Raw genomic sequence first — 137,717 nt, 5'->3', positions numbered from 1 at the left:
AACAATTGATGGTTGCACCCAGGGTAGAGTTGTGAAACAGAGAAATGCTGAGATTCAGGTACATAATTCTTTGAAGTTTATGTAGACAAGTAGTCAGGGTGGTTAATATGTTGTTTAGCACACTTGCTTTCATTGCTCAGACCTCTGAGTCTCAGAGTTGGGATGTTATGTTGAGGTTGTATAGGACATTGAGGCTTCATTTGAGGTATTGTGTGCAGCTCTGGTTGCCCTGTTACAGGAAGGACATTATTATTGAACTGGAGACAGTTCAGAACAGACTTGCTGGGATGTTGCCAGGATTGGAGAGCTTGATTATCAAATAGACAGACAAAGCTAGGACTTTTCTCACTGGAGTATAATGGGTTAAGGAGTGACCTTAGAGGTTGATAAAATCATGAGGGCACAGATTATGCGAATAGCAAGGGTTTATTCCCAAGGTTGGGTGATTTCAAGACAAGGGGACATGTATGTAAGGTGAGAGGAGAAATACATATTTAAAAAGACATGGATTTTTTTTATTTTTACGAACTTGTCCACGTGTGGAACAAACTCAGAGGAAGTGGCAGATACAGGTACAGTCACATTGTTTAAAAGACACTTGAATAGGGACATAGATAAGAGAGCTTTAGAGGAGTATATGCCAGATGCAGGCAGATGTGATCAGTTTACATATAAAACTTATACATTTCAAAATTCTAAATATGCATTAAATTGAAGTAAGGCCAACTTTGACATTATTGGGCAAGAACTTCCAAAAGATGATCGGGAGAGGTAATATGTAGGTCAAGGAATGCTTGGAAAGTGGGAGGCCCTCAAAACTAAAATAAGGAGAGCCAGGCACATGTTCCTGTTCACGTGAAGGGCAAGGCTGGTAAATGTAGGGGATACTGGCTGACTGGAGAAATTGAGGCTCTGGTCAAGAAAAAGAAGGCAGCACATGTTGGGTACTGACATCAGGATTTGGGTCAATCCTTCAAAGTATAGGGGCAGTAGGAGTATACTTGAGGGAAATCAGGACGGCAAAAAGGAGACATGAGCTATCTTTGGCAAATTGAGTTAAGGGGAATCCCAAGAGATTCTGAAACTTCATTTGGGACATAAAAACAACAAGGGAAAAAATAGGGGCCCCTTTAAAGATCAACAAGGCTGTCTGTGTGGAACTGCAGGCTGAGATAGTGAATGAGTATTCGCATTAGTATTTACTGCAGAGAAGGATATGGCAGTGAGAGAGCTTGGAATCATAAATAATGAGTCGTGAGAAGTGTCTATATTACAGAGATCTAGGTGCTGGATGTCTTAAAATGCATAAAGGTGGATAGGTTCCTGGCACCTGATCAGGTGTTACCCACAAACTCTGGGAGAAGCTGGGGAAGTAATTGCTGGCCCCTTGCTGAGGTATTTGTATCACTGACACTAGTGAAGTGCCAGAAGGCCGGGTGGCTAATGTGGTGCCATTCTTTAAGGAAAAGCCAGAGGACCATCGACCGTTGAGCCTGATGTCAGTGGTGGGTAAATTGCTGGAGGGGATTCTGAGGGACAGGATTTGCATGTGGTTAGAGAAGCAAAGACTGATTAGGGATGGTAGACATGGCTTTGTGAGTAGGAAATCTTGTCTCACTAACTTGATTGAGTTTTTTGAAGAAGTGACAAAGAAGATTGAAGAAGGCAAAGCAGTGGACACTGTCTATTATGGACTTCAGCAAGGCATTCACCAAAGCTCCACATGACAGACTGGTTAGCAAGATTAGATCAAATGGAACCCAGGGAGAGTTAGCTATTTGAAACAAAATTGGCTTGAAGGTAGGAAACAGGATCATGGTGGGGGGCGGGGAGCGGGTTCAGTCTGGAAGACTATGAACAGCAGTGTGCTGCAAGGATTGGTGCTGGGTCCACTGCTTTTTTTATCATTGATGCAAATCATGTGGAATGAATATTGGAGGAATGGTTAGTAAGTTTGCAGATGACACTAAAATTATTGTTGTTGTAGTAGACAGCAAAGGAGTTTACTTCCCAAGTACAATGGGAACGTAATCAATGGGTTGATGGGCCAAGGAGTGATAGAAATACACTTAGTTCAGATAAATGTGAGCGATTTGCATTATGGCAATGACAAATCAGGGCAGGACTTAAACAGTTACTGATGAGGCCCTCGGGGCTGTTATGCAACAGAGACTCCTTGGGGTGCAGGTGCACAGTTCCTTGAAGGTGGATTGCAGGTACAGAAGGTAGTGAAGATGATATTTGCTGTGCTGGCATTTATTGGTCAGTGCATTGAGTGTAGGAGTTGGGAGGTCATGTTATAGGCTGAACAAGACATTGATTATGCTGCTTTTGGAATATTGTGTTCAGTTCTGGTCTCCCTGCTATAGGAATGATGCTGTTAAACTTGGCAGGGTGCAGAAAAGATTTATAAGGATGTTGCAGGAGGTGGAAGTTTTGAGATGTAGGGAGAGGTTGAATATGCTGGGGCTATTTTACCTGGAGCATTGAAGGCTGAGGGGTGACCTTATAGAGGTTAATAAAATTATGGTGGGTGTAGGGTGAATGGCCAAGATTGTTTTCCCAGGTTAGGGAAGAACTAACCTGAATTAGAGACTAGAACTAATAACATTGGCTTAAGCTGAGAGGGAAAGTCTTTAAAAGGGAGCCAAAAGAACTGCAGATGCTGTAAATCTGAAAAGAAAACAAAGTTGCTGGAAAAGCTCAGCAGGTTTGGCAGCATCTGTGGAGGAGAGAAGAGTTTCGGGTTCTGAGGAAGGGTCACCGGTCCCGAAATGTTAACTTTTTTCCCCCTCCTCCACAGATGCCACCAGGCCTGCTGAGCTTTTCCAGCAAATTTCCTTTTTTTAAAGGGAAAGTGGGTGGTGCCTGTGCAGAATGAGGTGCCAGAGGAAGCTGGTACAGTTACAACATTTAAAAGGTATGTGAATAGGAAGCGTGTAGCAGAATATAGGTCAAATGCTTGCAAATGGGATTAGATTAATTTGGGATATCTGGTCAGCGTGGACAACTGGGACCAAAGGGATTGTTTTGTGCTGTACAACGCTGATGAAGCATTTTTTTTGTTTTCATTTCAGATTTCCACAATTTTACTTCTGCACTGCTCTTACTCTTTCAGAGGGATTGAAAGGTGGAGTTACAGATCTATACAATGACTGTCCTTCCTCGCTGGCTCTCCCAATTCTCTCTTTTGGTAGTTTGATGCAAACACTGACTGGATCCCTTACCTGGAGGATATTTATGAATGAATTTGTTCTAATGGTGATCCAGCATATTCCCCAAGTGTTGCTGTACACATGTCCAGAGAATTTCTCAGTTTCACAATCTGTGTCCTTCTGGTTTCTTACTTACTTTCTCTTTGAAAGTATAGTCTGCAGTTGGAGAATTTAAACAGGCCCACATCCAGGTCTGACGGTCACTTTGTTTATCACAACCCAATTTTCTCAGGATTTTGAACATTGAAGGAAAAAGCAGCACTCACATTGGGGAGAAATGCACATGGTGTGTGTGTTGAAGAGTCTGTGAAGATTCATCTGAAATGTCCAAACACCAGTGCAGTGACACTGGGAGACAGTGTGGAAATGTGCAGATTGCAGGAAGGAATTTCTTCATCCATCCCAGCTAGAAACTGACCACCAGAGTCACACTGGAGAGAGACCATTGACCTGTTCTGCGTGAGGGAAAGGCTTTGCTGACTCGAATTCCCCGCTGATACACCAGCGAGTTCACTCTGGGGAGAGACCTTTCATGAGCTCTGTGTGGGAAGGGATTCATTGTCATCCAAACTGTTAACACACCAGCGAGTTCGCAGACAACCACAGTTGAAGAACATTGCTGTCACTCTCACTATCAAATAAACCATGGTGTTGGGCTGTTTGTACAGATGTTACCGATACCTGCTCAATTAAAGGTGCTGGTATTGTGAATAAAATGTCACACTAACAGTTGTGTAAGGTAGAGCTTGGAAATAGTCACGTTGTCACAACACATCGACACATTCACACTGACTAAAGCCTATCCACCTGCATGATATGTGAAAAGGGATTTCCTGGTACATTCCTGGTTCCTGGTTAACGACCAGCAAATTTCTGAATAAGTTGATTGGTTTGAATATAGCTAACAGTAGAATCAAAAATAGTATCAGTGATAATGGGAACTGCAGATGCTGGAGAATCCAAGATAACAAAAAGTGTGGAGCTGGATGAACATAGCAGGCCAAGCAGCATCTCAGGAGCACAAAAGCTGACTTTTCGGGCCTAGAGAAGGGTCAAGGCCTGAAACGTCAGCTTTTGTGCTCCTGAGATGCTGCTTGGCCTGCTGTGTTCATCCAGCTCCACACTTTGTTATAGTCGATTCAAAAACCATGTGTTTTGGGCTTGTTTCTGGAGATCATAGAATCCCTCCACTGTGGGAGCAGACCACTTAGCCCATCAAGTCCGCACTGACCTGACGAAGATTGTCTTACCCAGACACTGTCTGCGTGAGTTTCCTCCAGATGCTCTGGTTTCCTCCCACAGTCCAAAAATGTGCAAATTATGTAGATTCACTATGCTAAATTGCCCATAGTATCTTGTGTGCAAAATGCAGGGATAGGGTAGGGTGTGAGACTGGTTGGGATGCTCTTTGCAGGGTTGATATTGACTGAATGGCCATCTTCCACACTGTAGGAATTCTGTGATGATCTCGATGGCCCTTTATTTGTTAGATAGGTCTGCACACCTTTACAATGACAGATTCTGTTGCTCTCCCACAGACATTTGTTTATTGGAAACAATGTAATCTTTCAGTTTGTGGATAAAAATCAAAGGAATGTTTTAAATCCAAACATAGGATTGGGTTGAGTCATGTCCTATAATCCCTGATTTGCATTTTCCCCGTCGGCTATGAAACCTGGTGACCGCTGTGACTCTGCCTGGGAGCATTGCAGTCTCGTCAGCTCTTTACCTGGTGTCCATAGCAGTGATGGATCTCATGACGGAAACATAAACCAAAACATTGTGTGATTTCTAGTACATATTTTCTATTTAGTCTTCTGTCCATCACTTCCCTAGAGGCTGAGATACTGGTCTGGGGACCTAGGTGTGAATCCATCTGGAAATAAGAATGTGATGATGACTGTCAATCCATTGCCTTTGTTGGAAAAACCCATCTGTTCACCAATGGCCTACAGGGAAGGAAACTGCCATTCTTATCCAGTGATGTGATCATCCCATGAATGAATTTTTTAAAAAAATTAAAAACTCCTGCAAATACGTTAAACTGTCTTAATTTATTTGACAGCTGACAGTTCAAACTGCTTGATGGTCACTTTCTCTTTTGATCAAGTTGTGGCCATTTCATAGTTGAAACCATAGTAATTCTCGTACAAACAGTGCATGCTCTGACATGCCACTTATGAACCAGACATCCACGTTGACCATATCCTGATGCTGTGTACCACGAAAGCAAAATTCTTCACCATCTTATCTACTTGTGTTGCAATTTCAGAGAGCTATGGACTTGAACCTCCCAAACTCCCGAACACTTTTTGAGAATTTCATCAAACTGACCTCCAATGGCAGGAATGGACAGGGTCAGCTTGGATTGATGATCATAATTCAGGCTCAACAAATCTACTGGAGCATTTTGAAGATGTAACTGGTGACCATCTGCTGACTCGCCCTTGACTGACTGCTGGTAATAACAGTGATAAGCTGCATGGCTTATGCCTGCAGTAAACAGCCAGGCAAGACAGGAGCACTGTGAGACATTAGGTTCTAGTTGAGACATCAAAGTGCTAAAATGCCAGGGAAAGGCAGAGATATTGTGGCAGGCCCTAAGCAGAACATGCCTCAGGTGCTGAAAAGCATGTAGAGTTCTGACAGCAAGAATGTACTTTGTGGACAGGCAATTCTGCATCTTGATGTAACATTTTTATTTCACTCTGGCTCATTTTGCTAGATCTGCAAATATCTATTGGTCTGGCTAATTTGAGAATTGGCTTTCGGTGTAATGTGCTGATTCATTTCTGGAGAAACTCAGCAGGTCTAGATGCATCTTTGGAGACAGAGAAACAGAGTTAAGGCTTTAAGTCCAGCGAGGCCCTTCTTCAGAACTGAACAGGTTCAGAAAATGGCCTTTTTAATACCTTACCAGAGGTGGAGGAGGGCTAACAGAAAACAGAGGGTGTTGGGATGCGGTGCAAAATACAAATGGGCTTTTAATTGTGTTGAAAGAGAAGCAGATGTACAATGAGAGTAAATAAAGTTGTGAATGGGGGAGATGGGTTCCCTCCACTGAATGCAATGTTAACAAGACACAAACAAGACAAGGTCACATCGTCTGTGCCATATTGTGTTCATCATATCTCCAATAATAACCCTGAATGTGTTGAGCATATGTGAACAATCTTATATGTCTACACACATACGCTGATTAAACAGTGTATATAAAATCATTTCTCCTCCGTTCCGTTGCAACCTATCGTGTTTTTTTCACCTGTCAGTCGCCATTCCTTCAGCCAAATTTATTCTGTCTCTTTCTCTGCATTTTATTTTATTCCATCTATGAAGAAGAAATTGCCTAATGGGCGATATCATGTTAGTCCTGTCCAGTCTGCACAGCCACTGTCCCCTCTTCCTTACTGTTCCTTAATCACTCACATAGATATTGTCTCTGACCCTTTACTCCCAATAAGCAAAGCAATTGGAAATGTAATGTTTAGTTTTGGGCTCAGGCTAAAAAATTGGTCAGGAAAGGCTGTATAAACTGCAAAAAATTTGTTTGCAACTTTAGAAGCAAATTATTGAAAATATTGTGTTAAGGATAAAATGTTCATTTATTAGTGCAGTGAGAGGAAAGTTCAGCAAAACCCACATTTCCTGCCTTTCTCCAGGCAGTTGTGGCCAGAGATGTGTTTGGATTGGCAGTTGTTGTGGTGGAGGAGACTTCGGTGAAATAACAACCTCTCATTTGGCTCTGAGGAAAATGGTTACATACGTCATCACATGTGGATAACACAGCAGAATCATCGAGCCTGTGCAGAGAAAGTATCAACTTTCTCCTCTGTCTCTATCATTGTGAGATGAATTGGAGATGGGCATTGAGACCAATAGCAGGCAATGTCACCCAAACCAGGTATTGTTGTTACATTAAAAGTGTCAGAGTGAAAGGGGTTAACGGGAGCTGTTTGTTCAGTGACTCGAATTAATGTCAGTCTCCATGGATACTAACTGTGTCACTGGAGGGTTTCCCTCTTCTATTAATAAGGGGTTTCTCCCAATGCGTTATCCCACAGTATCTGTGGCTGTGGCATATTCAACACAATTGGGATCAGCAGCTCCAGAGATGTGGAGAGATCAGAATCTGTGACCAGCAGATTGGGATGTTCCAAATGATGGATCAGAATCTCAGAACCACAGCCGGGAATGTGACAACAATGTATAAGAAACTGAGAGGAATAGATTGGAATGTTCCAACAATGGACAGGAGTTTATCCTCTGGCCTTTACTATCTTTCTATCAATTGGTTACCATTAACATTGTGGATAGAAGCTGTCCTGATGGTTATTCAGGCGGGTTACTATCCCATCCTCGCTATTGTTGGTGTTCCCGGTAAGTCTCTCTATCTCTGCCCATTCATTTATTCTGTGACCAGCGACTCAATTTCTAAGCTCTGTATTTGGCAACGAAGGAAACTATTGTATTCACTTTCAGTGACAAACTCAACTCTTATTCCAGGGTTTTTTTCACCTTCACTTACAAACACCCGAGGAGGAAGAAAAGTGTTCATAACCACCATTGGCCCATTTTGTCCTGATCTGATTTATATCACAATATTCCCTTTATCACTAATAATATCCTCAGTTTTCACTTCCGCTTCAGTGCTGTTTCTGATTAAATCATAATCTGCTCCTTTCCAGTTGCAGCTCTCTTCTGGCCACACTTGCAGTTACTAATATTTTGATTGTATTCTTATTTTTATCTCTACCTCGACCTATGCCAGTTGCAAAGTGTGAAGCCAGTTTGATTCTAAAATGAGGAGGTTACAGCTTTGTGTCAGTGGTTTCAGCATAACCCGTCGATGGCCATCAAATGACAGTTCATTGAACTGTTTAGATTCTAGAACTTTCCAAGTAGCAGTGGTGCCATGTCCATTATCTCTGAAGTGCAGTGCTCCGATGTGTTCACTTGTTGAAGGAGGCAGTGTCTCTTCACCCCAACCCCCACTGACCCACTGCTGAGTGGGATACATTACTCTGTCTCCACAGAATAAGATATAGGAAATCTTCCAGAAATTCTACAGGACTGTGACTGTGAAAATGAGAAACTGTGGGAGATTAGAATTAATAAAGCGGAACTGCTCAAAACTAATTGAACTGAAGTTTGGTACTTTGCTCTGGTATGTCCCAGAGATTACATGGAGGTGGGAATAGAGCTTGTGAAAGAGTTACAGGGTCAGACAGCTCTTCAGTCCAACCAGTCCATGTCAAACATAATCCCAAACTATCCCAGTCCCACCTGCCTGGGCTTGGCCCATATCTCTCCAACTGTTTCCTGTTCATGAACTTGTCCAAATGTCATTTAAAACTTGTAACTACGAGAAAGAATTATTGATTACCATTCAGAATTCTTCAGATTCAGGAATTGCCAGTTCCTGCAGAATGGAAGTAGCTGTTGTAACGCACATTAAAAAAAAACTGGAGTGAGAGGGAAATCAAAATAAAAATAAATTTTGGACAACTTGATATCTGTTATGAGAAAAATATGGAACCTTTTTTGAGGGCTGTAAAAACTAGACACTTGGGAAATCATGATATGACTTGGCAGAGTCAACTTCGATTCAGGAAAGGGAAGTTATCTTTGGTAAACCTGTGCAGTTTATGTTAATTGAAACATCCAAAAATTTCAGATGTGTGTCCAAATTATCCCCAGAAATGTCTTCCATTGCTACTCCACCATCTTCCCTAAGATTCTATTCCTAATAACTCCAGCCCGTTCCTTCCTCATGATGTTTTTTTAGTTTCATCACTCAGTTGTAATTGTGTCACATCCAAATGCAAACAATACATTTAAACTGAAAGAGGGAGCTTTGAGAGATAAAACATGGAGAAAGATTGGAGTATTCATTAACTTGATTTATGTCATGTATGTATGAGATAGAGAGAGAGAGAATATGGGTGATGAGATGTGAAAATAGAGAAAACTGCATTATCGACTGAAGTTGATGTACTTTCCAACTTGTTTTGGCAATTCCTGTGTGTTGTGATCCTTTGCCCAGTGCATGTACGACTGAGTAATATGTATATAATAGTTGAAGTATCCACACATGAGAACCAGTGAGAGCGGTGTATTTGAATTTACAGAGTACTTTTGATATGGTTGCACACAGGTGAGTGAATAAAATTAGAGTTGAGAGGTAAGGTGGAATATACTACATGGATTGAGAATTGTTTAGTTGACGCAATACAGAGAGTGGAGCCCTTTTCCAGGCTGAATGCTGCTCGTTATGGGGTATCACATGAATCAGTGTTTGGACCACAGTAATTTAAAAGGCATACAAACTATTTGGATGTGGCCAGCAACAGCATACATCTCATTTTGTAATGATTAAATGATGTGAGGTTGGGAAGTGTTGTGGTCACAAAAGGGCCTGCATGTCCTTGATCATAGGTCACCAAAATTAGTACATGCAGCGCTATCAGTCATGTGGGAAGTAAATGGTATGTTGTCCTTCATTGTAAGATGATTCATGTACATGAATAAAACCATATGTCTGCACATGTACAGCCTTGATGAAAGACTATTTATGGGCACTGTGCATAGGCTTGATCCCTTTTGTAATGAAAGAACTCCTTGCCACAGACACGGTACAAATGGTCATCACCAGTCTAATCCCTGAGATGATGGTACCATGAGGAGCGAGTGAAGAAAGTGAGTGTTTAATATGTTGTGCTGTGAGAGAATCAGAGATTACTGCATTAAAATTACAAAGTTGGTGATGAACTCTTTTATCCACAAAAGAAATTGATAGGGTGAGAAATCCCATACGTGACCCATGTAAATACATGTGGATTTTACATATAAAATGACATAGAGCCCCACAGTGATTCAGAGAGAAGCACAGGCTCTGAATGAACTCTCCCCACATTAATCTGTGACCTTACACTGAACCCGATGTTGTTCACAATCCTGACAGCAGCCCAAATACCCTCTTTGTGACATTAGCCAGACCAACCAGATTCTGATCTCCATAGAGAACGGAAGCATGTATTTTCAGAGGATGCCACTTGTGATTTTGCACAAAACATTAGTCTTCCCACCACACTACTGTAAAACTGCATTAAAGTACTGCATGTGTACCATGAACAATGGAGGCATGTTGACCAGCGTGAAGCAGACTATCTGTACAGCCTAGCTCCATTTGCTTGTCATGTTACCTAAGTCTGTTTACATGTAAGTGACTGTAGGGTCTCAATGGCCTTCTCCTTTTCATATGTAGGGACGCAAGGGGCTGTACAGCAGGGCCAAATGCTGAATTGATCCACCCTGGGCTCCTGAGGAACAGTTCGATGTGTTCATGTGACATTGCTGTAACTGTAAGATATTATTTTATTTTGGTTTCTTTTAAGAGAAGGATTGAACGAGAGGCACAAAGCTGTCTAGTTAAGACCATTGAGTAAACAGTCTTGAGAGGGTTCGGGTTTTTTTAAAATGCAGCCTGAATGAGTGCGACGAGCTCTCACAGATCAGAATTTCTGAGTTTTGCTTTTCTGTTGCATCAGAAGCTATTGGTGTCTCAATGGAGTTGGAAGCTTCAGTGAATGTCTCCTGACTGCAGAATTTTCTTTGGATGATTATTTTCTCCTCCTGAATTGGAGAACCGCATGTGAGAACCTTCTCTGAATTTTATTTCTGACCAAAGTGTCTGTTTATGGGCTGCTACTATGCTGGAACAGTTAATTAGTAATATTTGCTATAGCTATTATACTATAAGTTTATCCACCAGAGCGAGGTTATTCTAAATTCCTTTTTTTTGGTTCTACTTTGACTACAGTGTTTAAATAAATTGTGTTTTGTTTAACATCTGTCAACTATTTCATTAATGTATCTCTGAATAAATGTCAACACAAAGGCAGCACAGACCTCTAGGGAAGAGAATTCCCACTCCAAATGCCCTTTTCAAATTTCTTCTCATCTACCTGATGGAATCAGAAAGTCACACAACGCAGAAACAGATTATTTGCCCCCACTGACTTGATATGTAATCTGATCTATTCCCATTTGCCAATATTTGGTCCATATCCCCCTCAACTTTTCCTATTCTTGTACCAATCCAGATACTTTTTTAGCTGTGTAATTGCACACACCTTCACCACTTCTGACAGCACTTTCTGATCACACACCTCTCTCTGCGTGAAAATGTTGCCCGAAGTTTCCTTCTAAGTCGCTCCCCTCTCACCTTCAACATCAGCACTTTACTTTTGGCCTCCCCTCTCCTGGGAAACCGACCTTGGCTATTCAGGCTATTCATGCCCCTCATGATCTTATAAACATCTGTCATGTCACCCCTCAGCCTCCACACTCCGGGGAAAACACTTCAAATTGTTCAGCCTCTCCCTACAGTTCAGACCCTCCTGTCCTTGAACATCCTTGTAAATCTGTTTTTTTCTGCACCTCTCAAGGTTAACAACATCTTTCCTTTAGCAGAGCCAACCGATGTGTGCGCAGTATTCTTAAAGTGGCCTCATCAATGTCCTGTACAGAAGCAACATGCCATCCCAACCCCTATACCCAATGCTCTGACTGATTAGGGCAACCATGACAAATGTGAGACATTTTTCCATCCCCATCCCTGTCTGCTTTCCGGAGAGACCACTCTCTCTGTGACTCCCTTGTTTGCTCCACACTGCCCTCCAACCCCACAACACCCAGCACCTTCCCCTTAAACAGCAGGAAATGCTACACTTGCCCCCACACCTCCTCCCTCACCCCTATCCGAGGCCCCAGGATGACTTTCCATACTAAGCAGAGGTTCACCTGCACATGTGCCAATGTGGTATACTGCATCCACTGTACCCGGTGTGGCTTCCTCTACATTGGGGAAACCAAGCGGAGGCTTGGGGACCGCTTTGCAGAACACCTCCAATCGGTTTGCAACAAACAACTGCACCTCCCACTCGCGAACCATTTCCACTCCCCCTCCCATTCTTTAGATGACATGTCCATCATGGGCCTCCTGCAGTGCCACAATGATGCCACCCGAAGATTGCAGGAACAGCAACGCATATTCCGCTTGGGAACCCTGCAGCGCAATGGTATCAATGTGGACTTGACCAGCTTCAAAATCTCCTCTTCCCCCACCGCATCCCAAAACCAGCCCAGTTCGTCCCCTCCCCACACTGCACCACACAACCAGCCCAGCTCTTCCCCTCCACCCACTGCATCCCAAAACCAGTCCAACCTGTCTCTGCCTCCCTAACCTGTTCTTCCTCTCACCCATCCCTTCCTCCCACCCCAAGCCGCACCCCCATCTCCTACCTACTAACCTCATCCCACCTCCTTGACCTGTCCGTCTTCCCTGGACTGACCTATCCCCTCCCTACCTCCACACCTATACTCTCCTCTCCACCTATCTTCTTTACTCTCCATCTTTGGTCCGCCTCCCCCCTCTCCCTATTTATTCCAGAACCCTCACCCCATCCCCCTCTCTGATGAAGGGTCTAGGCCCGAAACGTCAGCTATTGTGCTCCTGAGATGCTGCTGGGCCTGCTGTGGTCATCCAGCCTCACATTTTATTATCTTGGATTCTCCAGCATCTGCAGTTCCCACTATCACTGTCCTTCCCTACCCTGTCTCACATGCTACTCCACCTTCAAGGAACTATGTGTGTGCACTAAACGTCTCTTTATTCAGTAACAGTCCCCAGGGCTGTCTAAGTCCTGCCCAGCATCACCTTACCAAATGCAAAGCCTCTCATTTATCTAAATTAAACTCCATCCGCCATTCCTTGGCCCATTGGCCCATTTGATCAATGTCCCATTGCACTCTGAGATAATCTTCACCACTGTCCACTGCATCACATTTTAATATCATCTGTAAACTTACTAACCATGCCTCTGATATTCACACCCAAACCCTTTATATTAATGATGGACAGCAGTGAACTCAGCACTGATACTTGCAGCACGCCGCTGGTCACTGGTCTCCAGTCTGTAAAACAATCCTCTGCCTTCAAGCCAATTTTGAATTCAATTGGCTATCTCCCCCCGGATCCCATGTGATTACCCATTACTAATCTGTCTACCATTCGGAACGTTACCGAACACCTTCCTGAAGCCCATATAGAAAATGTCTGCCACACTGCCTTCATCAAACTTCTTTATCACCTCTTCAAAATAATCAAGTTAGTGAGACACGATTTTCACTGCGCAAAGCAATGTTTACTATCCCGAATCAATACTTGCCTTTCCAAATGCATGTAAATCCTATCCCTCAGAATCCCCTCCAACAACTTACCCAGCTCTCATGTCAGCCTCACTGGTCTATGGTTCACTGGCTTGGCTGATCATTGTTTCCTTTTCGAGTCCCACTCCTCCACTGGTCACAGCAAATTTTAAATGCAACCAGGTTGGTGATGTGGCCGATGATATAGGGCTCAGACTGTGTCAGCATCAGTGTAAGGAGCAAGTCAGGCAGTTTACTTTGATCTGCGAAAACAACATGTTTATGATCAAAACAAATTTACTCAAACTATGATGGAATGAAGAATGACACATGCAGTTCACAAACACACACACACGCACACACACACACACACACAAAGAAATGTGATCAATTCTCACAAATGTTATTCTGGTGCAAAATTTATTCTGTTCGCACAAGTTGTTGGCAATGGGATTACTTCCTGCAGCCCTTAGATTTGGCTGAATTCCCTTTGCTACAGCTGGTGGGAGATTACAATTAATCCTCATCATGAATCCTCCATGAGTGGTAAAGATGATTGGTGCATTTTCAGCTCTCATACATTGATGTGATGAGGAACAAGGAAATAGAGACGGAGCAACAGGCTGTTGCTTTCGAGGCAGGTTACTTTTTTTTCCTCTGAGTTGAATCGCACAATAACACTATCCAACCCACAAACTGGAACATGTGAGGTCTCCTTGAACATTGTCTCCATTATATGCGTACATCACATTCCCTGCTCCACGTAGATGTATCATTGCTGCTGTAATACACAGAGCCACATATGACCGCACTCGTTATAAAGGTATGTTTATATGTGCCTGCATAATATAAAAATAACATGTTTAATATATGTTTAATACATATATAATCTGTGTTAACAAGAATGTGTCTTATTCCTAAAGAAATACAAAAATTACTGGAAAAGCTCAGCAGCCTGGCGGCATCCATGAAGAGAAATGAGAATTAATGTTTCAGGTTCAGTGATCCTTCCTCAGAAACTGTTTTATTTTTAAAATTATTTCCCCAGTTTTATTCTCCCATACAAGAGGAAATATCAGTCAGGTCTTCACCATTAACACTCACCTCAAGCTCTTACATAGTCAAGAACATTTCTCGTTCTCAGGCCTAAACTGTTAATCCTCCAGGAACTGAATGCCTTCATCACAGGACGGTATATACAAGTTAGCAAGGAAGGAGCTGAAGGAAGGGCTTAGGAGAGCTATAAAGGGGCATGAGAAACCCTTGGTGGATAGCATCAAGGAAAACCCCAAGGCTTTTTGCACGTATGTGCAGAACAAGAGAATGAACAGAGGAATGGTAGGGCCGATCAAGAATTGTAAAGGGAATTTGTGCACAGAGCCGAAAGAGATAGGAGGGGTCCTTAATGAATACTTTTCTTCAGTATTCACAACTGAGAGGGACCTCATTGTAGAGGAGGACATTGTGAAACAGGTAGGCTAGAGGACGTGGATGTTCGTAAAGAAGATGTACTATGAATTCTGAGGAAGTTGAAGGTAGATATGTCATGCAGCCCTGATGGGATTTATCCAAGGATTCTGTGGGAAGTGAAGGACAAGATCACAGGGCCTGTGGCAATGATCTTTTCATCCTCACTGTCCATGGTTATATTGCTGGAAGATTGGAAAGAGGCAAACATCATTCCCTTGTTCATAAAAGGGAACAGGGATAACCCCAGAAATTACAGAACACTTAGTCTTACTTCAGTGCTGGGCAAGTTATTGGAAAGGGCTCTGAGAGATAGAGTTTATGATCACTTGGACAGGCACAGTTTGATTCGTGATATGCAGCATGGACTTGTAAGGGTTAGATCATGCCTCACAAACCTTACTGAATTCTTTGAAGTGGTGACCAAACACATGGATGAAGGTGGAGCAGTGGATGTGGTATCTGCGGATTTGACCCAGGCCTTTGATAAGGTTCCCCAGGGTAGGCTTATGCAGAAGGTAAGGAGACATGGGATATGGGGAAATGTGGCAGATTGGCTGACCCTTATAGGACAAAGGGTGGTAATGGATGGGAAATATTCAACATGGTGCTCTGTCACAAGTGGTGTACTACAAGGATCTGTTCTGGGTGTTCTTCTGTTTGTGACGTTTGTAAATGATTTGGATGAAGGGGTGGAATGATGGATTAGTAAGTTTGTGGATGATATAAAGGTGGGTAACTGTGGACAGTGTGGACGGCTGCTGTAGGTTACAAAGCGACATTGATAGGATGCAGAGCTGGGCTGAGAAGTGGCAAATGGATTATAACCCTGAAAAGTGTGACGTGATTCATTTCTGAAGGACAAATTTGAAAGCAGAATACAGGGTTAACGGAAAGATTCTTGGCAGTGTGGAGGAGTAGGGGGATCTTGGGCTTCATGTCCACAGTTCCCTGAAAGATGCCACCCAGGTGGATAGAGTTGTTAAGAAGGCACATGGTGTGTTAGCTTTCATTAATAGAGGGATTATGTTCAAGTGCCATGAAGTTTATGCTCCAGCTGTACAAAAGCTTGGTTCTGCCACATCTGGAGTAATGTGTTCAGTTCTGATCACCTCATTACAGGGAAGATCTGGAAGCATTGTAAAAAGGTGCAGAGGAGATTTTCCAGGATGTCGCCTGGAATGGAGGGAAGGTCTTCTGAGGAACGGTTGAGAGAGCTAGGGCTTTCCTCCCTAGAATGACAAAGGATGAGAGGTGACTTGATAGAAGTGTACAAAATGATCGGAGGTGTAGATAGAGTGGAGAGCCAGAGACTTTTCCTAGGGTGGAGGTAGCTTTTATGAGGGGACATAGTTTTAATGTGAGTGGAAGTAGATATAGTGGAGACGTCAGAGGTAGGTTCTTTACTCAGAGAGTGGTAGGGGCTTGGAATGCATTGCCAGAGAGGGTAGTGGAGTCAGCCTCATTAGGGGCATTTAAGTGGCTATTAGACATGTAAAAATGTGATAGTATAAGGTGGGGGTGGAGGTTAGATAGACCTTAGGTTTAGGGTAAAGGTCTGGCACAACATTGTGGGCCGAAAACCCTACACTGTGCTGCACTGTTCTGTTCTATATAGAGACCCTTCTTTGAAAAGTTTCAAAGGCCATCATTTTTTATTAGTTTAGGGCATGATACCTACAGACAGTGCATTGGGTAGAATCTCAGCAATGTCCTGTAGAAATGCAGGGAAATATGCCTAAGATCATACCCAGCACCCTTTGCAGGAAACAGCACCATTCCATTTCCTTTCCAAATCACTTGTGACATCTTCAGATTAACTTTATCTGATTTATGTACCAGGACCCACAACTCCCTCTTTCGCACGCAAACTCTGTGTTCTCCCTCCAGTTAAATAATTTACTGCCGTTTTACCCTTTCCCCAAAACACAAACTTCCCATAACCCACACTGTACTGTTTTATTTGCAATGCTGAAAGTTCGCTCATTATCATCCCCTGTCTACAGCCCGTTATAGATGCTCCGCCTCCACTTGACATCTTATTGAATGACTGTACTGGTGTACTAGCAAATTGAGCTCCAATCTTGTCAGACCTTCGTCCAAATCGTTAATCTAGATTGTGAACTGTTGATGACCTCGCACTCATCCCCAAGGAATTCCAGTCGCTGCAGCTTTTCAAACTGAAAATAAATAATTATCTCTACTCTGCATTTCCTGTTAGCGAACCAGGGCTTGCTGTGTAGCAGCCAAGAAAGGTTGCAGGGCCTCTACTGCAGTGTGTAACTCGTAGACGAGGTGTATTTGAGCTCAGCAACACACCATTAGGGCTATTTGTTGTCAGATCATCAGGTAGAGGTTGTATTGTCAATGATTCCGATCCTTGAGCATTTAAAAAATCAAGCATAGAATATAGACTGACATTTGAGTAGAATGCTGTACGGTCAAAAATGCTGTCTTTTAGATGCAGCAATAAATCTAGTCTACCCTCTCAATCAGGTGCTCAATTTTCCCTGGACACATATTGAGGAGGAGCGGAGATTTCCTATCAGCCTGGTTAACATTCGCCCCTTTACAAACACCACAAATACAGATAATCTTCTTAATTAATTTCATTTCTGGCTGTAGGTGCTGTGTGGAAAATTTCCCATAACAAAATAGAACAAAGTCTTTGACGAGTGACCTTGCAGACGTTTGCAAAGTCATAAGGGGCACAGATGTGCAAAGAGCCAAGGTCTTTTCCCTGGGGTGGGGGAGTACAAACCGAGAGGGCACAGCTTTAAGGAGAGAGGGGAAAGGTTTAAAAGGGACTTAAGGGACAACATTTTCATGCAGAGGGTGATGTGTTTATGGAATGAGCTGCCAGAGGAAGTGGTGGAGGCTGGTCCAATTACAACATTTAAAATTATCAGGATGAGTATATGTTTCGGAACAGTTTAAAGATGTATGAACCAAGTGCTGCCAAATGGGCCTAGATTTATTTGGGATATCTGTATGGCATGGACGAGTTGGACCGAAGGGTCTGTTTGGATGCTGTCTATCTCGATGTCTCTCTGAATCCATGTTTGACTGCTCCATTTGTGTAACTCCTGAGAGGGGAAGAATGATCCCCTATCTCATTATAACTTCCTTTCCCTTTGTAACAGCTTTGAGGGGTGGAGTGAGAGAACAACACACAGGATAGGAACTGCAGTTGGCCATTCAGACCCTCGAGCCTGCTGCTCAACTTAGAAAGATCATGGCTGATCTGTTTGTGGCTGAACACCCGTTTCCTGTTTATTCCCAATAATGGACTCTCTTGTCCATTAAAGGTCAGTTGATCTCTGCATTGAATATCTTCACTAACCCAGTCTTCACTGTTCCCTGCGGATGAAAACACCACAGACAGCACAATATTAAAGAGAAAGATAAATTCTTATCTCAATCTTAATTGGGCAACTCCTTAAAGTGGGTTACCCTCACAGCAAGTTACCTCCTCTTTAAAGAGCACAACAAATAGGAGCAGATGTAGGCCATTCATTCCCTCAAACCTATTCCATATTCCGATTGGCTCTGTTCAGTAAAGTATTTATCAATCTCAGCCATCACTGCTCTCTTGGGAAAACATTCCCGATACCTTCAGACCAGACAGCAGAAGAAGTTCGAGCAGAATTAGCCATTTGGCCCGTCAGGTCTGCTCTACTGTTCGATCCTGCTTGCCAAGTTTCTCAAAATAATTCTCTTGCCTTCTCACCATAACCCTCAATCTGCTCATTGATCAAAACGTATCTATCTTTATCTTAAAGACGCGAGTGTGTCTGTGTCTCTGTGTGTGTGTGTGTGTGTGTGTGTGTGTGTGTGTGTGTGTGTGTGTGTGTGTCTGTCTGTGTGTCTGTGTATTTCTGCTTTATGGCAGGAAATATCATGGTCATGTGGGATTGTCCATCAGACTGGAAGCCTGTGATTCGCTGTGATCCACAGGGATTGGTGCTGGATTTATTTTTGGTTGTCATTTCAATAAATGATTTAGATGAAAATGATAGAAGGCATGGGTAGCAAGTTTACATATAACACTGAGATTATTTCAACTGTCAACAGGGAAGGCTTTCCAAGATTACAAAGTGAACTTGATTAATTGAATGAATGAATCATAAAGATGTACAGTATGGGAACAAATCCTTTGGCCCAACATGTCCATGCTGACCAGGTATCTGAAATTAATCTAGTCCCATTTTCCAGTGTTTGGCCTATATTCCTCTGAACCATTCCAATTCATATACCTATCCAGATACCTTTAAAATGGTGTTTCAACAAGCCTCTAGCATGTCATCTGGCAGTTCAATCAAATGTTTTTAAAATCTTTCCCCTCGCACCTTAAACCTGTGCCTTCTAATGTTTGACTCCCCATACTCTGGGAAAAAGACCCTGACTATTCACCCTATCCATGCCCTTCATGATTTTATAAACATATATAAGGTGCACATTTTACTCCAGTCCACACGAATGGCTGTGCTTTCTGTTATCCCGGGCCTGAATTCTGTAATTCAACACTGATCCTTCTCAATCAAGTCACAATTCTGGAAAAAAGTTGAACCAATTTGTTCAGACATTTTATGAAACACTGCTGTGGGAATTGAACCCAGACCTTTGGGCCCAAAGGTGGAGACACTGCCACCACACTGCAAAGGCCCCTGAATCTGCAACATTACTCTCCTGTAAATTTGCTCATCAGCCTGTTCTGACAGGCTGTGACACACCTCTGTGACTGGCAGCACTTGAATCCAGAACTTTTGCTCCGGGGCTAGTGACATTGCCACAGGTTCAAGGACGGAAATCGAATCCAGAGCTGTAGCACAGAGGCATTGGCACTACCCATTACACAAGGCCTAAGTCATGTTCAGATTTTGAGTCACATTTTGCCTGCCAGCTGTCAACTGAGTTTTGGTTTATCAAATCCTGGTTAACTTTTCTGAAGTACACAGGGAAGATTTTTCAGTGTTGACCAAATGCAAGGTACTTGCCTCAACTATTAGCATGTTGAGTGCATTTCTGTGCCATTGAGATCAACTAATAACATCTTGAATTGCTTGGCTATGATTTCCAACTTTCATGGTTATTATCTGAAACCCTCCCTCCACTGACCCTTTCTCTCTCTCCTCCTGGACACCACCCCAAGGCCTCTTACTCTCCCTTGACCTCTTCATTTCCAACTGCCATTGAGACATCAAACACCTCAACCTCTCCAGCCTCTCACCCACTCCAACGTCTCCCCCACAGAGCATTCAGCCCTTTGCACCCTCCGCTCCAATCCTAACCTCAGTATAAAACCCACGGACAAGGGAGGTGCCGTTGTAATATGGCGCACTGACCTCTCCATCACCGAGGCCAGGACCAGCTCTCTGAAATCTCCTCCTACCGCCCCCTGGATCATGACGCCACCCCCGACCACCAAAACATCATCCCCCAGACCATCCACAACCTCATCGCTTCAGGTGGCCTCCCACCCACAGCCTCCAACTTCATGGTTCCCCAACCCCGCACCACCCGCTTCTATCTCCTTCCCAAAATCCACAAACCGGACTGACCTAGTCGACCAATTGTCTCTGCCTGCTCCAGCCCCACCGACGTTGTCTCCACCCTTGTAGACTCAACTTTCTCCCCCTTGGTCTGGGAACTCCCTACCAACGTCTGTGACACCACCCACGCCTTCCACTGCCTCCAAAACTTCCGACTCCCTGGTCCCCAACACCTCATCTTCAGAATGGACGCCCGATTCCTACATACTTGCAGTCCCCATGCAGACGGCCTGCAGACCCTCTGCTCCTTCATGTCCCGCAGGCCCGACCAGTCCCCCTCCACTGACAGCCTTGTCTGTTTAGCTGAACTCATCCTCAACCTTAACAACTTCTCTTTCAATTTCTCCCACTTCCTACAGACAAAGGGGGTGGCCATGGGTAGCCGCATGGGCCCCAGCTATGCCTGCCTCTGTGTAGGGTACGTGGAACAGTCCCTCTTCTGAAGCTACACCGGCCCTATCCCCCACCTCTTCCTCCGGTACATTGATGACTGTATCGGTGCCGCCTCATGCTCCCACGAGGAACTCGAACAGTTCATCCACTTCAACAACTCCTTCCACTCCAACCTTAAAATTATCTGGACCACCTCTGACACCTCTCTCTCCATCCAGGACCTCTCTGTTTCCATCTCTGGCAACCACCTGGAAACCAATATCCATTTCAAGCCTACTGACTCCCACAGCTACCTAGAATACACCTCCTCCCACCCACCTTCCTTGCAAAAATGCCATCCCCTATTCCCAATTCCTTCGCCTCCGCCGCATCTGCTCCCGAGATGAGGCATTCCACTCCCGTACATCTCAGATGTCCTCGTTTTTCAAGGGCTGCAACTTCCCCTCCAAGTGGTCAAAAACCCTGTCGACCGGACCTCCTGTGTTTCCCACAACTCATCCCTCACACCCCCTCCACGCAATAACAACAAAAACAGAATCCCCCTTCTCCTCACGTACCACACCACGAACATCCGGACCCATTGCATCATCCTCCGGCACTTCCGCCACCTGCAATCGGACCCCACTACCAAATCTGCTTTCCAGAGGGACCACTCTCCCCCTGACTCCCTTGTCCGCTCCACACTCCCCACCAGCCCCACCATCCCCGGCACTTTTCCCTGCAACCGCAAGAAGTGCAACAGCTGCCCCCACACCTCCTCCCTCACCCCCATCCCAGGCCTCATGGAAACCTTCCACATCAAATAGATGATCACCTGCACATCTGCTAATGTGGTATATTGTATCCCCTGTTCCTGATGGGGCATCCTCTACGTTGGGAAACCAAGCGGAGGCTTGGAGACCACTTTGTGGATCACCTACGCTTGGTCTGCAACAAACAATTACACCTCCCAGTCGCAAACCACTTCAACTCACCCTCCCACTCTTTGGACGACATGTCCATCATGGGCCTCCTCCAGTGCCACACGATGCCATCTGAAGGCTGCAGGAACAGCACCTCATATTTCGCTTGGGAACCCTGCAGCCTAATGGCATCAATGTGGACTTCACAAGCTTCAAAATCTCCCCTCACGCTACTGCATCCCAAAACCAGCCCAGCTTGTCCCTGCCCCTGTAACCTGTCTGCTCTTTCTCCCACCCATCCACTCCTCCCACCTCAACTCCTACCCCCACCTCATACCTACCGGCCTCATCCCTGTCTCCTTGAGCTGTCCTTCTCCTCTGCATCTATCTGATCCTTTATCCATCTTCCATGTGACTTCCCCTCTCTCTCTATTTATTCTAGAATCCCGTTCCCCTCTCCCATTTCTGAAGAAGGGCCCAGACCTGAAACGTCAGCTTTCCTGCTCCTCTGATGCTGCTTGGCCTGCTGTGTCCATCCGGCTCTAAACCTTATTATCTCCGATTCTCCAGCATTGGCAGTTCCGACTCTGTCTGTAAACTTCAATGTTAGCGAAACAAACTCTGCAGACATATTCTGCACTATAGAGAATCTCGATTAGACATTACTGAACACCAGACATGGCCAAAGATCATAATTTCCAACCCCAAAAGAGCATATTGCAGATCACGATTTCCTGTCTCTAATGTGTGGCTGCCCTACCCTAAAACCATTAAATGTTACAAGGCAACAAACTATATTCGAGGAACAAAAGCAAAGTTGCTGGAAAAGCTCAGCAGGTCTGGCAGCATCTGTGAAGGCCAAAGAAAACAGAGCTAATGTTTGGGGTCCAGTGACCCTTCCCCAGAAGTTATGGCTGCTGGGAAAATGTCAGTTTGTCTGCCGAAAATAGGGAGGTGGGTGGGGTAGGGAGTAAACAATAGGATAGGGCGCAAAGAGCGAGAAAGAAGTTGGACAGACAAAGGAGTTAATAACGATCAGGCTGGGAGGGTGAGTAGTTGCTAATAGGGACTGTTAGTGACTAACAACAGGGAGTGTGTAATGGCAGGGTATGTGGTAACAAGGCCTGGTGTGTGCAGTGGGGTGTGGGACATGGGAGAGTTTAGGCCCTAAAATTATTGAACTCAATACTGAGTCCGGAGGGCTGCAGGGTCCCCAAGTGGAAAATGAGGTGTTGTTCCTCCAGCTTGCATTGGACTTTGCTGGAACAGTGCAGCAAGCCAGAGACAGAGATGTTGGCCAGGGAGCTGGATGGTGCATTGATGTGGCAGGCAACAGGTAATTCAGGGATAATAAAATGTGAGGCTGGATGAACACAGCAGGCCAAGCAGCATCTCAGGAGCACAAAAGCTGACGTTTCGGGCCTAGACCCTTCATCAGAGATCTCTGATGAAGGGTCTAGGCCCGAAACGTCAGCTTTTGTGCTCCTGAGATGCTGCTTGGCCTGCTGTGTTCACCCAGCCTCACATTTTATTATCTTGGAATTCTCCAGCATCTGCAGTTCCCATTATCTCAGGTAATTCAGGGACTTTTCTTGGGAGCAAAATGTAGACGTTCTACAAAGCAGTCTCCAAGTCTACACTTTGTTTCCCCAGTGTAGAGGAGACCACATTGTGAGCAGCAAATGCAGTAGACACGATTCTGGGAAGTGCAAGTGAAGTGTTGCTTCACCTGGAAGGTATGTTTGTGTCCTTGGATACTGGGGAGGGAGGGGGTAAATGGGCAGGTGTTGCACCTTCACCGGTTACAGCGGAAGGTGCCGTAGGGCTGTGGGGAGGTTGGCGGTTTGGACCAGGGTGTCCCAGAGGGAATGGCCCTGTAGAAGGCAGACAAGGAAAGGGAGGGGGATCTGAGTTTGATGCTGGCAGCTCGCAGAAAGTGGCGGAAATGGTTTCTGACGATCTTCTGGATGTGGATGCTGGTGGGATGGTCGTTGAGAATAAGGGAAACTCTATCGCTGTTGCGGGAGGGAAGAGAAGGGATGAGGGCAGAAGTGTGGGAGATGGGTCAGACCTGGTTGAGGGCCCTGTCGACAACGGAGCTGGGGAATCCTCGATTGAGGAAGGAGGTGGACATGTCAGACGATCCCTTTTTGAAGTTATCTGAACATATGCGACCGAGACGGGGGCACTGACAGCATGGGATGGAGTCTTTACAGGAAGTGGGATTGAGGAGGTATAGTCCAGGTAGCTGTGGGAGTCTGTGGGTTTGTAATGGACGTTAGTGGCCAATCTCTCCCCAGGAATGGAAACAGAAATGTTAAAGAAGGGAAAGGAGGGGTCAGAGATAGACCAGGTGAAAGTGAGGGCAGGGTGGAAATTGGAAGCAAAATATCTGAAGTTTTCTAATTCCAGATGAGAGAGAGAAGCAGTACCAATGATATCATTGATGCATTGGAGAAAGATTAGTGGGTGGAGGCTAGAATAGGACTGGAAAACGGAATGTTCCACGTACCCCATGAAGAGACAGGCAAAACTTGGGCCCATCCAGGTACCCATGGCAACCCCTCTTTCCTGAAGAAAATTAGTCTCCTCATTTGGTCAGCAATCCACCCTCCACCCATCTCCTCCTGCCCACACAAGGCAAACCAAGCTCAGGGTCTTTGGGAAAATGCAGACTGGAGTTTGTAGAGATTCTGGAGATGGGAGGGTCTTTCAAAACATGTCAGTGTTGTGTGGGGGTGGTGGTGGGAATATCACTCACTGGGCTTTGGTGGGGCAGATTGTGTTTAATTTGCATAAATGCGAGACATTGTTTTTGGTGAAACAAACAAGGGCAGGACTGATACAATTTAAATTAGGGCCTTTGGTAGTGTTGCAGAACAGAGACTAGACTGTCAGGTATAATTCTGTGAAGTCTTTGTCACATATAGACAGGCTGGTTAAGAAGGTGCTCAGTTTACTGTCTTCATCGCTCAGGCCTTTGAGTTTGGGAGTTGGGATGTCATTTTCAGATTGTACAGTACGTTGGTGAGGCATCTTCTGAAGAACTGTGTCCACTTCTGGTCGCACTGTTATAGGAAGGATAGTATTAATCTGGAGAGAGAACAGCAGAGATTTACCAGGATGTCGGTGGGAATTGATGGTTTGAGTTATAAGGAGAGGCTGGACAGGCTGGGACTTTTCTCAGTTGTGCTTTGGAGATTGCGGAGAGACCTGATTGAGGTTTACAAAGCTTGAGGGGCACAGATAAGTTGAAAGTTAGTCATCTTTTCTTGGGGGTGGAAGATTTCAAGATGATGGGGATATTTAATTTTTTGAGGAACAAATATCTGAAAAGACATGAGGAACAATTATTTTACAGAGTTGTTCGTGCATGGGACAAACTTCCAGACAAAATGGTGAAAGTGCCGACAGTTACCATGTTTAAAAGACATTTAGATAAGTACATGAGGAAGAAATCAGTTTGGATGGTGTTGTGAGCTGCTGCCTTCCCAGGCCCTCTCTGAATAAATCCCAGATGGTCCTCATCCTCTGCTGCTGCCTGTGCAGTGGCGTGTGGAGACCAGCAGAGGGTGGCATTGCATCACACCAAACAGCACAGAGACTGTCAGACCTGACCCACACAGAGACACACAGATACATACACAAATACACCGATACTTACACATATAAGGGGAGACTATCAGAATTTCTCTGGCTCTGTGGTTTGTCAATATTTCATTCATTCCATCTGGTGTGTGTCAGGATTCCTGTTATTCCGTGGACAGCATTTCATTATTTGAGTCACTCCATGAGAGTACATCAGTATTTGCTCTCTCCAGTGAGTGTGACAGTCTTTCAGTTGTTCCATGGGGACTGTGACTCTGTGAGATTTTCAATGCTTGATTATTGAAGATGTAGGGACAAGTTGGGAGACTAGTAAATATTACAGGTTAGATTCAGTATCTGACCTGTCTGAAGGAGGAGGTGTAGGAGGGAGACTCCGTGCTCCCTTCCTGGGAGCTGGTGGAGACGATGTGTTGTGAGCCCACCCTCCTGCCCACCGAGACCGTGGGGATTCCATTTATACCGGCTCGATATAAAAGGGAGATGGCATCAGGGGCACAGTTTCTAAGCTGTGCCAGGTGGAAATGGAACTGACAGTGGGGTTAAAGTGAGAATTACCCTTCACTGAACATTGCTGCTTACTCGGTCGGTGGGACATGTATATTTTGGAATCTCCACACGGGTCGTCCTGGTTCTCTCCAGCTCATTCCAGGGTCCACCCCATGCGGCGGGGGAAGGTGGGTGAGGGAACTGATGTGGGGAACACCACCGCCCTGCTTGGCCTTTTCTGTCCTATCCCAGGCTGTTCCTCCTGGAATGAGGGAAAGGGAGGGTTGGAATGAAGGTGAATGTGCATGGCCCTGCTGTTAGTGATGGTGTAGGTGAGGGGGAATTGGTGAGGTGTCCGGATTGAATCAGTTGACAATGTTGATTCCATGCAATGTTTTCAGTGTAGGGGAGTAGCGGAGGTGGTGTGTGTGTGTGTGAGAGAGACAGAGAGAGAGAGTGAGAGAGACACAGAGGCAGAGAGAGAGAGAGAAGGAGAGATGGAGCAGTGAGAATACAGTGTTGTTTATCCTGACGGAGCGGGGAAGGCTATTGTTGCCCTGTGTTGCTGGACATTTCTTCAGACTGCAGGTACTGCACTGGGCTGTGTGGTGAGCTCAGGCCATGCTCGGTGGGTCTGGTGGTGTGGTTTCCTCTGCTAAAAGAATGGTCCTCCTTTGTACTCGCCCATGCACCAGGATCTCCGTGTCCCTTTCGATCAATCTTGGTGCAATTGCTCCTGATCTGCCAGGCTCGGGGTAAACCGTGTAGGCTGGCACCAAACTAAGAAAGTTCTAATGTGTGCCCATTGGCCTTTTAAAGAATGGCACCTGCACCAGGGATGGAATACCTGGGCCATCCAGGCGATGGGAACTATTACCAGCCATGATGGGTGGGAGAGTCAGGCTGGCATTGAATGAGAGGAATGGCATGTGCTGGGTGAGGGAGAAAATGAGGGGAGTTTGATAACATAGCATCAAAAAACTAGCTCGGCCTCCTGCAGACTATCCTTCTGTCAAACTCAATTGAAATGTCACTGAGACAAATTATTGTTAGATTCAGCCCAATGAGTCAAAAACTGTGCTCACCACACTGTCTGTCACAAATGCAGAACAAATGCTCATTCAAAACTCTCCATCATCTGAACTCACAGCAATATCCTATTCACACATCATTCCTGAAACACTGACCCATGTTGCAAGATGCTATCAAAATGTCTACATGTCAGTATTCTAAAACTTGTGAGCACATCCTTCCATGACACAGTCTCTCAATCTCCCCGTCTCTGTCTAGAAATCCAATCCATCCCATTTGTTCGTATTTAAACTGATTCCCCACCATCTCTCTCTGGCAGTGATTTTCACACCCATGGCACCCCTTGTCATGGCACATTGGAGATATGGAGCTGTAAATGGATGGGAGCAGCACATCCTGTCACTTCCAGCATGGGCTGCAAGTTTCCCCAAACTGGGCAGCGATTTAACGCAGCGTTAACCGAGCACCGCACTGGAGTGGTCTGTACAGATCTACACGCTGGGAGGGTAACTGCTCCGGGTTTAGAGATCAGTTCAGTGGTGTTCACTTCACAGCCCCCCGTGCTGGAGAGGTACCTGATCCAGGGTTATAGATCGATGCACTGGTGTGGTCTGCACAGCTCCCCGTGCTGGACTGATATCTATGTGACTGGTGAGGCCTGCACAGTGTCCCACTCTGGGCAAATTGCCGGGTTGTATTGAGCAGGACACTAGCCTGGTCTGCACAGTGCTCCATGCTGAACAGATATTCCATCTGGGTTTGTGGTGTCTGGGCTGGTTCCGTGAGGTGAATTGAGAATGTGAGATAACTGACCACTTCAGCTGATCTGGCAATGCCTTCAGTTTGTGTTTGCCAGTTGTGTTGAGTTTGGGGAGAGATTTCCACCGCGAGGCTGTGTTTCTCAACAAAACTGATGGACAGAAGGGCCTTTGTGATGTGGATCTTTATGACTCCATCACATTCTGTAACCGACATTCCCCGGAACATTCTGTCACCGACTTTCCCCGGAACATTCTGTAACCGAATTTATTTGTGAATGTTTGGATGTCAGTTAATTGAACAAAAGATAAGATCCTGAGGGAAATGATCCCTTTCCAGGGAGAAGGAGATACTGTTTCAAAATTTCCTCAGGGAGTTAAAGGGGTGAATACATTTTCCCTGTGTTCATGTTTCTTCACATCTGAAAATTGACCACAATTTAGACAAACAGACAGAATTTTTTATACTCTGTTTGTCTTCAAGGAACTGGGAAAGAATCCTTCAGGAATGCAATGTCTTCACCCTCTGTATCAGGAACTGTGAAGAAGTGACCTGTGACTGCGCAGGTGGGAATGTTCCAGAAAACATCCGTTCTTATGGATGTGTGTCTGTGTGTTTCGGGTGGGAGTGCTTCTTGTGTTTCATGTTGCGTTTTTCACAAACAAAATTGAGAAATTACTATTTGTTATTTCAGCTTTTTTTCCCCGCAATAAATCAGCGACACATTTGAAAATGTCACTCGGTCCTCAATCAAACTGGTAACTTTGCTTCCAGGCTGGTGTATGATTTGTTTGTTTTCCTTCCTCACAGTTAACGTAGTGACAATCTACGTCCTGCTTTATAAAGATTGTGGATTGTCTCCATGTGTCAGACGTTACCTGGGGGCTATGGCAGTGGCGGATCTACTGGTCATTATCCTCGATCTGATATTGAGACACATTCCCATTGTTTATTGGACACAATTTGATTTCGTGCAGTACATCCTCGTGTGTAATATCCACGCCGTCCTGCTTTATGCAGCCACTGACTGTTCTGTCTGGTTAACCGTCACTTTCACCTTTGATCGATTTGTGGCCATTTGTTGCCAGAAGCTGAAAAGTAAATATTGCAGTGAGAAAACGGCGGCTGTGGTTCTGGGAACAGTGACTGTGCTGAGCTGTTTAAAGAACATTTTCTGGTATTTTATGCTCTCAGCTCGCTATTGGTTGGTGAACGCCCCCTGGTTTTGTTCTGTAACAGACGATGTTCAATCCTCTCGTGCCTGGGTCACAATCGAGTTCCTCCACCACATTCTAACCCCGACTCTCCCATTTCTCCTGATTCTGCTGCTCAATGTTTTCACCGTCAGACACATTTTAGTGACCAGCAGAGCCCGCAGGAGACTCCGGGCTCACACCAATGGGGACGGTCAGTGTGACACAGAAATGAGAAATCGAAAAAAATCCATCATTTTACTGTTTGTGATCTCGGCCAATTTCATCCTGTTATGGTCAACGTTAATGGTGTATTCTATATGGTCCCGGATGTGGTGGATTGGGTATGACTCTGTGTATCTAGGTCGCTTTGTGCAGGAATTGGGCTTCATGCTGCAGCTCCTCAGTTGCTGCACAAACACCGCGATTTATGCCGTGACCCAGACTAAGTTCAGGCAGCAGCTGAAGAATGTGCTGAAATATCCCTTTACCCAAATTCATCAATCAATCAAATTCACTCATTAATCAATCCATCCAGGATTTTCTCATTTCAGTTCAATGTTTCAGCAATGAAGCAGCCTGTCGCTATGGTAACAGACTGGAGGTAGCGCTGGTCCAAACTTATCTCGCAGGGGGTTACAGGGAAACATTTCGATGATTGTCTCAATTCAGTGGGCCAGTGAGAAAAGGCACCATCCCACTGACTGTACCTATCACTTCAATTTGTAATTGATAAATATGTATATTAAAGAGAGCCAAGCAGCAGAGTGAACTGTATTATTGTTGCTGTTCCTCCAGTTTCCAGGTGCCATCAATGTGACACTGGAGGAGGCCCAGGATGGGCATGTCGTCTGAGGAGTGGGAGGGAATGTTGAACTCGTTCGCTACTGGGACGTGCAGTCGTTTGTCACAAACCGAGCGTGGGTGTTTCACAAAAAGCGTTCTCTGGGCCTCCGTTTGGTTTCCCTGACATTGAGGAGCAAACATTGGGAACAGCGGATAAAATCGACCACATTTGGGGATGTGCAGGTGAACATCTGTTTAACGTGGACGGTATTTTGGGGCCTGGGATGGGGGTGAGGAGGGAGGTGCAGGGGCAGATTTAGCACCTCCTGCGGTTGCAGGGAAAGATGCCGGAGTTGGTGGGGTTAATGGGGGGTGTGGAGCGCACGAAGGAATCGCGGAGACAGCAGTTCCTCAAAAGGCAGATGGGGTGGAGAGGGAAGTATAACCCTCATATCCTCCACACTCCTCACCAGATCTCATCCCAAGACCAGCATCAACCCCCAATCCCTGTCTCCTTGACCGGTCCATCTTCCCTCCCACATATCCGCTCCTCCCACCTACCCGCTCCTCACAGCTATCCACTCCCTCCACCTCACTGACCATCCCCACCAACCACACTCACCTCCCCGGCTTCATCCACGCCTCTTTGACCTGTCCGTCTTCTCTCCCACCGTATCCCTCCACTATGTACCTTCTATCACCGCCGCCCCTCTATTTATTTTTCAGCCTAATTCCCCCTCCCCCATTTCTGGAGAAGGCTCCTGACCCGAAGCATCAGCTTTCCTGCTCCTCTGATGCTGCCGGCCAGCTGTGTCCCTCTTGCTCCACACTGTGTTATCTCAGACTCCAGCATCAGCAGTTCCTACTGCCTCTGAGTGAGTTATCTTCAATGTTCAGTGAAGTGATGGAAGGGAAGCGGACAGGGCTCTCAGGCATCACATTCTCAACAATAAGCTGCTCACAGACACTCAATATCTTCTAATGTTCGCTGTCTTAGTTTGTCCATCGTCCCATTTTGCTTCTCACATGAGATTTATCACCTTCCTTCCGTTCACTCACCATCACATCAAACATGAGCTTTCCTCATGGTGGGCCAAACTCGAAGGATCAGACAGAGAGAGAGAGAGGCAGAGAGAAAGGGAGGGAGGAGAGAGATGGAGTGAGAGAGCAGGAGAGGCAGAGAGAGGGGGGGCAAAGACAGAATGAGGTGGGGGATATATATATATATAGAGAGAGAGAGAGAGGGGGATCTATGTCTCACTCCCGATTGCTCCAGAATCTGCAGTTCCCATGATCTCTGATACAATGTTAACCTCACTGTGAAGCCTTTTCTAACCTGAAGAAGTTACCCTCCTCCCTCCGGACCAACCTCAGGTGATCTCTCTCCCACTGCAAACCATCTTCGGTCCGCCTCCCCCCTCTCCCTATTTATTCCAGAACCCTCTCCCCATCCCACTTTTCTGATGAAGGGTCTAGGCCCGAAACGTCAGCTTTTGTGCTCCTGAGATGCTGCTTGTCCTGCTGTGTCCATCCAGCTCCACACTTTGTTACCTCCGATCCCGATTGCTCCCTTGTGTTTAAAGTGAAACAATATCCCCCTCTGCTGGCCTCCTCACGCCACTGCACAAGGATGATCGATGGTGAAAGCCAGCAGGGGCTCAGTCAAAGAGAGAGAGAGCAGCACACAGCAGCGTCAATACACACAGGCACAGACACACACACACACACACACACACACACACACACACACACAGAGACACAAACACACACACATATAGGCACAGACATGGAGACACACAGATACATTTTTACACACATATGTACATGCAGACCCAGTCATGCAAAGACAGAAGCACACAGATAGACACAGCCACACACAAACGCAGAAGCACACACCACAAACACACAGAAACACAGACACAAAGAAACAAAATGACACATACAGATTCCATGTGCAGTCGCAGGCACAGCCCTGACATTAACCAGCTTTAAGACAGTTCTTGTCAATCAGGTAATTCCCAGCTTTTACAAATGAAATGCCGATGAGAAAGTGGGACAGTGCTGTGATGCCCCTTGGCTACTGTCAGGGAGAAGGTGAATGTGTTTAAGAAACACATGATCATTTGTGCAATGTACATACGCCCAATGGTGCAACAGATCCATGGCATCACTTGATGTCCATCTGTGAAACTGATTGATGTTCATTCTCAGAAAATCATTAAAAGTAAACTCGCCAACTGTACTGGTTCAGTTCAATCCCACTCACATCTTGTGTTTGAGTGAAAGTATTGTGTTCCCCTGTGGGATAAATGTGGGTTCCCTGGCTGCAGAAAACTCTGTTCCCTTTTCAGAATGAAAGGGTGTTGTAGCTAGTTTTAAACTGCAGTTTTGTATCTGTGTGGATTTCAGGCCTGGTGTGTGTGTGTGTGTGTGTGTGTGTGTGTGTGTGTGTGTGAGAGAGAAAGAGAGAGAGAGAGAGAGAGTGTGAAGGAGTGTGAGAGAAAGGGAGTGACTGTTTAAGGGGGAGAAGGGAGAGACAGACAGGAGCCACTGGACAGAACTTTTGAGTTGTTGCTTTTTCTCACACCACCTCACATCCTGCTTTAATCTCACAAAGAAGCCTCTTACTCTGCTCTGTACCTGAGGGAGGTGTATGTCAGGTAGGGAGAGCTGGGAACTGACTGGAAGAACTGGGATCTGGGAGGACAGAAGGGATTGAGGCACGGGCCTGGGACAGAGACAGAGAGGGAGTAGAGAGCAAAAGAAACCAGCGAGAGAGACAAGACAAAACCCAAGGAAAGGAGCAGAGAGAGAACAATAAAGCCACGGGGTGAGAGAGAGAAGAGAGAGAAATGCCATTCAGAGCAAGGAAAAGGGCAGAGAGGTGGGAGTGGGGAATAAATCCAGCATACAGAGAGAAGGACTGACAGAGAGAGGGAGAGAAATCCCAGGGAGAGAACGAGAAAGGACAGGTACAGAGAGAAATCAAAGGAGAGGAGAGCAAATAGATACCATGGAGAGTGAGTGATGGAGATACAGAGTGGGGTGGTCACAGATAGGATGACCATCAGGCGGAGAGAAAGGTGTCGAGAGAGGTGGACTGGGAAGTTCAGAAATGGGAAAAGCTGGACGTTAAAACAGTTCCTGCAAAATCTGGGGAAAGGGGTGAGAGAGTTGCGGGAGAGACTTGAGGTGGGGTATTGGTGAACGGGGAGATGTGAAGGATGTGGGGGAGACAGAGATTTATAGAAAGCAGTGGGAGGTACAGGAAGCTGAGATTTGGAGGCAGAGAGAGAGGGAGGCAGTGAAATCTGTGGGATCAGACTGTGCAGCAGCCCCACATCATCTGGGGTTTCAGCTCCCAAGTCAAATCTCCTCGGGGGCAGGTGTGGAAAGACAGAGAAATGAAAATTGAATAAATAAATTATAGCATCTAAAGCACAGCAAGATCCCATTGCTGCTTGGACTTCACAACCTGACAGCTTCCCATTCCCCCAGCAGAGCCCCTGATGTTAAACTGAGAGAACGCCAAACAGGAAGGTGTCTCAACCTGTCTCAGGCCTGTCCCAGTGTTTCTGTTTGAGGGGAGGGGGGCAGGAGAAATGTTTACTCCAGAGGCTGGGATTCACACACCCATCCCCACTCCCAGACTCTGTTTGTCTCCCTCTGTCTGTGCCCAAGTTTCAGTCTCTCAGAAATCCCCCAGGGAGAGAGAGAGATGGAAATTGATCACATCAAAGCCAATATATTTTGAAACAAAATAACGAGGATCAAAACGAGGTCCCATCACTGACTGACTTCCAAAATCAACCCAATTTCTCAGCACTTTCCCCTGACTTTTAAATCCAGAGAATGGGAACAGATTTCATCTGGATTCGAGGGGCAAATGCTTTCTGACTGCCCCCAGGGTTTATTTTCTGAGAGGCTGGGCAATGACTCAGTGGTAGGAGTGACACCACAGGGCCTGTGTCTCTCCCTCCCTCCGTGTTTAACCTGCCCCCTCAAGCTGGTTCTCTGACATTATGGGGTGGGGGATGTTGAAAAACAAAACCAGTGCCCTCCTCCCCCCGGTCCACTCCCATTCACCGGGCTCAGCCCCCGTGTCCATTCTGTCTGGGATTGGTTCTGATTCTACATTAAATATTAGACGTGGATCTTCCACTGGTGCAGTCACCTCTCTCTCTCTTTCTTTCCTTTCCACCCCTTCCTCTTTCTCCCTCTCTCTCTGTCCCTATCAATGTCTTCATCTCTGTTGAGCTTTCTCTTGCCCGATAATGGCTCAATGCCTCACTCTCTCTCTCTCTTCCCTCTCCATTTGACAGCAGTGCCCTCTCCTGCCTCACATTTGCCACGTGTTCCCTTCTCCCCACTGTGTCTGGGAGGCATGACACTGTCACATTTTGGTGGGTGAGGGGGTGACGAGAGGTGGTGGAGAGGGGCGTGTCTGACTGGGGTGGGGGGGCGCACAGCAAAAGGGAGGGATTTTACACCCCACCCACTATCAGACTGTCAGAAAACTCAGCCTGGGTCCCTTCAGACAGCCTGAGGGTGACATGCTGCCAAAGGGGATACACAGCGAGATCCCACAGACTACAGTATGCAGGACCTCCAATGGATTCCCTTAACGACCTGTTGGAGCCCATCCTCCCACCCCCACAGCGCCCCCACAAGGAGAGGAGCTGACATAGGAATGAAGGACATTCTGCACAGCAGGATCCCACCTGCTGTCCCCTGCAATGCCCTTACCCCACACTGAAGAAGCCTGAACGTTTCTGCATCATTTCCACCCACTTTCGGAAGCCCTCCCTCCTCACCCGCCCCACCACATCTGAATTTGGAAAGTGTAGCCTCGCTACTGTAAAGGGAACGGCTACAGGCTGTCCCCACACAGCAAGATCCCACAGGCTGCAAATTGCAAAAAGGGGCCTCCCCACCAGCAAACACTGAACTCTCCCATTTCAACTTGGAGCTGGGCTCGGCCTGAACACTGGAGTAACCTCCTCTCCCCTATCCCCCCCACCCCAGATCCTGTACCTATCACCCCCCCCCCACCACACCCACCTCTCCCTCTTTCAGCTGTCTCCCTTTTTCCCTCCTGCATCACCATCCACCCCTTACCCTACTCAGCTCGGTGAGATCCCACAAGTAGCTCCCATCACATATACATAGAACATAGCACAGTCCAGGCCCTTCGGCCCATGATGTTGTGCCAAACGTTTACCCTAAATCCAAGGCCTATCTAACCTCCACCCCCACCTGAGATTGTCATCCACATGCCGATCTAATAGCCACTCAAATGCCCCTAATGAGGCCGACTCCACTATCTGCTCCAGCAATGCATTCCACTCCCCAACCACTCTCTGAGTAAAGAACCTACCTCTGACGTCTCCCCTATATCTACTGCCACTCACTTTAAAACTATGCCCCGTCATAATAGCTACCTCCTCCCTAGGAACAAGTCTCTGGCTGTCCACTCTATCTATATCGCTCATCATTTTGTACACCTCTATCAAGTCACCTCTCATTCTCCTTCGTTCTAAAGAGAAAAGCCCTGGCTCTCTCAACCTTTGCTCGCAAGACCTTCCTTCTGTTCCAGGCAACATCCTGGTAAATCTCCTCTAAATCTTTTCCAATGATTCCACATCTTTCCTGTAATGAGGCAAGCAAAACTGGACACAATACTCCAGATGTGGCCGAACCATGCTTTTGTACAGCTGGAGCATAAATTCACAGCTCTTGAACGCAATCCCTCTATTAATGAAAGCTAACACACCAAGTGCCTTCTTAACAACTCTATCCACCTGGGTGGCAGCTCTCAGGGAACTGTGGACATGCACCCCAAGATCCCTCTGCTCCTCCACACTGCCAAGTATCTTTCCGTTAACCCTGTACTCTGCTTTCAAATTTGTCCTTCCAAAATAAATCACCTCACACTTTTCAGGATTATACTCCATCTGCCATTTCTCTGCCCAGCTCTGCATCCCTTTGTAACCTAGAACAGCCCTCCACACTATCCACAACTCGACCCACCTTCATATCGCCTGCGAACTTAATAATCCACCCTTCCACTCCTTCATCCAAACCATTCACAACAATCACAAATAGAAGAGGACCCAGAACAGATCCTTGAGGTACACCACTTGTAACTGAGCACCATGTTGAATATTTTCCATCCACTACCACCCTTTGTCTTCTAAGAGTCAGCCAATTCTGAATCCAATCTGCAACATTTCCCCCCATCCCATGTCCCCTTACTTTCGGCATGAGACTACCATGGGGAACCTTATCAAATGCCTTCCTTAAATGTATGCTTCCCAATGTGCTCCCCTGAAATGACCCCTGCCAAAATGAGCCCTAGAATTTTGTGGCATGCAATTTTGAGCCATTTTCTGCCTCCTGCCCAAATCTTCTGTCCAGCATGTTTCACTGTCTCCACGTTTTGCCCCTTTTTACCTCCCCAGAAATGTGTCCTCCACTTTTTCCCGACCATCACAATATTGTACCCCATCTCCAAATCCTGTGCCTCCCCAAAACAATATTGCACCCCCCCATAAGTAATTTGACCCTCCCTGTCAAATATTTTTCCCTTATATTGCTGCTTCCCCAATTTCAGTTACTCTCCACAATATTGCCCCCAAAGCTTGCCCTCCTTCCCCATTTTGGGACTCCCCCACTTTGCATTTCCCCTGATATTGCCCCCTCAATAAATGTTTGCAACACCTTTCAAAATTCCCCAACTTGAGTTTTACCACACAAATATTTTGTCCCTCACAAAAAGTTTCAACTCTCAGTTTATAATTACCACCCCCCCCACATAGAGCTCCTCTCCCCTCCCAGTTCCTCCGTGACCGCAACTCCACTGTATATAAATGGCCCTCTGCATTTCCTTCTGTGGACAATCCCCCCTCCACCTCACCAAGTCATTGCCTCACCCTGGGGGCAGAGGTCACAGGGCATAGGGCGAGAGACTCAGAGGCCTTTTCACTGACTGCCTGACATAACAGCAAGACCCTGGTCCCCAGGCAGACCCTGCCCCCCTCAATGAGACAGGTAACCCCCCACCCCCCTTTCAGTTTAGAGAGAGCAGGCAAGGGTGAAACTCAGGTGGGGCAGGGGCTCAGGGAGGGTGAGGCAAGCAATGGGGAGAGAGAGTCATAGACAGAGAGGGAGGGAGAGAACCCACGAGGAGAAAAGAGGCACAGACATGCCAAGGGATAGACAAGCTATGGGGAGTAAGAAGTGGAAACACACAGAAGGAGGGAGAGGGGTGAGAGAGAGAGAGAAAGAAAATCCAACAGGAGAAAAGAGGTATAGAGAGACAGAAGAATAGTGAAGTGATGTGGAGAGGGGAACAGATAAAGAGAGAGGGACAGACAAAGAAAGAGAGGGAGAGAAGAAAACAGGGGCGATCTCACTCCAATAAATATACACCCCTCTCCACTCTGGCACAAAGCCCAAACCCACTCTAGGGAGAGAGACAGAGAGATACAGGCAGACAGAGTGACACAGCCCCAGGGAGGGAGAGAGAGCAATGGGCAGGCAGGCAGATAATCCCAGGGAGGGAGGGAAAGTGAGAGGGGGGAGAGGGGGAAGGAGAGAGAGACAGAGAAAGATCCCAGGGAGTGAAAAGGTGTAGGACAGAGACAGAGGGAGATGAAAAGATAGGGAGAGAGAAACAGAGGGTCAGATAGAAAGGGACAGAAAGACCCCAGAGAGCGATAGAAGGATAGACAAGCGAGAGAGACACACGGACCGAGAGAGTGTGAAACTTGAGGCTGGAAAACAGACGATAGACAGAGAAAGATTGAGGAGAGAGACAGAGAAACAGAAAGGGAGAGAGGCAGAGGGAGGGGAGAGAGAATGATCTCAGCAAGAGAGACATAATGAGGAAACCCAGGGGCAGAGGCGGAGCAAAAGAGTACCACTGGGAGAGTCAGAAGGGCAGACAGACAGGGCAGAGAGAAATCCCATTGAGAACAAGAAAAAGGGCAGATAGAAAGAGTGGGAAAGAGGGGGAAAATAAACTGAGGTTAATGTAAACTCAGCAGGACATAACACCAGCGCTTCGTCGGAGGCTCACTGATGGTGTTACCTAGAATGGTGATGAAACGTCTGAAAATGAACCTTCCAGCTCAGCGAGCAAACTTACATCCAGAAACTCAACCTGAGCTACAAATTTTCTCAAAACCCGCTATAAACTCAGGTAGAGAAACAGAAAGCAACTTAGAGTGAGAGCAAACCCAGGGATAGAATGGAAAAGGACAGGTAGAGAGGGAGAAATCCGAGGGAGAGAACACGAAAGGACAGAGAGAGAGAGAGAGAGAAATCCCAGGGAGAAAATAGGAAAGGATAGAGAGAGAGAGAGACAGAGAGAAATCGAGTGAAAGAAGAGCAGACAGAGAGATACCATCGAGAGTAGGGAATAGGGAGACAGTGAGGGAGCATGCAGATAGAATGACTGTCAGGCAGGAACAGCAAGATCCCACAGGACAGTGAGAGAGTGAAAGTGCAGAGAGAGGTGAATGGGGAAGGCCAGATTTCAGAAAGATTGTACGCTGGAACAGTTCCTGAAAATCCCAGGAAGGGAGCCAAGTGATTCGAAGGAAGGATATCAGAGGATCAGGGGAGAGTGGATGGGGGAGATTTGGGGATGTGGGGGAGATGGAGACTTATGGAAAGCTGTGAGAGAGACAAGAAGCTGGGAATATGGAGTCAGAGGAAGGCAGTGAAATCTGTGGGATCAGACTGTGCAGCAGCCCCATTTTTCCCCTTCGTCTCCCCCAAGCCCCAGCCCAGGTCTCACGCCCTTGTGGTCCAAACTCCAGAGACTGCCTGAGCCCCATAATTCATTTTTCCTGTGAGCATGTGAGTGTGGAATTGAACGACAAGGACACTGGATGGTTTATTGTGATTCTCTCTGTCTCGCTCTCTCTGGTCCCAGCTCCTGTCTGACGATTCCTCACTGCAGAATGATTTGATTCTCTCTGACTCTGCATCATCCTGAGTTTCAGCTCCCGAATAAAATCTCCTTGGGGGTGGAGGTAAGACAGAGAGAAATGAAAATGGATTTTTTTTTTAAAAAGCACCGAAAGCTCAGCAAAATCTCACCGCTTGCTGCCTTCAGCAATCTGAGACATTCCCCACCCAGCACAGCAAGATCCCACTGCTGAACATGCCTGAGTATCCACAATCTCACACTCTCCTCACCCCACCCCACCCCGCCCTCCACCCAAACACCAGCACAGCTCCTGATTTTAAACACAGAGAGTGGGGAACAGGAAGATATCTCAAACTGCCTCACTGTCCCAGTGTTTCTGTTTGAGGGGAAGGGCAGGAGAGATATTTACTCCAGAGCTGGGATTCACACCCCCCTCACACATCCCACACCCCCACTCCCAGAATCTGTGTGTCTCACTGTCTACAAGCTTCAGTGTCAGATATCTCCCCCCCTGCCCCAGCACAGAGAGAGAGAGACAGAGAATGAGATGGTGGGGTGAGGGGTGAGCGGGGGAAACAGAGAGAGAGAGAGAGAGAGAAAGAGAGAGAAAATAAACAGACAGAAATTGACCAAATCAAAGCCAGGATATTTTGAAGAAAAAATAAACAGAAACAAAGGCAATCCTGCCACTGACTGACCTCCAACATTTCCCCATTTTATCAGCACTTTCCCCTGGTTTTGAACCCAGAGAAATGGAAGAGATTTCAACAGGGATCAAGGGGCAGATGCTTTCTGACTGTCCCCAGGGTTTAGAACATAGAACATAGAACAGTACAGCACAGAACAGGCCCTTCAGCGCACAATGTTGTGCCGACCATTGATCCTCATGTATGCACCCTCAAATTTCTGTGACCATATACATGTCCAGCAGTCTCTTAAATGACCCCAATGACCTTGCTTCCACAACTGCTGCTGGCAATGCATTCCATGCTCTCACAACTCTCTGCGTAAAGAACCTGCCTCTGACATCCCCTCTATACTTTCCACCAACGAGCTTAAAACTATGACCCCTCGTGCTAGCCATTTCTGCCCTGGGAAATAGTCTCTGGCTATCAACTCTATCTATGCCTCTCATTATCTTGTATACCTCAATTAGGTCCCCTCTCCTCCTCCTTTTCTACAATGAAAAGAGACCAAGCTCAGTCAACCTCTCTTCATAAGATAAGCCCTCCAGTCCAGGCAGCATCCTGGTAAACCTCCTCTGAACTCTCTCCAAAGCATCCACATCTTTCCTATAATAGGGCGCCCAGAACTGGACGCAGTATTCCAAGTGCGGTCTAACCAAAGTTTTATAGAGCTGCAACAAGATCTCACAACTCTTCAACTCAATCCCCCTGTTAATGAAAGCCAAAACACCATATGCTTTCTTAACAACCCTGTCCACTTGGGTGGCCATTTTAAGGGATCTATGTATCTGCACACCAAGATCCCTCTGTTCCTCCACGCTGCCAAGAATCTTATCCTTAATCCTGTACTCAGCTTTCAAATTCGACCTTCCAAAATGCATCACCTCGCATTTATCCAGGTTGAACTCCATCTGCCACCTCTCAGCCCATCTCTGCATCCTGTCAATGTCCCGCTGCAGCCTACAACAGCCCTCTACACTGTCAACGACACCTCCGACCTTTGTGTCGTCTGCAAACTTGCTGACCCATCCTTCAATCCCCTCGTCCAAGTCATTAATAAAAATTACAAACAGTAGAGGCCCAAGGACAGAGCCCTGTGGAACTCCACTCACCACTGACTTCCAGGCAGAATATTTTCCTTCTACTACCACTCGCTGTCTTCTGTTGGCCAGCCAATTCTGTATCCAAGCAGCTAAGTTCCCCTGTATCCCATTCCTCCTGACCTTCTGAATGAGCCTACCATGGGGAACCTTATCAAATGCCTTACTGAAGTCCATATACACCACATCCACAGCTCGACCCTCATCAACTTTTCTAGTCACATCCTCAAAAAACTCGATAAGGTTTGTAAGGCATGACCTACCCCTCACAAAGCCGTGTTGACTGTATTTGATCAAGCCATGCTCTTCCAGATGGTCATAAATCTTATCCCTCAGAATCCTTTCTAACACCTTGCAGACGACAGACGTGAGACTTACCGGTCTATAATTGCCAGGGATTTCCCTATTTCCTTTCTTGAAGAGAGGAATTACATTTGCCTCTCTCCAGTCCTCAAGTACGACTCCAGTGGAGAGCGAGGATGCAAAGATCTTCGCAAGTGGCGAAGCAATTGCATTTCTCGCTTCCCAAAGCAGCCGAGGACAAATCTGATCCGGGCCTGGCGACTTGTCAATCTTAATGTTTGACAAAATTTTCAGCACATCAGCTTCGTCTATCTCTATCCATTCCAGCATGCACACCTGCTCTTCAAAGGTTTCATTCACTACAAAGTTGGTTTCTTTCGTAAAGACAGAAGCAAAAAACTCATTTAGGGCTTCCCCTACCTCCTCAGGCTCCACACACAAGTTCCCTATGCTATCCCTGATCGGCCCTACTCTTTCTTTGACCATTCTCTTATTCCTCACGTAAGTGTAAAATGCCTTTGCGTTTTCCCCGATTCCTTCTGCCAAGCCTTTCTCGTGCCCCCTCCTGGCTCTCCTCAGACCATTTTTGAGCTCCTTCCTTGCCTGCATGTAATCCTCTCTAGCTGAACTTGACCCTAGCTTCCTCCACCTTATGTAAGCTACCTTCTTCCTTTTCACAAGAAGCTCCACCGCTCTCGTCATCCAAGGTTCCTTAATCTTATCCCTTCTTGCCTGTCTCAGAGGGACATATTTACTCATCACTCCCAACAACTGTTCCTTAAACCGTCTCCACATGTCTATAGTTCCCTTACCATGGAACAACTGCTCCCAGTCCATGCTTCCTAACTCATGTCTAATCGCATCATAGTTTCCTCTTCCCCAATTAAATATCCTCCCATATTGCCTAATCCTCTCCTTCTCCATAGCTATGTGGAATGTGAGGCAGTTATGGTCACTATCACCAAAATGCTCTCCCACCACAAGATCTGATACCTGCCCCGGCTCGTTTCCGAGCACCAAGTCAAGAATGGCCTCTCCCTTCGTCGGCCTGTCAATGTACTGCGTTAGGAAACCCTCCTGAACACACCTTACAAAAACAGCTGCATTCAAATCTTCTGCTCGAAGGAGGTTCCAATCAATATTAGGAAAGTTAAAGTCACCCATTACAACAACCCTACTGCGTGCACACTTTTCCAAAATCTGCCGACCTATGCTTTCTTCAATCTCCCTGCTGCTACTGGGGGGCCTGTAGTAAACCCCTAACGAGGTGACTACTCCCTTGCTGTTCCCAATTCCCACCCATACTGACTCGGTAGGCGGATCTTCCTCGACAATGGAAGCTTCTGTAGCTGTGATACTCTCTCTGATTAGTAGTGCTACACCCCCTCCTCTTTTTCCCCTTCCCTATTCTTTTTAAATGTTCTAAACCCTGGAACATCCAGCAACCATTCCTGCCCCTGAGAAACCCATGTCTCTGTTATGGCCACAACATCATAGCACCAGGTACTGATCCATGCTCGAAGTTCATCACTTTTATTCCTGATACTCCTTGCATTAAAGCAAACACACTTTAACCGATCCCTTGGTTCCTTCCCAGGAAAATCCTTCCCACTAGCTGGTCTACCTCTTGCTACTGCCTCACCTGCATCAACGCTCACCTCTGGTATACAGCTCAGGTTCCCACCCCCCTGCCATACTAGTTTAAACCCTCTCGAACTACTCGAGCAAACCTTCTACCCAGGACATTGGACCCCTTCCAGTTCAGATGCAACCCGTCCTTCTTGTACAGGTCCCACCTTCCCCAGAAGGCATCCCAATTATCAACATATCTGAAGCCCTCCCTCCTACACCAGCTGCGTAGCCACGTGTTCAGCTGCGCCCGCTCCCTGTTCCTCACCTCGCTATCTCGTGGCACCGGTAGTAAACCAGAGAACACTACTCTGTTCGTCCTGCTCTGCAGCTTCCATCCTAACTCCCTGAAATCACTTTTTATACCCTCAAACCTATTTCTGGCTATATCATTTGTGCCAATATGTAACACGATTTCTGGCTGGTCGCCCTCCCCTTTTAGCACTTTATACACCCGATCGGAGACGTCCCAGACCCTGGCACCAGGGAGGCAACTTACCTTCCGGGAATCCCGATCTTGCCCACAAAATCTCCTGTCGATTCCCCTAACTATCGAGTCCCCTACCACGAGTACTTTTCTATTCTGCCCCCTTCCCTTCTTTGCCACAGTGTCAGGCTCAGTGCCAGAGAACTGACTACTATGGCTTTCCTCTGGTAGGTCATCCCCCCCAGCAGTATCCAAAACGGTATACTTATTGCTGAGGGGAATGCCCACAGGGGATCTCTGCACTGTCTGTCTGTCCCCTTTCCTCCCCCTAACTGTAACCCATCTATCCTCGCCCTGAGCCTTAGGAGTGACCAACTCCCGATAACTCCTCTCAATTACCCCCTCTGCCTCCCGAATGATCCGTAGTTCATCCAGCTCCAGCTCCATTTCCCTAACACGGTTTTCAAGGAGCTGTAGCTGGGTGCACTTCCCGCAGATGTAGCCAGTGGAGACGTGTGCCACATCTCCCAACTGCCACATTCTGCAGGAGGAACAAGCAACTGCCCTAGCGTCCATACCCCACTTATCTGAACACCCACTCAATACTAAAGTAGAAAGCTTACGTCAAATAATAATAACAAATTAATAACAAACTTATATTCAATAGAGAAAGTTTAGAATGAACCTTACCTTACTAACTAGGTTAGAGGAGGAGGGCGGGTGGGAGACTCTACAGTTGTAGAGTCTCGGGTTTAGCCGCCTTGCTGATATATATGGTCACTGCTTTCCTTCCCGGCTGCCCCTCTGGTCCTCGTCACTTCCTCCGCTGCTCCCGCTCCTTCTCTGAAAGAGGAAAAACACTGCTGCCCGCTACCGGTAAGTAATTTTAAAAATAAACTGCTTTACCTTAGCTGCAGTCTTCCGGGTCCGTCTTGCCTCCGCTGCTGCTCGCACTCAAAATGGCCGTTGGCGTCGAAGGGTGAGTATTTATACTCACTGCTTTCCTTCCCGGCTGCCCCTCTGGTCCTCGTCACTTCCTCCGCTGCTCCCGCTCCTTCTCTGAAAGAGGAAAAACACCGCTGCCCGCTACTGGTAAGTAATTTTAAAAATAAACTGCTTTACCTTAGCTGCGGTCTTCCGGGTCCGTCTTGCCTCCGCTGCTGCTCGCACTCAAAAAAGGTTTATTTCCTGAGAGGCTGGGCAGTGACTCAGTGGTGGAGAGTCACCCAACAGGGCCTGTGTCTCTGTCCCTCTCCATCTCCCCACTCAGTGTTTAACCTGTCCCCCCCACAGCTTGTTCTCTGTCACTCTGGCGATGCGGTTAAAAAAACACAAAGAAATGACCAATGTTCCCCTCTGCCCACTCCCATTCACCAGGCACAAACCTCTTGCCCACTCCACCTGGGATTGGTGCTGTTTCTACATGAAATATTAATGATGAACCTTTCAAAGTGTCCAGTCGCCTGTCTCTCTCCCTCCCCATCTCTGTCTCTGCCCCTATCCATGGATCGATCTCTGTTGACTTTCTCCTGCTCGAGAATCGATCAATGTCCCTCACTCTCTCCATTTCCTTCAAGTTTCAATAGCAATGCCCTCTTCTGCCTCACGTTTGCCATGTGTTCCCATCTCCCCGCTGTGTCTCGTGGACATTTGCAACATCATTGTCGCATTTTGGAGGTTGCAGGGGTGAGGGAATGTGGGGTGGTTCTGGGCTGCGGTAGGGTTGGGGAAAGAAGGGGTGACATACAACTCAGTGCACGCACTATCAGGCCATCAGCAGTCTCAGCCCAGGGCCCTGCAGACAGCCTCATGTCGACGTGAGGGTGACCTGCAGGCTGCATTGGTGCACAGTAAGATCCCACCGGCAGCTGTGTGCGGTACTGCTGAGGGATTCCCTCAACACCTTGTCGGAGCCTGGCCCACCCCCTCTACAGGCTGCAATGTGAAAACAGGCCTCTCCCCCACTGAACCCGCCTGCAAATATTACACTCCCCCATTTCAACTTTTGAGCAGAGTCGGACTGAACACGTGAGTTAGCCTCTCACCACCACCTCCCAAGATTCTGTACCTAGCCTCGCTAAACGTGTCCACCTCTACCTGTTTCAGCTGTATTCCTTTTCCCCCCAACACTCCCATCTTCACCCCAACCCCACCTCCACTCTCCGCGCTGTGTGTGGTTGCATAAACAGCAAAATGTGAAAATGGCCACACGTTGATGGAGAATCTTAACTCATCCTGAACACTGGCGTAGAGGGAGTGGGGGGTGGGTGTGATGTCAGTCCCTGCAGTTTCTGCCCCTTTGTAATACTGAGCCCCTCCCCGTTCCAGATCCTGCACTGACACCCCCACTCCCTCACCCACAGCCCTCCCAGAGATCAGAATAAGGTCCCAGTCAATGGGAACAATTCCCTCCATTCACCCCAAAACCTCACAGACAGGCCAAGAGGGGCCAAGAGGTGGCATTGGGACATGGGGTGGTGGGGGGAGGAGGAGGGATTGTAGTCTTCCTTTCCCAGATCCTGGCAACCCATCCTACCCACCTACCTCTCCATTAAAATGACAATAAGTCCCAGCGGAATTTCTCCCAGATATTCCAAGATGAAATGCAGGAGAGAAAACAGTTTGATGGATCGACAGGAGTATCCAGCTCACCCCTCCCTTCCAATCTCCTATGGCCTTCAGCTCGCCAATACACTTCATTCGGGTGGTGCCTGTGAGATGTTATTGGGATAACATCCCATTGATGTCTATACTTCTATAAATTAAAGTCTTTTATTTACCTACACATCGGTATGCAGGCACTACCCTGAAGCTTCCTGCCCAGCTAGGAATTCAGTGTAAAACTTTTGTAACTCCTTATCTTCCCACTCATCATTATGCAAACACTGTCTTCAGCTTCCTGACTGAATAAAACAAGAATCAAACTGTTTCAAATAAGGTTAAGTAAGGAACATTTGTAAAGGTGTGAGACCTCTGAAGCATGTAACTTCTGTCGCTGACAAAGGGGCCAGGGCACTGACTTTGTTCCAGCCAGAAACACTGGCAACTTGAAATCAGAATCTGTCCTGGACAACAACTCGAAATCGCCTCCTGCCATTAGCAGCTACTTCACTGGCAATCGATACTATATCCTGGTCTTTTATGTTGTTGATGTAATCATTGTTTGGTATCCTGTTTTTGTCTGTTGTAGTAATTGTTTCATGCATCATGTCATTGTAAAATGTGAAACTGTTTTATGTATCAGGGTAACAAAGTGTGAAGCTGGATGAACACAGCAGGCCAAGCAGCTCCCATTACATCTGTTTTATGTATCATGTCTTTGTAAAGTATAAAAAGCGGGGACTGTCCACTGCTCGGGGAGAATTACTTGTGAGACTCTGCGCTCTGTGCCGTGTTGAGTACAATAATTCTCCACAGCTTGTACTTGCTTGGTTATAAAAGGATTTGTGTTTTTCTAAACAGGTCAGTGTCTTGTTATTGCAGCAAGTCCATGAGGGTCTCCGAAAACGAACCTGACACCTGCATCTTCCATTGATTGCTTGCTGCCATGTGGCCCCATCTGAAACACAGATATGACTTCCAAAGCTTCACATATGGTTAGGATTCCTGATCTCCCCCAACTCTCCCCTCTCCCCGTCCCATATACAACACCCAGAAGGGGCTAAATTTTGAATAAACAAACAACTGCACAGCAAGATCCCAATGACTACTGATCCCCCACCACAGCCCTTGTATCTATTCCCCGCCTCCCATACATCCCCACCTCCCCACTCCCACAGCCCTCCGATCTCACTCCCATCCCCGCCTTTCTAAGCTTTTCCTCTCTGTCTCCATCTCCCTTTCCCCCCAACACTGTCTCTGAATTATACCTCTGTGACTGAAATGTTGTCACCCCTGCCATTTAGTAACCCTGACCTGTCACACTGCGGCATTGACTGTCTAAAACGGTGGGACGGTCTGGAGAGAGTGGTGGGAGTGGGGAAGGCCTAAACTGAGGAATGGCAATGGAGAGAGGGAAATGGGGAAGAGATAAAGTAAGAGAGAAAGAAAGAGCCAGAGTATGGTCAGAGAGAAAGTGAGGAAGATCCCAGTCTGAGGAAGGTGCGTGGAGAAGGAGATGGACAGAGTGAGACAGAGAGACAAAGAAAATGTAATATCAAAGGCTCTGTAAACAACATTTGGACACTGGGCATCTTGTTGCAATGTAGGCCACACTGCAGGTAATTTGACACACAGCAAGATCCCACAAGCAACAGTGTGACTGCAGATAGATTGTGGGTTTCACTGATGCTGGTTAAGGGCTCAATTCTGGCTCCAGGCTGACAGAGAGGGACCAATCCTGCTGCTTGCGAAATTCAAAATACTTCCTTCTCTCCCCTTCACCTCTGATATGTCACTCTCTCTTTTCCAGGCTCTCTCTCTTTCCCTTCTAAATCTCTAATCTTTCGATCTTTCTTCCTCTCTCACTTGTTCCCTCCCCACCTCCCCATTTCTGATTTTTTTTCTCTCTCTCTCCCAGATTAAATCCTGTGCATTGTAATCGTTATCATTTAAAAAGACTGTGACATTGATGTTGGAGGATATTCTGTTTGATAAGCCAGGGCACTGTTTCCCAGCATTCTGTGCCAGTAATGCTGCAGGTCATTGATACACATTGCGATCCTACAGGTCGCCCCTTCCTGCTCCAAAATGTGTTGAAATCACAATTTCCATTCAGGGAAGAGGCTATCAGTTTCTTTGGGACAAAAAACACCCCCTCCATCCCAGGATTTGAGTTGGTGGGTGGCACTTTCTAGAACAAAGTGATTGGAGTTGGGCAGTGAAGAGATATTGGAGACCCCAGTTCTCTCACCAACAATATGCCACCTCCCCCAGATCCTGTCTCCCTTTCCCAGCACAGATACAAAGACATATCTTGTCCCTTTATCCCTCACACCCTCCCACTCACACTTTTTGTCTACATCTGTTTTTTTTTGGTAAAAAAACTTTGTATTGCAAACTATTTCTAACTCCCCCTCTGTTTCTGTTTGAAAAAAAAAGTGAAAGGAAGCTGGAGAGGGTTCAGGAGAGGAGACAGAGTGAGAAAGACAGAGATGCCCTCGCAGTTACTCAGGGGATTGAAGTAAAATGGCCAAAAAATATTTTATTTATGTGATTATCAATTTTTTTTCATCCTGGCCTGCACATGTCACACATTACACTGAAGTGAGAATGAGTCTTTGAAGAGAGTTTCACATTTATGGTTTTAATTTCCTCCGTGGGGAGTCCTGTCTGTCAGACACTCACTGGGAGGAGAATTAACATGTTTGTGTCAAATCCCAAAGCCCTGGTTACTTTAACCCCAGACTTCAAACCTGTTCTTAAAAGTTACCTGGAGGCTCCTAAAAGAAAACCAGGGTACACCAGAGGAATTCAAATCTTGAGGTAATAATCAAATACAACTGACATGGGCCCCGCAGTCTGCAGCCTTTTGAACAGGCCTCAGGCCAATGCCTGAACCCCACCCCTCCTCGCTCTGAAGGAAACTTGTGTCCAAGGGAAGGATTTCTTATCCCCTTGTAGTTTCAAAATAAATAGACAGAGAAAGGGAGGAAAGTTATTGGAACTGGAAAGGAAGGACATTGTTAAAGAAATCGCCCAGCAAGAGGCTAGGGTTTGATGTCTCCCCTTCACACAAGCCATCCCTCATCAATGCCAGGCTCTGATTGAATTGGGGAAAACTTTGGGAAATTTCAATCCCAGACCCATCAGGCAAGGTTAAAAGGAGGAGATTATCGAGACAGTCGCATTGCTGCAGGACAATGAGGCACAGCAAGATCCCACTGCCAGCAATGTGTCAGGAACAAGATAAACCCAATGTTGGTTAAATGGTAAATATTTTCTGTATTCCCCAGGCACTATCGTGACAGATACTTAAGAATCTCAAATGCCTCTCACTCCGTCCCTCTCCATTTTCTTCTGCCTCTCTCCATGTTGCAAGTCTGTCTCTCAATCCCAATGTCGACTTCACATTCTCACATTATTACTCTGACTTCAGAACATGTCTTTTGTGAGATTTCACATTTACAATTTTGATTTCCTCCTTGGGGAGTCCTGACACATGTTTGTGCCAAATCCCATGGCCCCGATTACTTTAACCCCAAGCTTCAAACCCTGGGGTGCAGCCTGTCCAATAAGTCTCAGGATGATATCCCCCTTCGGAGAAAGCCGTTGTTCTATGCGTTGTGGGCCCCAAAAACCTCCCCTTTGGTTCTTCAAAAAATAACTGATCCCTTTGGAGAAAAAAAAGAGACAGCATTAGTTGAAAGGCAAAGCAGAGACAGTGCAGCAAGATCCTGGGATTTCCTCTCTGTCACATGGACAATCTCTTGGCAACATCTGAACACAAACATATCGGGTGGTGCGTTTAGTTTCCATGCCAGTCCCTTCGTAAAGCTTTGAAATGATGGGTGAGCTGATTAAAACAGTCACAGCCTGTAACAATGGCACTGGGACAATTAATACACAGCAAGATCCCACATGCAGCAGTGTCCCAGCAGCCAGATAATCTGATTTTTTTCCCCATCTGTGATGCTGGCTCAGTTTAATTATTTCCTGTGACCCCAGAATCTGACATTACAGTTAATTCACAATCTCAAATACTCTCTCTGGCTCTCCTGTTTGTCCTGCTCTCTCAGTTCTTCAAATCTTTCTCTCACTGTCACATCTAATCACACTGCCCTCCTCCATAACCCATATAAACTTCAGGGTCAGAAAGAGAGAGGACTCATATGGGCCCCTCATGGTATGCAGTGGGAACAGGCATCAGGCCAATATTGTCCCCCTCTGGAAGTTTTTTTTTCAAAGCTTTCCTGGCCCCAGACATTTTGGATCTTCACATTGTCACTTTCCAAACCAGAAATTTCAGGGGATAAAACAGAAAAGATTACTTGAAAGGGGGAGCTACAGCATTTTGCAGCAAAATTACACAACAAGAGGTCAGTCTTATGTGCACTACACCACCTCCACAGCATTACAAAACATCATAGCAACATCAAACTACCAAATAAATCATAAGCTGGCAATATAACAGAGGTTTAAAATAATAATAAACACACATACTCACACACCATCTCAATCAAACAGGGAGAGCTGCTCACTACGCATTATGTCAGGATAAATCTGACACATTTCTCAGTGAGTGGTTTGCAGACTCCACCTCTGACACATTGCAATGTCCCTCAGTCTGCTCATTAAGGAGGCCTCTGTGTGATAGAGATGGTAATTCCCAGGATTGGAGTCTTTTGTTGGATTTTCCTGGCCATTGAAATGTTAATTCTCTCGCAGCAAAGATTTACCATTCCTTGTTCTTTGAAACCTTTTTAAAGCCATGTTATCTCTGTCAGTGCAGCTTGAAAATATTTAACATTGGTCTCATAATAGCACCTAAGAGCCGGACTGCAGATGCCCCAAGAGACAGGAATAGAAAGATAATGGGGATATTTGCTGAGGATCTGTCGGGATTTTCCTGCTGTCAGTGTGGCTCCCAGAATCAAACTCCTGAGATGCTGCTTGGCCTGCTGTGCTCATCCAGCTTCACACTTTGTTATCTCTTTCTCACTCTCTCTCTCTCTCTCTTCTGCCCCTGTCTCTACCTGGTCTGCACAACATACAGCCATTTCAAACTTGACATTCAAAACTTTGTTTCTTCTCCTCCTCCTGAAAATGTCAGTAGAGTTTGAGAATTTAAAGCATTGATCATATCACTGCCCCTCAAACACCCACATTTCCCCATCTCCGCTCCCACTTTGCTCCCAGCACAGGACTGTGGAGAACATGGGAGCACTTTATACAGGTTTTATCAGGGGCTGTAATCAGTGAGGCTCTGAGCTCAAGGGGTCAGCGTGTGTGTGTGTGTGTGTGTATGTGTGTGTGTGTGTGTGTGTGTGTGTGTGTGTATGTGTGTGTGAGCATGCAAGTATGTGCATGTACGTGTGAGTGTGTGTTTGTGTGAGTGTGCACGTATGTGCATGTACCTGTGTGCATGTGCATGTGTGTGTTTGTGTGCATGTGTGAGCGCGCATGTGGGTGCGTGTGTGTGTGCATGTGTTTGAGAGCGCACGCATTTGTGTATGAGCACATGTGTGTGTGTGTGTAAGTGTGTGTGTGAGCATGCACATTTGTGTGTGTGTGAGCGCACATATGTGTGTGAGTGCGCGTGCATGTGTGTGTGTGTGAGTGCATGTATGTGTGTGTGTGTATGTGAGTATGTGCATGTGCATGTGTGTGAGTGTTTGCATGTGTGAGCATGTGCGTTTGTGTCAGCGTGTGTATGTGTGAGTGTGTGTGTGTGTGTGTGTGAGTGTGTGTGTGTGAGCGTGTGTGTGTGTGTGAGCGTGTGTGTGTGTGTGTGTGTGTGTGTGTGTGTGTGTGTGTGTGAGTGTGTGCATGTGCATGTGCGTATCTGCATGTCATACAGTCCGACAGCACAACAACAGATTCTTCGGTCCAACTAGTGCATGCCGAACATAATCCCAAACTAAACTAGTATGACCTGCCTGCTCCTGGCCCAAATGTATTTTAAGTGATGTAATTGTACTCACACACACCTCTTACTCAGGATATTTATTCCACACACTTACCACCCTCTGTGTAAATACTTTGCCCCTTATGCCTTCTCTGAATCTTTCTCCTTTCGCCTTTAAAATTGTGTACCCTAGTCTTGAAATGTCCCATCCTAGGGAAATGACAGCTACCATTACCTCTATCTATACCCCTCATTATTTTATAAACTCCTTATCAGGTCACCTTTAAACCTCCTACGCTTCAGTGAAAAATATTCCAATATATCCGGCCTTTCTTTGTATCTCAAATCGACCATAATCAGCAACATCCAGGTAAAGAGCATGTGCATGTGCATGTGTGTCTCCGTGTGTATGCGCACGCGTGTGTCTGCGCGTGTGTGTCTGTGTGTGTCTCTGTGTACCTGCGCGCGTGTGTGTCTCTGTGCATCTGTGTGTCTGCACGCACGTGTCTCCGTGTGTTTGCGCATGTGAGAGAGAGAGAGAGACCCAAAGAGAGGCTCTGTGTGTGTGCGTGCATCAGAAAGAAAGACCATGCATGTGAGTGTGTCCATTGGACTGCAAAGTTTGTGTCAATGATTCCATCCTGTAATTTCATTATGTGGCTGTCTATAAATCATGTGTTTCTTCCCCTGCCCCAGTAAAGGGTCTCAAACATACTCAGTCCCTTACTCTCAATCACACACTCTCTCGTGTGTGCAGACGCTCTCACATACAGTCTTGTACATACACACACTCACATTTATTCACAGGGACAAAAAGAAAGAGAGAGACACACACAGAAAGACACAGAGATGGAGAGAGAGAGAATGATTACACTTGTAAGTGTATCAGCAATTCGACAATTTATACAGTGAGGTTGGGAGAGACACAGATTTTCACAGGTTTTGAGGGAGACAGAGAGAGAGGATGACACAGATAGGTGCAATGACAGAGAGAATCACAAATAGACACAGTGACAGGGCAGAGAGAATAACTGATAGACGCATGGAGAGAGGGAGAGAGAGAGAGAAAGAAAGACAGAAAGAGAAAGAGAGAGAGGGGGGAGAACCATCGACAGACACAGACTCAGAAAGAGCGAGAGAAACAGATAGAGACAGGGTCAGAGAGATAGATAGATAGGCACCATGGCTCAGTGGCTAGCACTGCTGCCTCACAGCACCAGGGACCCAAGTTGTCTCCCATCCTTGAGTGACTGTGTGAAGTTTGCACATGGTCTCCAAGTCTGTGTGACTTTCCTCCGGGTGCTCAGTTTTCCTTCCACGGTCCAAAGGTGTACAGGCTAAGTGGATTGACCATGCTAACTTGTTCAGCAATGTGTATAACAAGTGGGTTATGGGGTTGTGGTGGGAGGCTCTGAAGGATAGTATAGCCTTATTGGGCCGAATGGCCTGTTTCCACACTGTAGGGAATCCATGAATGAAAGAAACAGATATTCACAGGGACATAGAGAGATTGCTGATATATATAGGGACACAAACAGAACCACAGATAGACACATGGAGCAGAGAGAGATTATCACACTTATGAACTGATCACAGAGACATCGCAGCTACATTCAGCAACATGGAGTGAGATTCACAGAAACAGAGACAGACAAACAGATTCACAAAGAAATGGCATGAGACAGATAGAGAAAGAGACAAAGCTAAGATGAAAACGATGACACTGTTATCACAAGGAGAAATGGAGAATGAGACAGACACTCTCTCCCCTTTACTATGAGTACAGTGGCACAGAGTTGTACATCATCTAAAGGTCCCTGCAGGGATCACTCAGGATTATTCAGCAAAAATGATCTTCCACAACAGCACCCACTATTCCAGGATTGACTGCTTTCATCCTTTTGGGAACATCCCCATCCCCATTCTCTGCTCCCAGACACAGTGCACACTGACTCCGAACGATATTCCCATTGCAATGCTGTCAGTGGGTCTGAATCCATGAAGTGCCACCCTCACAACACTGTGGGTGAGCTACATCTCATGGACTGTGAAGCATTCACACCCTGACTGATTGTCACTCATATCCCATGAAGGAAGTAGAAGAACATTGGAAGCTGGAGAAGGACAATAGACAATAGACAATTGACAACAGGTGCTGGAGTAGGCCATTCGGCCCTTCAAGCCAGCACCACCATTCATTATGATCATGGCTGAGCATCCACAATCAGTATCCTGTTCCTGCCTTCTCCCCATAACCTTTGATTCCACTATCTTTAAGAGCTCTGTGCATCTCTTTCTTGAAAGTATCCAGAGAGTTGGCCTCCACTGCCTTCTGGGGCAGACCATTCCATATATCCACCACTCTCTGGGTGAAGAAGTTTCTCCTCAACTCTGTTCTAAATGGCCGACCCCTTATTTAGACACAAAGACAAGGAGACACAGATGCCGAAACCTTACCAATGACTCACTGCTACGCCATCTGAGTGCATCTCCCCCACAGTCTCACTGTGCCCAGTTCCCACTTTTCAGGAATGCTGGGGAATAGTCAGAATAGCAAGTGCAGCCTCATTCCAGTGAAAGAGCTCATTTACTGCAATCCTGGATAATCGTAGGGGAACTCTCAGCACCCAGTCTCCAGCAGATCCTTCAACACAATCACAACATTATAATCACAGGGACAGAGACAGTCACAGAAACACACAGGTACATAAGAGGCAAACCATGAAATCCGAAAGGACAGAGAAATAGGCCTCATCGTATTATCAATGCCACTAACACACAAACTCAGCCCAAGTCCAGGGGCACCCAGGTTCAAATCCAGCTACGACTGAGGGTGGAATTTAAGTTCAATAAAGAATTCAGAGCTGAGAATGCAACAATGATGTTGAACCCATTGTCACTGTTTGGGAAAAAGAAAACACTTGATTCAGTAATGCTCGTTGTCTGGTTTGGCCTGTCATGGAGTCCAGGCCCACAGCTCTCTGCACAGTCAGTGATGGGCAAGAAATGCAGGCCTGGCCAGAAATGTTTCCATCCCAGATGTGATTAAAATAAATAAACACCGGGGCAGAGAGAATCAGAGACACGGTAGTGAGAGAGACAAGAGAAATATATACATGGGGATAGAAAGAGAGAAACACAGTACAGGCCATGTCAGAAACTGAGGATCACAAATGCACACAAGGACAGAGAGAGACACAGCTCTACTTAGGAAGAGAGAGAGAGAGCTAGAGATGGACATGCACACATAGAAAGGCACACAGAGATCAACACAGGGATGAGAGAGACCTAGAGGTAGACACAGGCAGAGAGAAAGAGACACAAATAGATCAACACAGGGATGACAGAGATAGTCATAGATAGACACCATGACACACAGCGAGAGAGAGAGAGAGGGAGAGAGAGGGAGAGAGAGACTGGCACAGTGAGAGAGACTCACATTTAGACACGGGGGAGACAGAGTGTGACAGATAGACACGGGGCTGAGAAATTATTACGGATATGAAATGAGACACAGCTACATTCTGGGCCACAGAGAGAGATTTACAGGAATACACAGGGACAGAGAGTTACGGAGAGATTCACAAAGAACACGGAGTGACAGAGAGAGAGAGCACAAGAAACAAATAGGGGCTCACAAACGTAAGATGAAGACAATGACAGCTCTACTCAGGGGAAGATGGAGAATAAGAGAGAGAGTATGTAAAACCTTAATTACTCTAGCCCTTTACCATCAGTTCAGACGGACAGACCTATGCATCATTTGCAACAGCCTCTGCAAGTATCATTCAGGGTTATTCAGCACCTCCTTCCAAAAATGACCTCCCCAAACAGCAACCACTATCCCCAAATGGACAACAGCAATCCATGCCTGGAACATCCCCATGTCCAATCTCTGCTTCCAGGCACAGAGCGCAATGAACTCAAATGATATCCCCATTCTGACCCTGTCACTGGGCTCGAATCCCATCTTCACAACACTGTGTGTGAGCTACACCGCATGGATTGCAGAGGGATCACTCACCGACCGATAGACACTCATATCCTATGAAGAAACTGGAAGAAGGAGAGAAATAGAAGCATGCAGGAACAAAGGGAGGCTCAAAGATACACCCAGAGACAGAGCAGGGAAATTAGCACAGATTTGGTCTGAAGTTGCTCTGTGGGATCTGAGGGATACTCGATGGGCCAGCTGTAATTCCCCTTCACTACCTGCCCTCACAAAGGTGATGGTGATTGGTTTCGCTGACCCAAAGCAATCCATCTGGTTTAGGGAAGGCCAGAGTGTGATTTAGGAGGGAGTTCCTGGGTGAGACACAGTGCCAGGGAAGGAGCAACCATCTTGATCACAGCCAGGACATTGTGCCTCTTGCAGGGACACATGCAGGTGGGTGGCAGATGAACTCCAAGTGCTTCTGTCACCCTGGTCATTCTCAGTGGTGAGGGGTCATATAGTTGCTGTGAACGAGTGTTGGAATGTTGCTTCCATTGTTGTTGCTGTGGGACACATGCCTGACCCTCTGCATTGAAGGAGAGAGAGAGAGGATGAATATACTTGTAAATGTCACATCAGTTAGAGAGTTTATGTAGTGAAGGAGGGAGAGATAGTTGTAGATGTTTGGGGGGGGGGGTGTGGTGAGAGAGAGAGATAGGGACAGAAAGAGAGCACACACACACACACACACACACACACACACACACACACACACACACACACATACGCAAAACGATTGAGTGAGAGACAGAGAGATATTGATAGACACAGTGACAGAGAGAGATCATCACACATGAACTGAGACAGAGACAGATTCACAGCTGCATTCAGGGATATGGAGAGAAATGTACAGGAACACACAGGGACAGAGAGAGACCAAAAAGATTCACAGAGAACACAGAGGGACAGAGAAAGAGAGCACAAGGTAGAAAGCAAGAGTCACAAATGTAAGATGAAGAGAATGACAGATTTACACAGGGACAAATGGAGAATGAGAGCAATACCCTTCACCATCAATACAGAGGGACAGAGCTGTGCTTCATTTCCAAGGACCTACAGAGATCACTTTGGATTATTCAGCATCCCCTTCCAGAAATGGTCCTCCAAAACAGCACCCACTATTCCTGAGTGGACAAGAGCAGTCCATGCCTGGAACATGACCATCTCCAATCTCTGCTCCCAGACACAGTGCACACTGGCCCGAATAATATTCCCATTCTGACACTGTCACTTGTCTGAGTCCAGGAAGTGCCACCCTCTAAATGCTGTGGGTGAGCTACACTGCATGGGCTGCAAAGGGTTCAATCACTGGCTTATGGCCACTCACATCCCATGAAGGAACTGGAAGAATATTAGACACTGGAAGAGGGGGAGAGAGACATAGAGAGGGAGAGACAAATACACAAAGTCAAGGGGAGGTTCAAAGATACACACAGAGACGGAGAGCGCGAGCGAGGGAGCGAAGGACAGAATGGGTCTGAAGTTGCTCCATGGGATCTAAGAGACACTCGATGAGCCAGCTATCATTTCCCTTTCCCACCTGCCCTCGAGAAGGTGATGACACTCTGCTTTGCTGAGCCAGTGCAGTCCATCTATTTGAGGGAATGCCACAGTGTGATTTAGGAGGTAGTTCCTGGAAGGGTCACAGTGCCAGGAAAGGAGCGATCCATCTTGCTCACAGGTAGCATGTTGTGCCTCTTGCGGGGCACATTTAGTTGTGAGGTGGGTCCGATCTCTGCGCTCCTGTTGCCCTGGTCATTCTCGGGGTGTGTAGGGCGGGCAGGGCAGGGTCACATTGTTGCTGGGAATGAGTTTTGTAGAGTGGCTTCCATTGTTGTTGCTGTGGGACACATGTCTGACCCTCTGCTCTGAAGGAAGAGAGAGAGAAAGAGAGGATGATTACACTTGTAAATGTCACATCAATGAGGCCGTTTATGTAGTGACGGAGGGAGAGACACACACAGATAGTCACAGGGTGAGAGGAAGACTCAGACCCAGGGATAGAGATAGAGATACACACATAGCAAATGGGAGAAACACAGAGAGAGAGAGAGAGGCAGATAGTCAGACAGACAGACACATGCAGAATCACAAGTAGACAAAGAGAGACAGAGACACACATAGGCACAGGGACAGAGACAGACAGTCACAGATTAACATCAGGACCAACACAGACACAGGGCCGGGAGTGTGGGGGGAGATATCGTCACATGGAGACAGGCAAAGAGTGACAGATAAACACAGGTACAGAAACAGAGAGAGATAGAGTCTCAGATGGACACAACAATCAAGATAGAGACAGATACACATAGAGACAGAGAGAGAAAGAGACAGACACTGTCTGTGTGGAGTTGGCATGTTCTCCCTGTGGCTGCGTGGGTTTCCTCCGGGTGCTCTTGTTTCCTCCCATGTGCTGGCTGGGTGGATGGGACAAGATAAGTTGCCCATAGTGTTCAGGGATGTGTAGATTAGGTGGGTTGCAGGGAGATGTGTCTGGGTGAGGTGCTCTGAGGGTCGGAGTGGCGTTCTTGGGCCGAAGGCCCTGTTTCCATACTGTAGGAATACTCTGAATTCTATGAAAACAGTGCTGAGTGATCTCTGATGGGAATATTGGAAACAATGCACGGCTCTGTCCCTCTGAACAGATGGTGGAGGGGTGGAGTTATAAAGGTGTTACACACAGTGTTAGTCTTATTCTCCATTTCTCCCTGTCTAAGGCTGTCATTGTGTTCATCCTACATTTGTGACACTGTCTCTATCTCTTGTTCTTGCGCTGTCCTTCTGTATTCTCTGTGCACCCGCCCGTGCTCTCTGTCGCCGTGTGTTCCTGTGTATGCGTCTCCATAATCCCTAAATGCAGTTGTGAATCTTTCTCGATCTCACTTTACATATGTGATGATCTCTCTCTCTGTCCTTGTCTATCTGTGACTCTGTGACAGAGAAAGAGAGAGATGCAGATCGTCACAGGGACAGACAGACAAAGAGAGACAGATAGACACAGTGACAGAGACAGAGTCACAGATAGACAAGAATAGAGAGAGATCATCACACATTTCAAGTGAGATCGAGAAAGATTCACAATTGCATTTCGGGATTATGGAGAGGCATGTGACTGAACATTACTTTCTGCAGATTAAAATATTCTGTGAATCAGTAATCTCACAGAATTACAGTCAAAGGAGATTGTGAACTTGGCAGATTCATATTGAAACAACCGCCTGAATAAAAACAGCTCATGACAAAGGCACTGAATCCTCACTGACAAGCAACACAGGTATTATCAGCTTTACAGGTAGAGATCAGAATTGTACAGAAAATCTTACCAGAACATGCTGATGACGATGTGTGCTAGAAATTTTTCTCAGTGAAATAACTTCGTGATCTGCCACTTATTTGCTCAGAAATGATTCTGTGCATCATCTATGAAAAGCAGGTGTATAGTTTACTGGCCACCTGATTGACAGACAAAGGAAAGCTGATCGGGTAAATTACACTGTTAGTGACAGTCCATCGCACACAACAACAAGAGTTTCTTACACTGAGAACAGAACGGATTCTAGTTAAACAGACGTACATACCAAAATGAAAATCTGCTGCTTTGACAAGCATGCTGCCTGTTTGAACAACATAAACATGTTGCCAATGTAGTGAGACATTTGAACTGCCCAATACAACTGTCATGTCTTTCTCAATTCAATAATCACTGTTTCTATGTATTTTTCAAGCTATTATGAGTTGTGTATGTATAATTAGCTCCTGGGACAATCTAGATATTCTGTTGAATAAACACATTTACAACCTGGATATTGCTTAGTCTAATTTTCTAAGTAAAATATAACCTTTTTCAGTCAATCACAGTAACTATCTTTTAAATGGTAGATTCATAATCACAATAAATTTCTAATTATTCTGAGCGAGGAACACCTTGCAAAGGAAATTATTTTTCATGTCCGCACTGACATTGTGTATTTAACAGTTTCCAGTGCCATCATCCAACTCTGTGTACAAGTATCCCTTAGGTCCATAAAGCTGAAACTAAAGCTCTTTTTCTGATATCCTTTCATTACTTTGTTGTTGAGTTACGCTTAATAGCATAAAATATTACAGGCATCAATTAAGATTGAATTGTCAATGCAAAAACTGGTACAAATAATCGCATATTATTCAGCTCATTAATTGTAGTTAGTTTCTAATGTTTTTTTTCACTGTATGATCACATTAATTTCACTGATGTAATTACATTACACTTTTTAGCTCTATACATATGTAAAATGAATGTCAAGTAATTCATAAGTGATACCAAAAACTGTTCACGTTTTGTTCTTTTTTAGTCCAACAATTACAGAATATGTTTTCCAAAAATAAGTAAATTCTGTCCCAAAGAACATTCTCCAATAATTTCCCAACTACTGACCTAAGGTTCACATTTCTGTAAATTTGCTGAAATGGGAAAATCCTGGATGGATTGATTAATGAGTGAATTTGATTGAATTTGGGTAAAGGGATATTTCAGCACATTAATTAATGTTTAATGTTTCAGGTCATGTTGCTCTTCCTCAGGACTGATTCCCATTTTTTGTTTCAGATCCAATGACTTCATTCCACAGGGACAAAGCTTCCAATTTGTACCAGGTTAACTCTGGCCTACTCTTTTCTTTAGAAAAGAGTTTGATGCTATTCAGTCTTTACTGGCAATTACAACCTGCATTGTGTAAGATTTGTGAATGACCCTTTATTTTCCCAATCCTTGTGAGTGATGCCAGCAGCAGAAATATTTCCTAATCTGCAAGTGATTTTGGTTGGGAAATCTCTATTTACAAATTCACTCTTATCCTCAAATAGACTGTGTAAACCATAAAAGGTCTGAGCACAAACCCACAAAAACACGAAGGCAGCATGACAGCCTGAGCTGAATGAACCTGGTGATGTGTGAGCTGTCATGAGGAAAACATGACCATGAGCACAACTGGTTAGAATCACATCCCTACAGTGCAGAAAGAGGTCATTCGGCCCATCACTATACTGACCCTCTACTCCCATAACTCAGCATTTACCAGGGTTAACCCAACCACTTAACCTGCACACTAGGGGGCAACCTAGCATGGCTTGTCCACCTAACCTGCACATTTTTGGACTCTGAAAGGATCACAGCTTAGCTATAATGACGCAAATTTTTGAATGAAGAATAAAAAAAACTCAATGTTGAAACAATTTCACAGTTTTTGTTTTAAAAATAAAATCTAGGGAAAGCTGCGCCACAAAGATTTCAGATTTTCTCTGGAGGAAGAGAATTCAAAACTCGTGCCACTGACGCGGGGGCACAGTGAGGTCACAGAGGGCTGGCACCCATCAGAAATGTAAAAGGTATTGAGCAAGGTAGGGGTGAGAGAGGGGCAAAAAGGCAGTCTGTCACGGGGGAAGGCAGGAGAGATTAAATTGCAGAAATGTTATTAGTTTTTCATGGCCACAAAGATTGGAGTTAGGCCTCAAAAAAAAACAACAAAAGATGTGCCTGTGCTGGGTGTGTAGAAGACACAGAAACAAATTGAAACGAGAAATGCAAACAAATAGGGGCAGAGTTCACAGCCTGAAATTGCTCTTCTCAATGGTGAATCCAGAAAGCTGCAAACCTGTGTGTTTCAATCTCAACCAACACAAACATGATGGGCCAAATAATACTGGCCAGCCAGCGACACCCACATCTCACAAATAAATTTTTAAAAATGGTCTTGGTCTGTGCTGGAATGTTCTGATACTTTTGTTTTGAAATTTGGAGTTTGTTTCTGACGATGTTTATAACCTCTCAAATTGGGCTAAAGTTTAACATTCTAGGGAAATGTAAAATAAATCAGCTTTGTTTCAAACACATCACTGTAGCTTGTTGTATTTGTCCTGAGGGTTGAACAGCACCCGGAGCTCAGAAAGGACAATCTCAGGGTTGGGGGGGAGGTGGGTGGCGAGTGGGGGCATTCGAATGGCAGCGACAGAACTTCAGCCAGGACACATCCTTCAGGGTCTCACTGAGGGGGTCAGATGGCACTTTACTCTTTCACGTCTCTATTCACTGACAGCCAAGCCACTGTATGGGTTAATCCTGCTGTGTCTAAGAAATGTGTCCCAGCTACTGTCTTCCATGGCTCACAGCTCCCAGTCACGGAACAGAATTTCATTCCAACTGGGTTTAGAGTCAGAGGAAGAACAACGGTGAATGCTGGAAATGTGCTTCAAATCAGAGGTTAGCGTAAATCAATGACCTGTTCCTGACTGGAAGTGAATCTGCAGGTTTGTAATTCTGCTGCACTGGTAAAGATAAAACAGTATTTGGTAAATGTATAACATGGAGATCAAAAGTACATGAGCAATGGGAGCAGGGGTATGAGCAGCCTGTCACTGCCTCTGTTGTAACCACACAGAATGCGCCAGGGTGACGTGAGAGAAGGGCCTGGGTTAGAAATTATACTTCACCGACAGTGAGTATACAGGAAGGGTTCAAAAATGTTAATTTTCATTTTCAATGACCATGTGCAACATTTATTGGTCAGGAAGGGGTGTAACAGGAGTTTATGCTGGCTGCAGGAAGGCTTTTCTTTCTGAAGAAGACTTTTTGAGGAAAATTTCTGAATGGCAAATCAAGCCAATCATCGCTTCAAAATCTGAAAGGATTTCTCAATTTATCAGGGCCTGCGTATCAGCTGTGGAATGTGGAAAACGAAATAACTGAGAAAGCACTAGGACAGATGCAACATGAATGGGAGACAGTAAACTGATGATGAAAAGAGCTTTATGCAGTCACTGTGCCTGAATGACAGTGCTGCAGTCGGTGAACTCAGATGTGTTCTGTGTGTAGACAAGGTGTAAAGTGATTGCTCAACGTGGAGAAAGACAAGGACATGGTCACCTTGGAGAAACATTGGAATTGTGGGAAATGTGGGAAGGGACTTAATTACCCATCTCAATTGGAGATTCACTCATTCAGTCACACCAGGGAGAAGCTGTTCCACTGCCCCATGTTTGGGAAGGGATTTACATTACATTCAACGTTACATTCCCATCAAAGGCCTTACTCTTCCTCTGACTCTAAACCCAGTTCGAATGAAATTCTGTTCCGTGTCTGGGAGCTGTGAGCCATGGAAGACAGTAGCTGGGACACATTTCTTAGACACAGCAGGATTAACCCATACCGTGGCTTGGCTGTCAGTGAAGAGAGACGTGAAAGAGTAAGGTGCCATCTGACCCCCTCAGTGAGACCCTGAAGGATGTGTCCTGGCTGAAGTTCTGCCGCTGCCATTCGAATGCCCCCACTCGCCCTCCCTCAACCCTGAGTGATGCCATTACCCTGCTCTGTGAGTGGGAAAGGGATTAATTCTCTGTCTCAGCTGCTGGGGCACGAGCTGGTTCACATTGATGAGAGATAACAAGGCAAAGAGCTGGATGAACACAGCAGGCCAAGCAGCATCAGAGGAGCAGGAAGGTTAATGTTTCAGGCCTAGACCCTTCTTCAGAAATGGAAGAGGGGAAGGGGGATCTGAAATAAATAGTTAAAGAGGCCGGGATGGAGCCGGTGAATGTAGGTGGGGAGGTAGGGAGGAGATAGGTCAGTCCGGGGAGGACAGACAGGTCAAGGGGGCAGGATGAGGTTAGTAGGTAGGAAATGGAGGTGCGGCTTGAGGTGGGAGGAGGGGACAGGTGGGAGGAAGGACAGGTTAGAGAGCTGGGCTGGTTTTGGGATGCAGTAGGGGGAAGGGAGGTTTTGAAGCTTGTGAAATCCAAATTAATACCATTGGGTTGCTGGGTTCCCAAGCAGAATATGAAGTGCTGTTCCTGCAACCTTCAAGTGGCATCGTTCTGGCACTGCAGGAGGCCCAGGATGGACGTGTCATCTGAGGAACGGGAGGGGGAGTTGAAATGGTTCGCGACTGGGAGGTGCAGTTGTTTAGTGTGAACCGAGCATAGGTGTTCTGCAAAGCGGTCCCCAAGCCTCCGCTTGGTTTCCCCGATGCAGAGGAGGCCACAACGGGAACAGCGAATACAGTATACCACATTAGCAGATGTGCAGGTGAACATCTGACTGAGGTGGAAAGTCTTCTTTGGGCCTGGGATGGAGGTGATGGGGGAAGTGTAAGGACAGGGGTAGCACTTCCTGCTGTTGCAGGGAAAAGTGCTGGGTGTGGTGGGGCTGGAGGGTAGTGTGGAGTGGACAGGGGGGTCCTGGAGTGAGTGGTGCCTCCGGAAAGCAGATTAGGGTGAGGAGGGAAATATGTCTTCGGTGGTGGGGTTAGATTGCAGATGGCAGAAGTGTCGGAGGATAATGCGTTGGATTGGAGGTTGGTGGGGTGGTACATGAGGACGAGGGGGATTCTTTTTTGATTGCTATTGCCAGGAGGGGATGTGAGGAATGAGTTGTGGGAAATGAGGGCGACACGGTCGAGGGCATTCTCCACCCCTGAAGGATGGAAGTTGAGGTCTTTGAAAAACAAGGACATCTGAGATGTATGGGACTGGAATGCCTCATCCTGGGAGCAGAAGCATTGGAGCCGAAGGAATTGGGAATTAGGGATGGTGTTTTTGTGGGAGGGTGGGTGGGAGGAGGAATATTCTAGGTAGCTGTGGGAGTCAGTGGGCTTGAAATGGAAATCAGTTTCCAGGTGGTTGCCAGAGATGAAAACAAAGAGGTCCAGGAAGGAGAGAAAGGTGTCAGAGATGGTCCAGATGAGCTTAAGTTTGGGGTGTAAGGTGCTGGTGAAGTGGATGAACTGTTTGAGCTCCTCGTGGGAGCACAAGGCAGTGCCGTTACAGTCATCAATGTCGCGGAAGAAGAGATGGGGTTTAGGTCTCACATAGACGAGAGGCTGTTTAACTGCTCTGATTGTGAGAACAGCTTTAAAAGATAAGCTGGGTCAAACACCAGCTTGTTCACACTGAGGAACAGCTTCATGCTCTCACTGCTAAAGGTCATTTAGACACTCATGGATCCTCATTAAATATCATTAGATTCACACCGGGGAGAGGCCGCTTCCATGCTCCCTGCGTACGAAAGCATTCACTCGCCAATCTGACCTAAATTCCTATCAGCCTGTTCATATGGCTAACAGCCATTTTGAATGTTCTGAATATATTCTGAATGTAAAAGCAGAGGACACTGCTGAGACACCAGTGAAGACACATCGGGGAAGAGAGTGTTCATTTGCTTCATGAGTGGGAAGCAACTCACTCAGTCATGTCACTTATAGACATATCAGTGAGTTCACAAGCGACCTTAGGGGATGGATTGTGTTGTTGCTGCTGTTAATTACAACAGAGTTCATGCTGAAAGTTGTGTTTTATTTCTGTTGATGTTGTTAATCCCAAATCTGGACTGGAACTTACGTACTCTATTGAATCAAAATGTATGAATGTAATTTGAAACAGTGTATCCTCAGTTTCTGGAAGATACGATGAGAATAAGTGATGTCCTGTTGATGACTGCTGCATGTTTAGGGCCCTTCTCTTTTCTAACTCGGGATTCTTTCTGTTCCCAAACTTCGGTTACTCCTATGGACAAGAGAGTGTCTCCCTTCATCTTGGTATCCAGCAAAGGTCCTGTGATCACTTAAAAACAAAACCCAATCTTTCTGTCACTTTCAGCATCAAGATCTAATATGTGTCCCTCAGCAAACATTATGTAAAGCTGTTGGGAAAATATGGTGCGACTTCAAAAATGAAATTCTCAATGTCAAAGACTGAAAAGTCAAATTTTCCACCCAAGATTTTAACAGAGACAAAGAGCTTGGTGGTAAGTAGTGAGACTCCTGTTTGCATGCACTTACACCTCATTATTATCTATTCCCACCTGATTTATTTGCAATTTGATATTCTCCCGTGTGGCAGTGAGAAACTTGGTGCTGATGATTTCCAGCATGGAAGTCTGACCAGGTAATCAGTCACTCTTGCCTGCTTCTGCATCCTCCATCTCGGCAGCGTTCCCCAACATTTCAGGGTTCATGCTCCATGTGCAGTGATTTCCTGCATCTTCCTTCTTCTGAGGTTGACATTGGAAATGCACGAGCCTCCCATCATCTCCTGGCACATCCCTGGTTCACTTAGAGAACAGTTCACCACTTCAATATGGAGCATACAGAAAGAACTGGGTGGGAATGTGTGGAAGCTCAGAACTGATAGGGTCGACAGTATCACAAGAAACAAAATGGAATGAAGGTTTGGGAGAATCATCTTGATTAAAGGGCTGAGATATGGCTCAAACTGCAATTGAGGAAACAGTTTCTACCAAACTTGGAGTGGGCAGAGTAAGTGGCTGTTCGTGTCTGAGGACACAGGCTCAGTGAGTAATGTGAGAGCCTTCTGGGGTCAAACTACACTAATCAGACACTCAGAGACTGGGTTAAAGAAATCTGTAATCATGTGTCCTGTATGTGAAACCCATGCAGCGATCAACAGTGTGTGATTCCATTCCTGGCCACAAACAACCTTAGCCATGTCATTGATCATCCCATGTTGATCACTGTCATCTCTGTGAAGCAGAAGTAATCTGAGGTCACCTTAGAATTGTCAAATGCAGGGATCAGAGATTTTTGTGAATGGAATCAAAGGTTGTTTGGAGTATACAGGAGCAGACATGATCTGATTGAATGGCAGAGCAGGCTCAAGGGGCTGAATGGCCTACTTTTCCCAGTATGTATATTTGCAGGTTGGCAGGAATGACTTTGTCACCTGGTACCCAGAAGCAGCAGTACAAACACTATCAGCTTAAGCAACTGACCAGGGCTCCTGAGACAGCACATTCCAAAATGATAACTTGATCACCCAGAAAGTCAAGGGCACCAGATACTTGGGAAATAATGGTGTCTACAACTTCCCCTCCAAGCCACACACTGTCCTGACTTGGAAATGCATCATGTTCTTTGACTGTTTTAGGCCAAATTTGCAAGCCTCATTGTTCAATCATCTGTTTCTAACTGGAGAGTAACTAACATGTTTGATGAAGTGCAGGATGTCCTCTTCAATTAAATGTTAGGTGCATAATTAATTTTATTACCTTACTTCAGTCAAAATAAGTTTAACTGTTCAGAAGATAGAAGCAGAGAAGATAGAAGGATCAGGAGGGCATTTGGCCCGTTGAGCTTGCTCCACCATTCATCACATCATGGCTGATCATTCAAATCAATAGCCTAAACTTGCTTTCTCCCCATAACCTTTGATCTCATTTCCCCCAAGTGCTATATCTAGCTGCCTCTTAAATACATTCATTGTTTTAGCATCAGTTACTTCCCGTGGCAATGAATTCCGCAGACTCACCACTCTTTGGGTGCAGAAATGTCTCCTCATCTCCATCCTAAATCATCTACCCCGAATCCTCATGCTGTGACCCCTGATTGAACACACCTACCATCAGGAACACCCTCCCTGCAATTATCCTGTCTCGTCCTGTTAGAATTTTATAAGTCTCCATGAAATTGCCCCTCAAACAAACTAAGCTTCAGCGAAAACAATCCTAACCCAGTCAATATCTCCTCATATGTCAGTCCTCCCATCACTTGAATTGGCCTGGTAAACCTTCATTTCACTCCCTTGAGAGCAAGAGCACCCGTCCTCAGAAAAGGAGACCAAAACTGCACTGAACATTCTAGCTGTAGCCTCACCAATGCCTGTATAACTGTGACAACACATCCCTGCTCTTGATCAAGTTCGATTGAAATTCATTACCCAAGCCATCTTATTGGTATCTGAAGATATTTGCTTATTTCCCCTATTAGCCCCAATACCTCAAGCAGTGGCCAGGCTATCAAATGCAGTTTTATTGAAATATTCATAGAAAAAGATACAAAAATCTACAAGAGAAGCTTTCTAGTTATTAGTCTTACCTAAACTTTCCTTTCACTGGAATCTCCATCAGCAAAAAGAGTGAACTTAATCCCTTTCGACCCCTCCACCATTCAATGCAAAGAGGACTGATGCTTATTCCAAATTGCTCGAAGACTTTAACAAAAATCTAACACTGCAGTTTTAAAATGTATAGTTGGTCCTTAGTATCCATAAACTGTTGGAGAAAGTTTTACGTTTTAATGCTCCATATTGCTGTCACACTGATATTTCTGTCTTCGGCTCAATGCACTCTTCCAATGATGCTAAATGTCAGCTCCAAGAAAGCAGCACACCTTTCAATTCAGCACTTTACAGTTTTTTGGATTCACCATCGAGACTAACAATCAGTGTGTGAATGCTGCCCCCTATTCTGTTCTCTTTGTTTGTTTCAACTTGTTTCTTTGTCAGCTGTATACCTGTCCCAGCCACATATTTTGTTTCTTTGTTTCCTTCACAGCCCCAATTCCATTCCCCATGGCCTTGAGAGGCGAATTAATGTTGTGTTCCCTGCTCGTCTAGTGGTTAGGATTTGGTGCTCTCACAGCCTTTCCCAGGCTCAGTCCTCATTCAGAGAATTGTTGTTCTTGTACAAACTGGTAAACCCCAGGAATTGTTCACAGTGACAACAGCATAAACAGTGTAACTCTATCTGAATCACTGCGGGTTTTACTTCAGAGATGAAATCAACACACTACACCGGGAACAAATCACATATTTGTCCACTCCTGAGTATTTAGCTGCTCCTAAATACTGGCCACAGGACTACATAAGCCCTGCTCCTTATTGAAACAATAAGACTAATAGACTAATAACTAGAAAGCTTCTCTTAGGAGCTTGACAGCTTCTTGTCAAAGTTGTTTCCCCTTCTGGGACAATCTTAGAACAGAAAATAGAATTTCAGAACTAGGTTCACACACTTAAGACAGAGCTGAGGAGGAATTTCTTCTCTCTGAGAGTTATGAATCTGTGGAATTCTTGACTGCAGAGAGCTGTCGAGACTGGCACATTAAGTCAGATTTCTAATCAGTAAGGGACTCTAGTGGGGAAAGTCAGGAGAGTGGTGTTGAGAATTACCAGATCATCCATAATCTATTTGAGTAAACCATGACTCAAAGCCTGAAAATACATTTCACTGGAGTGGCTGACCGTGAGTAAAATAACAGAAAGTTCCAGCACAGATAGAAGGGCATACTGAAGCAACTACCTGAGAACAAATGTGTTTCTTTTTTGCCGGTGAAATTCACCTAATCTCAAAGTGGGGGCCACTGAAGAGCAGCAGTGATGGTGATGTTCCTGTTAACACCACAACTCTGCAGCATGTGAACACTAGCAGGTCAATGGTGTAATGAGTAACACATCTGACTGCAGATCTTAGGTTTGTAGGTTCAACACCTACCTGACTTGTGTGCAGTTTGCAGGTTTCCCATCAGGAAATGCCACTGAGAACATCAGAGTCCTGAAGTTGGGTGTTGGGAATTGCAAGTTGCACATGAGCAGCTTATGAGTTGATTTCACCTTCCCTTTCTCTGAGGCTGCTGGGACGTTGACTCTGGCATTCTTGATGATATTTACTTATCTGAGACATTGAAAGGATTCTTGTTTCTGCATATCAGGAATTCAAATCTCACCTTCGCTTGAGCATAGTGAGAAAACTGATATGAGAACTAACTCTGTTCTCGTATTTGTAATATACAGGAGAGCTTGTTAAGGACAGAACTTGGTTGTATTTTCTGTTAATTACATTCAACAGACTGCAAAGTCAGGCATATTGTCTGATGAAGGGTCTCGGCCCGAAATGTCAGCTTTTGTGCTCCTGAGATGCTGCTTGCCTGCTGTGTTCATCCAGCTCCACACTTTGCTATCAGGCATATTGTGTGCTCTGATTAGACGGTGGTGACCCAGGGAATCCTGGGGATTGAGAGTCAGTGCGCTACCACCCAAATGGGGAGGTGATGGCCTAGTGGTATTATCGCTGGACTGTTAACCCAGTGACTCTGAGAATGTTCTGGGGCCTGGGTTTGATTCCCACTGTGGCCCATGGTGGAATTTGAATTCAATAAATATCTGAAATTAAAAAGCGAATGATGACAGTGAATCCATAGCCAACTGTCAGGAAAACCCATCTGGTTCACTACTGTCCTTTTAGGAAGGAAACTGCCATCCTTCCTGGTCTGGCCTACATATGACTCCAAACCCACAGCAATGTGGTTGACTCTGAACTGTTTAGGGATGGACAATAAATGCTGCCTAGTCAGTGACACCCTCATCCTGTGGAAATACATTTCTAAGTGTCTTTTAAACAGTGTAACTGTGCTGACATCCACTACTTCCTCAGAAAGTTCATTCCATATGTTAGAAAACGTGTTTTTTTTAAATTTGTCTCCTCTCACCTTAAAAATATGCCCGCTTGTCTTGAAACCCCCATCCTTGGAAAATGGCACCTACCATTAATCCTGATTTTATAAAGCCAATAAGGTCACCCCTCAACATCCAATGCGCCAGAGAAAGCAGTCCCAGCGTATCCAGTCTTCCTCTGTAACTGACATTCCATGCTAGCAACATCCTGGTAAATCTCTTCTGAACCCTCCCTAGTTTAATAACACTCTTTCTTCCTGTTCTTTAGTATCATTCTTTGTTCACTCAAATTTGTACAATCTTCTGACCTACCACTGACCTTTGTAAATGGGTGCAGTGTTTCTTTAAATTTGGAAGTATTCTTAACTTCATTATTTAGTCACTTTCTGACTGGGATACATTGTTGCTAAGATTTGGTAAATGTCTTCTTGAAGGTCTGCCAGTATACTGCTACAGTCAAACCCAGTTTCTCCATAGTGTCACAGTTACCTGTATTTAGATTTCAAATGCTGTTCTTAGAAATGTAAGAAAATCCCCAAACCTGCCTTATGTATTTTCATGCCTCTAACCATGGACCAAATAAGATGAGAATACCTATGAGCTGTGACTATCACCTGGAACAAACTGTCCAGGTAACTTTCTCCCTGATATTTTGCAGCGTTTGTATTATAACATCTAATTCAATGATTATGGGCTGAGGTTCCTCTAGCCACAGACACTTATTGAAGATATATCAGTCTGGGATCACACCAGTCTCCAGGAGTTCCCACATCCTGAAGTCACAACTCATCACCTTCCCTACCACCTGATTGGGCTTTAAAAACTAATTATTTTATTTAAAATAAGTAAAATTTACTGCATCTACTTATGTTCTTCTTATTTATTATGGGTGTAATTAAACCAGGGGAGGAAATCCACCAAATAATTGTAGAATGGGATTAACTTGGTCACACAGCACCACAAACAAACAAGGAGACAGACAGTTCTGACATTTCAAGAGTGCAAAAGGACTTATTCAATTTTTCTTCCTTCACATGTACAAATTTTGAAACTTTAAAGCGTTCCTTCCATATTCAACACATTTAAACTGAAGAAAGGTTATTTTAAATAGGTTGAAAATGAACAGTAATTCAGTTAATTCTTCGACATTCTTCATAGTTCCCATAACCCCACTAAAAACATTATCTCATTGATTTCAGTCTGTTCCTGCACACAATGTGTGGAGAATTCAAAGTAGACAAGGGAGAGGGAAGGAAGAGACTGGAGTGGAGAAATGAAATTGTATAAATGCTCTAATATTTAGATTTCAGCCAACGAGGGCCAAGATTAACAGATTCACTACAAGAACAGGTTTAAAAAAGATCCAGCAGAGCACCAAGGTCCCACAAGCAAACACTGCTGCTGCTGCATGCAGACCTGAGAGTTCAACACAGCAAGGGAAATGAGCAGCAACACTCTCAGGGAACAAAGAGGGCGTTGGGTGAACAGGACCAGAATTCCCTCTCATTTTCATTCTGGTTGTGCAGGCCTCCAGGGATGGTGCACGCTCATGACTTCCAAAACTGGAAGTCAATGCCTCAGTCAGACCACTTAAGGTTGGAGTGACTGCACTCACACAGTTTAGTGGGAATGTCAACAGGAATTGCAGAACACAGATTTTGGGAGACCTCACATTTCCACACGGGTCTGGGGTGAACGTGAGAAGCTAATCAGGAATGCATTGCAATTATCAAGTTTAACATGGGCACAGACAAGGATTTCAGGATCAGATGAGCTGGGCTGAGGTGGAGATGGCTGACTTTATGGAAATTAGAATATCTGATGTGAGTGAAAGGATGGTTTTGTGATTGAAAATTCATCTTCATGTCAAATCTGTGACTGAGACTATGAGCAGTGTAGTTCAGCCTTACTCTCAGGAAAGAGTTACAGGTTCAGATTTTGAGAATGGAATGTGTAGCAGTAACTGAAGACAATGGATTGTTCTTCCAAATGTTTCCCTGGAGGACATTTCAGCTTTTCCAGTATCAGGTATGGGATCATTGAATAACAATAGAGGAATGGACAGGGCTGGTGATGAGTTAGAACGGGTAGTTGTCAGTGACCATGTGAAAACTAACAAAATGCTTCTGGATGATGTTAAAAAGTAGCAGCGTGTAGGTGAGAAATAGGAGGGACCAAGAACAGCTCTTTGGTGAACACCAAGTTCAAGTCTTTGCAAATACCATGAAATCCAGGCTTTTCAAAAAAAAAATTGGGAAGATGAAATTTTAAGGGACAGTGAACTTTAACATTATTAGCAAATATATTTAGTGAGAATAGGTCAGTGGAACAAACATGGGCCTTGTGGGCAAGACAAGCTCTGACAGGAGAGAAACTGGAGAAAGCTGGGAATCCGGGGTCAAGCTAGAAGCACTCGACAAGCAGTTTGATCCAATGAGCTCGTGGAAGGGAGGGGAGCAGCAGAGGCAGCAATCAGATTGTCTCAAATGTACTGGGGTCTCAGCTCCTTGAACATCTTACCCGCGTCATGAGGAGAAAGAGGGAGAGCCTTCAAAAGGGACTCACTTGTGTTTGAGCTACGAAAAAGACTCAACACACTGGGTTTAACACTAAGCTAATTCATGTGTGTTTTTATTCTGAATATTTGCATTTAAAACTTCTGGAATTTATTAACACCAGTAGAAAAAAGACAAAATGAGAAAATGAACGTGTCTAGCATCTGATTAACAGGAAATCCAACTCCTGTAGTCACTAATGAACTCACTGGCGCCTCAGAAGGTGGAAGGTCTGAGTGAATCTTCTCATGCTCAGACCAAGTGAACAGCTTCCCTATTCTGTGAACACACTGATGCACAGTGAGACAGACGATTGCCTGAGGCCAGTCCTGCAATAAGAGCACCTGAATGGTCTTTCCTCTGTGAGTAAATACATTGGCCGAAAATCAGACCCATTTTCCAGAGCAATTTTCCCAGTCTGGGCAGAGGCAACTGATCAGATGGTCTTCATCTCAGTGACAATGGAGCTTTCATACTTCTTGTTAAAGGTGAGGATGGAGGGGAGTGGGACAGCAATTGAAAGGGAATCCCCTGTGTTAGAGACAATAAGAAGATGAAACACTGTGTTTTACACAAAACTGGTTTATTTGATACGTATCTACATTAACATATACCTGAACAGGTGGTTATTAATATCAGCAGAAACAGATCACAATGAACCTGGTTAATTCCTGAACGCGGTTAATAGTAAAGCCCAATCACTGCAGTTTCTTGTGAACTCTCTGGTCACTCAGCAGATATGACACCTGTGTGATTCCCTTCCCACAGCTGGGGCAGGTGAATGGTCACTGCACAGTGTGAATGTGCTGGTGCCTCAGCAGATGGGGTGACTGACTGACTTCCCTCCCACGGTCAGAGCAGGTAAAGGGCTTCTCCCTAATGTGAACATAATGGTATACAGTGAGCCGAGATGATCACTGAAATGCTGTCCCACAGTCAGAACACCCAAACAGTCTCTTTCAGTGTGAGCACATTGATGGAGCATTAGTTCCCCAGACCTTTCATAGCACTTCCTGCAGACTGGGCATTTAAAAGGTCACTCATCAGTGTGAACTTGCCGGTGTGTCACCAGGTTTGAAGAATTGATAAATCTCTTTCCACACTCTGTGGGGGTGAACAGCCTCTTGCCACACTCTGGTGTGTCAGCAGGGTGGATGATTTGAGTGAGTCTCTCTCCACACTCAGAACAGGTGAATGGCCTCTTCCTGGTGTAACTACACTGATGATTTTTCAGTATTGATGGATGAAAGAAGTCTTTACCACAATCCCCTCATCTCCATGGCTTCTAATCATTATGAGTGTGTTTACATTCTGATAAGCCAGCTGATTGATTGAAGCCTTACCCAAAAACAGAACCAGTTTCTCCCCACTGGGAACAGTGCTTTCTCCTTCCATGTCCAATATTCTGTTGTATTCAGGTTGTGATACGTTTGGTAACTCTCTCAGATCCTGAGTGACGGTTGGTTTCAGTTTGTTAACTGCAAAATCTCCTCTTCTGAAAACCGTGTTCAGCTGATTTGGACGAAACAAGGAGAGTGAGACAGAAACCAAAAAATCAAAATGGTAGGTTATAAAATGTGAACTGGATGAATCTTGTAATTTGCAGAGTAGAAGTTGATAGCAGAGCACTAAAAACAATTTCTGACTGTTAACAATTCTGTGAGAATATCAAGTTGGTAAAGCAAAAGCACACGGTCAGGGGATAGGCAGTGGTGGAAGTCTAATTTAGGCACAATTAGCAGATGTAACAGTAAAACACAAAACAGAGCTAAAATGCAGGGACAGAAGTTATACAATCGCAGAGAGAAGATCTAGGAGGGTAGAGATGAAATACAGCAATGGTGAACATGAATTCAGAGCCAGATTAAAGGAGTCACATCAGCCCTGGACCATGCAATCTCTCACAGATAACAGAACACAGCAGTACCAGCTCAAAATTTGCTGAATAGTCCATAATGCTCAGCTCTGAAACAATTTCACTGCTTCCTATATTACAGTCTCCTGCTGGAACTTGCGACTGGAAATATGTCAGAGCACTGTAAACAGAGGATCTAATTCAACACATTACCCTGTTATCCATGGGTTTTTACTTTTGACCAGTTTGCCGTGTGGGATTTTGTCAAATATCCTAACAAAATCTATGAAAACAATATCCACTTCACTACCCACACTGAGACTCCTTACCAATTTCTCAAAGAATTCAGTCAAATTGCTTAAGTATGACCTTCCCTCATCAAAGCAATGCTGACTATCCCGGACAAGTTCATGCATTTCTAATTGACATTTTCTCTGATCTCTCAGGATTGATTCTTACAGTTTGCCCACCACCAAAGTAAGATTGACTGGCCTATAGTTGTATGGCATTTCCTTTGTACTTGTTTTAAACAACAACAGCACATTTGCATTCCTCCAGCCCCTTGGCACCTCACCTGAGTCAAGTGAAGATTGAAAATTAATCCTCACAACATCTGCTATTTCCTTCAACACGCCAGGGAACTATCTATCTGGGCCTGGTGACTCATCCACTTTCAATGATTCCAGCTCCTCTAACACTACCTCTCTCTATTTTGTCTTGTATTTCCCACCACACCTTTTGGATTACTTTATCCACATCATTCCTTTCTTAGTGTGTGTAGCAGGGGGAGGTGGTGGTGTGGGGAGCAGGGCCCTGCAGTGGGTATGCCTAAACCAAACAGTGCCTCAGACTCTGTCTTGTTTTGCAAGAGGGAAATGAAGCAAAAGTGAGGGAACATCACCCACTTCCCGCTTTGGGAAATGCTTTAAAGTGTTGTCAACAAGTGACATCATCTCCAAATCTGACTTGAAACCAAGACAACAACTGGAGCTTCTTCTTGATTCATGGTCAGTGATAACTTTTGTCCCTCACTCAGCAACACAAGAAATTGCTGTTTGCCTGCAGCAAGAATAATGTTTCTTTGTTTTGGAGACCAAACTTGCTCATAGATTTCAATGCGGCCTCACAAAACCCAACACAGCTGCTGTAAGAGCACCTTGCTGCCATACTCAAACCTTTTTGAAATGAAGGAGAAAGTTCCATTTGCCTTCCTAACTGCTTGCTGCACCTACAAGCTTGTATTGAATGACTGGTGTACAAGCACACCCAGGTCCCTTTGTACATGAACATTTCCAAATCGACCACCACTTGAATTATACTCTGCCATTCTGAATTTGGTACCAAAGTGGATAACTTCACACTGATACTGCATCTGCTATGCATTTGCTACTCACTCAAATCATCTAAATTACTCTGAAGTCTCTTTATGTCCCGTTCACTCACAATCCCTCTTCTTTTGTGTCAACAAACCTAGAAATAGTACATTGGATTCGCACATACAAATCATTGATGTACACTTTGAACACATGAGGTCCAAGGGTCTTTGTGGCGTCCCAATTGTCAAAGCCTTAGACACTGAAAAAAGATCATTTATTTCTACTGTTTCCTGTCTGCCAACCAATTCACAATCTACACCAGTAAATTCCCAACAATCTTATGAACTTTGATTTTGCACACTAACCTCTTAAGCGGAACTTGATCAGCAGCTTTGAGAAAATCCAAATGACCCCATCCACCGGGTTCTATCAGTTACATTTTCAAAAAAAAACTTTTGTAGATTTGTCTAACATGATTTACCCATCCGAAATTGACAGGCTTCAGGTCCAGTCGAAACGCTGACTTGCCTGGTCCCCAGCATAATAGGCAGTCAAAGATTATAGACATGGCCCATGGCAGCTCGTTCTCCACAGCACCTGAGATGGGCAATAAATGCTGCTCCAGGCAGCACTGGCCACATCTCACCAACAAACATTTCATAACAAACAATCTAAGGCCCGCTGTTCAGACCCATCCTTATTTTCAAATTCCTCCATGGTCTTTCCTTTTTGTTTCCACATGGTCCATACCTTTCCCCACAGACAGAACAGGCAAACCATAAACAGACAGAACAGTCAGAGGCTGATCATGGTCACCTTCTGATTCAGCAATTGCCGCCGGAGGGAGGGGGAGGGGCAGATCCCGAGCAGCTTCTCGCTCTGATTCGAGCCGCCCGCTGGTTGCCCCGGCAACCCTGGCAGCAGGAGGGGAACAATAGGTGGGGGCGGCGCTCCCGTGTCCACGTGCCTGAAACCTGAGGCATCACCACGGAGCACAGCAATTCCTATTGGCTGCTTCAGTCCTGGGCTCACAATGCAGATGTTGTCTTTCCAGTGAAACCTCCTCCTCTGTGCAACATCTGGGAGCAAAGCAATGTCTCCTCCCTTTCCATTTCTTTAGTCTTTCTGGGTGGTAGGGTCGGGAAACTGTTCACTTGCAGCAAAGGAAGGGAGAGGGATTGAATCCAGGGAGGGTGCCTACTCTGCAAATGTTGGTTCTGGTACGTCTCTTAAATTTACTGTCATCATTTGCTCTCTTAGCTTTACACATTTGTTTTCCTGCTAAAATGGTGGCCTCTTTCCTCATGTTCATGTTTGCATGATTTCTGTTAGAGATGATCAAGATTTAGGGGACAGCAAATTGATTAGCAATAAAAGCCAAAATGTGATTTTCGTTCCTCACAATTTGCAGCACCATACATTAGAGACTCTCATTTGAGGTCTGACTATGGAGTGAGCAACATGTAGCAAAATTGTCTTACAGCCAAAATCCCCATTTACAATCCAGGACTATGTCATGGTGTATGTTCATGGGAAAAGGAAATAGCCTTCCTCCCCTGGCTAGTCAACTAATCACAAACTGTTTGATTAACAAATGAATTCAAGGACTGGATAACTCGTCCATGTATTGCTATTCACTAATCTAGATCAAATTCCATTTACCACTGATCAGCCGGTCTGTAAACTAAGGCTATCCATCTCATTATTTACCATCTATTACTTTTGCATCATCTGAACTAACTGATCAACCTTCATACATTCAAATCTAAGGCATTTACCTAAAACAAAAATAAGGGCCCAACATTGGCCACTCTGCCACACCAATGTGCACAGATTTGCGGTTAGAAACAAAACAAAACCCACCTCTCTGCTTCCTGAACCTCAGCCAATTGTGGATCCAATTTGCCAAATTTCAATGGATTCTATGCGCACTTAGCTTTGCTTTCAGTCTCCCAAAAGTCTTGATGATGTCAAAGAGATTAAATAAAAGTATTGGGAACAAAAACAAAGTTGCTGGAAAAGCTCAGCACTTCTGGCAGCAACCGCGAAGGAGAAAACAGAGTTAACATTTTGAGTCCGGTGGCCCTTCAGAAGGGTCCCTTTGTGGTTAGTGGGGAATTAAGAACCTTGCAAGCACCCTGCTATTTCATCCTAACATCACAGGAGACATTTCACTTGACCTTGGATACTGATCTGCATTTAAACCTTCCAGACTACTTAGTACTTCCTTTCTCTCTCTGTGATAGTTTCTTTACATTCTATCACAGACCTTCTCCCTGATTCATCTATTTCACTAGTGAGCACTGACACAAAGTATTCATTTCGACCCAGGCCAACACTCTCTAGTTCTACGCACAGATACCTCTGTGGTCCTTAATGGGCCTTACACATTCCCCCTTATCCTTTAACCATATGTCTACCTGTAAATCAACAGAGCATTTTGCTTCATTTCACTTGGCAGTATCAATTCATATTTCCCTTAGCGCTCTCCTTATCTCTCCATTTATGTTCCCTCTTGCACATGTACCTGAAAGTATCTGCTTCCTGTGCACTATGGCCAAATCATATCTTATTAAAATCAACCAAGTTAGAACTTTGATTACAGGTCCATCCTTGTCCTTTTCCATAACAATCCCAAATCTTTTCAAAAGAGTTCTGATAACTGCCTGCAAAATTCTCCCCGCTAATACTTCAAGCACTTGTCCGCGTTGGTTGTCTGAAGTTAGGTCCCCTCTTTCCTCATTGGGGGGTTCTACATCCTGGCTTCAAAAACTCGATCCGAAACTTGAGCTCTGATTTCTCTCCAAGATGCTGCCAGATCTGCAGAATGTTGTCAACAATTTCTTTTTTGTTTCTGATTTACAGCATCCCAGTTCTTTCCGTGTTTATTTTATACATCTCAATAGTTCCGGAAGTGTTATGAACATTTGTAGCTCGACTAGGCTGCCAGGCAGTGAGTTTCAGTTTCCCCCCATTATCTGAGTGAAAAAAATCCGCTCAACTCATCAAAACTTCCCGCCGCTTACCATCAATCCATGTCGCCCGATACTGATTCCACCACTAAGCAGAAAGATTTGTTCTTGTTTTCTCTATTTCCCTCATAAATTTATACATGTCAGTCATGTCCCCCCCTTAGTCGACAACAAAACGGAAGTTGCTGGAAAAGTTCAGCAGGTCTGGCAGCATCTGGGAAGAAGAGATAGCGTTTCGGGTCCGATGACCCTTCCTCGGTCTGTTCTGCTGGAAAGAAACTAACCCCAGTCTGTGAGGGCTGTATGGTCCCTGCTGACAACATTAGAATCTGTCCTGCTGGGCAGAATGATCTGTCATTACCTGAAAAACTAAACCGTCTTCTGTGAACCGAAACCAGCGCCGAGATTGACCACAGCCCCGCATCCGCCAGAACTCCCTGAGCCAGCAGCGTGTAACTGGGGATTGGGAGAAAGGGGATGAGAGAGGGTTGGCGATATGATCTAACACACAGTGAGCTCCAGTTCACCTACATTACCGGGAAACCGACAGAGTTCTAAACACTCACCAACTCGACTGCAGGGAAACATTCACCAAGAAAAGGCGGAGCAGAGGCTGTTTCTGGACTGAAAAACACCCCCTACCTGTCAATCACAAATTTAGTCCCGCCCACTTCACAGAACTTGCAGTTTCCGGAAACTGAACTCAGACCTGCCCAAAAGCGGGGCGGTCCAAGGCGAGTACCACAGGGAGCCTCGCTGTGCTGTCCCCATTCTCTGACCCAGTTACGTGTCTTTATCCCGCGATTCCCAATCCAGTGTCTCCCACTTTTCGCTGTTGACCCTGTATCCCGGGATAACCAACAAATTCCCTCCCCATTCCCCTGGTTATCTTGTAGTGTGTGTGTCAGACTGTGTCCCGCCTTGCTGAGTGTCTCTTGCATTTCACTGTTAGTCTTTCAGCTTCGAACCATCAGCAGTGTTTTTTCGTTCTATAATCCTATCACACGGATTAAACATTATTAACAATTCAATTCGTTGCTCCATATGTGTTTTATAGCTTCCTTGAAATTGTGTTCAATTTTCGAGGGATTTTTCAGTTGGGGGAGGATTTAAATGTAATTGCAATGTAACCTGTTCCTCCGATTCGATCACGGCTGCTGGCACTGATGAAATCCTCACAAAACATCAATGGAAGGACTGCATCCACTGTACATCTGCCAATGTGGTATACTGCATCCACTGTACCCGGTGTGGCTACCTCTACATTGGGGAAACCAAGCGGAGGCTTGGGGACCGCTTTGCAGAATACCTCCGCTCAGTTCGCAACAAACAACTGCACCTCCCAGTCGCAAACCATTTCCACTCCCCCTCCCATTCTTCAGATGACATGTCCATCATGGGCCTCCTGCAGTGCCACAATGATGCCACCTGAAGATTGCAGGAACAGCAACTCATATTCAGCCTGGGAACCCTAATGGTATCAATGTGGACTTCACCAGTTTCAAAATCTCCCCTTCCCCCACCGCATCCCTAAACCAGCCCAGTTCGTCCCCTCCCCCCACTGCACCACACAACCAGCCCAGCTCTTCCCCTCCACCCACTGCATCCCAAAACCAGTCCAACCTGTCTCTGCCTCCCTAACCTGTTCTTCCTCTCACCCATCCCTTCCTCCCACCCCAAGCCGCACCCCTTTCTACCTACTAACCTCATCCCACCTCCTTGACCTGTCCGTCTTCGCTGGACTGACCTATCCCCTCCCCACCTCCCCACCTATACTCTCCTCTCCACCTATCTTCTTTTCTTTCCATCTTTGGTCCGCCTCCCCCTCTCTCCCTATTTATTCCAGAACCCTCACCCCATCCCCCTCTCTGATGAAGGGTCTAGGCCCGAAACATCAGCTTTTGTGCTCCTGAGATGCTGCTTGGCCTGCTGTGTTCATCCAGCCTCACATTTTATTATCAATGGAAGGAAGGTGCGTGGAAGGTGGAAGACAGAAGGAGAACAGATATCATGTGGTCAGTTTAGTTATAGATTTCAATGTTCCTCCAGGCTGTAAAGTGACAAAGTGGCGAAAAAGAAAACAAAAAGAAAACAGAAAGAGATATGCAACCAGACAGCAGATGAGATAAAAAAAATTATTCAAAATATTAGGGGGTTGATACCCTGCTGATGGAGATAGATCATTTTCTGCCTTGTATGTCTGGGCATTATTATCAACATCTGATTAAAATAAGAACTGGAGCAGAACAACAATTGTAATACACAGAAATAAAGTCAATTTGACAAGCGAGTCACTAACCCTCCAACTCTGGCAACATCCTTGTCAATCCTCAGCCCTTTCACTACATCCTTCCTATAGCAGTGAGACCAGAACTGCACACCATTCAGTCATGACAGAATGGCACAATTCTGTTCGGATGCATTATGGTCTTGTGATCTGAACACTCAGCAAAACCAGCACAGTTTGAATTGGCATATTAAAATGGGAAATGGCATAGCAGCAAAGTAGTAGACTAATGGTCACTGTTTCAGGTCAATCTCTTCAGAATGAACATTTCCCATTCTGTCGAACATCCTCCCCACTCATCCACAATCACAGCCTGCCTGGACTGGCAATAAGCATTATCTTCTTTTGTGATTACACTTGTCAGGCAGGAGCAGGCTTGGCAGCAGAGCTGGGCTGTGAAGCAACAATCAACTTTATTGAGACAGAGTCAGTAGAAGGTGATCTGCTGTCAGGCAAACTGCAGTGATAAATGCAGACAACAACTTACACTCAAACAGTTGTACTGTTCCTGTCAGTGGCTAAACAACAGTGTTAAAAGGACTTCTGATAGTTTTTGCAGCCTTGATCTTCAAAGTGTCTGTCTTGGGCCTTCATCTTCTGACTCTGGTTGGTCTCCACTGCACAGACACAGATCTATTTTATCCTTGTTCTTATCTGATTAACTCCCCACTGTGCCCAGTCACAGTTCATATAAGCAACACTGACCTTAGTCAACCTCGTGATCTTCTGCATATTTATGCCTGTGCTGTTTTCCTCTTAACTCAGGGCTGCTACATCTATAATCCTTTATTTCACCAGCACTTCTGTACTCACTGACAAAAGAACTGCAAGAGCTTTCTTTAACTGTTACCTACACAAAACAGTTTCAAATCTGACAAAGTCTCAGCATGTCTAACTTGGCATCTTTTTGAACTTTTACTTTTTATGTTTTGTTTATCTACTGTACTGCATGTCCATGAAGACCTCACCAACCTTTACAGATGCACCATAGAAAGCATCCTATCTGGGTGCATAATGGCCTGGTGCAACGACTGCTCAGCCCAAGGCCATAAGAAACTGCAGAAAGTTGTGTGCACAGCACGAATCATCACAGAAGCCAAACTCTTATCCAGAGAATACAAGGTGTAGAGCTGGATGAACACAGCAGGCCAAGCAGCATCATACGAGCAGGAAAGCTGACATTTCGGGTCTAGACCCTTCTTCAGAAATGGGGGAGGGAAAGGGCGTTCTGAAATAAATAGGGAGAGAGGGGGAGGCGGATTGAAGATGGATAGAGGAGATGATAGGTGGAGAGGAGACAGGTCAAAGAGGTGGGGATGGAGCCTGTAAAGGTGAGTATAGGTGGGGAGATAGGGAGGAGATAAGTCAGTCCAGGGAGGATGGACAGGGCAAGGGGGCAGGATGAGGTTAGTATGGAGGAGATGGGGGTGGGGCTTGAGGTGGGAGGAGGGGATAGGTGGGAGGAAGGACAGGTTAGGGAGGCAGGGACGAGCTGGGCTGGTTTTGGGATGCAGTGGAGGGTGGGGAGATTTTGAAGCTGGTGAAGTCCACATTGATACGTTTTGGGCTGCAGGGTTCCCAAGCGGAATATGAGTTGCTGTTCCTGCAACCTTCGGGTGGCATCGTTGTGGCACTGCGGGAGGCCCAGGATGGACATGTCGTCTGAGGAATGGGAGGGGGAGTTAAAATGGTTTGCAACTGGAAGGTGCAGTTGTAAAGTGCGAACCAAGCGTAAGTGTTCTGCAAAACAGTCCCTAAGCCTCCGCTTGGTTTCCCCAATGTAGAGGAGGCCACAACGGCAACAGCCTCCTATCCATGGACTTCATTTACACTTCTCTTTGCCGCAGAAAGGCTGCCAACATCATCAATGACCCGTCCCATCTCGGTAATGCTCTCATCCAACTTCTTCCATTGGGCAGAAGATTGAACACACCCATCAAGGGGTTCAAGAACAGCTTCTTCTCTGCCATTATTCGACTGATGAATGGACTCTGTAACTCCAAATAGTGTTGATCTTGCTTTGCACACCTCCTATGCAGGCATAACCTTGCATGCCTTGCTCTGTCTAAGCACACACTTTGATCTGTAAATCATTGTTTGCTATGATCTGCCTGCACCACTCTCAAAAACACTTCACTGTACTTCAGTACACGAGACAACATAAATCAAAATCAAAACATTCTAATGGCAATCGATGATAGCTTTCAATAATCTTCAAAGTCAATGTTGAAACTCATCTTGTTGCTGACTTCATAAAATTGCAGGATGAAACCAGTGCAAGAGTGACCTGGCCCTCCAGATCTGAGCATGGATAAGGGTCAGAAGTGGTTCTAAAAAGGCATTTCAGGTGACTATTCAAAAAGTAAACTGAAAATTTTGTCAAGTGTCCCAAACCCCCGGCCTGTCCAAATTTGTACAGACGCACACTTACTCAATTCCAGTTTGTACTCCACATGCTGCCTATTGCTTTGACCTGGTGCTCCTGTAAGTTTCAGCAAAGGTGCAGACAGTCTTCTCAAATCTTTGCTCTCATCGCTCAGATGCTTTTGGTCTTCACTCAGAGTTTCAGGGCACCACATGGTCCTGGAAAAGAATCCCACTTCTCCTTGTGCAGGGGCAGACAGAGTTATTGTGGGGCAAAGTGTTGTGATGGGAGATAGAGGTGGTATGTTAGGTGCTCCCTTGGTTTTGCAGTGAAAATAGTGAGAAGAGGAGAGCGTTTTATGTGACATTCCTTGCTCCCTGTCTCCTCTTCTGTAGCAGCATCCCAACAATACCATGACTCTGAGGTAGAGGCGATTACTGACATTTTGCAAGCCCATCGATACAAATATTGATCAGCCTGATTAAGGCATCAGAAATCTTCTGTACCTTTGTGGTCATGACTTGTAATGGATTGAGTGCAGAGTAATGCCTTAAGCTCCATGCGACATCCGTACTCTCTAATGACAGTCTCTGAAACCTTTGCCGTCATGAAGGCCATATGTGTTTTTTGCACTCCTGCAATTCCCCTTTCCAGATATTTTTCTGACCCACCCCACTTACAACACTCCAGGGTTAGAGCTGCTGACAACCCAAACTATGGAATTTCCTCCCTGAACCTCTCTCTTATTCTTTATGATACATCGTAAAATTGATATCTTTAATCGATGTTTTGCTCATCTGTGAAGCACCTCGAACATAGAACGTAGAACAATGCAGCACAGAACAGACCTTTCGGCCCTCGATGTTGCGCCGACTTGTGAACTAATCTAAGCCCCTTGCCCTATACTACCCCATCATTATCCATATGCTTATCCAAGGACTGTTTGAATGTCCCTAATGTGGCTGAGTTAACTACACTGGCAGGCAGGGTGTTCCATGCCCTTACCACTCTCTGAGTAAAGAACCTGCCTCTGACATCTGTCTTAAATCTAACACCCCTCAATTTGTAGCTATGTCCCCTTGTACAAGCTGAAGTCATCATCCTTGGAAAAAGGCTCTCACTGTCCACCCTATTTAATCCTCTGAACATCTTGTATGTCTCTATTAAATCCCCTCTTAGCCTCCTTCTCTCCAATGAGAGAACAGACCCAAGTCCCTCAGCCTTTCTTCATAGGGCCTACGCTCCAGACCAGGCAACATCCTGGTAAATCTCCTCTGCACCTTTTCCAATGCTTCCACATTCTTCCTGTAATGGGGCGACCAGAATTGCACGCAATATTCAAAACGAGGCCACACTAGCATTTTCTACAGTTGCAGCATGACATCATGGCTCCGGACCTCAGTCCCTCTACCAATAAAACCTAACACACCGTAAGCCTTCTTAACAGCACTATCAACCTGGGTGGCAACTTTCAGGGATCTTAGTACATGGGCACCAAGATCCTTCTGCACAGCCACACTACCAAGAATCTTTCCATTGACCCGGTATTCTGCCTTCCTATTATTCTTGCCAAAGTGAATCACCTCACATTTAATCCATATTAAACTCCATTTGCCACCTTCCAGCCCAATTCTGCAGTTTATCCAAGTCTCCCTGCAACCTGCAACATTCTTCCACACTGTCCACCACTCCACTGACTTTAGTGTCATCTGCAAATTTACTAACCCATCCACCTATGCCTGCGTCCAAGTCATCTATAAAAATGACAAACAGCAGTGGTCCCAAAACAAATCCTTGAGGCACACCACTAGTAACTGGACTCCAGGCTGAATATTTTCCATCAACCACCACTCGTTGCCTTCTTACGGAACGCCAGTTTCTAATCCAAACTGCTAATTCTCCCTCAATCCCGTGTCTCTGTATTCTCTTCAATAGCCTACCATGTGGAACCTTATCAAAGGCTTTACTGAAGTCCATGTACACCACGTCAACTGCCCTTCCCTCAGCCACATGCTTGGTCACCTTCTCAAAAAACTCAATGAGTTTTGGGAGTCACAACCTGCCCTTGACGAATCCATGCTGACTATCTCCAATCAAATTGTTGCTTGCTAGATGATAATAAATCCTATCTCTTATAATCCTTCCCAAAATGTTTCCTACAACAGATGTAAGGCTCACACGTCTATAATTACCTGGGTCAGCCCCACTGCCCTTCTTGAACAAGGGCACAACATTTGCAATCCTCCAGACCTCTGGTACTGAACCTGTAGATAATGAGGACTCAAAGATCAAGGCCAAAGACTCTGCCACCTCCTATCTGGCTTCCCAGACAATCCTCGGAAAAATCCCATCTGGCCCAGGGGATTTACGAACTTCACACCTTCTAGAATTGATCACACCTCCTCCTTACTAACCTTAATCCTTTCAATTCTAGTAGCCCGTAACTCAGTCACCTCCTCTACAATATTCTCCTGTTCCTCAGTGAAAACAGATGAGAAATAAGCATTTAGCACCTCTCCAATCTCCACAGGGTCCACACACAACTTCCCACTTCTGTCTTTGACTGGCCCTATTCCTACCCGAGACATCGTATTATTCTTCACATACCTATAGAACGCTTTAGGGTTCTCCTTTATTCTACCTGCCAATGTCTGCTCATGTCCCTTCCTTGCTCTTCTTAACTCTCTCTTTAAATCCTTACTAGCTCATCTGTAACTCTCCATCGCCTCATCTGAATCATCTTGTCTCATCGTCACATATGCCTCCCTCTTCTGCTTAACAAGAGATACAATTTCTTTTGTAAACCACAGTTCCCTTACCTTATTGCTCCCTCCCTGCCTGACAGGGACATACTTATTAAGGACAGCAATATCTGTTCCATAAACCAGCTCCACATTTTGATTGTCCCCATCCCTTGCATTTTGCTAACCCATTCTATGCCTCCTAAATCTTGCCTAATCACATTATAATTGCCCTTCCCCCATCTATAACTCTTGCCCTGTGGCATATTCCTAACCCTTTCCATTGCTACAGTAAACATAACCAAATTATGGTCACTCTGTCCAAAGTGCTCACCTACCACTAAATCAAACACCTGGCCTGGTTCATTACCAAGTACCAGATCCAGTGTGGCCTCCCCTCTCGTCGGCCCTTCGACATACCGAGTCAGGAAACCCTCCTGCACACATTGGACAAAAACTGATGCATCCGACATACTAGAGTTATAGCATTTCCATTCAATGTTAGGGAAGTTAATAGCTGCCATAATGACCACCCTGTTCTTTTCACTCCTGCCCAGAATCATTTTGCCAATCCACTCTTCCACATCCCTGGAACTTTGCAGGGGCCTATAAAAAACTCCCAGCAGTGCGACCTCTCCTCTCCTGTTTCTGCTCTCAGCCCATACCACCTCATCAAAAGTTCTTTCAGCCACCGTTGTACTGTCCTTGGCTAACAAAGCCACACCTCACCCTCTTTTACCATCTTCCCTGACCTTAATGAAAGATCTAAACCCTGGAACTTGCAACATCCATTCCTGACCCTGCTCTATCCAAGTCTCTGAAACAGCCAAAACATCGAGGAAAATGACAGAGTAAAAGTTTCCATAAAATACAAGCTGTTTTGCCGTACATTAGGAGAATCAGGAATGGCCCTTTTTTTCCCCATCTCGGGATGAACCCTCACCATCACTCACAGAGCTAATGAACAGCAGGAAAAATCTTCACCACTGACGACCTGCACTCACCTATCACCTTCCCACCTACCTTCCCCAGCCCCCACTCTGTTTATGTTTCAGTTCCCGTCCCCTCCCCCATTTCTGAAGAAGGGTCCTGAACCATCAACTTTCCTGCTCCTCTGATGGTGCCTGGCTCGCTGTGTTCCTCCAGCTCCACACTGTGTCATCTGTGACTCCAACACCTGCAGCTATTGCTATCTCCCTGTGAGCGATGTCAGCTTTGGTTCAATCGGAGCACGGGGCGGGGCCAATGGAAGCGGCCTACCCTCCAGCCAATCAGAGCGAGTGAGATGTTTGTCTGTGTGAAAATCATGTGATCGCCTCTGTCCGCGGGCGCAATATCTCTGCGAATGAGGGTTAGCTGCTTTCGGAAGGTACAGTACACGGGATAAAAAGGAAAGCTGCAAAAAAACGGGAGGGAAATACTTTCGGTATTGACTGAGAGGCTTTATTAGCCGTTGATGCATGTCAGAAAACAAATTTTAACATGCCGGTCCCGTGTTTTGCAGCAAACGGAAAAACTGCTACGGACCTGAGGCTGCGATAGGCAGAGGTAATTGCCACCATCTTTATTAGGGGCAGTGATCTTCGGGACTCATGCCGGATCGCCATATTTATAGGTGGCAACCTGCAGTGGAACGCAAGCGCAGCCTTTCTTGCTTGGGAGGGGAGATTAAGACAAGAGAAATGTTTGTTTTTGTTTTTGTTTTTCTGGACTTCTTTCCCAGACTGTGAGACACGGCGTGTATTTCCTGGGAAGGACCTTTGACGCTGGCGGAGTACTGGCTTCAGGCAGTATAAATTGCTGCAAGTTATCCGTTAGATATTTAATGGAGGAGAAATGCCGAAAACGTGTTCAGAACTGCATGTTCAAAAACAAAGTTGCTGGAAAAGCTCAGTAGGTTTGGTAGCATCTGTGAAAGGAAAAAAAATAACGTTTCGGATCCGCTAATCCTTGCTTAGAACTTCATGTTACCTGTTGCACTCTCACTGTAGGAAGTCCTGCTTTAAATATTATGATCTATTAAAGCATATCCGTTTGCCCAGTATTCATATGATTGGGATCAAATCACTGAAAGTGCTCTGAGTCCCCTTGTGCTCCCTCGTCAAATTTATTAATGTCTGACTTCCTCAGTCTGTAATAATGGGTGTATTTTACCTCTGCATCTTTCTGTGTGGGGGAGCAGGGTGCTTTTAAGAGGAGGATTTATACATAACTAACAGAAACCAAGAGAAATGTTTGCCTTTTCCAGACAATCTTGTGTTTTCTGGATTTCTGTCCAGGCCTGACCGTTATTTGTCTCTTGTGGATTTGCTTTACAGGATATTTATTGAGAATAATTTGCAAACCAGGATCCCAATGCAAGTTCTCCATTAAGCGGAGTGATCAGGATCTGAGTATCATTGACACTTAACAGTGAAAGGAAAGAGGTTTAACCATTCTATGCATGGGAGAATACTCCTGGTAAGTTTGTAACTTGAAAGCAGGATATTCAAATTTTTGGTTTGATCACCTCTGGGATAAGTGTTCAGTTCTATACCCTGCAGCTGAGAAAGGAGATATTGGCCTGAGAGGGGTAGATTTGTCCAAACAACACCTCGTCTCTTTGAAAGAACTGTCATATTTAGTCCCAATCGCCCACTTCATGATTTTAGTCTATACATTTTTCATTCTTGAATACCTGCAAACTTCCTTTTAAAATTCCTGATGGGCACAAATTCCAGCACCCCTCCAGGTGGAATCTTCCATTTCCTGACAACTCCATTGATCCTGAAACTGCTGAAGTCTGTGTTGATTCCTGAGGTTTATAAATTACTGCATTTAACGTGAAGATGCTGTTCCCTGAGCTTCCATTGAGCTGCATTGAAACAGTATGGGAGGCTGAGATCAGAGTGGGTGTGAGCATACAATGAAAATGAAAAGGCTGCACTGTGAGTGCTGCTTGGCTAAATGAGAGTGCTTTGGAGTTGGGTGAAACAGAAAGTGAAACTGAAAGATTGAGTGTGATGCTCAGTCTCAGTTTGGGCAGTTCAGAAAGTCTCTCAGTCCTAATGGAAACAGCCAATTGATATTTGATACTGTAAAGAATTTTCTTACAGTTTTTAAAGTATATATTAGCTTAAATAAAGTTAGGGGCTTTAGGTTTATAATAGTAATGTTTGAAATGAAGGGGGAGGACCTAGCTTAATTAAATTCTTTTTAAGGCAGAAACTGGCTTAATCTGGAGAGAAGTCAAAACAGAAGACATCACACCTGTGATGTGCTCCTCTTGCACAATAGAACATAGGCTCTTGATGTTGTGTCGACCTGTGAAACCACACTGAAGCCCATTTAACCCACACTATTCCATTATCATCCATATGTTTATCCAAAGACCACTTAAATGCCCTTAAACTTGGCGAGTCTACTACTGTTGCAGGCAGGGCATTGCACGCCCTTATTACCCTGAGTAAAGAACCTACCTCTGACATCTGTCCGATATCTATGACCCGTCAATCTAAAGCTATATCCCCTCGTGCTAGCCAGCTCCATCTGAGGAAAAAGGACCTCAGTGTCCACCCTATCTAATCCTCATATCATCTTGTATGTCTCTATTAGGTCACCTCTGAACCTTCTTCTCTCTGACGAAAACAGCCTAAAGTCCCTCAACCTTTCCTCATAAGACCTTCCCTCGATACCAGGCAACATTCTGGTAAATCTCCTGTGCACCCTTTCCAATGCTTGCATATCCTTCGTGCAATGCGGTGACCAGAACTCCGAGTGCGGCCGCACCAGAGTTTCGTACCGCTGCAATATGACCTCATGGTTCTGAAACGCAATCCCTCTATCAGTAAAAACGAACACATTGTACACCTTCTTAACAACCCTATCAACTTGTGGAAACTTTCAGGGATCTATGTACATGGACACCGAGATCTCTTTGCTCATCCACACTATCAAGAATCTTACCATTAGCCCAGTACTCTGTATTCCTGTTACTCCTTCCAATGTGAATCACCTCACAGTTTTCCGCATTAAACTCTGGGACATTACCAGTGTCCCTATTGGCTATTTGTGCAGGAAGTGTGTCCATCTGCAGCTACTGGTTAACTGCTTTTCAGAGCTTGAGCTGTGGGTGCAGTCAGTATGGAGCATCCATGGTAACTGAGAAGGTTGTGGTCGCATTCTCAACAGACTGGTCACGCAGCAGGTGAAGATTACACAGACAGCAAGGGAATGGGTGACTATCAGACAAGTAAAAGGCTCAGAAAGGAAGTGCTGGAGTCATCTCCCTCAAATAGATATACTGTTTTGGGTACTGTTCAGTTGGGGGGTCGGGGGTGGGGGAGAGAGGTGGGGGATGTTGGGGTGGCCACTCGGGAAGCAGCATCAGTCGGGTTCATGGCACTCGGAGTAACTCCGCTGCATAGAAGGGGAGGGAAACGATAAATATGACTGTAGAGACAGGGGATTCAATAGTAAGGGATAGAGAGAGACATGAATCCAGGATGGTATGTTGCCTCCCTGGTGCCAGGATTAGCGATGACACGGAGCAGCTTCAGGACATTCTGGAGTGGGAGGGTGAACATCCGATTGTACCAGTGACATAGGAAAACCAAGGGAGGAGGACCTGAAAGCTGAAGATAGGAAGTTAAGAGATACACTAAAATACGAGATCTCAAACGTAGTATTGTCAAGCTTACACCCAGTGCCACATTGTTGTCGGGAGAAGTTTGTGTTGTGTTCAGTTGTACAAGTGACCTTTATTCAGAGCTCTGTTACCGCATGTGTGGGAGAGGCCAGAGTCCACTCCAAACCTGGCTTTCACATGAGGCCTAATTCCCCTCTTAAATACAGCTCAGATTGGAAGAGTGGACAGTGACACTCAAACTTTCCCTGGCTGATTGTGATATTTTTATTCCATTCGCTAGGTGTTATTTACATGCAATATTGTTGTCATTGTTAGCCACACACCCCAAATCAATATACCCAATCCAGTAAGCAAACCATTTTCCTAGGATGGTGACGGCGAGTACGAGGGGGCATAGCTTTAAATTGAGGGGTGAAAGATATAGGACAGATGCCAGAGGTAGTTTCTTTACTCAGAGAGTAGTAAGGGAATGGAACGCTTTGCCTGCAACGGTAGTAGATTTGCCAACTTTAGGTACATTTAGGGTGTCATTGGACAAGCATATGGACGTACATGGAATAGTGTAGGTTAGACGGGCTTGAGATCGGTATGACAGGTCGGCACAACATCAAGGGCCGAAGGGCCTGTACTGTGCTGTAATGTTCTATGTCGTATGTTCAAACAATCGTGGACAACACTATGTTCAGTCCTAAACCCTTCTATAATCTCCTGAGGTTAGCTCGAAAACTACTTCGTCTGTCTTTGGGACCTTACAATGCTTTTGACAGTTATATTCCTCCTCAGACATTTGCCAGCTGCACCACATTTTTTTGCCAAAAACCAAAATGGTATCTTATCACTAAGAACTTTTCCAAATTCTCTACTAACTGTAGTGTGGATTGTTAGGAATTGTGATTAAGTCTTTTAAACTCAACTCTGATATAAAGTGACTACAATTTGTAATACAGTTGACAAATTGTGGAAAAATCCCTCTCTTACTTCAGCTTAAAAGATCAAACAGTGTTTCTGACTTGCTGCTGCAGTTTACAATCCCAACGATTTGCATTCTGTAAATGATTTTTAAACTGAAGTTTCATTTTCTACTCTAAGCGCTTTCCATTATTACTTTCTTGTTTTAATAAAAAGCATCTATTCCAGTTCCACTGAGTGTGAAATTCAGTCACTTTAGAGCTTTACCAAGCCATGAAACAAAATTTGTTCAGATTTCACAAATAACTAAGGCACTAACCATATCTTCATTTTGGATTTTGTAATCTATCTTTGTCACTCTTCCCTTGATCTTTGGATGTAAGAATTTATTCAAATTATCCGTATCTACATTTCAATTGTTTTATCTCTCTGCAGCCCTGACTTCTCTCTTTATAATCTTCCTTTGCCCCTTCCTATGTTGTTGGTCTTTTCGAGGTTGTGTTTACACCATTTATTGCTTTTCCTTCCATAATGATACAGTGAGCTGCTTTTATTGCTGACAAACATTTGCTCTAGGAATTCAGCTAACCCTTTCACGTTAATTGGTTGTTTGCATTTCTGGTTACAATTACCTAAACAGTTCAGAATGCTGTAGGATCAGACTTTTGCTTCTACTTTTTATTAAGTAACAAACTTGTGATTGTGGCTGAACCAGGCCTTTAAAAACTGCCTCTTGTTAAAATGCTTATGTGTTTTGAACTGTCTGTTTACAGAAACCCAAGTAAATTCCCTAATGTTCCTTCTCAACAGGACTCTTTTATACCCCCCACAGGACCTTTTGTGATCTAATCCCGTAACAGTGTGAGCTGCTACAATGCACGTGCTAGTAAAAGCATAAGAGGACAGATGAGATGAGTGCATGGCTGGAGCTATAACTTAAAAGGTTTGGATTCCTGAGGCATTGAGACTGTTTGTTTGTTTCTGGGGAAGGTGGGACATGCACAAGCTTGAACAATTGTCCAGGGCAGAGCTGGGACAGATATTCTTGTTGATGCTTTTGCTAGTTCCACTGGTGAGGATTTAAACTCGTATGACAGGGGAATGGGAACCAAAGTATAGCTTTAGCAGTAAAAGACTCAAATCAGCAAATGGGATTTGAAATTAGTTCATGATGTTGTCGGTGGCTGAAAGATTAAAAGAAAGAAGGATTAATCAAGATCAAATCTCTTTTCATACATCAGTCCTGTGATCCCAGGAATTGGTCTGGTGAACCTTCTTTACGATCATTCAGTAGCCAGGCCATCCTTCCTCTGGAAAGGAGAACAAAGGTGCACACGACTCCAGGTGTGGTCTCACCAAGGCCCTTATAGAAAGATATCCCTCTTCCTGTACTCGAATCCTCTCACAATGAAGGCCGAAATATCATTTGCATTCTTCACTACTTGCTGCTGCCTGTTTCCTAAAAGAGAATAGGAGAGAAACACGGAACTAAATGGGGTCAGACACTCGGGTAACATTGTGTTCAACAATGTCCCCATTGTAGCGGTGCTGGCCATCAAGCACCTATTGAAGCTAGGCCCGTTTTCTGGCACTCGGTGTGTAACCTGTATTTTGGTGCAGTGGATGATCATCTCAACACTTCTTCAAGATTGCAATGGTTCCTGCATCTATCACCATTTCAGATGCTGCCAGATCTGCTGAGTATCTCTATCATTTTCTGTTTTTATTTCAGATTTCAGGTATTTTTCTGCATCTTAGTCCTTCAGAAGGATCAGAGGGTATGGAGAGAAAACAGGAATTGGATTCATTTTCAGATGAATAAAATGCCTGCCTTTCATGTCTGTCCAAACTCTATCTCTTTTTGTAGTTTTGGACAAACGCTGACTGTTTCCCTTCCCTGAAGGACATTTAATGAACCAGTTCAGTTTTACTGATAATCCAGCAGTGCCCCTCAGTGTTGCATCCACAATTGATCAGATTAATTTCTGAGTTTGACAATCTTTGTGTGTGTTCTTCTGGTTTCTCTCTCTCTCTCTCTACTTTTTTTTTTCTTCAGTTTGAAATTGTGATTGCATTCAGAGAAATCAAACAAAACCACATCCAGATCTGACACTCAATCTGTTTGTCGTAACCTAATTATCTCAGGATTTTGAACATTAAAGGAAGAAGCACTGTTCACACCAGGGAGAAATGCGTATTGTCTGTGTGTCGAAGATTCTGTGAAGATTCATCTGAAATGCCCAAACACCAGCACGGTCACACTGGGGAGAGACTGTGGTAATGTGGGGATTGTGGGAAGGGATTTATTTACCCATCCCAGCTGGAAATGCACCAACGCAGTCACACTGGGGAGAAACTGTTCATTTGCTCTGATTGTGGGCTGGGATTCACTCAGTCAAGCAACCTGCTGAAACACCAACGAGTTCACAGTGGGGACAGACTGTTCACATGTTCCGAGTATGGGAAGGGATTTGCTCACTCAACCAACCTGCTGAGACACCAGCGAGTTCACTCTGGGGACAGACCATTCACTTGTTCTATGTGTGGAAAGGGATTCACTCAATCATCCCAACTGTTAACACACCAGCAAGTTCACCACAACCACATTTGAAGGATTTTGCCCTTAAATCAAGGAATGAACTTTGATCTTTGGGCTGTTTGTACTGGTGTCATTAGTCCCTGCTCAAAACTTGATCTTCTCTTGGGAAATAAGGTAGGGCAGGTGACTGAGGGGTCAGCAGGGGGAACAATATTTTGGGGCCTATGATTATATCTCTATTAGTTTTAAAATAATTATGGAAAAGGATAGACTTTGGTCGAAGAGTCAAAGTTTTAAATGAGGCCAATTTTGACACTACTATGCTTCTTAAAAGCACAGTAAGACCGCCTATGTGTGGGAATGCACGAGATGGGTGAGATACAAAAAAGTATTTTACATCAGTATTTACTGTGATAAAGGATACAAAAGCTAAAGAACTTAGAGAAATGAATGTGTATCTTGAAAAGTTCCATGTTGTAGAGGAGGTGGTGCTGGATGCCATACAGAGCATAAAGGTGGATAAATCCCCAGGACCTCTTCAGGTGTATTCTCGAACTTTGCGGGAAGCTAGGCTTGCGATTGGGCCCCTTGCTCAGATATTTGCACCATTGACAGTCATAGGTGAGCTGTTACACTGGAGGTTGGCTAATCTGGTGCCATTGTTTAAGAAAGGTGGTAACATAAAACCAGGGAACAATAAATTTTTAGTGAGCCTGATGTCAGTTGTGGGTAAGTTGTTGGAGGGAATTCTGAGGGATAGGATTTACATATATTTGGAAAGCGTGGACTGAATGGGGAATAGTTGACATGGCTTTGTCCATAGGAAATTATGCCTTACTAACTTGATTGAGTTTTTTTGAAGAAGTTAGAAACAAGATTGATGGCAGAGCGGTGGATGTTTTCGATATTCCTCATGGTCGACTGATTAACAAGGTTAGATCACATGGAATCCAGGGAGAGCTGGCCATTTGGAAAGGCCTTTGACCTGCAGTATGCTGCAAGGATTGGTACTTAGTAACTATAACTCCTACATTCACATCCAAATCATCTTTATAAATGACACACCACTGGTCACAGGCCTCCAGTCGACAAAGCAACCCTCCACCAGCACTCCGTCTTCTACCTTCAAGTCAGATCTGTTTCCAAATGACTGGTTCTCTCTGTATTCCATCTGATCTGACCTTGCTAATCAGTCTACTATGAGGAACCTTGTCAAACGCCTTAGTGACATCCATATAGAACACATCCACCTCTTTGCGCTACTCAATCCTCTTTGTTCCTCCATCAAAAAAAATCAAGTCAGTGAGACATGATTTCCCACACACACAGCCATGTTGATTATCCCTAATCAGTCCTTCCCTTTCCAAATATTTCAAGTACTATCCCTCAGGATTCCTAGAACGACTTTCCCACCACTAATATCAGGCTCACTGGCCTATAGTTCCCTGGCTTTTCCTTACCACCTTTCTTAAATAGTGGCACCACATTAGCCAACTTCTGGTCCCTCACCTGTGACTATCGATGATACAAATATCTCAGCAAGGGGCCCAGCAATCACTTGCCTAGCTTCCCTCCGAGTTCTCGGATACACCTGATCAGGTCCCAGGAATTTATCCACTTTTATACGTTTTAAGCATCACTACCTCTGTAATATCGATAATTTTCAAGATGTTGCTATTTATTTCCCCACAGTCCATATCTTCCATATCCTTTTCTGTAGTAAATACTGATGCATAATACTTGTTTTATTATATTCCCCATTTCTTGCAATTCCACACATAGGAGGCATTGCTGCTTTTTAAGGGGCCCTATCTCTCCATCGTTATCCTTTTTGTTCTTAATCTATTTGTAGAATCCCACTGGATTTTCCTTAATACTATTTGCCTAAGTTACCTCATGTTCCCTTTTTGCCCTACTAATTTCCCTCTTAAGTATACTATTGTCATTATACTCTTGTAAGCATTCACTCGATCTCTGCTGTCTATACCTGACATGTCCTTCCTCGTTTTTCTTGACCAAAACCTTGATTTCTCTAGTCATCCAGAATTCCCTATACCTACCAGCATTGTCCTTCACCCGAACAGGAGTATACTGTCCCTGAACTCTCGTTATCTCTTTTTTTTGAAGGCTTCCCACTTTCTAACTTTCTGTTTTACCTGCGAACATCTGCCCCAATCAACTTTTGAAAGCTCTTGTGTAATACCATTAAAATTGGCCTTCCTCCAATATAGAGCTTTAACTTTCAGATCCGGTCTACTCTTTTCCATCACTATTTTAAAACTAATAGAATTATGGTCACTGGCCCCAAAGTCCTCCCCTGCTGATACCCTAGTCACCTGTCCTGCTTTATTTGCCAACAGCAGGTCAAGTTTTGCACCTTCTGTAGTCGGTACATCACATACTGAATCAGAACATTTTCCTCTACACTCTCAGCAAACTCCGCTCCATCCAAGCCTTTTAGACCATGGAATTCCCAGTCTGTTTGGAAAGTTAAAATCCCTTCCATCACCACCCTGTTATTCTTCCAGATAACTTCTTTCAAAATTATTTGTCAGATTCCTGCTGACTAATGGGGGTGGCTATAGTATAATCCCAATAAGGTGATCATCCCTTTCTTATTTCTCAGTTCCACCCAAATAACTTCCCTGGATGTATTCTCAGATATATCCTGCCTAAGTAACGCCGTAATGTTATCCTTGCTCAAAAATGCCACTTTTCCCTCCTCTCTTGCTTTGCTTCCCCCTCCCCCTTCGACTTTCTATCCTTTCTATAGGAACTATATCTTAGAACATTAAGCTGGCAGCCCTGTCCACCTCTGAGCCTTGCCTCTGTAATTGCAATGATAACCCAGTTTCATGTTTCCAATCTTGCCCTGAGTTCCTCTGCCTTAGCTGTTAGGCCTCTGGCATTGAAATAAATGGCGTTTAATTTATTAGTCCTTTCGCATTAATCTCAATAACAAATACGTAACTGTAGAGTAGGTTTTGAAAATGATAACGTTTTATTGCTGTAGATCAACACATTCACACTGGGTAAAGACAATCCACCCGCAGTGTGTGAAAAGGGATTCCCTAGTTCATTAGGACGGGTTTTCATAGAATTCGGAGTATTCCTACAGTATGGAAACAGGCCCTTCGGCCCAAGAATTCCACACAAAACCTCAGAGCATCCCACCCAGACACATCTCCCCGTAGCCCACCTAATGTACGCATCACTGAACACTCTGGGCAATTTAGCTTGGCGAATCCACTAACCAGCACGTGGGAGGAAACCAGAGCACCTAGAGGAAACCCACGCAGCCACAGGGAGAATATGCCAACAACCACACACTCGGTTGCCCAAGGGTGGAATCAAATCCAGGTCCCTGGCACTGTGAGGCAGCAGTGCTAACCGCTGAGCCACTGTGGTTAAACACCAATGAGTTCCCAAGAATCTGTAGGAATTTTTGTTGCTCGTATTATCTGTATTCAAGTCATGTTATCTGGGCTTGTTTCTCATGATGTTTGAAAACACCACATGTCTGGTTACCTTGTTGGGAGAAAAAATGATATAAATTTTATTAAAACTACTGTGCATTGGATCTTTATCTCAAAAGCAGACTAATTTATTTTGAAAGGGGAGATGGAGAGCCTATCTCCTCTATCCTCACCTCCAACAAGTGCGAGGAACCTGTGGTTTTTATTTTTCACTCAATGACAGTCAGTACATTTCATATGAGCAACTGGGAACCGAGTCATCCCAAAATGCTTGAAACTTAGTGTACTAATGGTACACTATTACAATAATAACCATTACAATTCTTTTCTGAACCTTTTGAAGTTTTACAACATCCGTCCTTCAGCAGGAAGAGTAGAATTACACACAGCGGTTACACCTAAACTGGAATGGGAACTGCATCCTTGTGGGAGCTGGGGATGGGTTTCCAGTACTGTTGGGGGTCATGTAAAAAGTTTAGCAGTGGGCTGAAATCCAGAGAATGTTCAAAAATAATAATGGCCAAAAAGAGAAGAAACAAGAGAGTCTGGAAGGCATTGTCATTGGGCAATTAAGATATAAGCGAGTTTGCCACGGGTGAATGGTATTTAATGCTTGGAGTCAGATGAATAAGGCAGATGATTTGAGGATACAAATTAGTGGGGTCATAAAGCCATTGCTGTCACTTGGACATGGTTAGCAGCTCAGTATTCCAGGATACAGGGCCTTCATGCAAGGCAGTGGAGGTGGTAAAGGAGGAGGAAATATTGTTATTTTGCTTCGGGAATCTATATAGCAATAAGGACAGGTGACATTTTTGAAAACCCCTTTAAATAAATAAGGAGACAGATTTTGAGAAAGTGTAGAAGTAGCAGGATTATGGTAGCAGAGACTTTCAACTTCCTCAACATTAATGGAGTCGTCATAATGTGAAGGATTTATCAGAATTTTTAAAATACATCCAGGAGAGCATTTTTTCAGCCACTAAGTAGAAGTCCCAACAAGGAAGGGGAAGGCCCTGGACTTGACTTTAGGTTACAAAGTTGAGCAAGTGGTTGAAGTTTCAGTGGGATAGCATTTTGCAGGTAGTTATTATAACTATTCGATTCAGGATTTGTATGGAAAAGGACAAGGATGGGTCTAAAGTCCTAAACTGATGCTGAAGTTATGAAGAAAGTAAATGGAATTTTGGCCTTAACTGCGAGGTGTTAGTGTTTTGAGGATCGGGACATCTTGTAACAACTGTATTGGATGTTGGTGAAGCATATTGGTTTAGCTACTCGTATTTAAGAAAGGATATGCTGGCGTTGAATGCGGTGCAAAAGAGATTCGCTAAGCTGATTCATGGGATGTAAGGGTCATCAAGAATAGCTGGAGGAAGGGAATTTGCAAAGGGAAAATACTAAATAAACAGGTGGTGCCCAGTGTTGGGCTCATACTCACAACTCTGCACTTAAACAGCGTATGTTCCAACAACTGAGTTAACTTGGCCTTCCACAGTCAATGTTCAAATCCTGCTTTATAAGGTGACAAATGGGTTTTTCACTGACGCCGCTGCAGTCCAAGGAAGTAAAAGGTAACTGCTTTAGAAAATCCCAAGGTTCCAATGTATTCTTCTCATTCACATTGCAATCCATTTTCAGTACTTGCTCCAGGATTTAACATTCAAAATTAATTTCGTGATGTTGTTGCCCTCATCTTTAAGTGCCCTGTATAACTCCAGTCACTCGGTCGAATGGTGAAAAAGTCTGTTTCAATAAACCAATTTTTTTCAGCTACAGTCTAAGAAATGTTCCTTTATTTGCTGAATCTCACACAACATTTTCTTTCTTCTGTGTGTCAACAACTTTTGCCAATTCTCATGTTACGGACTACATTTTCAGAATCTTTTTAACCAGAGGTTTCTGGTGCAGTTGTAAGACTTCATATTAAATGGTACAAAAAACCAAACGGGCTTAAAAGATGAGAAAGGAAATACATTTTTGTATTTTTGCGTGAAGACGGTTCAGTTACTGTGTGCTTGTTTCATATAAAATGGATGATTGAAGTGTTCACAGTGCACTATTTAAATAGCAGATACGAAGACCTTGTGAGCAAGCATTTAAGACATTTGACACATTGAGGGAATTAATTTAGAAACCCAAAATGTCCAGAAAATGTGCTGGATAAATTCAGCAGGTCTGTTATTTTCGCTCTTTTCGATTCAGGATGGGTATGGAAAAGGACAGAAATGGGTCTAAAGTCCTCTGCGGGTGCTGCAAATGATTAAGAGAGAAGATCGAATTTTAGCTTTAATTGCTACATAGTTGTTACAATTTTTAACAATTATGTAGGATGTTAGTGAAGCCATTCCTGCGGAGAGAAAGAAATAGTGCAAATATCTTGAAACTAACATGATTTCACTTGTCTCATTGCCAGACCTCCTATGTTTCTTTCACACTTTCTGTTAAACAGCAAGAAGTTCTTTTCTTGAGAAGAGAAAAGCATGAGAGGTAACCTGAGAGAAATTGGAGACTCTGCAGGGATTTGAGGCAAAAATGGTGTTGAGGTTGAGGTTGTTAGAGATTTAAGAAATGGTAATGCAGTCTCGAGGCCTCTCCTGCTCCATGACTAAAATTTGGTGCAGCGACATCATCATTGAAGACAATAAGGATGACCACGACTTGTCAGTTACTGTGGCTGAACAGTCTTAAGGTGCTGAATTAAGACTCCAGTCTTTTCATTGATGTGGGTTTGAATCCCACTGTTGCGAATGTTCCTTCAGCAACTGGCATTTTCTTCTCAGCAGGATTTTGCGAGTGCAAGAAAAGAGGAGACAATACACATATGACTTGCTGCATGAAGAAAAAAAATATATACTTGAAGTTTTATTAAAGTTATCTTTTCAAGGAGCTACACAGACATGTTTGAGTGTACAGGAGACATAGAAACAAAATGGTACAACAGGGATGAGGAAGAACAGTGCGAGAGAGGGAGGGGAAAACCTATGTTAGCTCATCCTCAGCGTTTATCCAGAACAGCATTCGGTGAGAGTAACTACTGTACAGTCCTGTGGAAAGTAGGTCCCATTCTCACTTTGAGAAAAACTTATCATGCTGTATGGTACTATCACGATGCTAAATTGGATAGTCTTTTAACAGATCTGTTGATGTATCTTTTTAGCACCTGTGATGCACTTTGGGCCAATAACACTAGAAATGAGACAGCAGAGATTTGAATCACTCCAACATTACAGGAAGGTTGAATGTGGGGGACCGGTCTGTGTTAGAGTAGTTAAATCTAGAAGTAACAAAGAATGGATAGGGTTTCAGCAGCAGATGAGCTGAGATGTGGATGGAGTCAGGTGATGTTACTGAGATAGAAACAGTTAGTTTGGTGATGATGCAGGAGAAAGCTCATCTTAGTGTGAAGTATTTCATCAGAGTTGTGAACAGTCTGGTTCAGCTTCACACAGTTACTAGACAGAAGGTTGCAGTCAGTGTAGAAGCTGTCTCAGTGTTTAATTGGAGGAAATTGCTGTTCATCCTGCACTGGATTCAAACAAGTCAGGATGATGTGTGACTTGGAGGGGGTCCTCACCGTGATGGTGTTCCATAGATCTTCCACACTGGACATTCACAACAGTGAAGATTAAGGGTTTGTGACATGATGTCAAAGTCCTGATTGAGATGTGGATTTAGTCAATACCTGTATTTCACCTCTTTCTCAACATTCTTTGTCTGTCCACTCACAAAGACGCCAGAGTCTTGTATAAGTCCAGACCAGGTGGCAGCTTCTGTTCCCTGATCGACATTAGTGAATCACTGGCTTTTGTGGTCACTTTTTTTTAAATAGTGTGTCATTAATCCTACGGGGTGGCACGGTGGCTCAGTAGTTAGCACTGCAGCCTCACAGTGCCAGGGACCCGGGTTCGATTCCAGCTTCGGGCAACTGTCTGAGCGGAGTTTGCACATTCTCCCCATGGCTGTGTGGGTTTACTCCAGGTGTTCCGGTTTCCTCCCACAGTCCAAAGATGTGCAGGCTAGGTGGATTGGTGGATTAGCCATGCTAATTTGCCCGGAGTGTTCAGGGGTGTGTGGGTGATAGGGGGATGGGTCTGGGTCCGATGCTTCAAGGGGCAGTGTGGGCTTGTTGGGCCAAAGGGCCTGTTTCCACACTGTAGGGAGTCTAATCTAATCAAACTACCAGATTCATTACGAGCTGATTGCATAGGCAGCCTGGTGTTTGTGTGGACTCTCTCTTCATTGCATTGTTCTGTTTTAAATTGATTTCACAGTGTACTCAAAGGGAAACTGACACCAGGCATAATCCCAGGGTCTTATGGACACCTCAGTTTATTGTAAACAGAACATTATCAGATTTTGAACATGTAAGGAGAAAGCATACACGTATTGTGTGTGTGGACACGGTTTTAGTTAATTACCAGGACTGGCACAATGCAAGCCTTGATTGTGGGGAGGGATTCACTTGGTGAACCACAGTCCTGGCATACAAGCTGCTCACACTGACGAGAGACCTTTTAAATGTCCAAACTGTGGGAAGTGCTTTAAATGTTCTGGGCAACTGATGAATCATCAATATGTTCACACTGCTGAGAGACTATTTGTGTGTTTTTTGCAGACATATGTTCAGGTGATCAACTAGCCTCAATATACGCCAGCGAGTTCACGCTGGAGAGAGGCCATTCGTCTGCTCTGAGGGTGGGAAGGGATTCACTCATTTATCTCATTTGCTGACACAGAAGTGAGTTTGTAGGTAGCTATTGGATGTTTGGATTTTGCTTTCAATCACAGTCAGTACTGAACCATTTCAATGGAATCTGTTTCCACTGGTTTATAACTCCAGTTCTCAGTCTTTATATTTAGCATAAGAGCCAAATCAGCTTTCTGTGTGACCTGCAGTATGTTTATTTTTTAATGATATCTCTAATACAAGTTTGTTCTCATTGAACATTTCTTCCCCCTCCCCCATGTATCCTCCATCCTCACCTACAACAACAACTGAGGAGCTCAAAAAGCTTCATTGTCTCACTCATGGTGGCAATCGATCCACTGCCTCTGCTGCTTCCGATAAGGCCAAGGGGCTCCTAAATTTTGCCCTGTGTCTGAGCCCAGAATCTGCATGTTTCTCTCCTACATTGTTACAGCCAGTGTGTTACCAGCGCCTCTCAACTGGCTGCCAACCTTTTCTCCTAACTGTCTCCCTTCCTTGTGTGCTTTTTCATCTGCTTGCCCCAACTTCTGGACCTTCTGTATTCCTTGTGACTGTCAATTTGGACTTTTCTCCTTGACACCTATCATAAGTGTTTTTTTTAAATCTTATCTTAAATTCTAATTGTCATACAAGCAGCCCTGAATGTTTGCACTTCCTTTCCTTTTTGAGTGTACTTGAGCCATCTTCTCTTTGAAAGTAGCCCTTATTATTATTTATACTTTGTCCCATCAACCTGTCACTCCAGTCATTGCTGTCCAGCTTTGACCTTGCCCTTGAAGACAACTTTCCATCAATTGAGTTTTCTCATTCTGAATTAATGCTGGTTATTATCTGACATTATTCTGTACCTTCCTACACGTGATCATGGTCTCCTGAATGGTCTGACACTGACACTTGATCTACTTGGCTCCCATCATTCCCAAGAAGTAGGACCAAACGAGCGCTCTTTCTTTTTGAACTGAATGCACTGTTTTCGGAAATTTATCGTGCATACAATCCAGGAAAACTTACCCTTGCTGCCTCTTACTCTACCAATATTCCAGTCTGTATTTGAAAAACTGAGGTCTCAAATAACACTACAGAACAGGAATAGTCCCTTTAGCCCACAAGCCTCCATTAACGCATGATTTTCTAATCATGAAATCTCTTTCTTTCCCCTGCACAGTTTGTATCTCTCTATTCCCTGCCAATTCACAAATCCATCAAGATGTCTTTTAAGCATTGTGATTGTACCTGCTTATCCCACTTCCTCTGGCAATGCATTCTAGGCACATACTGTCCTGTGTGTAAAAACTTACTTTTCACACTTCCTTTACATTTTTCCCTATTACTTTAAACTTATGTCCCCTACACAAACTGTCATTTCTACTCTAGACTCCAACTATCCATGTCTCTCCCAGTTTTGTAAATTTCTACCGGGTTGCCCCTCAGCCTCTGATGTTCAAAAGAAAATAAACCAATTTTATCCAACATCTCCTCATAACTAATATCCTCCAAACAAGGTGACATCCTGTTTCTGTACCCTTTGCAAAGCTGATCATCCTTGTGGTGGTTTGGTGAGCAGAATTGTACACAACATTGCAGATGTAGCCTCACTGAAGTTCTCGCGAGCTGCAACATGACCAGTTTTTATACACTTTGCCCTGACCATCTTCTCCACTAGACTTGTCATTTTCAGGGAACTGTGAACCTGTAGACCTAGATACTGCTCTATGATTGTGCTTCTCAGAATTCTACCATTTACTGTGCACTTCCCTCCTTCATTAGACCTTCCAAAATGTATCACCTCACATTTGTCTGGATTAAATGCCACCTGCCATTTTTCCATACAAGCCTCCAGTCAATCTATATCCTGCTGTATCGTCTAGCATTCCTCCTCACTACTCACAGCTCCACAGATCTGTTATTCACATATTTACTAATTTGATCACCTATGTTCTCCTCCAAATATTTTTTATAATAAATATGTTAACGACAGCGGTCTGATTCCTACAGAAAAGCACTGGTTTCAGATCTATAGCTACTCTTCATCTTCTATGACAAAGCCAGTTCTGTACCCAACTCATGGTGTAACCAAGGTCACTTCGACTTCTGTATCAGCCTGCCACGAGGAACCTTGTCAAAGGCCTTGCTAAAGTTCATGTGGATAACATGCAACGTGGCTTCCTGCAGAAGAGGTCATGTCTCACAAACTGGCTTGTGTTTTTTTTTGTTTTTTTTGAAGAGGCTGATTGAAGGCAGCGCAGTGGATGTTGTCTGCATGTACTCTACGGAAATATTTGACAAGCTCCCTCATTGTAGGTGGTTCCAGTAGATTAAGTCACATGAGATTGATCCATGGTGCGTTGGTAAATTGGATTGGGTTAGAGGACAGAGGGTGGGTGGCGATGGTGTTTTTTGACTGGAGATCTGTAACCAGGGGTGTTCCACAAGGTTTGTTATTTTTATAAAAGATTTGGATGAAAATCTAAGTTGGTTTGCTAATGCTGTGAAAATTGGTGCAGCTGAGGATAGTGAGTTAGGGTGTCTAAGGACACAGCAGGATGTAGATCAATCGGAAAGTTGGATGGAGAAATGGCAGACGGACTTTAATTCAGAGAAAATTGAGGTAATGCAGTTTGGGAGGCTAAATGCAAGAGGAAAGTATACAGTAAATGGCAGGGCCATTAGGATCATTGGTATAAAGGGGGATCTTGGGGCCTAATTCCAGATAGCTCCCTGAACACAGTTGGATAAGGTGGTAAAGAAGAAAGTTGAGTGCACCAGTGCACTGTCATCAGTGTAGGGTAGAGGCTTAAAGACAAGCTTTATTTTTGTCTTTGTTTTCGGTCTGGATTGAGAGTCAGGCTTGCTGCCTGACCAGGTATACAGGTAAACTTCTTCATTTCAGAGGGGAATGTCAAGGCCAAGAGAAAGAAGAAGAAAATGTGAAACAAAGTTAAGGTTATGACAATAGCCCAGTTTCACTTCATTCTTTACCCTGGCCCTATCAGATGTGACGCTGTTAATCTGTACAATACAGGGCAGTGAAAGGAGCAGTTGGCCCTGCAAGCATTGATGAACAAAACTTGTTTGGTCATCTCCTTTGTCAGCTTTCTTTCTATAAATTGATTTTTATGTTTTCCCTTTCACAAGGCATCTGCTTCTTTCTCCAAACACAAATCTTGAATTCAGAATGACCGTTGGTGCTTTTAAAAAGGGACACTTGTCCAAACCATCAGCAATATATCCAGATTACCAAACTGCAGCCAATTATAGTTGTGTTTACATCAGTTGAAACAGATCTAATATTGTCAGACTTAATTTTGGTAGCAGAATTCAATTCTTTCTTAAAATACGGAAATCTCTTGCTGGGCCATCATTAGTCACCCTGGAGAAGATGCTGGTGAGTTTCCTCCTTGAACTACTGCAGTATAAACGTATTCAGGTTCACTTATTTATCTCTAGTTGAAGGACTGAGTGAATCGCTTCCCACAAATGGAGCAGGTGAATGGCCTTCTCTCGTGTGAACTTGCTGATGAGCAGAGCGAAGATGAACACCTGAAACTACTCCCACAGGAAGTGCAGCTGAACAGCTTTTCTCTGGGATAAACTCGCTGGTGTCTCAGCAAACTGGATGATTGACTGCAGCCCTTCCCACATACAGAGCAGGCGAATGGTTTTCTCCCCCCCCCGCCTTGGCGTGAACTCGCTGGTGTCCAATGAGGGCAGATGCGTGTCTGAACTTCATTCCATAGGAGGTGCAGCCAAATAGTTTCTGCTCAGTATGAATTTGCTGGTGTGATTGAAGGCTGGATGAATGAGGGAATTTCTTCCCATGCACCGAACAATTGAATGGCTTCTCCCCTCCTCGGTGCAAATCCACTGATGTCACATGAGCCAGGATGTCTGTAAATCTCTTCCCGCGCTCTGAACAGGTGAACGGTCTCTCCCCAGTGTGAATTCTCTGATGTGACATGAGTTTGGTTGTTTGATTAAATTCCTTCCCACACACAGAACAGGTAAGTGGCTTCTTCCTGATGTGAATTCATTGATGGATTTCCAGCTGGGATGGGTAATTGAATCTTTTTACTATAGTTCTCACATTTCCATGGTTTCTGCACAGTACTGTCACCTTTGTATCACTTCAGAATGGTTGATCAACTGAAGCCTTCACAGCACATTGCTCGAGCAGAGTATCTCCCCACTGTGAATGGTGTGAATGTTTTCCCAACCTTCTTGATTGATTGGTTCAATTTCTCTCCACAAGAAATATGCTGGAATGCTCCCACATTGGATGTGTAACAGGGTAAATCTTTTATGCAGTCTCCTCACTGCAATATTGTCAGCTGAATATTGTCTGTATCACCTACATACAGGTCAAACATTTCTCCTTCCACATTCAGAGGCTGAAGGGACTCAGCTCCTCATAAATTGCATGAGTCAACCATTCACAGCAGGAAATTTGATTTGTGTTTAATATCTGCAAATACTTCTCTTCTAATATCCTGCAAAAGGAGTTTACAAAAGTCATTTACTGTCATTGCAGGAAAAAATTCAGAACAGACATGTCCAGATCCTAAGGAACATTATTCTTCTCTCTTATTTCTCAATTCTGTAAACTCCTGGCTCTACCCTCCTTCCTCTTTCGACTGAAATCCAGAACTATCCCCCTATCTCTGTCCTCCTCTTCCAGTTTTCTCCCTTTCTCCGTCCTCTTCTCTCTGGATCAAGTTCCCAACTCCGGTCGGCTGACTGAAAATCAAATCAGTGAGTCTGATTCGGGGTTTGAGTCTTCAGTGGCTGTTTGGTGAATCCTCCCCATACACCTCTAGGATTTCCTTCTTAGTTACAGCCTCATCGATTTCTGCCCAAGTGAGACACGGCTTCCCTTTCCGAAAATGGCGGCCAAGTATCTGGGGAGAATTCCCGTCCCCGACCTAACCAAGATGGCGGTTAGTAATCCTTGGCCTGATACATGGGGGCCCCAGGCCTCCCCTACGAGATTATAAACTGCCCAGGCCATCACCTCCCGCGGTTTCCATTCCTACCCCGTCTCACAAACTCCTGCCTCGAGAGCAGGACAGGGATTTTGTTGCTTGAGCCTGGAGAGCTTCTCAAATTGAGTCCCCTCCTCCAACCTGGCACCACCTGCAGCCTGCTGCAATGCCTGCACTGCGCACTGGGCCTGTGTGATTGGCCTGGAGCTGCCGTCAATGTGAATGTTGGGGGGGGGGGGGGGGGTGCAGATATGAGTGGCCAACAAAACACGGGCGATTGTCCAACCAATCGGAGTGAATGACGGGCAAGAATATATGTAGCTCTCGCTCATTGGCTGAAACTCATACCAAGCGTCATAGTTCCGGGGCGGACACGACATATCATACACCCAGTGAACTGAACAACACTGCATGACACCAGGGCAACTGCACCCGGAGTATTCCGTTCAGTATTGTTCTCCTTATCTAAGGAATGATAGTCTGTCTTTGTAGTCACAGTGCTATGGAGATATACCAGACTGATTCCGGGAAGGGGGTTTCTTCATTCAGAGAGGAGTAAATCTGTGGACTTCAACTACCAAAGAAAGTGGTTTAGCAAAATATTGAACGTTGTGAAGAAGGTTTAGATTATTGTTCAGAGGGATAAAGGGATCAAAGGGTGTTGAAAGTGAGAAAGTACTGAGTTGGTGATCAGCAATATCAGCATGAATGGCAGAACAGTCTCAAGGGCGAAAGAGCAATCTGTTCATGAAGAAGGTCTGAGGCTCCGAAAGCTTGTGTTTTCAAATAAACCTGTTGGACTAATAAGCTGGTGTTGTGTGATTTCTGACCTTGTCCACCCTAGTCCAACACCAGCACGTCATGTTCTTATTTTCTAAGACTCTAGATCACTATTCTTAATTTCCCTCCTAGTCATGGATAGGCCCCATTTCTCATTTTATTTTTGTGCCAGATAGGAATGAACAACTGTTGCAGTTCTCCAATATTTTCTTTAAGTGTTTTCACTTGCCTATCCAATTCTATCTCCTTAAGTTATGCTCCCCAATTTATTATGGCCAGCTTGTGTGCCATGCCATTCACGGCTTCCTCTTTTTAAATTCAGGATCTTAGTCTCAGAAGCAACTCTGCCACTCTCCAACTTAGAGCCACAGAGTTGTACAGCATGGAAACAGAATCTTTGGTCCAATGCGTCCAAGCTAACCAGGTATCCTAATTAATGTGGTCCCATTTAATACCATTTGGCCCATACGACTGCAAACTCTTCCTGTTCACGCACCCATCTAGATACCTTTTAAATGTTGTAATTGTACCAGCCTCTACCACTTCCTGTGGTAGCTCATTCCATACATGTACCACCCTCGACATGAAAAGAAAATGCCCCTTAGGTTCCTTTTACATCTTTCTGCTATCAACTTAAAGCTATGTGCTCCAGTTTTGGACTTCTAGCCTGGGAAAATGACGTTGACTACTCACCTTTGCCACGTCTCTCACGATTTTATAAACATTTACAAGGCCACCCCTCAGCCTCCAATATTTCAGGGAAAATAGCCCCAGCTTATTCAGCCTCTCCCTGTAGCCCAAACCCTCCAACTCCAGTGAAATCCTTTTAAATCTTTTCTGAACCACTTCAAGTGTCTTTACTGACAGCAACATTCCAAAATTGGCCTAACCAATATCCTGTATAGTCACAATATGACACTTCAACACCTATAATGCATTGACCAACAAATGCAAGAATACCAAAGTCTTCCTTCACTGTCCTATCTAACTCTGGTTCCACCTTAAAGGAACTCTTGAACCTGCACCCCAAAGTCTTTGTTCAGCAATGTTCCCCAGGACCTTACCATTAAGTGCATGACTCCTGTCCTGGTGTGCCTTCCCAAAATGCAACACCTCACATTTATCCAAACTTAACTCCACCTGTTACTCCTCAGCCTGTTGGCCAATCTGATAAAGGCCCTGCTGTACTCTGAGATAACATTCTCACTGCGCACTGCACCAGAAATTTTGGTGTCATCCACAAACTTAATAACCATGCCTCCTATGTTCACATCCAAATCATTTACATAAATGACATCAAAGGATGATGTGACTGCACAAGTGCAGAGATCCAGCAGGATGTTGCTTGGGCTGGAGTGATGGGGTTATGAAGAAAAAGTAGAGAGGCTGTGTTGTTTTCCTGGTGGAAGAGGAGGCTGGGTGGGGACCTGATTGAAGTGAACAAAGCTCTGGAGGGCATAGATTGCTTAGATAGGGATAATCATCTCCGCCTAGTACAGAAATCAATAACCGGGGCGGGGGAAACACTTTTAAAATAAGTAGTTGGAGGTTTTAAGTGGATTTGAGGGAAAACAAATTCTTCCAAAAGGAGGTGAGTGACTGTCTGTAAGTCACAGCCTGAAAGTGTCAGAGGGAGGGTTCTGGAGTACTGACCACTTACACATTAGCACTATCCCATCACCTCCTTTCCATTTACCCATTGCCATGTAGTTACAATTTTAATTTTAGATGGGTACCGCTCGAGACTTATTTAAAATAAGTTAACAAAATTGTCTTATTTATAGATTCAGACTTGAAAGATGGAAAAAGTAAATATATATACATTGTCTATGAATAGGAAGGGAATAGAGGGATGTAGATCTTGTAGAGAAGACAGTTTTAATATAGAAGGGCAAAATCTGTCAGCGCAAGCTTGGAGGGCTGAAGTGCCTGCGTCTGTGCTGTATTGTTGTTTTGTACTGCACCCTTCTCCAACTGCCGCATCACAGTAAAATTTGTATTGATTGAGGGTTTTCAATGTCACGGCCGTTACCCAGCAGTCCCCGCGCTGGTAAAGGTCCCTGATTAACATTATAGGCGAGCACTGCGCAGGCGTCGTGCCGTTGAGTTCTTTGGAATGTGTGCGCTGAGAGTGACGGCGACGGGGGAAGATGCTCTGCTCTTTTGTCACATTCGCAGTCAGTAAAGATTGAAAGTGCGAAGGGAGCGATGGAAACCACTGTGGCCTGAGAGGGGTTTCTAAACACCTCTGGAAGGCAATGAAAACTAAAAATGAATCTACAGGCCTTTGACCCGGAGATAATGGGAACTGCAGGTGATGGAGAATCCAAGATAATAAAATGTGAGGCTGGATGAACACAGCAGGCCAAGCAGCATCTCAGGAGCACAAAAGCTGACGTTTCGGGCCTAGACCCTTCATCAGAGAGGGGGATGGGGAGAGGGTTCTGGAATAAATAGGGAGAGAGGGGGAGGCGGGCCGAAGATGGAGAGAAAAGAAGATAGGTGGAGAGAGTATAGGTGGGGAGGTAGGGAGGGGATAAGTCAGTCCAGGGAAGACGGACAGTCATGGAGGTGGGATGAGGTTAGTAGGTAGATGGGGGTGCGGCTTGGGGTGGGAGGAAGGGATGGGTGAGAGGAAGAACAGGTTAGGGAGGCAGAGACAGGCTGAACTGGTTTTGGGATGCAGTGGGTGGAGGGAAAGAGCTGGGCTGGTTGTGTGGTGCAGTGGGGGGAGGGGACGAACTGGGCTGGTTTGGGGATGCAGTTGGGGAAGGGGAGATTTTGAAACTGGTGAAGTCCACATTGAAACCATTAGGCTGCAGGGTTCCCAGGCAGAATATGAGTTGCTGTTCCTGCAACCTTCGGGTGGCATCATTGTGGCACTGCAGGAGGCCGATGATGGACATGTCATCTAAAGAATGGGAGGGGGAGTGGAAATGGTTTGCGACTGGGAGGTGCAGTAGTTTGTTGCGAACTGAGCAGAGGTGATCTGCAAAGCGGTCTCCAAGCCTCCACTTGGTTTCCCCAATGTAGAGGAAGCCACACCGGGTACAGTGGATGCAGTATACCACATTGGCAGATGTGCAGGTGAACCTCTGCTTAATATGGAAAGTCAACTTGGGGCCTGGGATAGGGGTGAGGGAGGAGGTGTGGGGGCAAGTGTAGCATTTCCTGTGGTTGCAGCGGAAGGTGCCGGGTGTGGTGGGGTTGGAGGGGCGTGTGGAGCGGACAAGGGAGTCACGGAGAGAGTGGTCTCTCCAGAATGCAGACAAGGGTGGGGATGGAAAAATGTCTTGGGTGGTGGGGTTGGATTGCAGATGGCGGACGTGTCGGAGGATGATGCGTTGTATGCCGTGGTCGACCCATTGACTCAACGTGTTCCTGCCCCACCGAACTCATCTCCACCTATCTGGACTCCATTTTTTCCCCTTTGGTCGAGGAACTCCCTACCTACATCTGTGACACCACCCACGCCCTCCACCTCCTCCAGAACTTCCAATTCCCTGGCCCCCAACACCTCATTTTCAGCATGGCCGTCCAGTCCCTATACACCTGTATTCCGCATGCAGATGGCCTCAAGGCCCTCCGCTTCTTCTGCCCCACAGGCCCAACCAGTCCTCCTCGACTGACACCTTCATCAGCCTAGCCAAACTCGCCCTCAACCTCAACAACTTCTCTTTCGATTCCTCCCACTTCCTACAGACAAAGTGGGTGGCCATGGGCACCCGCATGGGCCCCAGCTATGCCTGCTTCTTTGTAGGTTACGTGGAACAGTCCCTCTTCCGAACCTACACAGGCCCCAAACCTCACCTCTTCATCCGGTACATTGATGACTGTATCGGCGCCGCCTCTTGCTCCCCAGAGGAGCTCGAACAGTTCATCCACTTCACCAACACCTTCCACCCCAACCTTCAGTTCACCTGGGCCATCTCAATCACATCCCTCACCTTCCTGGACCTCTCAGTCTCCATCTCAGGCAACCAGCTAGTAACAGATGTCCATTTCAAGCCTACTGACTCCCACAGCTACCTAGAATACACCTCCTCCCACCCACCTTCCTGCAAAAATTCCATCCCCTATTCCCAATTCCTCCGCCCCCGCCGCATCTGCTCCCACGATAAGACATTCCACTCCCGCACATCCCAGATGTCCAAGTTCTTCAAGGACCGCAACTTTCCCCCCAAAGTGGTCGAGAACGCCCTTGACCGCGTCTCCCGCATTTCCCACAACACATCCCTCACACCCCGCCCCCGCCACAACCGCCCCAAGAGGATCCCCCTCGTTCTCACACACCACCCCACCAACGTCTGGATACAACGCATCATCCTCCGACACGTCTGCCACCTACAATCCGACCCCACCACCCAAGACATTTTTCCATCCCCACCCTTGTCTGCTTTCCGGAGAGACCACTCTCTCCGTGACTCCCTTGCTTGCTCCACACTGCCCTCCAACCCCACCACACCCGGCACCTTCCCCTGCAACTGCAGGAAATGCTACACTTGCCCCCACACCTCCTCCCTCACCCCTATCCCAGGCCTCAAGATGACTTTCCATATTAAGCAGATGTTCACCTGCACATCTGCCAATGTGGTATACTGTATCCATTGTACCCGGTGTGGCTTCCCGTACATTGGGGAAACCAAGCGGAGGCTTGAGGACCACTTTGCAGAACACCTCCGCTCGATTCGCAATAAACAACTGCACCTCCCAGTCGCGAACCATTTCAACTCCCCCTCCCATTCTTTAGATGACATGTCCATCATGGGCCTCCTGCAGTGCCACAATGATGCCACACGAAGGTTGCAGGAACAGCAACTCATATTGCGCTTGGGAACCCTGCAGCCCAATGGTATCAATGTGGACATCACCAGTTTCAAAATCTCCCCTTCCCCCACCGCATCCCAAAACCAGCCCAGTTCAACCCCTCCCGCCACTGCACCATGCAACCAGCCCAGCTCTTCCCCTCCACCCTCTGCATCCCAAAACCAGCCCAGCCTGTCTCTGCCTCCCTAACCTGTTCTTCCTCTCACCCATCCCTTCCTCCCACCCCAAGCCACACCTCTATTTACTACCTACTAACCTCATCCCACCTCCTTGACCTGTCCCCTCACTACCACCCCACCTGTACTCTCCTCTCCACCTATCTTTTCTCTCCAGCTTCGGTCCGCCTCCCCCTCTCTCCCTATTTATTCCAGAACCCTCAACCCATCCCCCTCTCTGATGAAGGGTCTAGGCCCGAAACGTCAGCTTTTGTGCTCCTGAGATGCTGCTTGGCCTGCTGTGTTCATCTAGCTTCACACTTATAATCTGTGTCAACAAAACATGGTGTGGATGAGACTTCATCTCACAACCTCGGCAATTCTTACCACGGTCTCTGCATGTCTGATTGCAATATTCACTGATCCCTTACAGTATCACTTCAGGATATGTTAAGAGGAAATATTGGGGACAACAGTCAGTGGTTTGACTCAGACTCGAGCCGAAGCTCATGCTGCCACACCACAAAGAACGGGTCACGACACTGTCACAGCGCCACATAATGAAACGAGCGGGAGCAGGAAATAAGTACAGTGATAGAGGGTTTGTAAGGAGCACCATCAGACCCTCGACAGGAATACTCATCAAACAGTAAACTGTGATGAAGGAACACTGAATGAGGGCACGGAGCTACTCTGTGCCTCCAGTGATGCAATCGGTGAGCGCGCGGTCCTTCTCTGACGGTACAGAGGCGCGTGAAATGCCCAGGCTGTGAGCTCCAACCTCACCCGGGCCAGCTTTCAGTGACACGGACCAGCAGGACAAGGATAAAGAGCATTTTTCAGCATAATAGCCTCTTTTGATAAAGATTGGTTTCTGGGTTTGAGAAATGTCTGGTCCTGGGGAACTGTCCCAGTGGTCAAGAAAAACCCTGCAAATATTCAACTCGCGAAGAAGCATCTATGGAGGTAAGAATGAAGATGGCGTTTGAGCGCCACGTCCTTTCTCGTATGGCTGGCCCTGAACGTGGTTAAATTCAGGGCAAAGCTGTTTTGCTCATTATACTTTGCACCCACACATACAGTTCATTGCAATAGTCGAAAATGAATGAGAGTTATCTAATTTTTAACATTGTCCCGCATTTATTTCAGCTTAAAGAAAGCGCTGCTGATAAGAAGAGAGTTAAACTGCAAAACCAATGTGACTTGTTCCTGTGTTTCTTGGGTGGAGATTACTGAGTACTAAATGGATTCTACATCTTGGTATTGATTACTGTTGCATTTTTAAGGCACTTGATTAAAGCTGGAAATGGATCTCCGAGCAACTGTTCATTCGGGAATATCTTTCCTGTACAATTTTAAATCAAGTTTGGTCAGTTGCAGTCAGAATTGATCACATGGAAATTTATGCCAGATCTTCCAAAGCCATGAGCTTCTGTTTTACTCAATCTTATACAGCGGCACACGTTCACGAAATTTCGTTACATTTCAAGTCAGAGATTGTTTCTCAACGTTTTCCCTGACCACACCCTACCCCTAATCCCTCAACCACCCACAGACTCTCTCTCTCCCTGAGAATGCACTCCTTGTGCGACTGCAAACGAGTCTTTCAAAATATTTTGGAAACGGTTTTTCGGTGTGACAGGAATTCAGCTCCTATCTTTTATTTTTCGTCAATGGTTTTGAATGTCTGACTTCCAGTTATTGGTTCACTTGAAAGAGGGAACTTCCCCCTTTTTCCTCTCTCCACAACTCAAATCATCTGCAAAATGTCCATGAGGTATTCCTTTCGTTAGTGTGAGCATTTCCAACTTTTCTAACATCCCTCGTGAATAAAATCCTGTCGCGGTAAACCCCATTGGTGTTCTCTGGAATGTTTTAACACCCAAGTAAGCTCCATCATGCCCTTCCTTTTCAAACAATAGAATCACTAGAGTGTGGAAAGTGCCGATCGAGTCTGCCCCGACCCTTGAAAGAACATCCCACCCAGACCTAGCGGCCGCCCTATCTCTGCATTAACTATGGTTTAACCTACACATCCCTGACAGCACAGAGCAATTTAGCAAGGCCAATACACCGAACCTGCCCATCCAACAGCAGTGTAACCACTGAGACACTGTACGATCCTAGTAAACCCTGTCTGTGTCATATCTGATATCTTTACAACCGTGAACCCCAGTAAGCACCATCTGTGCCCTTTCTGATATCTTTATTCCCGGTAACCCAGTTTAGTGAAAGCACGCGGGACCCACGAACCCAAATGCAGTGCAGCAAAACTCTCCTCTGTGCTGTACAATCTCATTAGCGCTGCAGGAAAGGTATTTGCTGTTACTGCACTCAAATCGGGATCGGTTTATCCAGTGCCTCCCTCGGATTTCTGCTTCCAGTAAACACTTCACTCTGGAACAAATCTATCAAATCATTTTGATTTCAACGCAGACAAAAGGCGCAGCTTGCAGAAGGCATGTGTTGGCACTTTCACTGACACTCTGTCTCCCCCGGATGTAGTCCTGCCCAGCACTGAGTCAGACAGCACCGTCCTTCCTCTGACATGTCCCATCGAGAATGGAAGGACAGATAGTAATAACCCACACCTGTAAACGGAGCGGGCAATTTCAAATTCCTAAGAGAGACACAACTCAGAGTCAGAGATCACAGAATCCCTACAATGCAGATGGAGATCTTTCAGCCCACTGCTTCTGCACCTAACACCACTCGAGCTTTCCACTTCTCCACCCTAACCCCATAAACCCACATTTACTACGACGAACCATGACAGGACAATTTACCGAAACGGCACAACTTTGGGGAGAATGCGCAAACTCCATACAGAGAGTCTCACAAAACTACAGTCGAAACTGTGTTCCCGCCACCACGAGGCAATGCTGAACCACCCTGGAATATGAAGATGGTCTCCTGTGGGGAGTTTAACGCTGCTCTCCCACGTGAGACGCAGGGATACGAACCAGTCCACTACTGCTGTCTTCCACACAGCATAAGGCCCTTCAGTCTATTGCGGCTGCACTGGACAAAACAAGCCACTGAACTATCCCAATCCTATTTACCATCACTTGGCTCAGCATCTGCTGGCTGAAACAAGTCTTTCTGAGTATCTATTCAAACCGGCCTGCCTCTTACCTTAAATCTACGGCTCCATGGTGATAGATCAAAGAGAAACAGCACCTTCAGTCTCCCCTGTTCGTATGCCTCATTAGTTTGCATATCTCGATCACCTTCCCTCGCAATCACCCCTGCTCTAAGAAAACAACCCCAGTCTGTCCAATCTCTCTTCGTAACTGAAACTCTTCAGCCCGGGCAATATCCTTGTAAACCCCTTTTGCACCGTTCCCTATAGGAGCACATCTCTCCAAGAGGAGAATTGCAGAACTGCACACAATGCTGTCGCTGTAAAGGAATGAACAAATGAAATAAATGATTCAAACAGCTACAGAAACTGTTCCTTTCCAATAAAGATTCTTTTGCTCAAACGTATCCTGTGTCTTTTTCCTGAACCTGATGTCCCAACAATCACTGGTCCATGTCTGTAAAAGATATTCTACTCCCAACTGCGGCAACTAAATGGATCGACTGATTTGAAGGTCCACATGGTGAGACTGGGGCACGCTCACCCAGCAACAATGACTGCAAGAGCAGAGGCTAAATGGTGTGAATATGGCAGTGTGTGATAGATTGTGCAGTGCCTCAGCGAAGTGGGAGAAGGGACGTAAAGGAGAGTTAGTGATTGTGGGAGGGAGAAAAATCTGCGGGAAGAGATGGGTTTGTATTCTGATACATCAAACACAGACATGGGAGAGAGCGGGTGTTTGAGGGAATAAGTTCATCAACTGGGAGAATATTTTCATGCGAATCAATTAATTCCTTATCGAAGGATGATTCACAAGGAGCAACATGGGAAGAACACCCATTGCTACGGCTCAGATCAGAACTGAGGTTGCTCCGGCCACCACTCAGAGTACTCATCACTGTACAAGCAGGGCCACACAGGGAGACACTCTGGAAAAGTGTGACAAGTACAATGGCAGAGGATGTGTCAGGAACAGCTCCATAAATACAACGGGAATACTTGGCGAACAGTGGACTAACATGTGAGAACTCAGAGCGAGCTGAATCTTTAACTTCGATGCCTCCAGAATCCATTAACTGAGACGATATTATTGAAATGTAATTTCAGTAACAATGTAGTTTAACATCGGATACTTCACCAGTTCCCTCACACAAGGAAGTGACCACTGCTGCAGATGGCCATATAATCCCAGTTCCCAGGCCCAGAATCAGACCAAAACAGTGGCGCAGCAGGGGAGGTGGAACCAGAAACGGGGCTGGAAATGAACAAATAGAGAACCTTCTTTCCTGCCTACTATGCCACCAATTTTGGTGTCGTTTGTGAACTTACTATCCATGCCTTCTATCTGTTGTTTCTGGTGTAGATCAATGATTTAGATGTAGCTGTAGTGGCTGTGATTTCGATATTTGCAGATGATGCAACAATTGGTCAGATGGTTAACCATGAGGAAGCAAGCTGTGGGCTGCACGGGGACATTAAATAATTAGGAAGAAAATAAGGAATTCAATCCAGGGAAGTGGCTGGTAATGAAACTGGGAAGGGTAAGTTATGGGAGTGCTCAAAAACAGTAAGGGCACTGAGTGGATTAAAGTAAAGAACAGAGCTTGGAGTGGGCATTCACAGATCCATGAAGGTGGTTGGATGGGAAGATCAGGTGCTTGAGAGAGGGCTTGAGGACTGGCTCTTTTGAGACCATCTAGAGGCTGAACACAAGTTTGGTCACTGCACTAAACAACTGGAAAAAGTATCATAAGGCAGAAGATGGAGGGCAGAAATAGGCCATTTGGTCCATCAAGCCGACTCCACCACTCAGTGAGATCATCCCTTATACTGCTCCAACTCAGGCTGGAATATTCCTTACAGGGGAACTTACAGATGGAGTTGTTCTAATGCACTGTCTGCTCTTGCCCATTCAGGCGGTACAGTCCATGGGCTGCGTGACTTACTCTAGTGCATCTTGTAGATGGTGCATTCCGTTGCCACTGTGCCTCGGTGTTGAAGGGAGTTGATATTGAAAGTGCTGAATGCGGTGCCAGTTAAGGGGACTGCCTTTCCTGCACTGTGTCAAGTTTCTTGAGTGTTGTTGGAGCTGCACCCATCCAAGCAAATGGACAGTATCCCATTATACTCCTGCCTTGTGCCTTGCAGGCGATACACAGGCTTCCGGGAGTCAAAATTTGATTTAATCACAAAATTTCGATTCACTTGTAGCAACAAAATTTACATGGCAGGTCCAGTTCTGTTTCTCTCCAACACTCGTCCCCAGGATGTTAGAGTGGAAAATTCAGTGAAGATAAATGAAAATAAAGTCAATGGGATATGAAATCATCAGCCAGCATTCCCACTTCTGCATTATGCAGTCAGGGTGATGAAGGGTAAGGAGTCAGCAGTGTGTAAAAGGGGAATATAAGTGTAATGGAGAGAGACACTGTAGTATATACCATACAGGAGTAAATACACATGGACAAATCACACAGGGTAGGGCTGAGTGAAATATATCTATAATAAGGACATTACTATTGTAGCTCAGGTATTTTATATTATATCCATAACAGGGAACAGTCAGCAGGCACTTCGGCTTCAGAAATCATCTGTATAATTTAAGATAGTCACATAAGTGTTACTCCTAAAAAGAAAGGCATGTGCTGAGAGCATGTGCTGTGTCACAGATAAGCTCTGAGGAAGTCGAAATTACAGAACAGCATCTTACTTATGTCAACCATTTACTACAAAAAAAGTTTATTTTTTACTTCTTCGTGAAGCAAGGGGGCAAGGGATTGGGGTGCGAGGGATGGGGTGCAAGGGATGGGGAGGGAGTGAGCATGGGAGCAAGGGATTGAGATGGACTGAGCTACAGGGTGGGAGCAATTGGTGGGGATGGATTGAGGGACAGCAACGGAGTGAGGGATGGGGAGGGAGTGAGTGAGTGAGGGACAGAGTGAGGGAGCGAGGGATGGGGAGGAACAGACAGGGAGTGAATGAGCAAGGGCAGGGAGTGGGCCAGTCAGGGATGGATTCAGGGGATCAAGGAATGGGGAGGGAGAGACAGGGAGTGGGGGATGGGAAGCGAGGGACAGGGGAGAAAATGAGCGAGGGATGGGGAGGGAGCAAGGAAGGGAATGAGGAAAGTGGAGGCAGGGAGCGAGGGACAGAGATGGAGAGAGGGAGGGAGATAGGGACAGAGAGGGAGCAAAAGCAAGGGAGACAGGGAGGGAGGGAGCAAGGAGGGAGTGAGGGATGGGGCAGGAGGGAGGGAGGGACGGACAGGAAGGGAGAGAGCAAGGGACAGAAAGGGAGGGAGATAGGGACAGAGAGAGAGCGTGAGGGAGGGACTGAGGGACGGTGAAGGAGTGAGGTAAAGGGAGGGAGTGAGGGAGCGAGTGAGGGATGGATGGTGTGAGAGAGCGAGGGACAGAGAGGGAGAGAGTGAGGGATGAGGAGTGAGCAAGGACATGGATGGAGGGAGCAAGGGAGTAAGGGATGGGGAGGGAGGCAGCAAGGGACAGGGAAGGAGTGAGGTAGGGAGCAATGGATGTCGAGGGAGCGAGAGAGTGAGTGAGGGCGGGAAGGGCCATAGCGAGGGTTGGGAGCAAGGGAGAGAGGGACAGGAACGAGGGACAAGGGAGGAAGCCAGGGAAGGGAGCAAGGGATGGGGAGGGAGTGAGGGACATAGAGGGAGAGGGAGGGGAACAGGGAAGGAGAGGGACGGAGCTAGGGATAGGGAGGGATACAGGGAGAAGAGGGAGGGATACGGAGGGATGGAGAGAGTGAGTGAAAGAGGGATGGCAAAGGAGCAAGGGATGGGAGGGAGGGAGCGAGGGGCGGGGAGTGAAGGACCGGGAGGGAGCAATGGAGTGAGGGACGGGGACTGAGGAAGGGAATGCGGGACAGAGACCAAGCAAGGGAGGGAGCAAGGGACTGTGAGGGGAGCAAGGGACGTTGAGAGAGTGAGGGAGTTAGGGACAGCAAGGGAGCGAGGGACAGAGAGGGAGCGAGGGACAGGGAACAAGGGAGGGAGCAATGGGTCGGAGCGAGGGACAGGGAGTGAGTGAGTGAGGTTCCGACAGGAAGGGACGGGGAGGGAGTGAGGGAGTGTGTGAGCATAGGATGGATTGAGTGAGCGAGAGACTGAGAGAGGCAATGAGGGACAGAGAGAGGGATGGAGTCAGGGACAGAGTAAGGGAGCGAGGGACGGTGAGGGAGAGAGAGTTTGAAGGACAGGCAGTGGGAGAGCAAGCGATGGGGTGCGAGGGAACAAGGGATGGTGAGAGAGTGAGGGACTGATTGAGCAAGGGAGTGAGGGACTTGGAGGAAGCGAGTGAGCAAGGGGCTGTTAAGGATGGGGAGGGAAGGATCAAGGGACAGGGATGGAGCAAGGAGCAGTGAGGGAGTGATGGATGGGGACAGAATGAGAGATGGGGAGGGAGCGATTGAGTGATGGACAGAGCCAGGGAGCAAGGGATGATGACGAAGGGAGGGAGTGAGGGATGGTTAGTGGGTGGGGGTGGAACGAGGGTTGGAGAGGGAGGGAGGGAGGGAACGAGACAGAGAGAAAGAGAGACAGAGGGATCGAGTGGCAGGGAGGGAGTGAGGGATGGGGAAGCAACAAGGAAGCGAGGGACGGGGAGGGTGGAGGAAGTGAGGGAGTGAGGGATGGACCGAGAGAGCAAGGGGCAGGGAGGGAGGGACTAAGGGATGGGGAGTGAGCAAGGGGCAGGGAGGGAGGGAGGGAATGAGGTGCAGGGAATGAGTGAGGTAGGGAGTGATGGACATAGAGGGAGCGAGAGAGGGGGGTGAGCGAGGGAAGGACCATAGCAAGGGCAGGGAGGGAGGGAGAGAGGGGCAGGAGGAGGGATGGGAGAGGAATCTAGGGAAGGGAGCAATGAATGAGGTGGGAGTGAGGGACAGGGAGGGATTGAGGGACATCGAGGGAGGGGGAAGGGGACAGGGAAGGAGAGAGGCTGAGCGGGGATAGGGAGGGATACAGGGAGGGAGCGAAGGACAGGGACAGGGATGGTCGAGGCAGGGGTGGGACAGGAAGGGAGCAAAGAACAGGGAGGGATGGACTGGGAGGGTGTGAGGGATAGGGAGTGAGTGACACGGAGGGGGACCGGAAAAGTCAGGGAGAGAGCGAGGTACAGGGAGGTAGCCAACGTTGGACAGACAGAGAGGGAGCGAGCGGCAGGGAGGGAGCAAAGCACAGGGACAGGGTGGCACAGGGAGGGAGCGAGGGACAGGGACAGGGTGGCACAGGGAGGGAGCGAGGGACAGGGTGGCACAGGGAGGGAGCAAAGCACAGGGACAGGGTGGCACAGGGAGGGAGCAAGGGACAGGGACAGGGTGGCACAGGGAGGGAGCAAAGCACAGGGACAGGGTGGCACAGGGAGGGAGCGAGGGACAGGGACATGGTGGCACAGGGAGGGAGCGAGGGACAGGCACAGGGTGGTGGGCACAGGGAGGGAGCGAGGGACAGGGTGGCACAGGGAGGGAGCAAAGCACAGGGGCAGGGTGGCACAGGAAGGGAGCAAGGGACAGGGACAGGGTGGCACAGGGAGGGAGCAAAGCACAGGGACAGGGTGGCACAGGGAGGGAGCGAGGGACAGGGACAGGGTGGCACAGGGAGGGAGCAAAGCACAGGGACAGGGTGGCACAGGGAGGGAGCGAGGGACAGGGACAGTGTGGCACAGGGAGGGAGCGAGGGACAGGCACAGGGTGGTGGGCACAGGGAGGGAGCGAGGGACAGGGACAGTGTGGCACAGGGAGGGAGCGAGGGACAGGGACAGGGTGGCACAGGGAGGGAGCGAGGGACAGGGACAGGGTGGTACAGGGAGGGAGCGAGGGACAGGGTGGCACAGGGAGGGAGCGAGGGATAGGGACAGGGTGGCACAGGGAGGGAGCGAGGGACAGGGTGGCACAGGGAGGAAGCAAGGGACAGGGACAGGGTGGCACAGAGAGGAAGTGAGGGACAGGGACAGGGCGGCACAGGGAGGGAGCAAGGGACAGGGAGGGAGCAAGGGAACGAGATGGGTGGGGACAGGAAAGGAACAAATGACAGGGAGGAACTGGGAGGGAACGAGGCAGCCAGGGATGTGTAGGAAGCAAGGTAGCGAGGGACAGGGAGGGAGTGAGGGATGGGGAGGGACCGGCGAGGAGGGAGCAAAGGAGAGAAGGACAGGGAGGGAGGGACCGGGAGAGAGGGAACAAGGGACGGGGAGTGAGGCAGTGAGGGAGGGGAGTGGGGTGGGACAGAAGGATGGCGAGTGAGTGAGGGAAAGGTGGACGGAGTGAGGGATAAGGAGGGAGCATGTGATTGGGAGAGAGCGTGTGGGACAGGGATGGTGAAAGGGATGAGGGAGCGAGGGATATGGACTGGGAGGGACAGGGAGCGACGGACATGGTGGGAGTGAGGGACGGGGAGGGGGTGAGGGACGGCGAGGGAGCAATGGGGAGGTAGCGAGGGTGTGAGGAATGGCGAGAGAGCAAGGGACGGGGTTGGAGCAAAGGACGATGAAGGAGCAATGGGGTGGGAACGATGGAGTGAGCGACAAGAAGGGAGGGAGTGACAGGGACGGAGGGAGAGAGCAACAGGGGAAGGGGCTAGGGTACAGGGAGACGGGGCCCAGACAGCCAGATACAGGGCGTGGAGCCAGGGGGTTACAGAGATAAGTGAGGGACTTGAAGGGAAAGAGGAGGACAAGGAAGGGGGCAGAGAGAGAGAGAGAAAGTGGGTCAAAGATAGAGAGTGAGAGGTGAGAGCGAGGGAGGAGGAGACAGATAAAGGGTACAGAGGGGGATGGGGACGGAGAGAGGGAAAGAGTGTGATCGGGGATGAGGAGAGGTGGGGCCAGAGGGAAAAATACTGAGTGGGAGATGGGGCTTACACATTGCAGAGGGTGAGAGAAGGGGGTGTGGGCATTTGAAGAGGAGGGAGAGAGAGAGACAGGACTCAAGGAGACAGGGTGTTTTGGGGAGGGTAGGTGGAAAAAGAGAAGGAGGGGAATGGAGAGAGGGATGGGGAACAGCGGGGTAGGGAGAAATGTGGGCCGGAGAGGGAGTGAGCGGGGAGGGACTGGAGAGAAAGAGGCAGAGATATCCCAGAGGTGAACGCAAGGACAGAGTGACTTATACCAACTCCTGAGCTCAGTCCCAGAATTGTCCCATTCCCTTGGGGCCGAGTCTGTCTCTCTCCAGGTGAGCTTCTTCAACACAGAGACAAACAACAATATAGTTTGCTGAGCTGTTTGGCACTTTTTAATGAACGTTAATTGCATATTGAAGTTATGGATGCAGTCAGTGGGATGGTGCCTTTTCTCTTTGGCCTGTGAGTTGAGAGAAACATTGACATGTTTCCCTGTGACCCCCTGTGGGCTAAGGTTGGATAAACCAGCACTACCCTCAGTCTGTTACCGTAGCGACAGGCTGCTTCATTGCTGAAACATTGAACTGAAATGAGAAAATCCTGGATGGATTGATTAATGAGTGAATTTGATTGATTGATGAATTTGGGTAAAGGGATATTTCAGCACATTCTTCAGCTGCTGCCTGAACTTAGTCTGGGTCACGGCATAAATCGCGGTGTTTGTGCAGCAACTGAGGAGCTGCAGCATGAAGCCCAATTCCTGCACAAAGCGACCTAGATACACAGAGTCATACCCTAAATTATACATCCGGTTCCATATAGAAAACACCATTAATGTTGACCATAACATGATGAAATTGGCCGAGATCACAAACAGTAAAATGATGGATTTTTTTCGATTTCTCATTTCTGTGTCACACTGACCGTCCCCATTGGTGTGAGCCCGGAGTCTCCTGCGGGCTCTGCTGGTCACTAAAATGTGTCTGACGGTGAAAACATTGAGCAGCAGAATCAGGAGAAATGGGAGAGTCGGGGTTAGAATGTGGTGGAGGAACTCGATTGTGGTCCAGGCACGAGAGGATCGAACAACGATTCTTTGCCCACAAAACCAGGGGGAGTTCCCCAGCGAATAGTGAGCTGAAAGCATGAAATACCAGAAAATGTCCTTTAAACAGCTCAGCACAGTCACTGTTCCCAGAACCACAGCCGCCGTTTTCTCACTGCAATATTTACTTTTCAGCTTCTGGCAACAAATGGCCACAAATCGATCAAAGGTGAAAGTGACGGTGAACCAGACAGAACAGTCAGTGGCTGCATAAAGCAGGACGGCGTGGATATTACACACGGGGATGGACTGCAGGAAATAAAACTGTTCGGAATAAACAATGGGAATGTGTCTCAGTATCAGGTCGAGGATAATGACCAGTAGATCCGCCACTGCCATGGCCCCCAGGTAACGTCTGACACATGGAGACAATCCACAATCTTTATAAAGCAGGACGTAGATCGTCACTACGTTAACTGTGAGGAAAGAAAACAAATAAATTACACATCAGTCTGGAGGCACAGTTACCAGTTTGATTGAGGACCCAGTGACATTTTCAAATGTATCGCTGATTTATTGAAAAAAAAGAAGCTGAAATAACCCGTAGTAATGTCTCAATTTGTTTTATTTTACAAAAAAAACTAACATAAAATACAAGAAACTCTCCCTCCTGAAATACACAAACACACATCCATAAGGACAGACGGCTTCTAGAACATTCCCACTGACTCATTCACTCGAGAGCAGGCACAGGTCATTTCCTTACAGTTCCTGATATGGAGGGTGAAGACGTTGCTGTCCTGAAGGATTCTCTCCCAGTTCCCTGCAGACAAACGGAGGATGGAAATTTCAGTCTTTTCGTCCACATTGTGGTCAATTTTTGTTTGTGAAGAAACATGAACACAGGGAAAATGTATTCACCCCATTAACTACCTGAGGGGAATTTGCAACAGTGTCTCCTTCTCTCTGGAATGGGATCTTTTCCCTCGGGGTCTTATCTTTTGTTCAATTAACTGGCATCCAAATGTTCACAAATAATGTCGGATACAAAATGTTCCGGGGAATGTCGGTGACAGAATGTTCCAGGGAATGTCGGATACAGAATGTGATGGAGTCATAAAAGATCCACATCACAAAGGCCCTTCTGTCCATCAGTTTTGGTGAGACCCACACACCCTCGCGGTGGAAATCTCTCCCCAAACTCAACACAACTGGCAAACACAAATTAAAGGCATTGCCAGATCAGCTGAAGTGGTCAGTTATCTCACATTCTCAATCCACCTCACAGAACCAGCCCAGACACCACAAACCCAGATGGAATATCTGTTCAGCATGGAGCACTGTGCAGACCAGGCTAGTGTCCTGCTCAATACAACCCGGCAATCTGTCCAGAGTGGGACACTGTGCAGGCCTCACCAGTCAAATAGATATCAGTCCAGCACGGGGAGCCGTGCAGACTTCACCAGTGCATTAATATATAAATCCGGACCAGGTATCTGTCCAGCACGGGGGACAGTGAGGTGAACACCACTGAACTGATCTGCAAACCTGGAGCAGTTACCCTCCCAGTGTGTAGATCTGTACAGACCACCCCAGTGCAGTGCCCTGGTAACGCTGTGTTAAATCACCTCCCAGCCTGGGGAAACTTGCAGCCCATGCTGGAAGTGACAGGATGTGGGGCTCCCATCCATTTACAGCTCCATATCTCCAATGTGCCATGACAAGGGGTGCCATGGGTGTGAAAATCACTGCCAGAGAGAGATGGTGGGGAATCACTTTAAATACGAACAAATGGGATGGGTTGGATTTCTAGACAGAGACGGGGAGATTGAGAGACTGTGTCATGGAAGGATGTGTTCACAACTTTAGAATGCTGACATGTAGACATACTCCCCAACACTGAAAACACTGCATCGATCCAACATTGTCGACTGATTCAATCCGGACACCTCACCACTTCCCCCTCACCTACACCATCACTAACAGCAGGGCCATGCACATTCACCTTCATTCCCTCCCTCCCTTTCCCTCATTCCAGGAGGAACAGCCTGGAATAGGACAGAAAAGGCCAAGCAGGGCAGTGGTGTTCCCCACATCAGTTCCCTCACCCACCTTCCCCCGCCGCATGGGGAGGGCCCTGGAATGAGCCAGAGAGAACCAGGACGACTCGTGTGGAGATTCCAAAATATACACGTCCCACCAACCGAGTAAGGAGCAATGTTCAGTGAAGGGTAATTCTCACTTTAACCCCACTGTCAGTTCCATTTCCACCTGGCACAGCTTAGAAACCGTTCCCCTGATGCCATCTCTCTTTTGTATCGAGCCGGTACAAATGGAATTCCCATGGTCTCGGTGGGCAGGAGGGTGAGCTCACTGCACATCGTCTCCACCAGCTCCCAGGAAGGGAGCACGGAGTCTCCCTCCTACACCTCCTCCTTCAGACAGCTCAGATACTGAAACGAACCTATAATATTTACTAGTCTCCCAAATTGTCCTTACATCTTCAATAATCAAGCACTGAAAATCTCACAGAGTCACAGTCCCCATGGAACAACTGAAACACTGTCACACTCACTGGAGAGAGCAATAACTGATGTACTCTCATGGAGTGACTCAAATAATGAAATGCTGTCCACGGAATAACAGTAATCCCAACACACACCAAATGGAATGAATGCAGTTATTAGCAAAACACAGAACCAGGGAAATTCTGATAGGTTCCCCTTATTTGTGTAAGTATCGGTGTATTTGTGTATGTATCTGTGTGTCTCTGTGTGGGGCAGGTCTGACAGTCTCTGAGATAATGGGAACTGCAGATGCTGGAGAATCCAAGATAATAAAGTATGAAGCTGCATGAACACAGCAGGCCAAGCAGCATCTCAGGAGCACAAAAGCTGACGTTTCGGGCCTAGACCCTTCATCAGAGACGGGGATGGGGAGAGGGTTCTGGAATAAATAGGGAGAGAGGGGGAGGCGGACTGAAGATGTAGAGAAAAGAAGATAGGTGGAGAGGAGACTATCGGTGGGGAGGTTATATCGAACGTCATCTTGGGGCCTGGGATAGGGGTGAGGGAGGAGGTCTGGGGGCAAAGTGTAGCATTTCCTGCTGTTGCAGGGGAAGGTGCTGGGTGTGGTCGGGTTGGAGGGCAGTGTGGAGCGAACAAGGGAGTGACGGAGAGAGTGGTCTCTCCGGAAAGCAGACAAGGGTGGGGATGGAAAAATGCCTTGGCTGGTGGGGTCGGATTGTAGATGGCGGAAGTGTCGGAGGATGATGCGTTGTATCCGGAGGTTGGTGGGGTGGTGTGTGAGAACGAGGGGGATCCTCGTTGGGCGGTTGTGGCGGGGACAGGTTGTGAGGGATGTGTTGTGGGAAGTGCAGGAGACGCGGTCAAGGGCGTTCTCGAACACTGTGGGGGGAAAGTTGTGGTCCTTGAAGAACTGGGACATTTGGGATGTGCGGGAGTGGAATGCCTCATCGTGGGAGCAGATGCAGCGGAGGTGGAGGAATTGGGAAAAGGGGATGGAATTTTTGCAGGAGGGTGGGTGGGAGGAGGTGTATTCTAGGTAGCTGTGGGAGTCGATGGGCTTGAAATGGACATCAGTTACAAGCAGGTTTGTGGACTTTGGGAAGGAGATAGAAATGGCCCATGCGGGGTTGGGGAATAATAAGGTTGGAGGCTGTGGGTGGGAGGTCCCCTGAGGTGATGAGGTCATGAATGGTGTTGGAGATGATGGTTTGTTGCTCGTTGGTGGGGTCATGATGAAGGGGGCGGTTTTAGGAGGTGTTGGAGAGTTGGCGTTCGGCCTTGGCGACGTAGAGGTCAGTGCGCCATACTACCACTGCGCCACCCTTGTCTGCGGGTTTGATGGCGAGGTTGGGGTTGGAGCAGAGGGAGCGGAGGGCTGCCCGTTCTGTAGGGGAGAGGTTGGAGTGTGTGAGAGGGGTGGAGTGGTTGAGGCGGTTAATGTCTCGATGGCAGTTGGAGACGAAGAGGTCAAGGGAGTGTAGGAGGCCTAGGGGTGGTGTTCAGGAGGAGGACTTGTGTTGGAAGCGGGTGAAGGGATCAGTGGAGGGAGGGTTAGGTTCCCGGTTGAAGAAGTAAGCGTGGAGGCGAAGGCGGTGGAAAAACTGCTCTATGTCCAAACAATCCACAAACTTGCCTGCCCTGGTCGACACATTGTCTCAGCCTGTTCCTGCCCCACCAAACTCATCGCCACCTATCTGGAATCCATTTTCTCCCCTTTGGTCCAGGAACTCCCTACCTGCGTCCGTGACACTACCCATGCCCTCTACCTCCTTCAGAACTTCCAATTCCCTGGCACCAAACACTTCATTTTCACCATGGATGTCCACTCCGTCTACACCTGTATTCTGCATGCAGATGGACTCAAGGCCCTCCGCTTCTTCCTGTCCTGCAGGCCCGACCAGTCCCCCTCCACCGACACCCTCATCGGCCTCGCTGAACTCGTCCTCACCCTCAACAACTTCTCTTTCCATTCCTCCCACTTCCGATAGACAAAGTGGGTGGCCATGGGCACCCGCATGGGCCCCAGCTATGCCTGCCTCTTTGTAGGTTACGTGGAACAGCCCCTCTTCCGCACCTACACAGGCCCCAAACCCCACCTCTTCCTCCGGCGTTACATTGATGACTGTATCGGCGCCACCTCTTGCTCCCCAGAGGAGCTCGAACAGTTCATCCATTTCACCTACACCTTCCACCCCAACCTTTAGTTCACCTGGGCCATCTCCATCACATCCCTCACCTTCCTGGGCCTCTCAGTCTCCATCTCAGCTTGTAACTGATGTCCATTTCAAGCCCACCGACTCCCACAGCTACCTAGAATACATCTCTTCCGACTCACCCTCCTGCAAAAATTCCATCCCCTTTTCCCAATTCCTCCGCCACCGCCGCATCTGCTCCCACGATGAGGCTTTCCACTCCCGCACATCCCAGATGTCCAAGTTCTTCAAGGGCCGCAACTTTCCCTCCACAGTGGTTGAGAACGCCCTTGACCGCATCTCCTGCATTTCCCGGGACACATCCCTCACACCCCGCCCCCGCCACAACCGCCCAACAAGGATCCCCCTCGTTCTCACACACCACCCCGCCAACCTCCGGATACAACGCATCATCCTCCGACACTTCCGCCATCTGCAATCCGACCCCACCACCCAAGACATTTTTCCATCCCGACCCTTGTCTGCTTTCTGGAGAGACCACTCTCACTGTGACTCCCTTGTTCGCTCCGCACTCCCCTCCAACCCCAACACACCCAGCACCTTCCCCTGCAACTGCAGGAAATGCTACGCTTGCCCCCACAACTCCTCCCTCACCCATATCCCAGTCCCCAAGATGACTTTCCATATTAAGCAGAGCTTCACCTGCGCATCTGCCAATGGGGTATACTGCATCCACTGTACCCGGTGCGGCTTCCTCTACGTTGGGGAAACGAAGCGGGGGCATGGGGACCGCTTTGCAGAACACGTCCGCTCAGTTCACAATAAACAACTGCACCTCCCAGTCATGAACCGTTTCCACTCTGCCTCCCAATCTTTAGATGACATGTCCATCATGGGCCTCCTGCAGTGCCACAATGATGCCACCCGAAGGTTGCAGGAACAGCAACTCATATTCCGCCTGGGAACCCTGCAGCTCAATGGTATCAATGTGGACTTCACCAGCTTCAAAATCTCCCCTTCCCCCACCGCATCCCAAAACCAGCCCAGTTCGTCCCCTCCCGCCACTGCACCACACAACCAGCCGAGCTCTTCCCCTTCCCCCAGTGTATCACACAACCAGCCCAGCTTGTCTCTGCCTCCCTAACCTGTTCTTCCTCTCACCCATCCCTTCCTCCCACCCCAAGCCGCACCTCCATCTCCTACCTACTAACCTCATCCCACCCCCTTGACCTGTCCATCTTCCCTGGACTGACCTAATCCCTCCATGCCTCCCCACCAAAACTCTCCTCTCCACCTATCTTCTTTTCTCTCCACCTTCGGTCCGCATCCCCCTCCCTCCCTATTTATTTCAGAATCCTCACCCCATCCCCCTCTCTGATGAAGGGTCTAGGCCCGAAACGCCAGCTTTTGTGCTCCTGAGATGCTGCTTGTCCTGCTGTGTTCATCCAGCCTCACATTTTATTATCTCTGACAGTCTCTGTGCTGTTTGATGTGATGCAATGCCTCCCTCTGCTGGCCTCACACACCACTGCACAGGCAGCAGCAGGGGATGGGCACCATCAGGGATTTGTTCAGAGAGGGACTGGGAGGGCAGCAGCGCACGACACCATCCAAACTGATTTCTTCCTCATGTACTTATCTAAATGTCTTTTAAACGCTGTAACTGCACTCACTTCCACCATTTCCTGTGGAATTTTATCCCGTACGTGAACGACTCTCTGTAAAATAATTGCCCCTCATGTCTCTTTTAAAATGTTTGATCCTCAAAATTTGAAACATCCCCACAGCCTTGAAATCCTCCATCCCCAAGAAAAGATAACCGACATTCAACTTATTTGTGCACCTCATGATTTAAAAGCCTCAATCAGGTCACCCCTTATCCTCCCTGTGCATAAGTCAGTAAAGTCCCAGCCTATCCAGCCTCTGAAAACACTCTGAAGTGGTGATGTATCCGAATTGAATCAGGCGACAGTGTTGGGCCCATGCAGTGTTTTCGGTGTAAGGGAGTATGTCTACATGTCAGCATTCTGAAACTTGCGAACACATCCTTCCATGGCACTGTCTCTCTATCTCCCCCTCTCTATCTATATATCCAAACCATCCCATTTGTTCATATTTAAACCAATTCCAGACCATCTCTCTCTGGCAGTGACACCCATGGCACCCCTTGTCCTGGCACAGGCAGCACAGTGGCTCAGTGGTTAGCACTGCAGCCTCACAGCACCAGGGACCTGGGTTCAATTCCAGCCTCGGGCAACTGTCTGTGCAGAGTTTGCACGTTCTCCCCATGTCTGCGTGAGTTTCCTCCGGGTGCTTCGGTTTCCTCCCACAGTCCAAAGATGTGCAGGCTAGTTGGATTGGCCATGCTAAATTGCCCGTAGTGTTCAGGAGTGTGTGGGTTATAGGGGGATGGGTCTGGGTGTGATGCTTCAAGGGGTGGTGTGGACTGGTTGTGCCAAAGGGCCTGTTTCCACACCGTAGGGAATCTAATCTAATCCTTATATCTCAAACCATCCATTCCCACCGACATCCTGGTAAATCTCTGCTGTTCCCTCTCCAGATTAATATTATCCTTCCTATAACAGTGCGACCAGAACTGGACACAGTACATCAGAAGATGCCTCACCTACATCCTGTACAATGTGAAAATGACATCCCAACTCCCAAACTCAAAGGTCTGAGCAAAGAAGGTAACGAACTAAATACCTTCTTAACCAGCCTGTCTATATGTGACACAGACTTCGAAGAGTTATACCTGATGGCCGAGTCTCTGTTCTGCAACACTACCAAAGGCCCTAATTTAAATTGTATAAGTCCTGCCCTTGTTTGTTTTACCAAAAGCAATGTCTTGCATTTATGCAAATTAAACACAATCTGCCACACCACAGCCCAGTGAGTGATATTCCCACCCCCCACACAAACCTGACATGTTTTGAAAGACCCTCCCATCTCCAGAAGGCCTTCAAACTCCTGCCTTTATTTTGGCAAAGACCCTGAGCTTGGTTTGCCTTGTGCGGGCAGCAGGAGGCGTGGGGTGGTGGTGGTGGGAGTGTGGATTGCAGACCAGCCTGTGATGGGGAGATTCATTTTCTTCAGGGTAGAGAGTTTGCCATGGGCACCCAGATGGGCCCTAGTTATGCCTGTCTCTTCATTGGATACGTGGAACATTCCTTTTCCCAGTCCTATTCTGCTACCCTCCTCCACCCACAGCTCTTTCTCCACTGTATCAATAATATCATCGGAGATAGTAGGAACTGCAGATACTGGAGAATCTGAGATATTATCAGTACTGCTTCTCTCTCTCGTCTGGAATTGGAAAGCTTCACATATTTTGCTTCCAACTTCCACCCTGCCCAAACTTTCACCTGGTCTATCTCTGACCTTCCCTTCTTCAACATTTCTGTTTCCATTTCTGGGATAGACTGGCCACTAATATTCATTACAAATCCACTGTCTCCCACAGCTACCTGGGCTATATGTCCTCACACCCTCCTTCCTGTAAAATCCTGTAAATGTCTTGCATTTATGCAAATTAAACACAATCTGCCACACCACAGCCCAGTGAGTGATATTCCCACTGCACCCCCACACAACCCTGACATGTTTTGAAAGACCCTCCCAGCTCCAGAAGGCCTACAAACTCCGGTCTTTATTTTCGCAAAGACTCCCTCCATCTCATTCTCTCAGTTCCTCCGTTTCCAGCACATATGTTCAGATGAGGCTAACTTCAACAAGAGAGCCTCCGACAAGTCCACCTTCCTCCTCAACTGAGGATTCCCCAGCTCCTTTGTTGACAGGGCCCTCAACCAGGTCTGATCCATCTCGCACACTTCTCCCCTCACTCCTTCTCCTTCCTCCCGCAACAGTGATAGGGTTCCCCTTAGCCTCACCAACCATCCCAACAGCATCCACATCCAGAAGATCATCAGACGCCACTTCTGCCACTTTCAGTGAGATGCCACCACCAGACCACCTCTCCCTTGATAACAAAGTGTGAAGCTGGATGAACACAGCAGGCCAAGCAGCATTACAGGCCTGCCTTCCGCAGGGACTGTTCTCTCCGGGACACCCTGTTACACACTTCCTTCACCCCCAACAATTCCCCACAGCCCTACGGCCCTTCCCCTGTAACCGGTGAAGGTGCTACACCTGCCCATTTACCCCCTCCCTCCCCAGTATCCAAGGGCCCAAACATACCTTCCAGGTGAAGCAACACTTCACCCGCACTTCCCAGAATCTAGTCGACTGCATTCGCTGCTCACAATGTGGTCTCCTCTACATTGGGAAATGAAGTGAAGACTTGGTGAATGCGAGGTAGAACATCTATGCGCGACTTGTAAAAAAAAGTCTCTGAACTGCCTGTTGCCTGCCACTTTAATGCACCACCCTGCTCCCTGGCCAACATCTCTGTCTCGCTGCAGTGTTACAGTGGTGCCCAAAGCAAGCTGGAGGAACTACACCTCATTTTCCACTTGGGGACCCTGCAGCACTCCGGACTCAATATTGAGTTCAATAATTTTAGGGGCTAAACTCTCCCATGTCCCACACCCCACTGCACACACCAGGCCTTGTTACCACATACCCTGCCATTACACACTCCCTGTTGTTAGTCACTAACAGTCCCTGTGAGCAACTACTCACCCTCCCAGCCTGATCGTTATTAACTCCTTTGTCTGTCCAACTTCTTTCTCTCTCTTTGGGCCCTAGCATCTCGGTTACTCTCTACCCCACCCACCTCCCTATTTTCAGCATATAAACTGACATTTTCTCAGCCACCAACAATTCTGAGGAAGGGTCACTGAACCCCAAACATTGACTGTCTTTTTTTCCTTCAAAGATGCCGCCAGATCTGCTGAGCTTTTCCAGCAACTTTGTTTTTGATCCTAGAATATAATTTGTTGCTGTGTAACGTTTAATGCTTTTAAGATGAGAGCATTCACACCTTAGAGGTGGGAAATAGTGATCTGCAATATGATCTTTTGGGGTTGGAAATTACACTCTTTTGTCATGTCTGGTGTTCAGTAATGTCTAATTGAGATTCTTCATAGTGCAGAACATGTCTGCAGAATTTCTTTCCCGAACATTGCAGTCTCCAGATATAGTAGGAACTGCTGCTGCTGGAGAATCTGAGATAACAAAGTATCGAGCTGGAGGAACACAGCAGGCCAAGCAGCATCAGAGGAGCAGGAAAGCTGACATTTCGGGTCTGGACACTTCTTCAGAAATGGGGGAGGAGAAGGGGATTCTGGAATAAATAGAGAGGGAGAGGGAGAGGCGGATGGAAGATGGATAAACGAACAGATAGGTGGAGAGGAGACAGACAGGTCAAGGAAGCTGGGATGGAGCCAGTAAAGGTGAGCGTAGGCGGGGAGTTAGGGTGGAGGTTGGTCAGTCAAGGGAAGCCGGACAGGTCAAGGAGACAGGGATGAGACTGGTTGGTAGGAGGTAGGGGCGGGGGTTGAGGTGGGAGGAGTGGATCAGTGGGAGAAAGGATGGACAGGTCACTGAGTCAGGGATGAGCTGGGCTGGTTTTGGGATGCATTTGGGGGTCGGGAGATTTTGAAGCTTGTGAAGTCCACATTGATACCATGAGGCTGCAGGGTTCAAAAGCAAAATATGAGGTCCTGTTCCTGCAGCCTTTGGGTGGTATCATTATGACATTGGATGAGGCCCAGGATGGACATGATATCCAGGGTGTGGAGCGTAGATGTTCCACAAAGCGGTCTCAAAGGCTCTGCTTGTTTTCCCCAATGAAGAGGAGGCCACATCAGGAACAGGGGATACAATATACATCAGCAGATGTGCAGGTGAACATCTGTTTGATGTGGAAGGTTTTCCTGCGGCCTGGGTTGGAGGGTATGGGGTGGTGGGGTAGGGGCAGGTTCTGCACTTCTCGCAGTTGCAGGGAAAAGATCCGGGTGACGTGGAGCTGGAGGGGAGTGTAGAGCGGACAAGAGATTCATGGAGAAAGTGGTCCCTCCAGAAAGCAGGGAAGAGTGGCGAGGGGGAAATGTCTTTGGTGGTGGGATCAGATTGCAGACGGCACAGGTGCTGTAAGATGATGTGTTGGATCCGGAGGTTGGTGGGGGTGGTCGGGGCGCATGGGGTGCCTCAGGATGAGAGGATTCTCTTTTGGTTTTATCGAGGGGAGGGAGTGTGAGGGATGAGTTGCAGAAAACATGAGAGATGCGTTCGAGGGTATTTTCAACCACTGTGGAGGGGGAGTTGCAACCCTTGAAAAATGAAGACATCTGGGATGACTGCAAGTGGAAATCCTCATCTCAGGAACAGATGCAGAGGAGGCGAAGGAATTGGGAATAGAGAATAATATTTTTGCAGGAAGGTGGGTGGGAAGACGTGTATTCAAGGTAGCTGTGGGAGTTGGTAGGCTTGAAATGGATATTGTTTTCCAGGTGGTTTCCAGAGATGGAAACACAGAGGCCCAGGAAGGAGAGAGATGTATCACACATGGTCCAGGGAAACTCAAAGTTGGGATGGAAGATGTTGGTGAAGTGGATGAACTGTTTGAGCTCCTGGTGGGAGCATGAGGTGGGACCGATACAGTTATCAATATAACGGAGGAAGAGGTGGGGTTTAAGGCCAGCGTAGCTTTGGAAAAGGGATTGTTCTATGTAACATACAAAGAGGCAGGCATAACTTGGGCCCATGCCGGTCCTACGGCCAACCCTTTTGTCTGTAGGAAGTGGAAGGACTTGAAGGAGAAGTTATTAATGGTGAAGACGAGTTCAGCTAAGCGGACAAGGGTGTCAGTGAAGGGGGACTGGTCGGGCCTGGGGGACAGGAAGAAGCAGAGGTCCGTTAGGTCATCTGTTTGGGGATTACAAGTATACAGGGATTGGAGGTCCATGGTGACGATGAGGTGTTGGGGACCAGGAAATTGGAAGTTCTGGAGGAGTTGGAGGGCGTGGGTGGTATCATGGACATTGGTGGGGATTAGCTGGACCAAGGCGGGGAAAATGGAGTCCTGATAGTTGGAGATAATTTCGGTGGGGCAGGAGCAGGCAGAGACAATGGGTTGACCAGGGCCGACAGGTTTGTGGATTTTGGGAAGGAGATAGAAGCGGGCGGTGCAGGATTAGGGAACAATGAGGTTGGAGGCTGTGAGTGGGAGGTCACCTGAGGTGATGAGGTTGAGGATGGTCTGGGAGATGATGTATTGGTGGTCAGGGGTGGGGTCATGATCAAGGAGTCAGTAGATGGAGGTGTCAGAGAGCTGGCATCTGGTCTCAGCAATGTCGAGGTCTGTGTGCCATTCTACAAATGTGCTTCCCTTGTCCGTGGGTTTTATAGTGAGGTGAGGGTTGGAGACAAGGGAGCGGAGGGCTGTATGTTCTGCAGGGCTGAGGTTGGAATGGGTGAGAGGGGTGGAGAGGTTGAGGCAATTGATGTCTCAATGGCAGTTGGAGATGAAGAATTCGAGGGAGGGTAGGAGGCCTGGGAATGGTGTCCAGAAGGAGGGGGTGTGCTGGCGGTGGGAGAAGGGGTCAGTAGAGGGAGGATTTCAGATAATAACCATTTAAGCTGGAAATCATAGCCAAGCAATTAAAGATGCTAATAGTTTATCTAAATGACGCAGCACATTCCCTCAACATCCTCTCGTTGAGGCAAGTACCTTGCATTTGTTCAACACTGAAAAATGTTCCCTGTGTAATTCAGTAAATTTAACCAGAATCTGATAAATTCAAATTCAGCTGAAATTTGGCACGTAAAATGTGACTCAAAATCTGGGCATGACTTTGGTCTTGTGTAATGGGTAGCACCAATGCCTGTGCCAGAGGTCTGATTCAATTCCAATCTCTGAATCTATGATAATGTCACTGGCTCTGGACCAGAAGTTCTGGATACAACTCCTGCCAGCCACAGAGGTGTGTCACAGCCTGTCAGAACAGGTTGATGAGCAAATATACGGGACAGTCATATTGTAGATTCAGGGGCCATTGCAGTGTGGTGGCCTTCACCTTTGGACCAGAGGCCTCAATTCAAATCCCCCAGCAGTGTTTCATAAAATGTCTAAACAAGTTGGTGAAATTTTTTCCAGAATTGCGGCTTGATTGAGAAGGACCAGTGTTGAATTTCAGAATTCAGGCCCGGGATAACAGAAAGCACAGCCATTCGTGTTGATTGGAGTAAAATGTGCATCTGATATATGTTTATAAAAACATGAAGGGCATAGATAGGGTGAATAGTCAGGGTCTTTTTCTAGAGTATGGGGAGTCAAACATTAGAAGGCACAGGTTTATGGAACAACGGGAAAGATTTAAAAAACCATACGAATGAACTTCCAGATAAAGTGCTGGAGGCTTGTGAAAACACCATTTCAAAGGATGGGTATATGTATTGGAAGGGTCCAGAGGAATGTAGGCCAAACGCTGGCAAATGGGATGAGATTAATTTCGGCTACCTGGGCAGCATGGACATGTGGACCAAGGGATTTGTTCCCATACTGTACATCTTTATGATTCATTCATTTGCTCGGGATCTCTTTGTAATCTTGGATAACCTTGTCTGTCCATGGTTCAAATAATCTCAGTGTCATCCGTAAACTTGCTAACCTTGCCTTCTCTAATTTTCATCTGAATCATTCATTTAAATGACAACCAAAAGTAAATCTAGCACTGACCCCTGTGGATCACCGCTAACCACAGGCTTCCCGTCTGAAGGACAATCCTCCATGACCACCCTGTCTCCTGCCATAAAGCAGGAACACACACACACACACACACACACACACACACACACACACACACACACACACATGGACACGCACACGCACACGCGCATGCACTTGCACACATGCACACAGCCGTGGAGATAGATACATTCTGATGAATAAGCAGTTCAAGGGTTATGGTGAGAAGGCAAGGGAATTGTTTTGAGAAATATGTCAAGCATAATTGAACAGCAGAGCAGACTCAATGGGCCAGATGGCAAATTCTGCTCCAATTTCTTAAACTGTCTGGTCTGAAGGTATTGGGAATATTTAGAGGAGGTAATTTGCTGTGTGGCTGACGCACTTTAAGGAGCCTCCCAATTAAGACTGAGGTCCGAATATATCTTTCTCTTTAACATTGTGCTGTCTGTGGTGTTCTCATCCCCAGGGAACAGTGAACACTGGGTTAGTGAAGATATTCAAGGCGGAGCTCAACTGACCTTTAACGGACAAGAGAGTCCATTTTTGGGAATAAACAGGAAAAGTGTGTTCAGCCACAAACAGATCAGCCACGATCTTTCTAAATTAAGCAGCAGGCTCGAGGGTCCAACTGGCCAACTGCAGCTCGTATCCTGTTTGTTGTTGTCTCACTCCACCCTTCAAAGCTGTTGCAGAGGAAAAGGATGTCCCCATTCAAACAGTCATGGTTGCTATCATAGAGACACAGAGATATACAGCATGAAAACAGAGCTTTCGCTCCAACTCATCCACGCCATCCAGATATCCGAAATAAATCTGGGCCCATTTGCCAGCATTTGGTCCATTCCTCTCTAAACCATTCCGAATCATATACCCATCCTGATGCCATTTAAATGTTGTAATTGT

At 46.2% G+C, this 137,717-nt stretch overlaps 2 long non-coding RNA genes across 5 annotated transcripts; both read left to right on the top strand.

Annotated features, from left to right (window-relative positions):
- The first annotated feature begins 29,686 nt into the window (after window positions 1-29,686).
- LOC132207700 (uncharacterized) lies at window positions 29,687-61,052 on the top strand. Its single transcript, XR_009443718.1, has 3 exons — window positions 29,687-29,846; window positions 43,598-43,778; window positions 59,772-61,052. It is a non-coding gene; the product is annotated as an uncharacterized LOC132207700 (long non-coding RNA).
- Window positions 61,053-86,746: 25,694 nt separating this feature from the next.
- On the top strand, window positions 86,747-98,816 carry LOC132207699 (uncharacterized). 4 transcript variants are annotated; one of them, XR_009443716.1, is made up of 4 exons: window positions 86,754-86,860; window positions 86,996-87,384; window positions 87,810-87,951; window positions 91,860-98,816. It is a non-coding gene; the product is annotated as an uncharacterized LOC132207699 (long non-coding RNA). The 4 variants fall into 4 exon arrangements; XR_009443717.1 differs by having other exon boundaries at window positions 86,756-86,860; window positions 86,996-87,039; XR_009443714.1 differs by having other exon boundaries at window positions 86,747-86,860; window positions 86,996-87,951.
- The last annotated feature ends 38,901 nt before the right edge of the window (window positions 98,817-137,717 follow it).

This window comes from Stegostoma tigrinum, unplaced genomic scaffold (assembly GCF_030684315.1).
Source record: "Stegostoma tigrinum isolate sSteTig4 unplaced genomic scaffold, sSteTig4.hap1 scaffold_126, whole genome shotgun sequence".
Lineage (NCBI taxonomy): Eukaryota > Metazoa > Chordata > Chondrichthyes > Orectolobiformes > Stegostomatidae > Stegostoma > Stegostoma tigrinum.
The sequence above is the reverse complement of the archived record's forward strand: the minus strand, read 5'-3'. Positions and strand labels throughout refer to the sequence as shown.